Here is a 136,019-nt window from a genome sequence, read left to right on the forward strand (position 1 = left end):
TTAACACAAGTGTCCATTTCCCTTTTGGTACTTTATCATCACTTTAATACAGTATTAATAAGCTGCCAGGGGAGAACCTCCCATCAAGCTGCTGAGTGTGTCTGTGTGTGTGTGGGGGGGGGGGGGGGGGAGTTTTGTGCTAAAAATATTTTGAGAGATTGATGTGCTATATATCCACATGATATCCTCCATAATTTATCATTTCAATTCCTACGTCTTGTGTTTTCCATGTTTTATTTTCAAATGATACCTTTATCACCTTGCTACTATGTTCTGTACTGGATATATCTAAATAGCATTCAAATCAGAGGAGGAGATTATTTCCATTATTATCTCTCTTTTTTGCAATATAAAAGTACCAACATCTGTTCTCCTAATTCTGATCAGTGTGATTATAACATGTTCATCTGGATTAATAACAATTTGCTGTACATGAAAAAATGCGTCCCTGGCTTCATCAGAGTCTGTCCTTATCAGGAGATATATTATTGGCTGTGTTCTGGAAATAGACATGTTCAAAGCAAGCATTTTTAGAACGTTAATCTTAGGAGTTTGTTCAACCTTTTAAGCTATTGGAAAATTTGGAACAAATATGGACTTGTTTGTCTGATAAAAAAGCTTGCTACAGATTACGATGTTCTGAAGCCTCAAAGATGTTTGAGTTAATTACTAACCTTTAGATATATTTGGAAACCTGAATACTATAACACCCATCTGAATCCCCCATAGACTGGTAGTCTTAAACTCATTCAAATCAAAAACTGAGCTAGGCTGAAGAGGGATGGTGGTGAGGAGTGCTTTTCATGCAAGGTTTCATCAGCTGTGGAAAACACCCCCTTTAAGGTTATCTGGGGGTGTGTGTGGAAGGGCTGTATATAGAACTGAAAGTTTTCATGTGTTCAAGGAGAACTCAGGAAGCAGAATTTATCTTCAGGATAAAAAGTACCATTTTCAAGAGAAACAAAAAGCAACACTAAAGAAGTGGTACTGAAACAGCCCCTCCCCCCCAAAAAAAAGAAATGTGGTGAAGGAACGTCTCCCCAGAAGACCACTTCTATAATAAAACATGCACAAAGAGTCATTGCAACCCTGCTTAATTCTGAACTAAATACGGTCTCTGTGATGTAAACTGAGTTACACACTTCTAAATCCCTTGACGTCAATGCACTTAGAAGAGTGTAATTCTGTTTAGGATTGCACTGTTCACTTCCTCCCCCATAGATGAGGAAACTGGCTGAGCCTGAGACCCAGCTCCAAAAGACTCACAAATACTTTGTTTACATGGGAGCTCCAGTGATAGCTCACAAATACATTTTCATATTGGCAGGGCAAAGAGTGATTTAAGCAATGATAGTTATAGCCTGCAGCAGCTCCATAAGCATGCCCTAATGTTTTCTAAATAACCACAAAACCCACAATAATCAGGCCACAGGGCAATCATCTGAACTAGTAAAGACCTCAAACTAGATTCAGATGGAGTAGTTTGCTTTTTCCATGTTACTAGAATACCTTGGGCTAAAAGAAAAGAACAACATGTGCTAATTCGATATGCTTATTTATTACATTCTAAGAGTTTTAAAAAGGGACTCCAGATTGGCCCAGAATTATTCATTGATGAAATATGAAGGATTTACCTTTTATATACAAAGAAGGGGTAAAGAAATCATAAGTATGACAATGCCAATTACAACAGGAATTTCTTTCTCTTGTAGCTTTCAATGGACCAAGGTATACTTCTGAGCCACTTGTTCGTAATGATAAAAACAGGATGCTTAATTGGTTCCAGTCTTACTTGATGAAGTTCATCTCAAGGATAGAACTATACTTAACAGCTTTGCACCTACACAATAGCTGTTTGGTCACTGCAGCCTGAAGGTCCTAATTCATGGGAGAAGAGGCAGTATGGATCAGGGTCATGGTCATTTGACTCATTAAATTGTCTGACTTGAATAAAGCATGGAACTGCTTGCTGTTTGTTGCTTCTTTGAGCCTGCAATCCTTAAATAAAGAATATCAAATAGATTACATTGCCTGCTTTATAATTTATAATTTATTTATTTATTTTTTAAAAAACTTATGCTGCCTTTCCACCCAAACAGGGCTTCACCTGTTCAGTCAGTAGCATATGTTTGAGAAATTATTGCAAGATTAGTTAGAATCATGGGCAGACACCAAATGAACACAGATACACTTAAGTAGTAAGTCTTAACTCAAAAATTTAATCAAACTGATTTTTATTTTTATTATGTGCCTTTAAAATGGAGGAAGTGGTAGAGGGGTTGCTTCAAGAAAACCATCCAGTCATTCAAGCAAGCAGTGTGTAATCCTCCAAATGGATATATCTGAGCTCTCTCAAACAAATTTGAACAGCTCACTGAACTATCAGCTGCAAGATTTTTCCAGTGGTTGCACTTTACCTGTGGAATTCCATTACCAACAAATTTTCCTGGCATCACAGTTAACAATCATTTAAATGTGGACTGGTTTGTGGTTCTTTTTAATACTGATTAATATTATGTCATGGCACCTATGCATGTTGCAGCAGCAGCAGCAGCAATAGAAGAAGTTGATTTATACCCCACCCTTCACTCGAAGTCTCAGAGTGGCTTACAATCTCCTTCCCTTCCTTTCCCTACAACAGACACCCTGTGAGGTAAGTGGGGCTGAGAGAGCTCTGAGAGAACTTCTCTTGAGAGAACTGTAACTGACCCAAAGTTACACCAGCAGCTGCATGTGGAGGAAGTTCTCCAGTTCAGAGTCCACCGCTCAGTTCTCCAGTTCAGAGTCCACCGCTCTTAACCACTACATTAAACTGCTCTACAGAACGCTATAAATGCACATGGAACAGTGGTGACCTATTGAGGTCTATCATCATCTTGTATTAAATAAACATATCCTAAAACATGTCAAGGATTCTTCAACAATGCAGCAGGGGCAGATCACTAGCAGGAGAGTCTAACATGGAATTTAGCCCATCATTTCTGATCTTTGAGGAACCTTTTAGATGTTGTCAGTGAAATCTACAAACCAACCCAGAACTATAAGGGCTATTGTGTTGATTTTAATTTGTGTGTGTGTGTTAAGTACTGACAAGTTGCTTTTGAATCACGGCAAACCTATGAATTAATAACCTCCAAAATGTCCTGGTGTTAATAACTTTGCTCAGAATGATCTTGCAAACTGAGGGCCATGGCTTCCCTGACTGAGTCAATCCATCTCGGTATTTTAAGTTTAAATATTCATAAATGAGAACCAACATAATATCCTTGTAGAAACATATGATTAATTAGGTCCTCCTGACACCAAATCTATTTTGTTTATGCACCCATGCAAACTTTATTTTGATCAAGATTTTGGTTGATTCCTATTTTTTTTAATGACTGTTCCTTATTAGCTGTTATGGTATGTATTATTACTGCTGGTTTTATTTTTGTATTATTACTGCTGGTTTTATTCTAATAGCCAAGTCTTCAAAACCCAAGTTCAGATTCCCATCTTGCTGTGGAAGCTAACTGTGTAATTTTGAATCAGTCACATACTTTTAGCCTAACCTACCTCACAGGGTTGTTGTGCAGATAAAAAGGAGGAGAGAATAATATTAGCTGCTTTGGTCCCCACTTCTCCAAAGTCATTTTCCTGGGTAGAGACTATAGGGGAAGCGATGAAAAGCTTTTAAGTACTAATGCAAACATAATGTATAGGACATTAGCAATAGGACATTGTGTTCCCAAACTGGGAAAACTATTATTCTGTGAGCTGCCACTGAACCAGTAAATATATCAGCAAACTTTATATTCACCCATAAAATACTAACCACATAAATCTTAAATGGATGAGACAACTGTAAAATGCATGCAAGTGAGAACAGTGACTTCATCACAGTAGATATGCACCTGACCCAAAAGTCACAACAATTTTGCTCTTAGTCACTGCTGAGCCACTATGGAGAATCTTCCAGAACTGGTCCCCTTTGACTGATGAGGTGCAATATCTCAGACCTCCACTGGACCAGTGGCTGATTAAGTGAGGAATAAACATCAGCGTTTTTTCATTCTGAGAAGATTTGTAGAAACACATAAACCTTTTGGGCATCACAGGGCAAAGAGCTAAACATTCCAGGAAGAGAAGAGGCCAAGAAAACAAAGCAGTGGCTTTAAATTTTAAGCACAGGGTACTTGAGGTCCTTACAGGTCACTAAAGCCCAATGAAGTTCCTCACTCTGTCTGATGTGCATGAGTCATAGGTGTGCATAAGGTTAGTTTGGAAGTTATGCTCGCTCTGTCTTTGTGCTGCCGGTCTTGGAGAGAATTACATCATTTAAGTCTTCTATAAATAACAAGCATTAAATTGCCTTTGTTGGGTAATAGGTCAATAATAATCTTTTTCAAGTAAAAAAGTCATTTTGAGCAAGTGAAGGCTGAGTTTTTCAAAATCAGTGAGTGGAACCGGGGTGGGGGTGGGGGCAGGGATAGTTAACTGGAAAGCTCAAGACATGTCATGATTAGGGAGTGGCTTATAGAGCAAGCAAGCATCTCAGTGTTTATATTTATTTCTAAAAATAGCAATCTGAGGCTGGCTCACTCACTAAAGTACATGATAATCTCTTGGCTCAGGCTTATTTAGCTCTAAGAGTTGAACGGAATGAATGCCACAGAAAACAACATTGCATTTACTGTTATTACATGTAGTACATTTTCCTCCTCCCTCCCTTCAAGGAGTTCAGGACATTTTCCTCCTCCCCTCTTCTGTTTTAGCTCACAGCAACCTTTTAAGGAAGATTAGAGAAAGTATGACTGTCCCAAGATCACCCAGCAAGCTTCATGGCAGAATGGGTGTTTACATCATGGAAATTCTGCATGTAGTGGTAGATCTGGGTAGTTCTCACAATATGAGAACTCATGGACATTCAATGAAATTGCTGAGCGGTCAGGTTAGAATGGATAAAAGGAAGTACTTCTTTACCCAAAGGGTGATTAACACATGGAATTCACTGCCACAGGAGGTGGTGGCAGCTGCAAGCATAGATGTCAATAGCTTCAAGATGGGATTAGATAAGCATATGGAGCAGAGGTCCATCAGTGGCTATTAGCCACAGCGTATTATTGAAACTCTCTGTCTGGGGCATGTGATGCTCTTTATTGTTGTGCTTGGGAGGCAACAGTGGGAGGGTTTCTGTTGTCCTGGCTCACTGGTGGACCTCCTGATGGCACCTGTTTTTTATTTTTTTTTTTGGGGGGGGGGTTTGCCACAGAATGTTGGACTAGATGAGCCATTGGCCTGATCCGACATGGCTTCTTCTCTTATGTTCTAGCTCTCCACTTGGGGCTACAGCTATGATGATGTGTTGGTGAACCAGTCTTTTTGTGTAGGAAGCTTTTTTATACCAAATCAGAGCACTGGTCCATCTTGCTCAGTATTGTCTATGCTGGTCCTCTGGCTTCTCTCAGTAGAGGAAAGGTCTTTCCCAACATCTGCTGCACTCTTGTGTGTATTGCATACACACTCCTACATCCTGTTCTGAATTTTACCTTGACCTATAAAATTCTGTAATTCTATGCTCAACTAGATCCTTTGGTTTCCCTGTGTTGGTCTAAAGAACTTGGTTGAATATACAGCAGATAGTTACATTCAATAACTCTGTGAGAAATTGCCCCAGCAAGATCACAAAAGTGTGGGATTGTGAACTGTTTGTTTTGGTTGCTCTGTGTGTGTGTGTGTGAGAGAGAGAGGGGGGGGGAATGTGCAAGTGCTGGGGGTATGAGGAAATGAAGACAGTATTCAGGGGAACTGCTCTGCTGTATTTTTATTTACTTTAGGGAATGTGAAAGTCTCTTGGCACCACCCCCAAAGTCTTCTGACTCCACCCTCAAATTCCCCAGATATTTTCTGAGTTAGACTTGGCAACCCTATATTTGCATTGTTCAAATATATATGCCGCCTTTCCATAGGACAATGCACAAGACTGTGTGCAGGAAAAAAACAATGTTATCAGTTTCCTGCGTGGATGCTTTTCTTAGTTGTCTTAATATGGGGGTGGGAGGGAGAAAGTTGCTTGGATCTTTAGAGCTAGTCTGGTGTCATGGTTAAGTAGTTGGACTCTTATCTGGGAGAACAGGGTTTGATTCCCCACTCCTCCACTTGCAGCTGCTGGAACGGCCTCATAGGAGTTGTCCTTGAAAGGGCAGCTGCTGTAAGAGCTCTTTCAGCCCCACCTACCTCACAGGGTGTTTGTTCTGGGGGGGGGGAGATTGTGACCGCTCTGAGACTCTAAGATGCAGAGTATAGGGCGGGATATAAGTCCAATATCATCATCTTCTTCTTCTTTGTATTGTCCCATATTTCCTTCCCACCGGAGCAGACAATATTTTATTATTCATGACCATTCTTTTTTTAAAAGCACACACAAATTCTAAACTTGATCCTGATTTAAAGCTCTCACATTCTAATACTTTACATTTTTGAAACGCTTGTCACCAGAAAACCTTAAAATGCTTAGGAATACCCTGAGATAAATGCCAGCATCAAAAGGATGCTTCAGACAGTGTCTTAGAGATTCAGGATGGAATTTTTAGCTATCAGTTTCAGTTGAGCAAGGATTTCGTACTCAAAACATGAAATATGAAATGCAAATAGAGGAGGTGACAAATTTAGGAATCATAAGAGTACTAACTGAATATAAGCTGACATCTAGTAATATGAGAGAGTAGTCTGAAGTCCCACTCTGAAAGAAAACAAACTGTTCTTGGGTTTTTTAACGGAACAGCTAAGATTACAACCTTATTCCCTGAGGCTGTGTTAGATACAGAGGGGTACATTCTGGGTAATCTTGAATACATAAGTATAGTGACATCACTTGAGAGTCTGTAAGGAAAGTATTTGCAGTCTACACTATCACACATGCTGAATAATGTGCTTTCAATGCACTTTCAATTCACTTTGTAACTGGATTTTACTTTGTGAAACAACAAAGTATACTTGCAAACAATCACTAAAGTGCATTGAATTGCAAATATTTATCCCATTTTCCAATGGAGGCTCATCAGCAGTTTTGAGACTGCTCCTGGTTTAATGAAAACCAAAAGATTGCACTCTCACATTAATTCAAATATTACAGTGTAATAATTAACCACCTGACCTGGGTAGCTCTCCGAAGCTAAGCTGGGTCAGCCATGACTATTATTTGGATGGGAGAGCTCAAAAAAAAATACCATAGTCATGATATGGAGGCGGCAATGGCAAACCTCCTCTGAGCTTTTCTTACCTTGAAAACCCCATGGGGTCACCATAAGTCAGCTATTATTTGCTGGGACTTTCCATTACCATTGATTAACCATGTAAACGTGACAAGAATAAGTATCCTTACACCAAGGTAAGAAGAAAGCAACAGAAACAACAAAAATATCAGGACTGGTGGGGGCTATACTCATCCCACTTTTAAAAGGGACAGACAAATAAGGAAGGGTGGAGGCGTAGCATTATATGTGAAGGAGGTATATACTTGTGAGGAAATTTGTGAATCTGAGCATGGCAACTCAGTTGAGAGTCTCTGGGTAAAAATGAAAGGAGTAAGAAATAACAGTGATATTATGGTGGGGGGCTGCTATAGACCACCAAGCCAGGCAGAGGACTTAGATGCAATACTCCAACAAATTGCATTCTCAAAGAGAAGGGACACAGTGGTGATAGGAGATTTCGATTACCCTGACATTTGTTGGAAGTCCAACTTTGCTAAAAATGAAAGGTCAAATAAATTCCTGACTTCTGATGCTTACAACTTCATTTTCCAAAAAGTAGAGAAGGAAACAAGGGGATCTTCTATCTTGAACTTGATTCTCACCAAACAGGGAAGAACTGGTTGATAAAGCGGAAGTAGTGGGCACCCTGGGTAGTAGTGACTGTGTGATTTTGGAATTTAGTCTTGGGGAAGAGAAAAGCTGTAGTCAGATATATAGGATAGACTTCAGGAAAGCAAATTTTGACAAATTTATAGTGACGCTGGGTAAAATCCCATGGTCAGAAATACTTAAGGAGAAGGGAGCTCAAGAGGGGTGGGAGTTTCTTAAAAGTGAAATACCCAAGAGTACTAAAAGAACTTGCAGACATAATTTCTGAGCCTCTGCCCATTATTTTTGAGAATTCTTAGAGAACAAGTGAGGTCCCAAAAGACTGGAGGAAAGCAAATCATAGAATCATAGAGTTGGAAGGGACCTCCAGGGTCACCTAGTTCATCCCCCTGAACAATGCAGGAAACTCACAAACACCTCCCCCTAAATTCACAGGATCTTCATTGCTATCAGATGGCCATCTAGCCTCTGTTTAAAAACCTCCAAGGAAGGAGAGCCCACCACCTCCCGAGGAAGCCTGTTCCACTGAGGAACCGCTCTAATGGTCAGGAAGTTCTTCCTAATGTTGAAGCGGATACTCTTTTGACTTAATTTCAATCCATTGGTTCTGGTCCTACCTTCTGGGGCCACAGAAAACAATTCCACCCCATCCAAGCCAGTGTCAGCAATCCTACATCTGACTCTGAAGATGGTGGCTTCATACAGTGGTGGAAAGAGCCATCAAGTTGTGGCTGGCTTATAGCAACCCTGTAGGATTTTCAAGGCAAAAGATTTTTCAGAGGTGGTTTGTCATTGCCTGTATCTGCACAGCAACCTGGACTTTCCTCATGGTCTCCCATCCAAATACTAACCCTGCTTTGCCTCTAAAATCTGATGAGATTAATGTAGCCAAGGCCATCCAAGTCAGGGCTTCATACATTCATGTTAAAATTCTAAAACATTCTGCAAGGAACCTAACACTATTTGACTCAGATGGGACATAACACTATGGTGCTGTATTTTAATAGCTGTAGCTTTCATGGTTTAGGTTCGGAAGTTTGCCACATTACAGAGTCTATAGTCTTTTGATGGGTAGACTAGGGAAAGCAGAGCAGAGAGAGAAGAAAAATGAAAGAGAACATAGACCAGGGGACTTCAAGAAAGGTAGACCGTTTTCGCACACAGCTAACCTTGCAGTCACAATCCTGTTCCCTCCACAGCATCCGGTCGGATTTCGCACCATCTGTGCCGGAGTTACAGGAAGTGTCGCGGCTTTTGCGTAGTAAACATAAACCGCTAAAACCCAGTTTATGTTTGCTACGCGGAAGCTGTGTGCGAAAACGGTAGTAGAAAGAACAAAACCTTGTATTATAAAACCTGACTTGTGTTGTCACCTTGCCCACACAGGGTTATAAAATGTTTATTTATGTACAGTAATCAGTGATTCAGCTCACAGACACTTTTTTATGGCCTACCATTACAGTACCAGCACCTTTTCTGGGAGCTCTCCAAAGTCCTGAGGGGGAAATTGGTACAAATCGGTGCAATCTTATATATGAGTATTAGCACTTTTCTTTTTTGTACTGCTTTTGGTCCTTCTCGTTTCTCCCTACCTGACCCCCAACCAGTATCCTGGTCTGCATTGCAATAAGCAGAAAAGACATCTCACTGGGAACAGGGGCAAAACGGAAAATTAAGAATGGAGCCAGAATTCAGCCAGGATATCTGTGTTAAGATTGCCAAACACCAGGTAGGGCCTGGAGATCTCCCAGGCTGGAAAAAATGGCCACTTTGGATAGTGGACTCTGTACCTCATTGAGGTCCCTCACCTCCCTAATCCCTGCTATCCCCAAGGTACATCCCCCAATCTCCAGGAATTTCTCAGCCTGGAGTTGGCAACCCTAGTTTATACATCACATGAAACTATAGTTAAGAGCAATTGCGGGCTAACAAGCCAATTCCAAACCATCGTTTCAGATCCAGCTTGGAAATATACTAAATAACCATAGTTAGTGGGTTAGACTGCATCTGGATGCTCTCGTTAATCATAGCTTCATTAAATTTCATGCAGCATCTTAACAAGGCCGGTGAGCTATTTTCAAATGTGGGCTTCTACATTTTTTTAAAAAAAATCTAGATCCCTAGAAGTTTTCCTTTTTTTTAAAGACAGGAATAGAGTATCTGAAAAATATACCCTTGAAATTGTGACCACGGCCAACTAAACTGAAATACATTCTGTTGTGTCAGCACCGACATCTCCAAACATAGATCACACAGTGGCTTCTAGAGAGGTAACACCTTCTGGCAGCTTGCATTGATAACAACTGGAAAACAGATGGGTCTCCCTTCTGGGCTGCAGGCAGAACTGTAATATATTTTCTGAATGGAACTGAAAGGCTTAGTGTTTTGAAAATGCAACAACAGAAGCGGGCTATCACAAAGTACCATATTCACGATGGATGGGGCAAGTGGAAGCGTCTGTTCTGCAAATTAGCTGATCCTCTTCTAGTACAATGAAAGCTGGCCTGGAGTAGGATTGCCAATTCCAGACTGAGAAATTCCTGGAGATTTTGAGGCTGGAGTCTGGAGAGGGGAGGGAGTTCAGCGGGACAGAATGCCATAGCGACCACCCTCCAAAGAAGCCATTTTCTCCAAGGAAACTGATTTTTGTCATCTGGAGATTAGATGAAATTCTGCTGTGTCTCCATGCTCAACCTGGAGGCTGGAAGCCCTAGCCTGGAGACCCCTGATGATGGTAAGAGTATAAGGCATTTTGACAATGGCTAGAACCAGGGCTTTTTTTAGTAGCAGGAACTCCTTTGCATATTTGGCCACACACTCCTGATGTAGCCAATCCTCCCAGAGCTTACAGTAGGCCCTGTAGTAAGAGCCCTGTAAGCTCTTGGAGGATTGGTTACATCAGGGGTTTGTGGCTAAATATGCAAAGGAGTTCCTGCTACTAAAAAAAGCCCTGGCTAGAACCATGAGTTTCTCCTTATGAAAGGGCTGACCTAAGTAGCCACTTGAGTAATGGGTCTAATACAACATGAACACCACAAAGATTGCAAAGATTTTTTAAAAAGTGACCAAGAGACTTCACTAATCGTACATGAGTATATGGGAACTAGCTGAGAAATTGTGCTGGTCTTATCCACAGTGCTGGCTTCCCTCAAAACACCCCAGATACTACTTGTGTAGGGGAACTTCCAAATTCACCTTAGGAACACTGAGGCAACTTAAGGATGTAATGTGACTCTATATCCGTATTTTCATTACTTACTGAAACACCAAGTCCTTCAAAATTATTTGGCTGCTTTTCCTGAGAAGGAATTTGCATTTAATTTCTCTTTGGATGAAATTTTGATGGCAACTCAAATGAAACATCATGCTCCAGTGGACAATGAGATGGGCTTGAATCCAGCAGGGTGCAAGCAGAAATGCAGAATGCCAAGAAAGTGCTTACATATAAGAGTGCCAGTTGCAGAGGGGATGGATCACAGTAGGGTGTAATGCCATAGAGCCCACTCTCCAAAAACTGCTGTTTTCTCCAGGGGAACTGATCTGGTGACCTGGTGTAATTCCAGGATATCTCCAGCCACCACCTAGAGAATGGAAGCCCAGCAGTCACACAACATCTTTCATGAGCAGACAATAATTCATGATGCCCTATGTGTAAATTAGTGCAATGGACTACTGTGAGGGGGGGGGGGGGTTCACACTGTATCTTGGAGATCTAACTGTAAATCCCACTTCCACTATGAACTAAATGGCTCTAATCCAGTAATGAAGTGTGCCTCAGAACAAATTTATGGAAGATATTATCAGTGGTTTCAGAAGATATTATCAGTGATATTATCAGTGGTTTCAGAAGATGATGTGGATCACCTATTACAACATCAAAAAGATATGGAAATAGACAAAAGTGTCTTGTATTCTGCTTTTTACATACTTCTATCGACAAACTGGTGGTCAGAAATTTCAGGAGCTAAAAACTTTGGGGGATCCCTTTTCTGTCTCTGGATAACACTGACTTAATGTATTGTATTTAAAACATTTCTCCCTGCCTATATATTGTAGCTACATATATCAAGCAAATTGGGCAGCCCTAGATAATTCAGTGGGCTGGTTCACAATAATGATGGAGAACATCTGGACTGGGATTGGAACAGCCCACTAATTTGTAACATCTACTCTTTTCAGCTCAATTTTTAGTTCATTCGAAGACTTACAATTCCCATAATCCCAAAATGCCCTGGATGCAATGACCATGTATGAGACCATGGGAAACTTTCCTGAAATTTGTGCCCATTCTGGCTGTGGCCTGCTACCTGAGCCCTGCCTCCATTCTGAGATGCGTTCTGGGCTCATCAGGCTCTGAAGTCACCAATGGCATTTCTGTGGTTGTGGCTTGTTATGTATTGGTTGTTTTGACTGCTGCTTTGTTATGTCTGTTATATGACCTTGAAGCATACTTCATTGGCCTCCAGGATCCTGATGCCTACCTTCCAATTGGCTGTTCTTTTAGAACCATCCAATCGGGACACGAGGCATTTCTCTCAGGAAATGCAAATGAAGGATCCTGAAGAGACCAATAGGGTGGATTGCTGCCCACATAAGGGGGAGTGTTTAACTCAGGACAAATGGATATAAGGAGTGATGTGGCCTGTTTGTGTTCAGTTCTACTCTTGTTCAATAAACGTTCTTGCTTTCCTCAAGCTGGCTGAACTCACTATATAATATGGCTTCACTCCCCTTCCTTTCTCTAAGACCCCTGGCTGACTGTCTGACTCGGTGGTGTCTGGTGTCTCCTCTGCCTCTTCTGAAGATTCATCTAGAGGGGGTCATTGCAGGTGTGGAGTCATCTCCCCCAGACAACTTTCAAGGCAATTACTGCAAATTTGACATTTTGTCTCCTGCAAACCTCAACTATGCCAGATTGCTTCCTTCAATATCTCTTCCACAGGAAAGAAATACAAACAGCTATTTCAATATTTGACAGTCAATGCAAATATCATTTTTACTGAATGTCTTTGACAGGGGTTCTTTTTAATAGAAAAATCTATTTGATTTTTGCAGGCTGTTTGCTTGAAATGAAAAATGTCGAAGTAGCATTGCCATTTCTTTTTAAGCATTCTGTGTACACATGAACAGCTTTTTTCTGCCACACACACACACATGACACAAATAGACATTCACTTGTACATTTAAGACAAGCTGGTTGGTACTTCCTACAGTAACCAACAAAATTAGCCCAAAGAATGCAGCTATGCTCGATCATGACATTTGTGTCAGGACTGTGTAGTTTTTGGCTTCAAGAATCAAACAAGGAGCACTAAAGATTGCTAGTGCTCATAAATGTAGGGTCCTTGACCCATTCTCATCAAAATATCTGACTTTTAACCAAAGATCAAATATAATGTATACTTTGAATAGGCTTCCACCTTAGGCTCTGAATCAAGCTTTTTTTAAAAAAACCAACCAAACAAAAAACAGCGATGACATAACTCTATGCGACCATCCTTTGAAGGCATAAATGTAACAGGAGTTATTTCTACCATCTCAATAAAAGCTGACACTGCAGATACAAGAAACCAAAAACACATGACTAAGGCCTTGAATGTGGCTACTGGCAACTTGTGTCATGGTTACTTGTGAGAATTTTAATCTGATTGCTCAATGAATAACACAAACTCTCTCACACACACACATACATGCACACTCACCCCTGTCCACTGTCATATCCAGGGGTAATTTTATAGAAAAATAGGTGGTGGAGCTCATCCAGGGATTGTTATGCAGCTGCACATACTATTCAATGGACAAGGAGGTAGAACTCTCAGTAGGGGGAGGTGGAACTCTCAGAAAGGTTCAGGAGCTGTGCTCCTGTGAGCTCCCACTGAATCTGAGGCCTGGTCATATCTGGAAAATCCCTTCAGTTTCAAAAGTGGCACTGGGAGCTTCTGTTTGAGAAACAGAAACTGAAGGACCTCTTGAGTTCATTGGACAACTGCTCTTTGAAATACAGTATGTTTTAGATCTTTTAGAATTGCTCAGTCCACAAATTAAAATAAATTGGAGATTACCTGTCTCAGAAAATGGAGGATCCATCCTTAGATTCTGGGTGAAACAATAACTGACCTGCTTTCCACAGGTTTCTATAATCCTTAAAAAAAAAAAATCTGTGGTAGTGACAAATGATTTCATAAACTGTTTCTCTATTGAGTAAAGTCTTTTTCATGATCCTTGCCTGCTGCCAATCAGTTTCACAGGAGAACTCTCAACTCCTTATGTTTCGAATAATTTCAAAGTGCATAATACACTTTTACACCTTCTTCAACCCCCTCATGCAAAGAATACACAAGCACAGATCAGCACTAGTATTAAAAGCAGTAATGGGAATGCTAGATCCTGTTTACAATATTGTAACTCAGCTGAGAGTTTTTTTATGAGCATTATTAATTATTAAATAATTTCATGTATTATTCAAGCTTTCCCTGCCATTTAAAGTATCATTAAAAACACATCTTTAAGCAGTGGAATCAATCAGCAACCACACTGTGGGGTTGCCTCCCATATATTGAGTGTCCTATATGGCCATAAAAGGAATTTTATTGCAAATCCAGCCTGTAACAATTTTGCTCAGTGTTTCCCCAGTATCTGTCACCATTTGATCAGTTCTCAGAACAACAAACACACATCCTCTTTACAACTGTTAGATAGCTCCATCAATATTGCATCTTGGTTTCCTTTCCACCCCCTTTCTGCCCATGAAACAATGACTAATAAGGTCTTAGAAATGGGATCATGCTTTCTGGACAACAGGGATGCTTCAGGGATTTCCCAATGCCTTAGCACAGGCTACTTGGAGTAACTTGGTGCACCCTACTTCATTGGTAGAACAGCATTGTTGCTCATATATTGATGGGGGGGGGGTCAATGCTAATGGTGGAAAGTGCTATTAAGTCACAGCTGACTTACGGTGACCCTGTAGGTTTTTCAGGTGACAAGATGAACAGAAGTGGTTTGCCATTGCCTGACTCAACCCATCGCTTCTGGAATTCCTTGGTGGTCTACCATCCAAGCACAAGACAGGGCTGACCCTGCTTAGCTTCTGAGATCTTAATGAGATTGGGTTAGCCTCCCAAAGTCTATGAAGTAATGGTTGTATCTTAATGGTTGATGGTCTGTGACTGGATCTTTCCACAGTTTTTCACACAGAAAAAGTAGCAGCATGGTGCCCATATTTGGAAGAGGGCTACAAGAAGGGAGAGGGGCTTTATTCTTTCATGGTGCCATGGGTTCTCTCATTAAAACCACCGCCTCTACTGATATTAGCCTGGGAAAGAAAAATGCGTGTAGCCACCTTATCTCCTTCCAAGACTAATGCCAGTGTGAGGTGGAGGTAGGAATGTCTAGTCCAGGGGTGTCAAAGTCATTTGTTATGAGGGCCGGATCTGACATAAATGAGATCTTGTTGGGCTGAGCCATGTCGGGCCAGGCCATATGTGTACTCATAAACTTTATAAAGGACACAGACAAACACAATTAAATACGGTAATTTTTTTTAAAAAAACACCAAAATAAAACATGCTTAAAACATTAGCACTCACTGGTCTTAAAGGTGCTTTCTTTGTATCTCTCCCATGGGATCCAGGGAACTGGGCAAAGGAAGCTCTGGCTCTTTCCTTCCTTCCCCAGGGGGCCAGGAGGGGGAGGTGCCTCAGCCAATAGAAGGAAGACAGGTTTGGCTCAGCAGCTTTGCTGTGTGATTAAGAGGGCCTGGCAAAGCAAGCTCCGCCTCCCCCCTCCTTCTCCAATGGAGGAGCCTCAGCAATCAGAGAAAATAGAGACTTTGCTCTGTAGCTCCTGTACGATTGAGCAAGCTGGCAAAGCAAGCTGTTATGCAGAAGGAAGCACGAGAGAGGGAGAAGGAAGCAGATGACAGCCAATCGTTCGGGGGGCTGATAGGTGCCCTCCAGGGGCCTGATTCGGCCCCTGGGCCGCATGTTTGACACCCTTGGTCTAGTCCAATTTTTAAAATATTGGAAATGATCTGATTGTGGATCTCTCGCCTTCTCATCTAGTTAAGTTCTGAACAATTAGATTATGTAAATCAGGGTCAAATATTGCCAATCTTAGGGAAAACTGATATACTTATCTACATAGTCCTTTGAAAAATGCCAAAACATGACATGCAAGTCAAACCAAACAGTTCCATATTGGGTTGCCAAATTCCACTTCAACTTTAACTGGGCTTTGACAGTGCAGCCTAGCATGCTGACTTGCATGTAACTATTTGGCATTTCTCAATATTGTGTTAGTGCAATCCTAAACTGAGTTACACTCTTCTTTAAGACCCTTGAAGTTTATAGGTTTAGAAGGGTGTAACTCTTCTAAGGACTGCACTGTGATTTGATTTCTGCAGCCTATTTAGGATTGTTTGGCTTCTCTAGCATTGTTTCAGCACTTGGTGAATTAAATTCATCTTTTCAGATCATGGGAGTGCATCTCATTGGCACAAGGCACACCCCATAGCAGACCATCTTCCTATAAAAGTGCAACAAACCTAGTGTTGATGGAATGTAACACCTTTATCTGAGAGGAATGATAGGATGTTTATGTTTGATCCCCTGGTTTGAAGGCCTCCCCCCTACTCCAGAGTTCTCAGAAAATGGAGGGGGGGGGAGGGAAATGTCTGCTGGGCACTCCATTATACCCTAAGGAGACTGATTCTCATAGGGTATAATGGAGAATTGATCTGTGGAAATCTGGGGCTCTGGGGGGCTGTTTTTTGAGGTAGAGGCACCCAATTTGCAGCATAGCATCCAGTGCCTCTCCTCAAAACACCTTTCAAGTTTCAAAAAGATTGGACCAGAGAGAAGGTACCCCTATCCTTTATTATTTCCAATGGAGGGAAGGCATTTAAAAGATGTGCCAGAACTCCATTTGAAGTTCAATTGTGCTTATCACAACTTTACTTATGGCTCCACCCCCAATGTATCCTAACTCCACCCCCAAAGTCCCCAGATATTTCTTGAGTCAGACCTGGCAACTCTAGATTTGCATGATAGAACATTTGGTATAATTGTGTTGATGGGCAAAAGTGCGACTCAAGGTTAGAGCACCTGCTTTACACATGAAAGATCTGTCCAAACCCTGGCATTTCACACAACAGGAGCTAGCACAAGATTTCCTGTGCCAGGAGGGCTATTGCTTGTCACAATAGACAATACCAAACTAGGTTTATACATGTAAATCTTTCTTCAACATTTGGCTAAGGGTTATTTACTTTTCAAAGCATCTTCATACACAGATAGGTTATTAAAGAAAGTGGATTAGATTTAATAAGTGCATGCTGTTTGATGAGCTCTCTCTGTATTTGTACTGGGATTATTACCTTGGTAAAGCTCATGCTTCAAGGCCCTGATCAGCCTCTCTTGTGGAACACCGACAGTTTGGGGACTCCCTGATCAAGCTGTTTCTCTTTCATTTACTTGACTCTTCAGTCCTGCCTGAAGCAGGTCTCTCAGCATAATCAACCAATGTCATACTACTCTTTATCTTGTGGAGAAAAATAAAATGCTACATCATCACAGTCTGCCTATGGAGCATCAAAATATGATTCTGCCAGCTTTTATTATGGAGTTAACTTGAAAATCTGTCCCCACGTTTTCTTACCTAATCCTTCTCTCTAAGCACCCGGCTGCCAAGGAAAAATTCATCTACACAAATGTGAAGTTTCTTTGGACCTGTGTTTCATTGTAGCAGCCATCAGCTATTCCATAGCAAGATTGACATGAAAAACAAGAACTATTTTTAAACTTTGTAAGCTCACAACAGGTAAAAAGAACTTAAGAGCCCTGCTGGATCAGGCCAGTGATCTAGTCAGGCAACCTGATTCACACAGTGATCAGCCAGTGCCCCCCAAAACCCAACAGAACAAGGCATAGAAGCCTATGCCTTCCCTAAACTCTGCCTCCTATCACTGGGTTCAGATGTTTCCTGTCTCTAGATATAGACATTCTCTTTCAATCACCATGTTTTAGTTGCTACTGAGGGACCTCTCCCTCATTAATTTGTCTAATCATTTTTAAACCATCTATGCTAGTGACCATTATTATATTGAAAGGCAGTGAATCCCACTATTTAATCACTCATTGGGTAAACAAATACTTCATTTTGTTTGTCCTGATTCTATTGCCCCAAAAATGTTATTCGGTGCCCTAAGTTCTAGTACAGAGGTGGCCAAACTTGCTTAACACAAGAGCTACGCAGAAGAAATGTCAGATGTTTGAGAGAAGGAAGGAAGGAAGGAAGGAAGGAAGGAAGGAAGGAAGGAAGGAAGGAAGGAAGGAAGGAAGGAAGGAAGGAAGGAAGGAAGGAAGGAAGGAAGGAAGGAAGGAAGGAAGGAAGATGGGGTATGGGAGGAGGGAGGGAGAGGTGTGAGAAAAGCAACGTTAATTTAAAATACATTCTCCAAGTTGCTGGGTGCCTTGGCTTGGAAAAGTAATTTAAAGAGAGAAATGCCTTCTCCAATCTGGCTGATGGGGTGGCGAGCACTTGGAAAGCTACACAATATGTGTGAAAGAGCCACATGTGGCTCCCAAGCCACAGTTTGGTCACCCCTATTCAAGAATATGGGTCAGGGAGAAAAAGATGTCTTGATTCACTGCCTCCACTCCATGCATAATTTTATAAACCTCTATTATGCCCTCCCACAGTCCTCTTTTTTTCTAAATAGAAATGTCTCAGTGCATGCAGTTTTTCCTCATGTGAAAGATGCTCCAATCCCTTAATACCATTTTAGAAGACGAAGAGTTGGGTTTTATGCCCTGCTTTTCTCTACCTTGATGAATCTCAAAGCAATTTCCATCTAGGGAATTAATGGTTGCAAACCTGGACACAGTCAGTTCCACCAGGTATCCGTAACCTGATAAACACCAACAAGAGACTCTGCCTCCTGCAGCAGCCATTTTATGGTTATGCTCACCACCTTAAGTCAGCATTCCAAAATTGACTGCAGGCTCAAAAAAGTTTGGGACCCCCTTCTATAGTCATTAGAGCATTGGGCTAGTATCTGGGAGATCTGGGTTGAAACCCTACTTTGCTATAGGTATAGAAAAATTCTGAGTCCGGTGGCATGCCTTCAAGACCAACAAAAGTTTATTCAAGGTATGAGCTTTCGTGTGCAGGCACACTTCCTCAGATACATAGAAATGGAAGTTATGTGTCTGAGGAAGAGTGCTTGGACACAAAAGCTCATACCTTGAATAAACTTTTGTTGGTCTTAAATGTGCCACCGAACTCAAAATTTGTTCTTCTGCTTCAGACCAACATGGCTGCCCACCTGGATCTATCTGCTGTGGAAGGTCATTGAAGCTCATTACAGATGACAGGCAGCTCCATGCATTAATTGGACATGTGGGGGCAAGAAAGTATATGGTGATCCAGTACTTCAGGTATGTAGGTCCAAGGTAAAAAAGGATTTTGAAACTAAAAATCATCACTCATCATTTGTGCATATCACCAGTCCCATCCAAGATCTCTTGAAAAACATTTGGGAGGTTTTTGGTAGCTGGAATAGGACAGAAGAGAAATTATTGCTGCCAGATGTGTATAGACAAGAAAATCAATTTGTGTACATTATCTTCTTGTAATCCTTGCCAGCAACTGTTTAACTTGGCTGAGGACTGCACTGTTAGTCTACTTAAAGCCATCATTGGACTCAGCTGGAGTGTGAATCAGGTTGCTGGTTACCAGTATTCTCAGGTTGATGATAAGGCACTGATGCACACTGAAATAAATAATAATGATTATTGTATGCCATTGTGTGTAGAATAGCCAGGAGATCCTAAGTTTCTTTGGCAGCCAGAAGTTCTAGCTCTTTTAGCATTATGCACCACCAGGTGGCAAGCCAGACTTGTTTTTTTTTTAAGGCAAGAGATGTTTCAGAGATGGTTTGCCATTGTCTTCATCTGTGTCACACCCCTGGTATTCCTTGGAGGGCACTCTTCCAAATACTAGCCAAGGACGACCCTGCTTAGCTTCTGAGATCTGATGAGATCAGACTAGCCTGGACTATCCAGGTCAGAGACTCAAGCAAATGAATACTGGAGACTATTATTTCTGAAAGTGCATAGCTCGGCCTTTCTCAGCGGTATAATTCAAACTGAGCACATTAATTTAACAAAAACTAAAACTGATCATACACCGAATGGACCTAAAATGAAAGGAGGGGGGATAATTTAAAATTTTGAAATAATCGTGTTACTTGACAGATGGCCAGGTGCCGAAATGTGTTTTGTATTGGTTCTTGTATGTGGAGACAATATATTTTTAAACCTGTATCTATGTAAATAGACATTTGTCTTTATATTAGGATTAGGTATTTATATGTTGAACTACAGGACTATTATTTTAAATGATATTTTAGTACTTCTGAATGTATTATTAAATTAAATACAATATTTTGTACATTTGCACTACATGCACAATTATATTTTACTTTGTTTTTCTCTGTTCCAACCTTTTTGATCATTTTTCTCATGCAGGGTTGTTTTTCTTCCCTTTTTTGGTTGGTCATCGTTTTGTATAGCATCTCCCCAGTTTTCAACCAACCAGCTCCTATGTGCTCACAAGATTATCATTCAGAATGACAAATGAGTTGTTATTTGTAACCTAAACCAGTTTTAATTTACTTAGCGCATCACAAGCTGCATTTTTTAAAGCTTGTCACTATCAATTGCATTTTACAGATTTTTTTTAAAAAAAACCCTGAAGCTTAGAGATGGTGACCCCAATCTAGAATTCCTGCTGAGCATGAGCATCTTTTCCTCCAAACAGATGGTTGGCACTGTCAGCTTGGACCACGGCTGCTTTCCTATGACAGGAGGGAAGTCTGGAATCATTACCCTACCTCTTAAACAGAAATAGCAACAGCATCCCCAGCATTTGTTCAGCGGCACACATATGATCAAGAAGCACTGGGCAAGAAGCCTGAAGAGCTGAAAGTTGGATTCTCCTCCTCACGCTAATCCCCTTGCTGTATGTGAATCTGTACCCAAAAGGAAAATCTGAGCACATAAAGCTGTTTAAGAAACATGGGTTTCTGAAATGGAATATGACTTGCAAATGGCCATCTCACTTGTCCTTTTCATTGAGATAGGATTTACGGTAAACCTCTTCAGGGTCTAAGGCAGGGGAGCCACATGTGGCTCTTTCACACATATTGTATGGCTCTCAAAAGCCCACACTGCCCCATCAACTGACTTGGAAAAAGGTATTTCTCTCTTTAAATCACTTCTCCAAGCCAAGCCAGCCAGCACCATGGAGAATGCATTTAAAGTTAAAGTTGCATTCTTTTCACCTCCCCTCCCCCATCTTCCTTCCTTCCTTCCTTCCTTCCTTCCTTCCTTCCTTCCTTCCTTCCTTCCTTCCTTGTCTTTAGGCTCTCGAACATCTAATATTTATTCTGTATGGCTCTTACGTTAAGCAAGTTTAGCCACCCCTCGTCTAAGGCTTTGTCTGTTTTCACAAGCAGCAGAGGTAACAGGTGATAGAATGGCTGAGAGGCTGCACTTCAGATCCACGTTATGGTGCATTTGCCTCTTTTCTCTTCCCCTCTCCATATGAAATAGGAGATAAGTTGGCATTCAAACATGCAAACATTTCAAGCTTTGTTGTTGTTGCTATTAAGTCACAGCTGACTTATGGTGACCCCATAGGGCAGGGGTGTAAAACATGCAGTCTGAGGGCCGAATCAGGCCCCCAGAGGGCTCCTATCAGACCTCTGAGCAACTGCCTCTTGTCTGGCTCTTGTCTGCTTCCTTCTCCCTCTCTATTGCTTCTGTCTGCATCTCAACTTACTTTGCAAGGCTTGCTGAATCGCACAGGAGCTACAGAGCAAAACCTCAATTTTCTCCATTGGTTGAGGCTCCTTCTAGTCCTCTGGGGAGGGAGGGAAAGAGCCAGAGCTTCCTTTGCCCAGTTTCCTGGATCCCTTGGGAAAAATACAAATAAAACACTTTTAAGACCAACAAGTGCTAATGTTTTAAGCATGTTTTATTTTAAGATTTTTTAAAAAAATCTTTAGTCACGTTTGTGTCCTTCAAAAAGTTTATATCTCTGCTACCTAATCTTAAATAGGTACACACATGACCCAGCCCAACATAGTCCAGCCCGGCCCAACAAGGTCTCATTTATGTCAGATCCAGCCCTCATAACAAATGAGTTCGACACCCCTGCCATAGGGCTTTCAAGGCAAGAGACAACATTGCTTGCCTCTGTGTCACACCCCTGGTATTACCTGAAGATCTCCTATCTAAATACTAGCCAAGGTCAACCCAGCTTAGCTTTTGAAGTCTGATAAGATTGGGCTAGTCTGGGCTACCCAATTCATGGCAAATTTTTGAAACGTTTAAGCTAATAAAAAGATTTTTTGCTGCTGTATGGCTGATACACAATGTCTCTATTGAAAACTAACAGGAAAGGGCAGTAAAACTGTTCCAACTGGGATAGATGAAATGTGTGATCATGCATGCTGCTTCCACTGTAGTATTTTTAAATGATTCATCTGACTGCACAAGCGTAGAGGGGAAGTGAACTGTGATACTAACTTGAATTTAGGGCTGCCAGCCAAGCACTGGCAGGAGATGCTGGGCGTGAGAACAATAAAAGTAGCATCATGCCTGTCCCGTTTCAAGTGGGAACCTGGAAGTGATGTCACTGTGTCATGGTAATCAAAGGTTCATCAAACCTAGAGGGTCCATCAAAACTCTATGGTGTTTTGGGTGAAGCCTAGAGCGCTGACCAGATATACCGATGTCACATCCAAGTTAGTTGTGTCCAGGGGTGGAATTCTAGCAGGAGCTCCTTTACATAGTAGACCACACACAGCCTGATGTAGCCAATCATCCAAGAGCTTACAAAAAAGCCTTGTAAGCTCTTGGAAGATTGACTGCATCAGAGGTGTGTGGCCTAATATGCAAAGGAGCTCCTGCTAGAATTCCACCCCTGTGTCTGACCAGTTCTTTTATATACATAACTATGTTCAAATAAAGTACCACATATTTATAATACTGCCTCAGAAGTTCTTAGAAGTCTAGCAACATTGTATAAATAGCAGGGCTTTTTTTGAGCAGCAGGAATGCACAGGAATGCAGTTCTGGCTGGCTTGGCATCAGGGAGTGTGTCCTAACATGCAAATAAGTTCCTGCTGGGCTTTTTCTACAAAAAAAAGCCCTGTGTGAAACTATGGTGACATCAGGGTGTGGCCTAATATGCAAATGAGTTCCTGCTGGCCTTTTTCTACAAAAAAACCCCAGATAAACAGCAACAACTCACTTCTGAAAAAAAAAATTCAAAACATAATTATAAATCTATATTACATATTGTAGAGGTATGTTGATTTTACTGCTGCTTTAAAGTGTCTCAGCTATTCTAAAGTTGGAGGGGAGGCGGCTGAGAGGTGATATGATCACCATCTTCAAGTACTTGAAGGGCTATCATATTGAGGATGGTGTGAAATTATTTTCTGTGACCCCAGAAGGTAGGACCAGAACCAATGGGTTAAAATTAAATCAAAAGAGTTTCTGGCTCAACATTAAGAAGAACTTCCTAACAGAGCAGTTCCTCAGTGGAACAGACCTCCTTGGGAGGTGGTGGGCTCTCCTTCCTTGGAGGTTTTTAAACAAAGGCTAGATGGCTATCTGACAGCAAGGCAGATCCTGTGAATTTACAGGGAGATGTTTGTGAATTTTCTGCATTGTGCAGGGGGGTGGACTAGATGACCCTCGAGAACCCTTCCAACTCTAGTATTCTATGATTCTAGGTCACATTTTCAAAAACCCACTCACAGTTTGGCCAACTCTAGTTTCACCCCATTCTATATGGAGACAGAGGTTCAATTCACTCCGTTTCCTGGTGCCGTTGGTTCTTTTTGAAGCAAAAGAAGAACACTGATAGTAAAACACTAAGCAGAGTTGCACCCTTCAAAGCCCATTGATTTCAATACACTTAGAAGGATATAACTCTGCTTGGAATGGCTCTGGGAAATTCCTAAACAAGACTTGGACAATTGCTAAAAGCTGGAAGACCTACATTAAGTCACTATAAACCCTGAAAGAAGGAATCAGTGCTGTAGTTTTTGACTTGCCCTAAGGCTTCTTCTCTCATTCTGTTAGGAATCAAGGACAATGTATACAGAAAGTACTTTTTTTTTTTTTTTTTTACTGTGACCAAGTGCAGAAATACCTTCAGGAAATCACCAGAAAGCTTGAAAAGCAATGTTTCTCTTGGCATTTTAAGATTATAATTGAATCCACCACAATCTATTAAGTGCTGTGTGTGGGTAACAGTGTCGGGGTAGGGGGAAGAATTCTACTTATACAGCATCATGAATGATATATAATCAGATAGATAATCGACAATTATAACCAAGATAGTCATAGTAGCTGTGCCTCTTTAATTATTCTGTCCTCACACCAAAAATGTTTGCTCAGAGGCACATTTGTATACGACAAAACAGATTCCATTTGTAATTCCATTCCATTCCCGATTACTCTCTGCACTGCAAATATTTGTTTTATTTTATTACTATCAGTTATATAGCACTTCAAGTGTCCAAATTGCTTTATCATTTTGCATTGCATTCCTGCATTCATACTGAGCCTGACGCAGTGTTAAAACCTTTATTCTTACACTAAGTGTGCTTCAAGGCAACAGCAAAACAGTGATCAAATTGTGTGAGAATGTGTGTTTTTGGTGCTATTATTAGCAGCAGCCCTATTCAGCACTAATTACATAATAGCTAATCCCCAAAGGGTAGCTGTCATCGGGTGGGGGGGTGGGGTGGGAAGATAGATATTCCTCTGCTCATCCTTCTTTCCTTATCTAGGAGGCCCCTTACTACAGTTGCTGTCTTGGGTAATTGGCTCACCCTTTTCAAGTTATTGGCTTGGCGAATGAATTAACAATGTTTTGAGGTGATAGAATGGACCACACCACTTCAGAATGCAAGTAGGGAACCACATTACTAAATGTTACTCTGTGTAAAAATCTTACAGGCATATGAGGAGCTAAAAATGTTCTCCCTGATGTTCTCAATTTTGTTTGTTTACTAGTAGGGGTTGTTTTCTGTGGAGGAGCCTTCAAAATGGTATCCTCCACCTCCAGCCTGAAGTGATATAGACAATTCTAGCACTTTAGGATACCACCATACCATTCTACTGCCTGTAGAGATCAGGCCTAGTGTTTCTGCAGTTGCTGCTCTGTGAACTTCACCTGCCCACCCCTTTTCTCATAAAGCATTCCTTCCATCATCATTGCTGCTGTTCTACAGAGAGTGGGTGTTTTCTTTTTCTTTTCCAAAGGGCACCTGTATGCATACCAGCACCAAAATGCAGAATATATATTTTACTTTAAAATAATCAGAGAATAACTGGGTGGCATTGGGGAGTGGAATATAGCTCATCACTTGTGATTCATTCCTGCAGCAGCTCTCTGGAGTCCTAGGTTCAAAGTTTTTCATGTCGCTTACTACCAGATCCTTTTGAAGTGGAAATGCTAGAAATTGAACCCAAGACTTTCTGCATGCCAAGCAAATGCACTACCACTGTGCCACAGCAACTAGATTGTGCACTACCTTCAACCATCCTTACTTATGATGTACAATCTATATTTTCTGGCACTTCTTTCTGGTAAAGAACTAACCCTAGTTGGTTCACATTTTTTGTTGTTTTGGAAATGATTTTCTTAGCATGAGTTGGTACTGTAGTTATTCTTCTGGGTTCATCTGCCTCACTGGTCTCTAGAAAATCAGACTCTGAGGGGGAAACTTATCTTGTCTCTAATACAAATGTAGGTAATTACACCATCTCCAGGTGTGGCTGGAGACCTCCTGCTATGACAACTATCTCCAGGTGACAGAGATCAGTTCACCTAGAGAAAATGGCTGCTTTGGAAAGTGGAGTCTATGGAATTGAAGTCCCTCCGCTCCCCAAACCTTGCTCTCCTCAGGCTCTACTCCCAAAATCTCCAGGTATTTCCCATCCCAGACCTGGCAACCCTACAATAAAATACAAGTGCATAAACTGTAAGCCACTGTTCAGTATCTGCCACATCTCATACAAGTACTCAGGTTTTGAATCATTTGTCAGTTACAGGCCTTTTGCAGAAGCTTATCTTGGCTTTATCTGCTAAACCTTAGAACTGGAAGGAGAACCATTCAAGCATGAACACTTGTTCTGACAGGAACATTTTGGGCCCAAGATAGGTGTGGCAATCATCCTTAATAGTCCCACTTGTCCTCCAGGGCTGTGAACCAATTCTTGTGATTTTGGCTTCATGCAAATACAAATGATTGTCAGCCAATCAAAGCTCCTGGAACCCCATTGGATGGGAGGGGGTGAGCCAGACTCAGCTTAAGAATCCCCCACCCCTCACTGAATAGGAATTTTGTGACTCTGGAAAGGAGTGTCAGCTTAGCCAGGCTTTTATTTGGCTTTTTAGTTAGAGTGGGTGGGGGTCATTTTAGGGAAGAAAGCTTATTTTAGTGGTACAAATAAGCATCCCATTAGGGGCCCATCATACCTAACTGGTGTGTGTAGGTTCTGTAAGGTGCTCTGTGAGAAAAAAGAGCAGTCTTGAACCTACTGAGGTAACCTTATAAAACAGGGATAATCAAATTTCCCTTCAAGGCTTATTTACTTACTTTGAGATATAGATTTCCTATATATATTGAAGTCATCCCCATATAATATTTAACTTATTAAATATTTTATTTTTGTTAATATAAGAACATAAGAGAAGCCATGTTGGATCAGGCCAATGGCCCATCCAGTCCAACACTCTGGGTCACACAGTAGCCAAAAAAGCCAGGCACCATCAGGGGGTCCATCAGTGAGGCCAGGACACTAGAAGCCCTCCCACTGTGCCCCCCCCAAGCACCAAGAATTCAGAGCATCACTGCCCCAGACAGAGAGCTCCAGCAAAATGCTGTGGCTAATAGCCACTGATGGACCTCTGCTCCATATGTTTATCCAATCTCCATTTGTGTCTTGTCTCTCAAGTCAAATATCTAAGGGAAAATGATCTCTATTTACCTCATGTATAAGTACAGCCGTGGTTTAGCAGGTTTCCTAATAAGAGACCTTTAAGGAGAACATGCTACCCATCCATTATTCAAAAGTTGTGCCCCCCTTTTTATATCATTGTGGGAAGCTGGGTTTTAAAGAACATATTGGTGAGGCCAGAGTGGGGGTCTGGGCATTTTTTCAGTCCAGAAGGCAGTTGCCTCAAACCCATACCATAGCCATATTTGAATTGTGTGTTTACAAACATATGAACACATATGAAAAAAGAAGGAAGGTCAAGTCTGTGGGTAGATTAGATGATACTGTGTCCCTGAGTCTGCCACAGGGATGCAGCACCATTCTGGAGCTTGTTTTTTATTTATTTATTTTTTAAAAAATTTCAAAATGCCACAGGCGTCCAGTCCAGCTGGGGATTGTGGAGCAGTGGGATGCGAGACTCCTATCTCCCCCTCCCACACCATTTTCAAGCACTGAAAAGGCTTTGTGGCAGATTTGGGGGCAGTATCATCTAGTCTGGCCATGAATCTCTCTCTGCCATGTTAGTCCATGGGTTTATCTCTCTTGTTTTTTAATCCTTCTCATATCCAATCTTTACTACTGTCATGAGCCCTGACAAGGGGGAGCTGGAAGGGTTAACAGACCTGGAAAAGTTGCCAGCCAGTTCCTCAGCCGAACAACCAGCAGCTGGCCCATCAATCACTCTCCCCACATTCCAGGCATTAGTGTCAGCTGTTGACAATCAATCTCCTTTAAGCTCTCCCCCTCTCATCTCAAGAGTTCAAAGCAGGCTCCAGAAAGAACTTTCAGAGTGAAGAGATGAGGCATGCCGATGCTTCAGATCTCTCAGCCCTGAGTTCTAGCAGAGTCACTGCCACCCAGGGAGGCTAGAAGTCTGAGGCTCCCATATAACTCCCACCCAACCACCTAGAAGTCAAGTATATTTATATTACCATCATTGCACTTTTGTGAGACATCGACCTAGGCCATCAGCACATCTGGAAACCATGAGAAACCATGAAGAACTATGGGATGCCGTCCATTTATCTTTTTATCTTATACATCATATATCAGCAGATATAGCACTATATAAGGTAATTTTATACATTACGGTTTTATTAATTGCTTAATGTTTTATGCTAATATTATTTTATAATAGATTATTGTATTGTATTTTATTATATTAATATGCTGTTAGCCACCCTGAGCCTGTTCGCAGGGAGGGTGGGATACAAATATAAATATAAATAAATAAATAATACTGCAGGACCTTCTCTTGAATTCCTCAAATTAAAGAGTCTATTAGTTTGCAGTCTATAAATTCTTAAAGTGCTACAAGTCTCCGGCCTTAGCTTTCAAATCAGTGACGTATGGGGGTTACAGAGTATTGTACACAATGAAAGGCTTTCAACAGTGTATAATAGTGAAGAAATGCGTGAGGTGCTTCTTGATATGAGAACAGAAGTGTTACACACATGTCGCTATTTTTTTTCTGTTAAATGTTTGGGGATTAGCAGCCAGATTACAAATAGACAACAGAACTACATCATTTCATACCTGAAGGGACTGCACTACACAGCTGTAATGGAAACTCTAAAAATAACTATAAATATGCTTTTAAAAATGGGGCAACACCTAAAAACACAGAGGAATGCAGTAGCTTTGGAGAAATATTTTTTTCATTCCTGAGATTAAATTAATGAGGGAATTGTGTCAATATTGTGGGAGTGTGAAAGCATGCCCATTTTGTAAGTTAAAGACACTATGGCTAACAACAGATGGGCTTTTAAAGCCGCCCAAGGGGCGGGAGGCAGGCACCAAAAAAGCACATCCACACGTGTACATCTGCCTCCCATCCCTCTCCCGCCCCTGGCTTGCCGGGAGCCATCTGGAAGGCCAGGAAAAACCTGGAGAGTACCTGGGGAGCCGCGGACAGGACGCATGAGCTTTCCACATGTTCCTTGGGTGCCCAGGACCCACCCTTTTCCCAAGCGCCTTCTGGAAACTCCAGGGTGCTCTGTTTCTGGCTGACTCTCTTTGCAGCAGCCTCCGGGCCGTCTGTTATCAGCCCATGATTCCCAGTTTAGAGATGGAGAAGTGATGCTGGCTTTGATGCCAGTTCCAGAGGTGGTCTTAGGTACGAGGCAGTTGCCCCAGGCTCCACATGGGAGGGGGCATCACTGTGAAGCCACAGCAGTGTCCACTTAGATGACAAGTGATGATCCCCTGCCGAGTCTGAGACTGAGGAAATAGAGGGAGGTAATCAGCTATATGGTGGGAGGGGGACACACAAGCCGGTAGCCTAAGCTGAACAGGAAGGGAAGAGGCACCCACCCAGCCAAGCCCCACCCAGCTGGCTGGATAGGCAGGTGGGACGGTTGGCTCTTTTTGTCTGACTAGGAGGAGGAGATAGTGATCACAGACATAACATGAATCTCGATCCAGATTTGTGTTTCAGATTCAAATTGCAATCCTGCACACATTTACTTGACAGCAAGCACCACGGAGCTTCAAAGTAAGCATTACCAGGATTTGGCTCCACACTTCGTATGTTTAATGTCAGCAGAAGAAGTGACATGAAAACTGCTACTCCAGCTGTCAGCGTAGCAAGCTATTTGTTAGCATCTATAAAACGAGAGAAATTTAACTTACAGTAGCAGCCACCATTCACGCAAGGCAGCCTTCCCTGCAATTTGCTCATTAACAAGCTGGCTAAAAACTCAGCTTGTTTTCCCTTTCTACATTTGCTCTGTATGGTGATTGTAATGAGGCAAGACTGGTGACACTTTAACAACAAAAGGACTGCTATTCACTTCCCAGCAAACCCTGTTAAATGCTCCAGTGTTTGCAGCATTACAGCACAGCCATGCAAAACTAGTGCCACAAAGTGGCTTTTCAGAAAACACAGAAAACCACATGGGGGGAGGAGATAAGAAGAGTCAAAGAAAGGAATAGTTTGTATCCATCAATAGGGCCAACCTCTTTGGCAAGTCAGCCATGGATCAGGCCCAAAGTATGAGACAACATCACTCTCAAGCAGATACCATACTATCTGGTGTAATGGTTAAAATATTAAACTAAACCAGAAAGGGGTGAAGAGCAATTATGTAAGTAAAAATAAAATCCATTATTTGAAGCCAGTATAATCTAAACAAATCAAATGTCTTTTTATAAATGAACAAAATATCTTTAACCTGTGGAATATGCATATTATAAACACTGGAAGACTAAACACATTTGATATGGGCCGAATAGGGTTGCCAATCCCCAGGTGGAGTCAGGGGATCCCCTGGTTTGGAGTCGGGATCCCTCTGCTTCAGGGTCATCAGAAAGCAGTGAGGGGGGGAGGGAAATGTCTGCTGGGCACTCCATTATTCCCTATGGAGATCAATTCCCAATAGGTATAATGGAGAATTAATCTGCTGGTATCTGGGGCTCGGGGGGGATTGATTTTTTGAGATAGAGGCACCAAATTTGCAGCATAGCATCCAATGCTGCTCCTCAAAATACCCTCCAAGTTTCAAAAATATTGGACCGGGGTGTCCAATTCTATGAGCCCTCAAAGAAGGTACCCATATCCTTTATTGTTTCCATTGGAGGGAAGGCATTTAAAAGGTGTGTGATCCCTTTAAATGTGATGGCCTTTAGAGTTCAATTATGCTTGTCACACCCTTGCTCCTGGCTCCACCCCCAATGTCTCTTGGTTGCACCCTCAAAATAGATATTGCACCCCCAGATATTTCTTGAATTGGACCTGGCAACTTTAGGGCTGAAGCAAATGAAATAGGCATCTCCAAATTTGCCTCAGGGGCACACCATCATTTTATAAGTGAGTTCTCACCTGCTGCTTGGGGAGAAGGGAATGCTGCCTCCCCGCCAACACAACACACACCATTCTCCCCATCTGAAATGGAGCCAGAAGGGCGTATGTACTGCAGTGGTCCTGACCAGTATCGGATCCTTGTGATGCAATCTAAAGGAATTCTCAGGACTCACACTCTAAAATGGTGGTACATCTCCTGGGCAACTTCTGTAATGCCTTATTTCCAAAGATCATAGCATTATCATTCCACTAAAATAAGTAGGGAAAACATGTGTTTGCAAAAACTAGTTTACAATTTCCATTTAATAATAATTCAGGTTGTTGGTAAGGAGACATCTCCAGATTTACCAGAACCACATGCATGTATTGCAAATCTCTAAAAACCCTGTATTAAAATTAAAAGTTTACATAAGGCAAATCACACAGGACACAGCTTTGAAAAATCCCAGTTTCCAGCATTCTGGAAACATTTTCCAGGACTGGTTCCCTTTGGAAGTCAAAGCACTGGAGATGTTCTTGTGGTATTTTGTAATATTTGCTTTACACAGGAACTCCTACAGTACAGCAAAACTGCTCCCTTCCTTTATATGCGCGTCTCAGAGGGAGAGATTGGGCACCCTCCCGGTCCTTCAAGTCAATTTACAATCCTATCTGTGTGTTTCTTCCAGAATCTAAACTGGTTTTTGCCAGGGATTGAACCTGGGAACTTCTGCATGCCAAACAGGTGTTCCCTTATTCTGAGACACAGTCCCTCATGTTTGGGATGGTCCACTGACCTTAAAAAATGAAAATGAAAAAAAAAAGGAGTGATCTGCCCTGTCACATTACAGGAGAGCACCTGGCCTTTTTAACTGGAGATGCCAAGAACTGAACCTGGGGCCTTCTGCATGTAAAGCAGAGGCTCTTCCACTCAGGGACTGCAAATTTCTTTCATAGACCCAGTGGAAAAAGGACACTCCTTTCTTCTGGTGTCACATGCTTGGTGCCCTATGTTCATAGAAAATCGTGTAAGGTGGTGAAGATTTTAATTTTGTTAAAATTTGTCTGCCATTTGGTGTAGTTTGGTATAGTGGTTAAGTGTGTGGACTCTTATCTGGGAGTACCGGGTTTGATTCCCCACTCCTCCACTTGCACCTGCTATCATGGTACTATCATTCTGGAAGAATATGGGGTGGCGGGGAGAGATACGATTTAGTGTTTCTTGTCTCCTCGCAGTCCTTAAACTTATTGTAAATGTGGCTTTGCTTTTGTTAGCTCAAATTGTGCTTCCACTACAAATATGAAAAGACATTTTGCAATACAAGAGCAGGTAGGAGTTTTACAACCAAGTATGGCATAAACCAGCTCTGTTCTATCCTGGAACTGAGAGAATTCCTCTGATCTGCTTGCCTTTCTTATCATTTGTCATTTTCTCAGCATCCAGGTTAGAAGCAAATCTGCTGCCACTGTCTTACTTAGACACCATGTATCTTGTTATCTGTCTGGGGAGAGTATGTTGCTGGGGTAAGATTTGCATTGGATCCTCCCTTATTCTTTGGAGTTCTATTTTGATAAAGTTATGCTTGAAGCACAGAATAGGGATATGCTTTTAAAAGAATTGCTGGGATCCACTTGTCCTTATTAGGAGAATGAAATGCAGATGGGAGGGGGGGTATTATTTATCACGCAGACTGGACAACATGAATGATTGCTGATTGTTGAGACAGTTAAGAGTGTGCAAACTCAATTACAGTATTCCTCTTCCTTTACTCTTACAACTTTGTGAGGCGGGTCATCACTATATTATTCTCTCTTCACAGATAGCACGGAGAGAATGGCTTAGCCAGCAAGGGACTGGAACTCAGGTGCCTCTTGTGGCTATAAACATTTTGGCACTCATCTCTATATGGCCATAGAGGAGACGCACTGGGAGTAAGCAAGTCTACTCAGATGTAAAGCACCATTTTTGTAAATAGCAGGGCTGTGGCGCAGTGGCAGAACACATGCTTCACGTGCAGAAGGTCCTAGATTCAATCCCTGGCATCTCCAGTTAAAAGTTTGTGGTAGTAGGGGACGTGAAAGATCTCTACCTGAGACCCTGGAGAGCTACTGCCAGTCAAAGAAGACAAAATGGACTTTGATGGACCACAGGATCTGACTCAGTAGAAGGCAGTTTCATGTATGTTCATGTGTGTTTATTCAACGGGGCTAATGAAAGGACTGCAGCCTCAGGGGCCTCCTTGTGTAAAATTCAGGCAGTTGCCAGTCTCTGTAGATAGCTGAAGAGGTCATTGAGCCAAGCATTGGGTCCACCCCAATCGCACTGCTTGGGAGACTGGGTTAAGATATATGGAGGAGCACACTCAGTTATGGTGGACGAAAATCCTAGCACAGCCCATTGTAGCTCACTTTGACATACGTCATACCCAGTCTCAATTTGACCCATACCTCACCTATTTTCTCTCTTTGACACTCCTTCCCCTTATGTGTTACCTGACTCTCCTGTATACCATCAGACTTCCAGGTTTTTTTCCATTTGGGCCAGTTTAGTGTCGTGGTTAAGTGCATGGCCTCTTATCTGGGAGAAATGGGTCTGCTTCCCCATTCCTCCACTGCAGCTGCTGGAATGGCCTTGGGTCAGTCATAGCTCTCGCAGAGGTTGTCCTTGAAAGGGCAGCTTTTGGGAGAGCTCTCTCAGCTCCATCTAACTTATGGGGTGTGGGGGAGGAAGGTAAAGGAGATTGTAAACTGCTCTGAGACTCTGAGATTCAGAGTGATGGGCTGGATATAAATCCAATATCTTCTTCTTTTCTCCTTCTCCTCTTCCTCCTCTGTGCTGCAATGGGAAAGCGTAATAGTCAAAAATGTTTAACAAATTCATAGCTGTCAGGCTGCTTGAATTTAGCATTTATAGTGAAATGGAACCTCCATGGAGAGAAGCTGTATACCAGATACTGGATACAAACACTTTCTTGTCCGGTTTATAGATGGTCAGAAGCACTAACCTGGCTTGGATCCAACAAGGCACTTCTTGTGCCTCTTCCACCCAGTGCTGCTTGACCGCCTCTGCTCTTTGTGGAGCGTCCTCTTAAACAGCCATATGGCAGTTCCTAGCGGCGACAAAACTGTAATCCGCCTTCCCGGCAGACGCGCGGGCGTCCGAATGTCCCAGCAGAGCTGTTCCCCTCCCCATATAATCGATTTGAGATTAGGCGCGGCGACGGTGGTGCTAAAGGAATCAGAAAACCTCAGGTCTAGTGCCATTAACACGATAGGCTCTCTAGATGGGTATGAAAAATCACTGCAGAAGCAGCAGCAGCAGGCGAGAGAGAGAGAGAGATTAAATCCACAGGCGAGCCGGGGAGCCTTTTCAATTTGGCTCAAATTCTTTTTCTACTCTCCCCCCCCCCCCCCGTCCGCGCCCGCCGCCCCGTAGCTTTGCATGTGCAGCTCTTCTGGACCTCTCCAGCCTCTTCGGCCTCCTCCCTCCCCACCCCCCACTCGTCCCCATGAGTTCTAATCTCTCCCCCCCCCCCCTTCCCGGCCGCTGCTGCTTCTAGGCTCTGCAGGATGATCGACAGCTGAGGATCTGATGTTCAAGCGAGCTGTGCAAAGAGAGTGGGGGGGGGGGACTGGGCACCAAACAAGGCTACTTCTTGCAGGAGGGACCAGAGCTTTGCACGGACCGGAGCACACTTCACCTCTCTTGCTTTTGGAGAGAGAGACTCACGGCTGGGGGAGGAGTTGCTTTCGCTCCGGTTCCTTGCTTGGCACTTTTTTTTTTGGTCTCTTGCAAAGCGGCTTCTCTGTTGTCGCTGCCGTTGCAGAGAGGAGGGAAAGAGCCAAGGAGGCATCGGACTTGGAATACCCCTTTGGAGAGAGGCTCGGATTGCGAATAGGAGTCCTGGCTGCGGGCTGGATCTTCGGATCCATTGGTGCGTCTGACCTTCTCTCGCAGCAGATCGTCTTCTTTTTGAAGCCTCCACCCCCTTCCCTCCCTCCCTCCCTCCGATCCAGGGATCCATATGAGAGGATTGGCTTTTCACCACCGGACCCTGGGTCGGAGAGGGGAACCTCTTCCCAGCAGAGTTTACCCCCCTGCCCCGATGAGTGGGCTTCCCCAGCGCTAGGAGGAGCGGCGGGAGGGGAACTTCAGCCGGAACAGCCGGGTTGGAGCCACCAGCTCAGCCACACAGACTGCTGCAAACTTTTTTTCCAAAAAAAAAATTAAAAATTAAAACCTGCACCCAGAAGCTTCCCGTTCCAGCATGTCCCAAAGGGAAGCGCCGGCAAAGGCCTTTTTCTGCTGAGACGTGACCCCCGCCTCCCCGAAGGGTAAGACGCCCCCCCCCCCCACATTTTGAGGCACCCCCAAACTGCAACCGCAGCGGCAGTAAACTGGGTTTTCCCCGGCTCTGGATGGCGCGCGGTCGTCCGTCGCTCTGCAGCGTCAGCTTTCAGCCGGGAGGGTCGGGGCGGAGGGGGGGGGGGACTAGGCTTGTCGCCAACATTTAGGAAAGAGAGTGGCTTTTTAATATATGTGTGTGTGTGTGTGTGTGTGTGCGCGCGTGTGCGGAGGGGGGCAGCTCGTTTCGTTCTGCGTGGAGGCAGATGCCGCGCTGAGCTCTCCTCCACCCCCCCCCCTCCTATCAGATTGAAGCCGGGCTCACGATTTCCGGGAAGGGAGGAGGGGACGGGAGGGGAGGCACCGGGCGCCCTGGGAATGGGGTGCGAGCCGGCGCCACGACTGTCCGATTGCTCTCGGTCTCTGTCTCTCTCCTCCTCAGTGACACAGGTTGCGAGGAGAAGGAGCCCCCCCTGCGCCCGGAGGAGTGATGCTCATTCGAGAAGTCTTGCTGTTCCTCCACTGCTTCTGGCCTTCTTCTTTGCTGCTGCACTGGACCCTCCATCCCATCTGGGGCTTCATTCAGGTAAGGTTTCCCCCCGTTTGTTGCCAGGAGACTCCTTCCCAGGTTCGCCTCCTGTCTTGTTCGGTTTGCTCTTCTTCGAAGAACGCAGAAGGAAGAGAAATAGTTTTCCTTTCGTGGACTGGAAGTTCTTCTGGCCGTGATTATTCTCGGTCGCAAGCCAGGACACACACCTGCTGGCTCAGACACCAGTAACTTTTTGCAATAAGCGACTTCACTTCTGGAGTATTGCAGGCCAACCCTTGGGACAGCCCAGAAGCGAAGCAAGGGATTGATAGCCGCTGGGGTGAAGTGTTGCTGGTTGAGCGTGTAAAATGTGAACACACCCAGGGTGGCTGGTCAAGGGAACGCAGCCGCTGCTGCAGTGATGGCTTGGCTTGAGAAGCTCAGTGTGGACAGGTTTTGGCGGGGAGATGTAGTTATCTGGAAGCAGTGACGGTAGGTTTGGGAAAATGGCACATCAAGAACTACCATAATTTCTATGTGTGATAAGTGCTTGTGTTCAGGATGCTCGGTGCTTCTTACGGCGTTGCAGAAATAAGCGCTGGATGGTTTAGGATTGTATGTATCTTGAGAGTTGATGTGGCCTAGGGGTGGAATGTCCAACGAGGATCCTGGGAGACTCAGATTCGAATCCCCAATTCCAGCATGGGAGCTTTCTGGGTGACTTGGGCCCTGCCACACAAGCTCTCAGCCTGACCTGTCTCACAGGGTTGTTGTGAGTTGTCAGTTGAGTACTGAAGTTCCTGCTGCCATAGTTATTATCTGTGGCACAAACTATATGTGAGAAGGGCAGGCCCTTGGTTTTTTTTAAATGCGCATCTTCTCAATGAATGTGTAAAGCAGGGAGGGGGAATAAATAGCAAAACTTCAAGGGCCAAAGGCATCATGTAGAAGTTGGAGTAGAACTCCCTTTTTAGTTTCTTCTGGTGCTTTACTTCTTGCTGTGTTTTGGTATCAGAAGTAAGCCAGTCTTGCAGGGCAAGCACACACACACACCTGGGTGTGAACTGCAGGGGGGAAAGTCACAGGTGGAGAGAAGATCCCCACTTGTATGCCCCATTGCCATCTGAATTAATATCCATCACCTTTTATGTGAGCAGAATAAGGCAGAACTGTTTGCGCAGATGCTTTCAAGTGTAATTTAGGGCCTGAGCTCCCCCAGTCCTTTTGCACTTTTTAAAAAATTATCTAGGTATTGATACCATTGCTTTTCTCTCTGGTGGGGGCCCAAAGCACCTTACACCATCATTCGCTGCACCTCCATTTTATCATCTCAACAATACTGTGAGGTAGGCTGTGCTGTGAGAGTGCGAGCGACTAGCCCAAGGTCAGCTGGTAACATTCCGTGGTAGAGTGGGGATTCGAACCCAGGTCTACCAGATCCTCGTCCAGCACTGTGACCATATTGGCACTTTGCTTCAGCCACATGCAGCTGCTCATTTGAAAATCTAGTTTTCTTGGCTTATGTGATCTGTTTTTGATAGACCAGAAATCTCTTTAAAAGCAGGGTTTTAAAAAATCTAGAAGAGAAAAAAACATTTTGAAATATGGTTTAGAGTGAAATATCTTACTATTTGTGGTGAGGGAGATTTGCTGCCCAAGTTCTGCCGTGCTTGCTGAGAAATAAGAAATAATATAAAATAATTTCAGTAGTATGTACTGTCAGCTTAGGATACAGAGCCTTTCTGCTTAAATGAGAACTTGCTTATGGTTTCCAAACATCTAAAAGGCTACCATAGAGAACCCACTGGGGGGCAGGAGAAGAAGAAATGGGAAACAAGATAGAGCAAAGTAGATTTAGGATGGCTCTCAGGAGGATCCCTTCAACTTCATCTGTGAAGTGAGGGGCCAAGGGAGCTGCCTTCCCTAGGAGAGATGTTTTCACAAGGATGCTTTTAATCTAGAACAGGCTCTTTGACACATATTATGTGGCTCTTGAAGCTTCCACTGACCTGTGCTTGAAGAAGGCATTACTCTCTTTAAATGACTTAGCCAAGCTAAGCCAGCTGGTGGCTTGGAGAATGCATTTAAAGTTAAGTTGCTTTCTTTCCATCTCTTCCTCCTCATCTATTTTCCTTCTGGCTCTTAAATATCTGATGTTCATGTCTTGCAGCTCTCAAACTCTGATGTTTATTCTATGTGGCTCTTACACTAGAATATCTTGCCATTGGACACTATTGGCTGAGGATGATGCATAGTGTCACTTTTTGGTCCAGAACAGATCTATTAAGATTTTTTTTGTTAAAACGCAGTGTGTGATTTAGAGTTTCAAACTGCACCAGTAAGTCAGAATTTCCTCATTTTTAGTTGTTTGTTTTCCAGTCAAGCTGACTGCTAGTGAGTTTGAAGATGGCTTTTTTGCTTGTTGATCATTATGTTGAATTGTAAACTACTTCATATTTTCATGAGAAAAGAGCTTGCATGTTTTTATGTTGTGTACTGGGTGTCGGCAAAAGATTGTCCATAGAAGTGTCTTTCTGCTTGTATACTTTAGAAATCCCTGCACTTGCAACAAAAATCCTAGCACATGATTGTAGTCTGCACCGTACAGTTCTGCATCTCTTTCCCCAAACAGATATTTCATTTGTGAGTCAAGCACAGATTAACTCAGTGCCAGCATTCTAGACCCCAGAGACATAACAAACCAACCTGGCACTTTGGAGAGGCAGCATTTTGTGATGCATGAATTAGTACACAGCGAGCAGTGACAGATGTATGTTTATGATTATTTGGAGTGCTTACTATATGGGTGTGATGTCCCTTCACATTTCTTGTATTTTGACATGCAAATATTTTTATTAGAGATTTCTCCTTTGCAGAGGGTGGTCTTCTGTGAGCCGCAATATCTATAGCTGTAGCTGCCCTGCTGTTGACAATCCAAGTTCATGTGCTAAGGAGCTTGAGCCTTTTCCATTCCATTCAGGCGGTTAGCACTGTTGAACTTAGTGCTTATATAAAAATCCAGCTTTCCCATACAGGGCAGGGTGTCAGTCTTTTCTAATGCACTGGCTTTAAAGTTCAAAGACTGTATGTAGGCGAAGCAAGGGCTCTCCAATAGCCTAATGTTGTTAGCAATTTGGCATTGTGTCTGTTGTTACTGTGAATCCAGTGGATGTGGGTGGAATCTGCTTTGCTGCTCAGACTCTTGACTTGCAGTGCAGTGTTGTAATATATGGAGAACCAGTGGTCATTCTGCAGATACATCCAGGGAAAATAAATAACATAGGCTAGCAATTGTACTCCTATTAAATCTTTCTGAGTTCAGTGGTATTTCTGCTGTCTAATGTGCAAGAATACACCTCCGGTAAATAAGGTTGGGTGTCTTCCAATTCAAATGACTGCAGTCAGTAAAATCCCTAATCAAATGTACCCTTTTGATGGTTAAAACAATTTTATTGGTAACATATAGTAATAAATTATATTTCTTGCATCATTAATAACTTTTATCTATCCCATATATTACTTTCTACCCACCCCTCCTCCCGTTACTTGACCCCCGCCGGTGTTATTTACTTAAAGTACTAATGTTTAAAGGTACCCTTAACTAATAAAAAAAATATTCTTTTTTTCTAATACTTAATCATTATCAAAAATTGTCCAATGTCCTTTTATTTTCCACTCTTTTTCTACATATCTTCTGAACTTTTTCCACTCCATCTTAAAAACTTCTAAATCATAGTCTCTTAAAATTCTTGTTAATTTGTCCATTTCACTCCATGTCATAATTTTTACAATCCAATCCCATTTCTCTGGTATTTTGTCTTGCTTCCACAACTGCACATATAATGTCCTAGGAGCTGAAAGCAAGTACCAAATTATAGTTGTATCTTCTTTTGGAAATTTTTCCATTTATAATCCCAACAGAAAAGTCTCTGCAACTTTCTTAAATTCATATCCCAAGATCCTAGAAATTTCTTGTTGAATCATCTGCCAGTACTTTTTTGCTCTTTCACAAGTCCACCACATATGGTAGAAAGAACCTTCATGTTTTTTACATTTCCAGCAGCTGTCTGGCATCTTATTATTTATCTTTGTCAATTTCTTAGGATCAGATGTACCCTTTTGAGAACTGTGCTTGCTTATAACTTGGGTGTTGAAGGGAGTAATTGATAATCTGAGTACTGTACGTACACAGGGAAAATGCTGCCCTTTCCCTCTGTGCTAAACTTGGCAGGTTCCACATTTTGTTGTTGATGCTTTCTTGGCTTAACTTTCTTTTGTGCCTCTCGCCTTAAGATCTGCCAGCCATCCAATTGCAAAATCAGGATCTCATTCTGCTGCCCGCCTCGTTCTGGAATCTGGGTGCCTAAACTAGCTTGTGTAATTGAAACTTTGCACGTTTAAAAGCAAATGTAATTATGTGAAAAGAGCTGCGTTTTGAAACCTACACCCTCCAATCAATCAGTCGGTCGCCACGACTTACATAAGCACCCTTTATGCAAGCTTTGTAGGTGATATATGTAAAAGTCAATAACACATTAAATTAGATGGTTGAATTGCATCATTTTATAGCACAGGAAACTGCATTAATCTGTCAGGAGGTATTATATATTTTCCCTTTGGTCCTCAAAATGTGTAGTATTTACACATGCCCTGGTTATATAGAAGTTATACATAACTGTGTTGTAAAGGGTTGTTAATAAGACAGAACGTGGGCCTTTTTGTGCATTATATCTTAAAAGAACTTTTTTGGATCTTCCATATACAGTGCTAGCATCAAGAATTATCCAGATGAAAGACAATTCCCTTTCATAGTTGACTGTGTGTTGCCAACTGGCCTGGAGAAAATTCCCTGCCCCTTTAATAGAGGTTTAATATGTGAGAATGGGGAGTTGGAGCTTGTCATGGTGTGGTGGAGATAGAAAACATCTCCTGGTAGATAACATCCCATTAAACTCCTGTTAAAGGGACGAGAGAGTTTATTCCAGACCAGTTGGCAACCTCAGTAGACTTTCAGGACAAACCACTCTCCTGTGTTAGTTTGGTTAACCAAAGCTAGTTTCTGAATGATTTCAAGCTCCCCTTTGAGAACCAGTTTGGTATAGTGGTTAAGAGCAGCAGACTCTAATCTGGAGAACCGGGTTTGAATCCCCAATCCTCCACATGCAGCCAGCTGGGTGACTTTGGGTCAGTCACAGTTTTCGTAGAGAAGAGCAGTTTCTGTCAGAGCTCTCTCAGCCCCACCTACCTCACAGGGTGTCTGTTGTGGGGAGAGGAAGGGCAAGAGATTGTAAGCTACTCTGAGACTCTGAGTTAAGGGCAGTGTATATATCCAATCTCCTCCTCCTTCCTCTTCTTCTTCCTGCCTTCAAATGAGATATTTAGTTACTTAAAACACTTGTTAGCTGCATTTTTACCTTGCAGAAGGTTGCTTACAAATAGTCAAATAACAATTATTAAGATATATAAAAGGCCACAATTTAAAATCTTCATTTAGGATTGCTAATAAAGAAAAACAAAATGAGTTAAATACAGTCTGAAACAAAAGTGAGGGAGCCAGGTATATCTCACTGGAGAGGCTGGTCCATAGTCATGGGGCTGCTACTGAAAAGGTCGTCTCCCATGTGCCCATCAGTCGAACTTCTCTGATTGATGGACAGTCAGGACGGCCTCTCCCTGTGATTTTATTTATGTATTTATTTTATTAGTTCAGTTTATACCCCGCCCTCCCTGGTAGAATGCATGTGAGAAGACAGTCCTTCATATACCCCACTACCAAGCTGCGTATGGCTTTCAATCTACTGAAAACCATTTTCCTAAGATCCTTGTTACGAATTGCCAGATTCTGCATGGGCATGGGGTGGAGGGTAGAGTCTAAAATGTTTAAATCAGGGGATTTTAGCAGGTGCTGTTTCTCCTGTCCCAGGTCTGCAACAGCAACAAAACCTCTAATTTCTGAGCAATTATTAGAGGAACTGGCACTTTCTCCTTCTGGCAAACTTGGTCTGCGGTTGCCAGGTCTTCCCTGGTAGCTAGAAGTGTAATTTTGGAAACTGTCAGGAAAGTCTTCTGTCTGCTCAGTAATGGGAGTTCCTTGTCTTGTGCTGGGTTGCATCATGAGCAGGTGGTAAGGGGCTACAGCAGCTTACTGGGCAGCTGCTACAGAGGGAAATAATACAGGGAGCAGAAAAGGTGAAACCTGACTCTCATTGGCTACAGCAAATTATAGCTGGCTATCAAGACCAATATGTGGAAACTCTCCATCCTTCCTTGCAGCCAATCCTAGTTGTCCAGTGCTCATCAAAGATTTGTTGCCATCCTTCTTCTTCTGTTGGATTGAACCATTCCAGAGGGAAATAAAACAGAAAATTCCACATAATCACAGTGAAGGGCATATATGCCTATTTATTTGAAATACATCTGGTTTGGAGATATATCTCTAAACATGAAAAACTCCCTGGGTGTGTCTCTTTTTCTCTCTCCCTCTCTGTCACCAAACCTGAAAATGCCCTGGGTTTGTAGACAAGTCTGATATCTTTTTTAAAAACGGGGATCCCCCCCCCCCAAAAAAAAAAATAGAAGCAGCACCTGTGTTTTAAAGAAACAAATGCCCTCAGTGGCTGATGCTAGGCAACCGTGCAATTCTGCCAGCTTTTGAATCATGGTTTATGTCACTAAAAGTCTAGGGGTGGGAACAGGACTTTTCTATGCCTGTGTTGGCCTTGGAGAGAAGACTCATTGGGGTCAGGTTTGGCAGCAGACAGTGGACACCTTGCTACTGCATAACTTATCCAGGTCAGATTGCTTACAACATCAGCCACCCCAAGAAATCCAGTCTAATGTAATGGTCAGACTATGATCTGGGAGACACAGGTTTGTTGTGAAGATAAAATGGAGGAAAGAGCTGCTCTGGGTACCCACTGGGGAGAAAGGAGGGATATAAATGAAGTAAGTAAATAATTAGAAGACCTGAAGATGGAGGCTGTTGGAAAGTAGGCTGGTGGACAGGAAGAAGGAAACGGGGAACTGAGGATATGAGGGCTGGCAGCAGGAGACAAACTGCGTGGAGAGAGGGGTATAGGGGCAAGTAAAGTGCTCCCCACAAGTCCTTGCGGGTTCTCCCCTGTGCAACTAGGCATGGGCTGGCCAGTATATGCAACTGGCCTGGACTTTTTCCTAGGAGAAGATGCAGGAGGAGGAAATCAGGGAAAACTGGAGATGTGGGGTGGTGGATAAAGGTAGGTTGGTAGGTGGGAAGGAGAGAAGGAAGCATGAAAAAGGAAAAGGCTATGGAGAGTAGGGTTGCCAAGTCTTACCTGGCTGCTGGCAGGGGGAATTCCCTTGTGCATGCAAAGCGATGACGCCATAGAGTTTTATTACCTAAATGCTAGGGTGTCCCCATAATTGCCTGTGCAATTATGTCACTTCCAGGTGATGTCATAATGCTGGGCATTTTTGGCGCTGACAGAGCTCTTGGGGGGGCACCCCTGCTGGCCAATTCCTGGCGGGTTGGAGGCCTGAAATTGGGGGAAACCCTGCCCCCAAGGGGAGGCTAGAAACCCTAATGGAGAGGGAAATAGGAAATAGAGAGAGAGAGGAAAATGAGATGCTTCCTGCAAGTTCTTATGGCTCCCCCAGATGTACTGGCACAGTTCTCACCCAGGCTGAGAATCTCTAGCACACATGAGGACTAAGGGCCTAATTTGAGATTATGGATGTGAATCTAGTCACATTAGTAAAGCTAGGGTTGCCAGATTCTCAGGAAATATCTGGGGACCTTGGGGGTGGAGCCAGAAGCACGGTTCTGACAACCACAATTGAACTTTGAAGAGAGTTCTGGCCATTGCATTTAAAGGGCTCATTTTAAATGCCTACTCTTCATTGGAAATAATGGAGGACGGGACCACCTTCTTTCGGGGCTCATAGAATTGGACCTCCTGGTTCAATCTTTTTTAAACTTGTGGGAGGTGTTGAGGAGAGGTACTAGATGGTATGCTAAAAATTTGGTGCCTTTGCCTCAAAAAAACAGCTCCCGCAGCCCCCATAGATGCCCATAGATAGATTTTCCATTATATCCTATAGGGACCAGTCTCCATAGGGTATAATGGAGTGCCCAGCAGACATTCAATCTCTCTTCTGCTTTCTGATAGCCCTGAACTGGGGGAAGGGCCTCGAAACTAGGGGATTCCCTACTCCCAGCTGGGAAATGGCAACCCTAATAAAGCTTCGTATGCTGCCATTGTTCTTCACAGCCTTTTTTGCTTCTGCGTCTCTCATCTACCCTCTTCTACAGTTCCATGTTTTCTTTGATTTAGGAACAAACATTTGTTGACTTGATGCCACTTGGATTGCCTTGAAAATCTTGGGGACTGTAGACTACTGAGGAGAACTGTTGGAGCTCCCACCTACTCCTCCCTTTCTACCCACCCCATTCCCTTCACATAGGATGAGAGTCCCCAGGATTTCATGGGAAAAGGCATGCTGTACCTTGGAAGGGGAATGAGGTGATAGAGGGCTGAAGTGGCAAAACAGGCTGTGAGTTCAGGACACCAGTGAACACTCCCTTGTATTTCAAGATTCAAAGCAAATGGAAAACCAGGACAGCAAGCAGAGAATGAGTAGGACATTTCTTTTTGCTGTGTTTGTTTTCTGTGCATGTGGAATTTATGTAACAGAAGAAAGCTGGAATCCCCTTCATGCTGTCTGAAGGGTTGCAGTCCATTCGAACCCCTCTAGCATTCTACCCTCTCATTGCCCCACCTCAGTTAGGCATATGCACTCTGCCTTATCTTTTGGCCAGTCTGATTTTGCAGCTAAAGAATGGGTTTTCTGTTGTAAATTATGGGAAGGTTCCTGAGCAGATGTTGCAGTTTCTTGTTGGAATCAACATGCTTTGTACCGCCGTAAAGGGGCCCTATCTCCTGCCAAGATATAGTATTTTTGCTCACTCTCTCAAGAAAACAGCAGGCTAATTGTAACTCAGACCTGGTCAGTTTTCAGTGAGCTACTGAAAATCAGGAGCTCTTAGAGGAACATAAGAACATAAGAGAAGCCATGTTGGATCAGGCCAATGGCCCATCCAGTCCAACACTCTGTGTCACACAGTGGCCAAAAAAATACACACACACACACACACACATACACACTGTGGCTAATAGCCACTGATGGACCTCTGCTCCATATTTTTATCTAACCCCCTCTTGAAGCTGTCTATGCTTGTAGCCACCACCACCTCCTGTGGCAGTGAATTCCACATGTTAATCACCCTTTGGGTGAAGAAGTACTTTCTTTTATCTGTTTTAACCTAACTGCTCAGCAATTTCATCGAATGCCCATGAGTTCTTGTATTGTGAGAAAGGGAGAAAAGGACTTCTTTCTCTACTTCCTCCATCCCATGCATTATTTTGTAAACCTCTATCATGTCACCCCGCAGGCGACGTTTCTCCAAGCTAAAGAGCCTCAAGCATTTTAACCTTTCTTCATAGGGAAAGTGTTCCAACCCTTTAATCATTCTAGTTGCCCTTTTCTGGACTCTTTCCAATGCTATAATATCCTTTTTGAGGTGCGGTGACCAGAATTGCACACAGTATTCCAAATGAGACCGCACCATCGATTTATACAGGGGCATTATGATACTGGCTGATTTGTTTTCAATTCCCTTCCTAATAATTCCCAGCATGGCGTTGGCCGTTTTTTATTGCAATCGCGCACTGTCTTGACATTTTCAGTGAGTTAGCTACCATGGACCAAGATCTCTCTCTTGGTCAGTCTCTGCCAGTTTACACCCCATCAGCTTGTATTTGTAGCTGGGATTCTTGGCCCCAATGTGCATTACTTTGCACTTGGCCACCTTAAACCTCATCTGCCCACTCATCCAGCCTCAACAGATCCCTTTGGAGTGCCTCACAATCCTCTTTGGTTCTCACCACCCTGTCATCTGCAAACTTGGGCACTTCACTGCTCACTCCCAACTCCAAATCATTTATGAACAAGTTAAAGAGCATGGGACCCAGTACTGAGCCCTGCAGCATCCCACTGCTTACCATCCTCCACTGCAAAGACTGCCCATTTATACTCGCTCTCTGCTTCCTATTAATTAGCCAGTTTTTGATCCACAAGAGGACTTGTCCTTTTACTCCATGACTCTCGAGCTCTCTAAGGAGCCTTTGATGAGGAACTTTATCAAAAGCTTTCTGAAAGTCAAGGTAAACAACATCTATCGAGTCTCCTTTGTCTACATGTTTGTTCAGCCCCTCAACGATATGTAACAGGTTAGTGAGGCAAGGTCTTCCCTTACAGAACCCATGCTGAGTCTTCCTCAATAACCCATGTTCATCAATGTGTCTACTCATTCTGTCCTTGATAATGGTTTCTACCAACTTTCCCGGTATTGAAGTCAGACTGACTGGCTTGTAATTTCCCGGATCTCCCCTGGAACCCTTTTTAAAGATGGGGGTGACATTTGCTACCTTCCAGTCCTCAGGAACGGAGGCAGATATCAATGAAAGATTACATATTTTTGTCAGAAGATCTACAAGTTCAACTTTGAGTTCTTTCAGAATTCTTGGATATTTGCCATCCGGACCTGGTGACTTATTAGTTTTTAATTCATCTATCAGTTGTAGGACCTCCTCTCTTGTCACCTCAATCTGACTCAGGTCTTTCAACACCCCTTCCAAAATTAGTGGTTCTGGAGCGGGCAAACACTTCTCATCTTCCACAGTGAAGACGGAGGCAAAAACTGCATTCAGCTTCTCAGCCATTTCCCTATCCTCCTTCAGTAATCCTTTTACCCGTGGCCATCCAAGGGCCCCACTGCCTCCCTGTCTGGTTTCCTGCTTCTAATATATTTGAAGACATTTTTATTGTTGATCTTTACGTTTTTTGCAATATGCTCCTCATAGTCCCTTTTTGTCTGCCTGATCACAGTCTTGCATTTGATTTGCCATAGCATGTGTTCCCTTTTATTAATCTCACTTGGACTAGCTTTCCACTGCTTAAAGGAGTCCTTCTTACCTTTTACAGCTTCCATTACTTTGTTTGTTAACCAATCAGGCCTTTTCTTATACCTGTTTGTGCTTTTCCTAACTTGTGGTATATATTTTATCTGAGCTTTTAGGATTGTAGTTTTAAATAGCCTCCAAGCTTCCCCAAGGGTTTTGACTCTATTTTCCTTTCCTTTCAGTTTCCTCTTCACATGCCTCCTCATCTCAGAGAATTTACCCCTTTTGAAGTTAAACGTGGTTGTGCCGGTCTTTTGGGGCAGCTCTCTATTTATACAAATGGTGAAATCAATAACGTTATGGTCACTGCTCCCAAGTGGTGAGATCACTTTTACATCTCTCACCAAGTCTTGGGCATTACTTAGGACCAAATCCAGGATCACCCCACCTCTGGTAGGTTCTGAGACCATCTGCTCCATAGCACAGTCATTGAGAGCATCAAGAAACTCAATCTCTTTCTCTTGACCAGAACACATATTGACCCAATCAATCTGCGGGTAGTTAAAATCACCTATTACGACACAGTTTTCACGTTTAGCCACTATCTTTAATCCTTCCATCATATTATAATCGTCCTCTATCTTTTTATTTGGTGGGCGATAACAAACTCCCATAGTTAAATTTCCTTTTGGGCCCTCTATTTCAACCCAAAGCATTTCTAGAAGGGAATCTAATTCTCTGACCTCAGTCTTACTGGACCGTATACCCTCTCTGACATACAGAGCCACCCCACCTCCAACCCTTCCCTCCCTATCCTTCCAATATAACTTATATCCAGGAATCACCGTGTCCCACTGATTCTCCTCATTCCACCAAGTTTCTGAAATTCCCATAATGTCTATGTTTTCTCCCAACACTAAACATTCCACTAAACATTTTACTTCGAACACTTCTAGCATTTGCATACAAACATCTATAATTTCCCAGGCAAGCTAGGCCCACAACCTTCCTCCTGCCGCCTTGAGACTTTGGCAGACAGTCCATACTGTTTGTCACCATCTCAGTGGACAACTCTGATCCATTACCCGATAGAAAATTAACAGCTGATCCTTCATCTCTTTGAGATGAGTCCTCCCGAACCAGAGACATTTCATCTCCTGTCGGCTTTCCCCCAAGATTTAGTTTAAGAAGAATACTATTGGTTTGAGTAAATAGCCTCTCCAGTGGATGTGTCCTGGCTCCCAGGAGCCACAGTGGTCTCTTGTCATTGAGCCCATTTTTATCATAATTCCATTGGTGCACAGAAGTCCTGTGACTGCTTCCATGACTTCTTCACATCTGCAGCAAAGTGTGTCTTCTCTGCTCCAGTCAACCTGGTAACATTTTGCATTGTGCCTTTAAATCCTGACTCACCTCTTTGAAACACTACTCCCAACTTCTGACTGGGATTAAAGGTCTCCGGGATCTCCATTCCTGCTTGTATCCGACCAAGAGAGCTTTGACTCTTGAATAGGGTTGCCAGGTCTGACTCAAGAAATATCTGGGGACTTTGGGGGTACAACCAGGAGACTTTGGAGGTGGAGTCAGGAGCAAGGGTGTGACAAGCACGATTGAACTCCAAAGGAAGTTCTGGCAATCAAATTTAAAGGGACTGCATGCCTTTTAAATGGCTTCCCACAATTTGGAATAATGAAGGATAGTGGCACCTTCTTTCGAGGCTCAGAATTGGACCCCTGGTCCAATCTTTTTGAATTTCTTTTGTGGGGTGGTGGTTGAGGAGAGGCACCGGATGCTATGCTGAAAATTTGGTGTCTCTATCTCAAAAAATAGCCTCTCGCCTGAGTCCCAGATACCCACAGATCAGTTCTCCATTATACCCTATGACAGTTGGTCTCCGTAGGGAATAATGGAGTGCCCAACAGACATCTCCCTCTTCCCCCTCTTTCCGATGACCCCGAAGTGGGGGGAGGGCCTCCAAACTGGGGGATCCTCTGCCCCCAACTGGGGATTGGCAACCCTACTTATACCCTGGAAATCTTGTTGGTCTTTAAAGGTGCTACTGAACTTGAATCTAGCTTTTCACATCTGTAGTTTCACATCAGGAAAAGTAGAAATGCCCCTGTGGAACTAAGAACTTCCCTGTCGGTCTGTAACTATTCTTGCTTAGCTTTGAAACCGAATACAGGCAGAAGAAGAGAATAAGCATCTGGCTCAGTATGCCTTTTTTGGCAGCGATGTCAGAATGAAAAGAAGCTGCCTCTCTCCTTCAGTCCTAAGTTATCCGTAGTGGCACATCTGACTATTGAAGCAAAAAAAAGTAATAACATTATTTTTGTGTTCATTAAAGTAAGACATCATCACTCTTCACGGTAATTGTTGGCTGATCCACACTGATAACCTTCATGCTTTTTCTCAATTATTTGTCTAGTCTTTGCATCCAAACCTGCTAGTGTCTAGGGAGCTTTAAGCATTTTGTTTGTGGTAGAGTACAGTGATTTTTAACGGGGGAACATGGTCCATTAGGAGGCAGTCTGCAGATCTTGGAGAGCATTCAGAAGCTTGGAGGTAAATGGGGGGCATTGGAGGTTTTAAAATTATATAGAGCTCTTTCTCCTGATTTGCAATGGCTTTTGTTGTGTTGTCGTGAAAAGAAGTGTCTTGGTGTTGCTCTGGTGTAGTGGTTAAGTGCATGGACTCTTATGTGGAAGAATCGGGTTTGATTCCACACTCCTCCACTTACAGCTGGAATGGCCTTGGGTTAGCCATAGCTATCACAGGAGTTGTCCTTGAAAGGGTAGCTGCTGTGAGAGCCTTCTCAGCCCCACCCACCTCACAGGGTGTCTGTTGTGGGGGGGGGGGGAGATATAGGAGATTGTAAGCCTCTCTGATTCAGAGAGAAAGGTGGGGTATAAATCTGCAGTCTTCTTCTTCATCCCACAAGGGGAGAAAATCCTGATCTTGCACACAATGAATAGGAAGCTGGCCTAGGGAGTTAGTCATCGTGCAAAGGTTTTGTGGAGTGCATCCTTGAGATCTAAAGAAGAAAAGAAACATATAGGCTGAATCCAGACAGGCAGTTTAAGCCAACACAGGGACGGCTAATGCACGGATTAAAAAATCAAATCCAAACTTGCACATCTGCCTCCCGTCCGGCTCCTGTACTCACCTCTGGTGGCTCTGAGGCAGCTCAAAAAGCTACCACTTAGGAAGTGATAGCAAATTCTTTTGCTGCATGCCATCTGCCTTTCTGAGCATCTGAACACTGGAGAGTGCAAGTGAGGCAGATTGGCAGTGTGCAGGGCTTTTTTTGTAGCAGGAACTCCTTTGCATATTAGGCCACCTCCCTTCACCCCCCGTAGCCAATCCTCCAAGACTTTACAGGGCTTTTATTACAGAGTCTACTGTAAGCTCTTGGAGGATTGGCTACATCAGGGGGGAGTGTCCTAATATGCAAATGTGTTCCTGCTACAAAAAAAGCCCTGGCAGCGTGAACCTGCCAGTCTGCTCTAGGTACTCACCAGTATTCTATTTTTAAAAAACTGTCCTAGGCACATGGGTGCATGAGCACATAGCTACTAAAAAATGTAAGGAACAAAAGAAAATCAAGGGGATGGTGCGCAACAACCGTCTGATTGCACTGAAGCGCCCCTCGTGTGAGATACAGGCATCATGTGCAAGAGCATCTGAACGCTCTTTGTCTGCTCCAGTTTGGGGCAGCACAGTTTGGAGCGCCTCCAGTGTGCCCAAAGCTGCCCATTTGTACCCAGCCATACAGATGTAAAGTTGCCTTGTCAGAAAGCTGTTATATGCCTTTTCTTTTTTTGCTTGTTTGTTTCTTATAAGGCTATTTGGCATCTCAGGGTCTTCTCAGGATTTCCTCCTGGTTGAACCCTCCTTTGGAAAGGTCTGCTTGACCTTAGCATGGGCACATTCATTTTGGGTGGCAGCCTCAGCATTATGGAGTGCCCTCTCCAGGAAGATACGGAGAACCCGCATATGAGGTTGTTTTATACTGAATGAGACTGTTGGTCCAGGATCAGTAATATCTACTCGGACTGGTAGCCACTGTCCCCAACCCCACCCTGAGGCACAGGGTTTGAAAAGCAGCAACAAACAAACAAACACTGAGATGGACACAGATGATAGTATTTGATACTTTCCCACCTGCATGTTTTACTGAATGTACTAGGACAGGGGTGGCCAAACTATGGCTCGGGAGCCACATGTGGCTCTTTCACACATATTGTGTGGCTCTCAAAGCCTCCACTGCCCCATTGGCCAGCTTGGAGAAGGCATTTGTCTCTTTAAACCACTTCTCCAAGCTAAGCCAGCTGGCAGCTTGGAGAATGCATTTAAAGTTAAAATTACTTTCTTTCCACCTCTCCCCCTCCCTCCCCCATCTATTTCCCTTCCTCCCTTCCTGTCTTGTGGCTCTCAAACATCTCCTGTTCATACCTGCAGCTCTCAAACATCTGATTTATTCTATGTGGCTCTTACCTTAAGCAAGTTTGGCCACCCCTGTACTAGGACTTGCCTCCCTAGTAATTGGGTTTCATTTGTTACAAGTACTTAGGGCAGGGCAGGCCCTAGACTGTCCAGCACCCCAGCCAAGGCTAACTTCTGTAAACCCCGCCCCCCCACACACTGATAACATCACAAGGTCATGTAGGGGGTGGCCAGCTTGGTGCCCCCCAGAAGACTGGCACCCTAGGCGATCACCTAGTTTGCCTAATGGCAGGGCTTAGGGATAAAAATGGTTATGTGAGCTATTGATGGGGAAAGGAGCAGAAATGTGAGGAAAAGACAATGGGGCTGCATGATTGAATGAGTTCTAGAAATGGTGCCTATGTGAATGGAATGGAACGTTTATGAGTGGCATATGCACATTGTGTGTGTGATATAAATGGGTACAGAGAAGATATTTTGCAAACAAAGCAAGTGCATCGTTGAATGTTTGTAATGTTCTGCTTCTTTAATAATGGCAACAATATAATAGGACCAGATTAAAGAGTCCTTGTTGAACCACAGAGGCTTCTGACTTACAAGAAGTAAGAACAAAACCAAATTCTGGTCTCATTGGACAGTATGAATTGTATCGAGGAGTTACCGTCACATCACTTGGTGGCAGAGACTTTCTTGAACCCACAAGAAGACCTTAAATCTGTCACGCACACTTATCTTATTTGCACAGGATTGAAAATATGCCATGGAGACTATTCATGTACATTGAAGAGTAATCGCCCGTCATGCACATACTGAGATAAACTTCACTGTGAAGAGCGCAGATGGATTATTGCATGTCTCGCTGCTTTCCTTCTCACACAAGCACACCTGCTTGCCAGTGTGCTGCAGAAATGTGTTGTGGAAATGATAGTTAGTGCTTGGGAGATGACCTGCTAAGATAATGCAGTGCATAAATGACATGACTCAGTGGGCAGACCAGGGACTCCTGGAGTGGAACTCCTTTTTCTGCTCATGGCACACAAGTGTGTGCGTGAGGTGGGTTAATCTGTTAAAGGGGTTGACAGCAAGGATTGTGTCTTTCTTAGGCTGCCTCTTATCCGCAGTTGTGTGTTGCTGTTTCACGGCTGGGTCTACATGTGGAGCTGCCATAGGAGTGAAGCGGAAGGCTACTTCAAACTACAGACAAGAACCTTTTTTGCAGTGTTCCCCATCAGACAAGAAGTCGCTACACAATGGAAACCAACACATTTGAAAGAAACACTGCCTGTTAAACTGGTTTTCTGCCTGCAGGGAGGTTTTTTTTTTCCTTTTTAATTCAGGGGAGCATTCAGAAATGTGATCCTCTTCCTAGAAGACTGCAATAGAAGACCACCTGAGTTGTAAATGCAGAAACATACGGTACTTCCTAGGAATTAAGTTCATTGAACTCAATGAAGACTAATTATGAGTAACCATATTTAGAATCTGTGACATGGAAAAACTGCATGACTGTCACGACAGAGAAGTGTCTTATTTCTGATTGCTTTTATAAACATACTTTATAATTTTGTGGTGTTGTTCCACCCTGCTCGGCATTAATATCAGAACATTCCTACTCTCTTTGCAAAATATGTTCACTCATGAATCACAAAGTATTTAAAAGTACAGACTACCAAAATCCATAGGTTAGGAAATTAATATGTTATTGACTGTTCAGAGCAGATTCAGTTGAAATTATTTCTGTTTTAGGCAGCGGTCATTTTGTAGAAAAAGAGGTGCCAGAGCTCATTAGGACAACTCATTTCCATAACTCACTTGCATATGCTGCATACCCCTGACATCACTGGAAAGTGTACTAAATTATATCAGCTCAGCATATACCTTAAAATGCTTCTTGAATGATAATTGTCATTATAAAACCTTACTCCCATCATACTTTTTAAATTACTTTCTCCTCTGTGGCCGCAGTGGCATGATAAAGATTTCCATCTGGCTGCTTTATATGTTTTGGTTATTTTCTCATTTTTTGTGGGGAAAAATATTAGGTTTGTCAAATCTTAGAGTTCAGCAAAATTCTCACAGGGGATTTGAACAATGGAGCGCAGAAGCAATTATTGGGGGAGAGGGGAGGAAAGGGGTAAGAAAGAAAGAGTCCAATAAAATTTAGAGGTTTCGGAGCTCTGCTCCTGTGAGTTCCTGCCCCAAATGAGGCCTGGTTTTCGGTCTTGTCTACACATGCAGCAGAACAAGGTGATAGAATCCTGAAGCAGTAAAATGGATGTTGGTGAATCATATTTTTAATGCTCCCTCATGTAAAAATTCCATGTAATTTTTTTTAAAGCAGAAGAAGATGATATTGGATTTATATCCTGCCCTCCATTCTGAAGAGTCTCAAAGCGGCTCACAATCTCCTTTACCTTCCTCCCCCACAACAGACACCCTGTGAAGTGGGTGGGGCTGGAGAGGGCTCTCACAGCAGCTGCCCTTTCAAGGGCAACCTCTGCCAGAGCTATGGCTGACTCAAGGCCATGCTAGCAGTTGCAAGTGGAGGAGTGGGGAATCAAACCCGGTTCTCCCAGATAAGAGTCCGCACACTTAACCACTACACCAAACTGGCTCTCCAGTACTAAAAAGTGGTATTGTAGAGAAAAAAGTTCTATCCTATCCCTTTACATGTTGTGCTGTTTTTCTTCTTATTAATGTAGGAAACTTTGAACAATGTAATCTTTCTACTACAGTCTGAAGTGTACAGTCTGTTCTATTACCTCAGTTGCCTGCCATGTCATTCTGCTTCATGTGCAGACCAGGCCTCTGGGAGGGTAATGGGACTCACAGCTATGTTCTCAGGGCTTTTTTTGTAGCAGGAACTCCTTTACATATTAGGCCACACACCCCTGATATAGCCAATCCTCCTGGAATTTACAGTTGGCCCTGTACTAAAGAGCCCTGTAAGCTCTTGGAGGATTGGCTACATCAGGGGTGTGTGGCCTAATATGCAAAAGAGTTCCTGCTACAAAAAAAAGCCCTGCATGTTCTTTTCTGTCAGGAATTGGCACTAAAAAAGCTAACAGTACCTTCCAGGCAGCGATGTCCAGTAATAATCCCTCCCCTCAATTGTTGTGAATAATGTTACACCAAAGAAGTCTTTTTTTGGTGTTAGTAGCTTAATGAAATCTAGTCTGATAAGTCCTTACAAGGTAAAATGAACTGGAAAATTTGTGACAGACCTATATTTAGCCAGATCTTTCATTGGAGGGCAAAGCTTTGTTGCCTTGTAATCTGCCAAGCCAAAAGGCAGCTTGTACAGTCACTACTAGAGATGGGGGGGGGGAGCAATTACTTGTTGTATGAGTCATCACATTTTGTGAGAGCAACAGACTTTCCCCGTATTTTGTAATATCAGAGGCTCAGTTTTGTTTAAGAACTTCATTTCATATACAGTCCATTCCCCTGTGAAAACTTTAATGGGAGCTCTTTTATGTATTTTGAGGTAACTTGGAATATTTTCAAGGTTGTGCTGAATTTACACAGGTTGTGCTGAATTCTAATTGTTCTAACTGCCATCAATTCCAGCACCCCTTTCAAGATCAGTTTGGTGCCATTTTCCAGTGTCCTACACTCAGGGCTTTTTTGTAGCAGGAACTCCTTTGCATATTAGGCCACACATCCCTGATGTAGCCAATCCTCCAAGAGCTTAGGCCCTGTAATAAGAGCCCTGAAAACTCTTGAAGGATTGGCTACATAAGAGGGGTGTGGACTAATATGCAAAGGAGATCCTGCTACAAAAAAAGCTCTGCCTACACTTCATTTCTCTGAAATCCCTGCTGGGTCCATCATTCCTCCATTTCTTAGAATATTACATCATGAAAGCCTCCATCATGGTTTTTTTTAGTCCTGCATTTCTAAGAAGTTTATTCTAGTAGATCTTGGCTAGTTCATGTTTTCTGTCCTTCTGCCACTGATGTTCTTAGCTCCTTGGCTTCTCATTCAGTAAAGTAGCCGAGTGATTCACACTGCTCTCCTAAGTAGAATGTCGCCCTTCAAACAGGACCAGATTTACATGTTTTTTGAGGGGGGGGGGGGCAAAATACAGATGGAAACTTGGGGCAAAATTAAAAAATGGCACCCCCTTATGGGCCATTCTGTTTTATGGTCCCATAGAATACAATGGACTCCATACCCAATTTGGCCCCTCTCCCTCTGTCGGCGCCCGGGGCAAGCACCCCCCTCTGCCCCCCCCCGCCTTCAAAGTGCAATGACTTCAGGTGACCTAGAGGGGTGTGACTCTATTTAGAATTGCACTATAGGAGACAAAGAACTCATCTGTATATCTAACAGTGAAATGTGGCCCCCATCTGTGGATATCTAAATCCATAGATTGTTGCCACACTGAAACTATACAGAATTTTCTGTATTTGCGCCCTCACCTCAGGTTTGCAGAAAATCTGATTTTTTTTAAAAAGGGGGGGGGTTAATTCCTCCTAAAATAAAAGAATGTTATGTGTACAAGTGCAGAGAAACACCTACCTACTGGGTAGTTATTGGCACTCAGGAGCCATGCTGGGCCCAATGAGAAAGTGGGGGGGGGGGGGGCGGAGATGGGATCCCCCTTACAGGTCTATACTTGTATATTCCAATAGTAAAGTCAGCTAAATCTGAGGATACATAAATCTGAACTCATGAACAGACAAGACAGATCTTTCTAGATACCTGAACAACAATCCAGATGGAAGGAAAATCCATAACTTTAAAAAATAGAGATAAAAGCCCCTCAAAATGATAAAAGGAGCCCCTGTAGGTTTTAAAAATGGATGCCCCCAGTGGTCATTGCTAGGCAACCACAGCATTCAAGGCTTGGTTCCATTAGTAAAAGGCAGGGGAAAGGGGTAGAGCTTTTTCCATGGCTGTTCTGGCCTTTGAGGGAGGACTTGTTGGGGTAGGCCTGGCAACAGTGACTGAGTGACGATTCCTCCTGACTTGCATGACTCATCTAAGCCTGGCTGCTTGCTACTGTTCAACAGAAACCATCCTCTGGTGTAGTGGCTAGAGTTCAGAGCAGGGGCTGGGAGATCCAGGTTCAAATCACCAGTCTGCTGTGGAAGCTCGCTAGGTGATGTTGGGCCAGTCACATATTTTCAGCCTAACCTACCTCACAGAATGGTTATGAAGACAAAAAGGGGGAGAGGAGATTGATGTAAGCTGCTTTGTTCCCTACTGTAGAGAAAGTCATGGTGTAAATGAAGTAAATAAGTAATAAATATAGCTGAAAATGGAGGACAGATAAAAGGTAGGTTGGTGAATGGCTGAGAAGGAGGCAGGGAAAGGAGAGAGGCTATGGGGGTTGCCAGAGGGAGGAAAAGAAGACATAGGGTGGGAAGTAAGATATAGGGAAAGCATGGTTCCCCCCTCCCCTTGTGACTCTTGGAGGCCTAGCAGCCAGACCTACATGTGGGCCATTGTTATGCTATGGAGAGGCTGATGGGGTGTGTGTGAAAGCTGAAGACAGAGAGTCAGATAAAGATATGGTGGCTGTTGGGTGGGGAGACAGAAGCAGGGAAAGAGGAAAGGTTATAAGGACTTTTAGGGAATGGAAAGCTGAAATACTGAGGGAGGGGGAAATCAGATTCCCCTCCCCCCCCCCCCCGCAAGTCCTTATGAGTTCTGCCTTGCACCATCTAATCCCTAGTTCAGAACACGTCAGTGTTATGAACTAAGGCTTAATTTAAATCTGAAACTCAGAAGGAAAATACATAACATCAAGGACACGTTATACACTCCTGTAACTACAGGCTAGGGAAGAAGAGATCAGAATTTTCAGTGGCAATGATGTTTGGCATAGGGTTGCCAGGTCTCCCTCTGTGGCAACCCTCATAGCCCACTACAACTCTGAGCACCAGCAGCAGGAGAAAAATAAAAAAATCTGCTGGCGTTGTGTATGCTGTGAACCCCAAGAAGGAATTTCAGAAACGTCAAATAGTTCTAGATTTTACCATAGCGTTTTTGGCAATTCCTAGAGTGACATAACACCACTTATAGGTTTGCATGGTCTGGCAACCCTGGTTTGGCATCACCTGTCATTCCACCCTGGGGTTACAATCCTTTGTATACTAACTGGGCATTAGACCCCCACTGATATCAGTGGGGTTTATAAGCATTCATAGCATCAGGCTTCATGTTGCCTAAAATGGTAATTATTTCATTGCATCTCATGTCAAGTGGTTATATTCTTACATTTACTGAAAGGATAGTACCTTATTATTTAGTAGCCAAGGGGCATTGGAAGCATGTAATCCTCCATCCCCCATGATGTATTGGCTGTATTGTTATCACTGCCAACCTAAATCACATCAGAGTGGGATCCAGAACAATATGGATCATTGGTGCTCAAGCACTGCAGCAAGCTGGTATTTTAAACATTGAAATATTGCAGACATTGCCCTTAGAACAACAATATTGGCTAACAATGATTAGAATGATTTGAATGAGTTATTTCTGGCTTCTCCACCTTATGAGCTACTACAAAAAGAAATTTAAGTATGCATGTATGGGAAAGCAGATTTATTGTTAGAATTTGCAACAACAGAGCCAGTTCAGTGATTGAGGACCAGTGTAGACAACACTATAAAATCTTGTGGTTAAGAGACTGGGAGCAGACTGCAAACCCGAATATCCCCTCCCCTTCGTGCCTCCCCCCTCCCTAATGGTTCAGTGTTATATCTGCAGTGATGCACACCACATGTAACACCAGACAAGGTACTCAGTCAAGATGTGTGACCCAGATTGAAAGGGAAAATGTGCAAATCTTGGTTAAGTCTGTTTAGTGCACTACCTGTGACTGTCCAACCTAAACATAGCTCACTGACAATGGACCTATCATGGACCTAATAATTATCCAGATTTTCTGCCTATCTGTGGACTGGTGAGCACCTATCAGGCTGCAATACTTGGCCAGAGGGCTAGCTTCATATAGCATGGCGAGTTGCAAGTTATGTGATCCTATTAACTCTCTTAATGTACATACTTCCAAGCCAACAAGGGAAAGGAGGGCTTTTCAGGGGAAGATTTGGGGCTGCCCAATGGTATATGATTATAATTTGCATGGTTAACCTGTACACAACTACAGTGAACCTGTGCATTGTTTATACACATGTTTTGTAGATTCATATTGTGGGACACTGAAAAGCCCTCACAGAGTGAAGATCCTCAGACCTTGGAAACTTGTCAAGTTTTATGCTAAAGGCATCATGACTTCCAATAAAATTTTATTGGATGTGAAGGTGATCTGGCTGCGACATCTGTCACCCCATTGATCACCAGGGATGATTCGGCTGATCTGGCTGGCTAGGCTGGTGTCCCCTACCTCCCTTACTCCTCCATGTTTGTCCCTCCCGAAGCTGTGTGCTTGGTGGAAGAGACGACCATCCCACATAAAAGGATAAAACTTTACTTGGAGTAAGTGATATTTAAAAAAAAAAAAACCCTAAGGGGAAACCCAAACTCAAAATATTTCATGTAGTTCTGCCTCAGTAAGGTTTGTGTTAAGTACAGTTGCCAGGTACATGCCAAGAACCCCAGGAGGAGACATGCGGGGGAAAGATGTTGCCATGTTGACATCACTTCAAGCCAAAAGCCAAAATGGATGTTAGCAATTTTCTAGAATTCCACCGAGCTCTACAGAAAGAGATGTCATGTTGACGACATCACTTCCAAACTTTAGCTGGAAGTGACATTGATGCATTGACAGCATTTTGCCTCTGCCAGTTATTTTAGCAGTTATTTAAGAGTTGGGAGGTGGTGGCGGGAGATTGCCCACCATTGTTGCCATTCCTTCTGTTAACACTGTCATATTGACTTTTTGGGGAGGGGTGTATTAGACTTTGGTAACTACACATGTCTTGTAGGAATGGGGTTTCCATTTCTTTCACCTTTGAACTATTGGTGAAATTCCTGTGGAGAATAGCATTGCAGTATGCAGAGAGTGTTTTGTGTGGGGGAATAAAGAAACAGGTATGTTTAAATCAAGGTCTGGGGATTACCCTTGCCTGCTTAATTTATACCAACCCCAAGGTGAAGCCTGATATTCTCCAAGAATTACAACTGATATGCAGACTACAGAGAACAGACATCCTGGAGGAAATGATAGCTCTGGTGGGTAGTCTGTATGGCATCACATCCTCACTGAGCTCCCTTTCCTTTCTAGACTCCGCCCTCTGGAGGCACTGCCCCCAAATAACCAGGAATTTCCCTAACAGAATTGCCAACCCTACCTTACTTTTCACATTGTCATAAGGCACTGTTTAAAATATCAGCTAATAAAATACAATTTTGATAGCTTGAATGTTTGCCCTCATTTATGCCAGTTATTGAAACTGTACATTTTTACCTCTGGAACTGCATTTTTTTTTTGTCTGGTTGCACATTGTAAAAGGCCATGAGAGTAGGGTTGCCAGTTCTGTGTTGGGAAATACCTGGAGACTGGGGGTGGATCTGGGAGAGGGCAGAGTTTGGGGAGGGGAGGGGCCTCAGTATGATACATTGCCACCCTTCAAAGCAGCCATTTTCTCCAGGGGAACTGATCTCTGCCAGCTGGAGATCAGTTGTAAAAGCGGGAGATCTCCAGGACCCACCTGGAGGCTGGCAACCCTACATGAGAGGGAGGATTCATATTGAAGAAAGGATGAGGAGGGAGGAGTACAGAAGCCTGTAGCCTACTCTTGATCACTTAGTGATGATTTATTACAGAGGAATATTACTGCCTATGTTGGCTCTTATGGGCATGCCTGGCTATTTTTTCTCTTGCCTTTCCTTCAGGAAGCTCAAAGAAGTGCACACAATCCCCCCCCCCTCCATTTTATCCTTACAACCAACTTGTGTGGCAGCTTAGACAGAAAAAATGTGACTGTTTCAAAACTCAAAGGTCTTTGCAGACACCTTCATAGTGGAGTGGGAATTCGAACCTGGCTCTCCCCAGCTAGAGCTTGAAGTTGAAACTCTTAACCATCACACCACACTGGATTATTTTGATTTTTGAAAGTATCAAGGCTTTGGTGTAGTGGTTAAGTGTGCGGACTCTTATCTGGGAGAACCGGGTTTGATTCCCCACTCCTCCACTTGCACCTGCTAGCATGGCCTTGGGTCAGCCATAGCTCTGGCAGAGGTTGTCCTTGAAAGGGCAGCTGCTGTGAGAGCCCTCTCCAGCCCCACCCACCTCACAGGGTGTCTGTTGTGGGGGAAAAAGGTAAAGGAGATTGTGAGCCGCTCTGAGACTCTTCGGAGTGGAGGGCGGGATATAAATCCAATATCTTCTTCTTCTTCTATGTCTTTAAACGGTCACTTTTTTAAAAACTGCCTTCTTTGTGCTCTTGTGATCTCTTTTTGGGAGATAAATATTTGCATTGGGGAACTGTGACAATCCGCTGAATGGTACATACATCAGGATCTAAATCTAATGAGTCATTAATATATTCCTGGTATTACATCTGCAGCAGCCCCATGGTGCAGAGTGGTAAACTGCAGTACTGCAGTCCAAGCTCTGCTCATGACCTGAGTTCGATCCTGGCGGAAGCTGGGTTCAAGTAGCCAGCACAAGGTTGACTCAGTCTTCCATCCTTCCGAGGTCAGTAAAATGAGTACCCAGCTTGCTGGAGGTAAAGTGTAGATGACTGGAGAAAGCAATGGCAAACCACCCTGTAAAAAGGCCACCGTGAAAATGTCATAATGTGATGTTACCCCATGGGTCAGTAACGACTCGGTGCTCACATAGGGGACTACCTTTACCTTTATTACATTTGCAGTGGGTCCTTGGTGTTCAAGGAGATTTCAAAAGTCCATGCAAGCTTTTTTGATGTTTTCTGCAATTTTAAAAAATTATTACTTAAGCACAAGAGGAATCTAGTTATCCTTTATGTGGATAAATGCAGGGTTCTTCGCCACCACCCCACCACCTGTGTTTGGTCATAGATGTTGACCAGCAATTTAAAATACTGAATGGTTTTGTGTGTCTGTGTGGTATTTAGAAATTCTTTTCAGTTCATCTAGGCACAGCTTTTTTCCATCCTCTTCCCTCTCCCTTGCCCCTTACCCTTAAGTCTTTAAGAGGCAAAGTGCTGTCTTCAAGGCATCAGAGAAAGAAGGCTTTTCATTTCTGCATCTAAGCATGTGATGATGCACATTGTACTTACACATGAAGAGTGGATTTGTTAGCTTTCTTCTTTTTTTCCAGCTTGATAAGATGGGTATACATACTATGGAAGTAATTTTGATGCTGTTAGCAAGAAGGTCAAAGAAACCACACTGCTTACTTTTTAAAGGATTAACATTATATAATAGTCACATGAACTAAAATGACCTTGGAGGTCACTGCTAATATCATTCCTTGGGTGTGGGAAAAAACCCCTACTGAGAACAGCAATTAATTTCATACCTAAATTTAATAATATAATAATGGGCTGTCTTGGGATAAATTTCAACACAAGCATAAATGATTTTAGTTACTGGGTATAATCCAGAATAATTTAAGTGTGCTTGAAGCCTACTGAAATGAAGGAGATTCAAGCATTCCTGTGTACAGTTAAACCATACCAATTTCAATGGGTGTAAGCAGGGATTTTTGTGTAGAAAAAGGACAGCAGGAACACATTTGCTTATTAGGTCACACCCCCTGATGTCACCATTGTCTCACACAGGGCTTTTTTGTAGAAAAATTGGGGACTGGATAAAAATATGGAGCAGTGATCCATCAGTGGCTATTAGCCACAGTGTGTGTGTGTGTATTGGCCACTGTGTGACACAGAGTGTTGGACTTGATGAGCCATTGGCCTGATCCAACATGGCTTCTCTTATGTTATTAAAAAGCCCAACAGGAACTCATTTGCATATTAGGCCACACACCCTGACACCAAGCCAGCCAGAGTGGCATTCCTGTGCGTTCCTGCTCAAAAAAAGCCCTGGGTGTAAGCATGCTTAACATCTTTAAATCACATCTGTTGCCGTATTCTGCTCCATACTGTTACCCAAAAACAGTCTAGTACTTAATTGATTCTTTGATTGGAGAGTTTAGCTAAGCAAAAGGGGATAACCTGAGGTCTTTTCACTTTTGTATACCAGGATTTTCCTTTAGAGAACTTTTAAATAAATCAGACTGCTGTTCAACTAATGGAATTTTAATTGGAAAATACTAAAAGACAAATATACACTCTAAAAGACATGCTGAAAACACTCCTGCAAGGTTGACCTAAGGGGCAAAAATAGTGTGGAAGGGGAGGGAAGAGAGAGAAGTGACCTGTGCTTCAAGGAGTGTATACATGAGTTAGGAGTGTTCAGTATAGCAGAGTAGAGATAGATGGAATAGCAAGCAGGCAAACCAAGCTAAGCCAAATTTGCAAGCCAAAAAAAGTGAGCAAACCAGTCAGCTTTGCCCCCCACAAGCAAGCAGGCAAGCAAAAAGCAAAAGCAAACAACTAAAGATGTGAACTTGTATTTCTAAGGGGGCGGGGGAATGATGTCCAAGAACAAAAATGACTCTTTAGGGGCTCATAGAATTGGTCTCCCTGGTCCAATACTTTTGAAACTTAGAGGGTATTTTGGGAAGAGGTACTGGATGCTATGCTGCAAATTTGGTGCCTCTACCTTGAAAAACAGCTCCCCCCAGAATCCCGGATACCCGCTGATCAATTTTCTATTATACCCTATTGGAATCGGTCTCCATAGGGAATAATGGAGTGCCCAGCAGACATTTCCCTCCCCCCCACTTTCTGATGTCCCTGAAGCAGGGGGGAGGGGCCTCTAAACTGGGGGATCCCCTGTCCCCACCTGGGGATTGGCAACCCTAAGTCACTTTGATGTCTGGCATGATATTAAATACAAAGGGTTTTTGCGTCTGTCTTTAACTGACCACCGAAATGCCCTCTGCAGGATAGAACTGACTGGTAACAGTACAGAAACCATGCAGGAGCGGATGAAGTATAAAAATGTAATAAATAAATAAATATTCCTGGGAACTGCGAGTGCAGCAGAAATGTACATGCCTACTGCTGCTGTCCCTATTGAGATCCCTTTTCTCCCCTTCTATCACATTACGCACAAAGCGCATGCACACACATTATTTCTTTTCATTTTTCTGTTTTAAAAAGGGAGATTTCAAGCTGTCACATTAAATACCCCTGAGCAGGGATTTTTTTGAGCAGGAATGCACAGGAATGCAGTTCCGGCTGGCTTGGCAGCAGAGGGTGTGGCCTAATATGCAAATGATCTTGTGTTGGGCTTTTTCTACAAAAAAGCCCTATGCTAAACAATGGTGGTGTCAGGGGGTATGGCCTAATATGCAAATGAGTTCCTGCTGGGCTTTTTCTACAAAAAAGGCCCTGCCCCTGAGGATCTCTTTTTGAGTTATTTCTACTGTGATGTAACATTGGTTGTTTTCTTAACGGCAAGAGCATAGGGTGGGATTGTGTGTACTCTTCTCTTGTCAGTAGCCTCTCAGATATGAATTTCCCCCTTAAACATGGGTCAGGGCTTTTTTTGTAGCAGGAGCTGCTTTGCATATTAGGCCACACACCCTTGATGTAGCCAATCCTCCAAGAGCTTAAAGGGCTCTTAGTACAGGGCCTATTGTAAGCTCTATAATCAGGCCTCAGATTCAGCAGGAGCTCACAGGAGCACAGCTCCTGAACCTTTCTGACACCCCTGCCTCCTCCTCACTTACCTATCATCCATTGAATAGTAGGTGCGGCTGCAGAACAATCCCTGGATTAGGAGAGCGGGCAGCCAGCCAGCCACCAGGAGCTTTGCCACCCCTCCCCCCCCCACAGCCTTCATTATGAGAAGCCCACACCACCCTTTCTCCATGTGATTTTTGGGCGGTGGTAGCTTGCTGGCCTTTTGACTGTGGGGGGGGGTGTGCCAAGGAGAGCCACAGGTGAGCGAGGCCTGCTTGGGCTGGCTGGATCTTTAGCCAGCCCAAGTAGGCCTCACTCGCCCAGGGCTCTCCTTTCTTGCATCAGATTGCTTTTGGCTGGCGGGAGGAGTAGCATATGATAATGAATTATGCTAATGAGCTCCACCACCTATTTTTCTACAAAATGACCATTGATTGTAATTACCATGAGATTTGAAACCAAATCGAAACTCTAGTTAAGAGAGGGAAAACCTTACTGCTCCTTTGAGAATATTAGTAGAAGTCATGGTAGTATAGCTAAGGAAATCAAGCTTGTGCTGAACCTTTCCGAAGGTTCAATTCAACATGTCTTTTCCAATGAAAAAATATATAAAAAGCTGTCTTATACAAAGACTATTGGACCACCTACCTCAGTATTGCCTACTCTGACAGGCGGCAGCTCTCCATAGCCTGAAACTGTAAATGGTCTTTCTTAACATTTGCTGCCTGAGACTGTTTAGCTAGAGATGCCAAAAATTGCCTGTGGCTCCTTTGGCATGGAAAATGTGTTCTACCCCATTACTACAGTCCTTCCTTTCATCAGAAGAAAACAAAGATTCAGTTTCCATTAAGGGAAGATGTTCATGTTTCTCCAGAGTGTGATGGAAATATTATTATTATTGTTGCAGTCAGATAGTTGACTGGTAGATAATGTTCTACAGTTGGAGATCTATCTGCACAGAATTCTTGCTGTTCCAAGAAACACTGTCTTCTGGAGCTCAGCTGGTTTATTTGTTCAGTGCCCAGAACATCCTGGTATTTCTTGAGACTTCTAAGCACTGCTCCAAGGGCTCCAGTGACCACTGGCACGATGGTAACCTACTTCTCCCAGGGGCGCTTTAGCTCTATTTGTAGGTCTTGTAATCAGTTCTTTCCTTTTTATGCTGCTGTCTGTTGGGACTGCAGCATTAATCATCCAAACCCTATTTCTATTTTTTTCTGCAACTGCAGTATCAGAGGTGTTATGCTCCAGGTGTTTATGTGTTTGCAATCAGAAAACCCAAAGAATCTTTGTTTAATCATTCTCCATGATCTTGTCTGGTTTGTGCACCCATGAATTTCTGGCTGATGGTAAGCCGTACTTCTTGTAAAGATTTCAGCGCAACATAGCTGCAGCTCTATTGTGACATTCTTTATAGTCAGTTTTAGCAGTATTTTACTGCAGGCCCTGACCTTTAATCCTTTGTCTTGCAAAGTCAACATTAGCTGTTATCACTGGTCTTCTGAATCTTGACTTGCATACTGTTTGTTTCAAGTGCCTGCGGTTGTGCAGCTTGAATGAGTCCTTCTGTCTCAAGCTCCCGTTTTGGAGCTACTTCCAGATATTTTCACTATCAATTTTATTTTGTGTGTCTTTCAAATATTGCTCATGCGAGTGGTTTTCTTTCCAGTTGTCAAAGACTGATATAAATCTTTTTGTAATCTTTCGTTTCTGTAACTTTAAATATGTCTGCATTATACACCTCAAACCTCTCTTTGTTTTCTTGGTTTAGTTATTCAGTGCTCTTTTTTCTTCTTCAACTGCTTCTCTTCCATCTTATTCTTGGTAAGTGAAGACAATCAGCATTACTTCTAGGATGTAGTGAATGATGCATTGCCATTTTATCTTGCAAATTTTGCAATCTATTGCTTCTAATTCTACTTGTTTCAAATCAATAATTCCAACTGTGTATTTTAGAACTAGGACTATCCACATTAATTGCCTTTACCATGTTGCCTCCATTTAATTTTATTAGCAATCTCTTTTTAAGTCTTCGTTAATATTTTTTTTCTTAACAAGGGTGTGTTTAATGTTGTAGTTTTCTTCAAAGGTCAGTGTTTTGATGTTGTTGTTTGTCGTTTTGATTTCTTCTTCAGTAATCTTTCCTCTGTTCAGTGGTGATGCTGCACTTGGTCAAGGTCAAATTCCATTGCTGCAGCTGCTGAATATTCGTATTGTATTTAGCAGGGCTTTTTTGTAGAAAAAGTCCAGCAGGAACTCATTAGCATATTAGACCACACCCTCTAATATTTGCATATTAGCTCGTTAGTATATTAGGCCACACCAGCCACCCCTCCCTCTCTCCATGCAGAAGCTGCAGCTGCTCCCACCAGACCTTTAAAGGTACCCATATACCTAGCAGCAGTGCTTCAGAAGACAGGTGAGGGAGGGAGGGAGAGTTGGAAACAAATATACAGTATGTCACAGAAATGAATACACCCTCTCACATTTTGTAAATATTTAAGTATATCTTTTAATGTGACAACACTGAAGGAAATAACACTTGGCTACAATGTAAAGTAGTGAGTCTACAGCTTGTATAACAGTGTAAATGTGCTGTCCCCTCAAAATTACACAACACGCAGCCATTAAAGTCTAAACTGCTGGCAACAAAAGTGAGTACACCCCTAAGTGAAAATGTCCAAATGGGACCCAAGTAGCCATTTTCCCTCCCTGGTGTCATGTGACTCGTTATTGGTACAAGGTGTGAAAGGGGAGCAGGTTATCACTCTCACTCCCTCATACTGGTCACTGGAAGTTCCACATGGCACCTAATGGCAATGAACTCTCTGAGGATCTGAAAGAACAAATCGTTGCTCTACATAAAGATGGCCTAGGCTATAAGAAGATTGCCAAGACTCTGAAACTGAGCTGCAGCACGGTGGCCAAGACCATACAGCGGTTTAACAGGATACAGTGGTGTACAAAGCAGACATACAGCGGTTTAATTGAGCTCCCTCCTCACACTGCTGCTGTACCAAGGTGAGGAAGGAAGGAAGGAAGGAAGGAAGGAAGGAAGGAAGGAAGGAAGGAAGGAAGGAAGGAAGGAAGGAAGGAAGGAAGGGAAAAGAAAGAAAGAAATGGAAAGAAAGGGGATGGGAGAAACCTTTAAAACTGCTGACTCTCAAGAAGCCCGCCACACAGCACAGCTTGGTTCCCTGAGACCCACCGGCCAACAGGACGTCCGGAGGCCTCTATGCAAGTGAAGCTGGACCACCTGAGCCCTACCAGCCAGCGGGACATTGGGAGGCCTCCCTGCAAGCACAGCTGGGCCCCCTGAGCCCTGCCAGCCAGCGAGACATTGGAAGGCTGCCGGACAAACAAGGCTCAGCCCCCTGAGCCCTGGCAGCCAGCCAGGAAGCTGCCTGGTTTGAGCCAGAACACTGACTAAGGCAGCCGGACCTGATTGCTGTGTGTTCCAGCTCAAAAAAAGCCCTGGTATTTAGTGAAAAACCAATCTCTGATTATGACTGCATCCACATACAGTAAGTATGAAATCTTTGGACCTGTCTTTGAAAGTGGGAATCCTAGGTCTGTGCTTTTGAGAATGATGGTGAGTGTGAGTGGTAGGACCTTTTTTTTAGCAGGAATGCACAGGAACGCGGTTCCAATTGGCTTGGTGTCAGGGGGTGTGACCTAATATGCAAATGAGTTCCTGCTGGGCTTTTCCTTTTTTTAAAAAAGCCCTGGTAAGTGGTATTTGGGCAATGACAAATTCTGATGTCTCCTAGGATTGCAGTGTCAATGATAAAATCCCTATTTCTCATTTTTTTTTCTACAACTCTGATATCAGGGGTGTTATTAGGGCTGTCAACTCTGGAGATTTGGGGATGGAGCTTGGGGGAGGGGACTGGCTTCAGCAAAGTATGATGCCATAGAGCCCACCCTCCAAAGCAGCTGTTTTCTGCAGGGGAACTGATCTCTGTCACCCGGATATCAGTAGTAATTCCAGGATATCTCAAAGCCTCACTTGGAGATTGGCAACCCGAGATGTTATTTCCAGGTGTTTATCTGTTTGCAGTTAGAAGTCCCAAAGAATCTTCTTTTTCTTCTTAATATCTAACTAGGGTTGCTAATTCTGGGTCAGGAAATTCTTGAAGATTTGGGAGTGGAATCTGAGGAGGGGAGGGAGCTCAATAAAGATGTGATGCCAAAAGCCTACACTCTGAAGTTGCCATTTTCCTCTAGAACTGATCTCTGTTGTCTGGAGATCTGTTGTAATTCCTGGGGAACTCCAGACCCCACCTGGAGATTGACAACCCTACATCTGAATAAGCCCGTCGCTCTGCTCACATGTTACCACGTACACCCTGCCTATATGTGCATATCCTGTTTACAAGAGGCAGCCTATGTGCCTTTTTTTAACAAGTTAAACTAGGGAGCAATACCTAGAGCAGGGGTGGGGAACCTTTTTTCTGCCAAGGGCCATATGGATATTTATAACATCATTCGCGGGCCATAAAAAATTATCAACTTAAAAAACAGTGTTCCCAGATAAAAAAACAGGGAGAATGATTCAGGCCAGCAAAATTAATGCAAATTTTTTTTGGTCATATGAGGAGAGCCTAATCTGTTTTTCTATTTGGTCATATGAGGAGAGCCTAATCTGGTGTGCGCGCACACACACACACGGCCCGCCACCCTAGGCAAATCCATAGGTCCAGGGCTTTTTTGTAGAAAAAGCCCAGCAGAAACTCAGTAGCATATTAGATCACATATCCTAATATTAACATATTAGGTCACACACTCATTAGCATATTAGGCCACACCATCTGGGATAATCAAGTGCAAACTGAACTGTGACAGTAACTTTTCCAGGCCCCGCAGCAATTTTGGCCAGCCAGCAGGGCCCCAGGGAGGCTGCCGCACAATACATCTGGGCCCTGTGATCGCTGCCTTACCATGGGGCGGCAGCTGCACAATGCGGCTGGGCCCCACAATCCTTGCTGGCCAGCCAGGCCCCAGAGAGGTTGCCACATAGCAATCTATGTATCTGTCCAGCAATCCCCAAGGGCCACACCAAGTGACCTCGAGGGCCATATATGGCCCTCGGGATGGGGGTTCCCCACCCCTGACCTAGATAAATGTGGGATTTATCCAGCTCTGGATTGAGAAATACCTGAAGATTTTGGGGTTGGACCCTGAGGAGGACGGGATTGGGTGAAGAGAGGGACTTCAATGGTGTATAATGCTATAGAGCCCACCTTCCAAAGTGGTCATTTTCCCCAGGAAAACTGATCTCTGTTGCTTCTTAATACCTGTTAATATGGTAACATGTGGTAACATGGGGATGCTCACACAATAAAGACTTACCTGTTGGATGAGTGTGGCTTATCCAGTGTCCACAGAGATGTATATATCTGTTATGAGACAGAAGTGGAATTTTCATTGTAGATGAAAATAACCTTGGTGGAATTTTTGATACATTTGGATAACTTTTCTACAGTTGTGTGATTGAGACTATTTTTGCATGGAGTCCACTGGCTTTTTTGTTTTTACCACCTGGAGGCTGGCAACCATACTGGCAGGAAAAGCTTATAGAAATAAATTTAAGTTCAGCTATGTATTCAGATAGAATCTAGCTGATGACTTGGGTACTTTCTTTCTGTTTGGTAGCTGATACATTGGGCTTCCTTGGGTTCAGCCATGGCATGTGTAGTTAAAAGAGATTCTATTTTCCCTTTCCTTAGTTTTTGAATGTTTATTATAGGTTCTGTATGGTTCTGAATAAACATTTTACTTTACATGGAGACCCGGGCCTTTGGGGCAGGCTACTGAGTAGATAAATATTCTAGGTCCTCTAAAGACCAGAAAGAACTCTTGGGGGTGGGGAGACAATCTAGGCTTTCTAGTCCCCTGATCGGGGTTGCAGATTCCCTGACCTCAGCTCCAAGCAACAATTTTTTTGGGGGGTGGGGAAGGCACTGTTAAATTGCTACCACTGAAAATCCAAAAGTGATAAAGAATAGCTCTCGGAATCACTGGGAACTCTATGATTTTACCATATTGTTTTCTGCAATTCAGATCTACTCTATATCACTTTCAGGTTTTCACTGTAAGTGACTTAATGGGGTACATGATGTTGCAGCCTCCCATGTTTCTACCCCCAAACCTCCTGCATGGCCTGACAACCCTAGGAAGGTCTTGAGTGTGCTCAGTGATCCTTGGTGATCCCAGAATTGGGTAGAAGTTTAGAAGGACCTTCAAGTATATTATACATAATATTGTATAAGTTATCTAGGGAATTCAGGAAAGTAAAAAAATGTTACTCCTCTGACCTCCTCCTGCATTCATAGTCATTACTATAAAACTTTGTGTGCTAAATAAGATATCTATTGTCCGTAGTGAAGGCCTCAACACTCAGAATTTTTGTCCAGCCAAAGATCTGGTTTTGAAGAGTCAAAGAGGAATATGCCCCTTCTCTATTAAACCTCCTGTTCGTTCACAGCTAAGAAAAACAGTGGTTTTAAATATTTGTAGAATAGGGTTGCCAATCCCCAGATGCTAACACTGAAAATCCAGAAGTGATAGAGAGTAGCTTTAGGTAGTGGAACTCCTGGTTTGGAGGCCCTCCCCCTGCTTCAGGGTTGTCAGAAAGCAAGGGCGGGGATAAATGTCCACTGGGCACTCCATAGACTGGTCCCCATAGGATATAATAGAGAATTGATCTGTGGGTATCTGGGGCTCTGAGGGGGCTGTTTTGAGAGATAGGGGCACCAAATTTTCAGCACAGCGTCCAATGCCTCTCCTTTAAAAAAAACCCAAGTTTAAAAAAGATTGGACCAGGGGATCCAATTCTATGAGCCCCCCAAAAGGTGCCCCCATCCTGCATTATTTCCAACGACGGGAAGGCATTTAAAAGAAGTGCAGTCCCTTTAAATGTGGTGGCCAGAACTTCCTTCAGAGTTTATTTCCACTCATCAGAACCTGTCTCCTGGCTCCACCTTGAAAGTTCCCAGATATTTCCTGAGTCTGGCCTGGCAGCCCTATTATAGAAATACACTTATTTGTGAAGGTGAAAAGACATAATTTGTATGCAGATGAATCAACAAAACCATCTCAAGTTCTGCCATTGTCAATAAGAATTTCAGTGTATTTAATGGGGCTTTGAAGAAAGTACACTGAACCGTTCATCCAAATGATTTTACTACTTGCAAGTTCTTTATCACTAGTAGTTCTGGGTTTCCAACAGCACTTAAGCTGTTACTTCATTTTATCCACAGGTCTGTCACTTAAGTGAGGGAACTGCAGTCGATTAATCATATGCATTGCAGTTCATCAGTTAACTTATTAAATATATATACATTTGCAAAATGCATATAGAATTTGAAGGACAAAAGTATTTTGTTTGTTTGTTTTATTTTTAGATTATGTATGCATGTGTCTTTGAAGAGGCATTCCATCCTGGGTGAGAAAAGAAGAATGCCTCTTCTAAGAAGGTACCTGCAACTTGCAGTTTTTCTAGATAGCTGTATTAGAAGTAACCCACAGTATTTTTAAAGCCCTGCTCAGTTCATTAAAGCTGCATATTTACTCAATCAATATTTTAAATCAATTAATCTAACCAGTTAAGTGAACAGACCTTGTAGACTGTTTTGTTTATGCACCATGGTCTGTCCAGAGTTTCATAAACAGAAAAGACAGATCTTATGTAATGGGAATTTGACAAGAGAAGGACAAGGGGAGGACAAGAGAAGGAACGATTAGGATAGCAAGGGGTGAATCTGAGCAAATATGGTTTTGTATACTTCAGCTTGCTTATATGTGGGGACAGGACTTTTATTCTGGTAAAAGAGATGCTGGAACTCTCAAGAGGGAAATGGAGGAGAAACAGAGGTGCCCGTCATGAACTTGTAAACTTTTTTTTAGAATTTTGTTTCCACATAAAGGTTCCGGAACGCCTTTCTGCTTCATTCCCCCAGAGAAAAAGCCCTCTGTAAGGATAAGGGTTATAGTGATGGACTAAAAGCTTTCATTTAAAGAAAGGACTGGATTCTGGAAGGCTGAGTGAGGTGGCATCACATACAGATTCAGGAAGTACGTAGATTCCCTGAATGGAAATCCATAAAGGGAATGAGCAGTGCTTTTTTTGTAGCAGGAACTCCTTTGCATATTAGGCCACACTTCCCTGATATAGCCAGTCCTACAAGAGCTTACAGGGCCTACTGTAAGCTCTTGGAGTATTGGCTACATCAGGGGGTGTGGACTAATATGCAAATGAGTTCCTGTTACAAATAAAGCTTTGGGAATGAGCAAAGAAATTAAAGAGAGCAGAAGATTTGAGAGGGAGAGTGGAAGCTGGAAGAGCAAAGGCAAGGGCTTCCTGGGAAATAAGGGGGAAAGAGACAGTTGGGTAACTGCAGAAAAATTCATAGATAAGGGTGAGAAGTTTGTGCTTGACATGGAAGACGGTGGAATGCCAGTGTAGGTATTTGGGGAGGGATATCTCTTGGTCAGTCCACAAAGACTGAATCAAAAGAGGGATGACTTACCTTTGCTATCAGATACTGATGGTATTTTTAAATTGTTTTTAAATATTGGATGTGCATTCACTAAATAATTTCACTGTGTCTTTTTTTCCCTTTGCAGATTACTCAGGGTGAACCTCAGAAATCATGTTTCAAGCCTGTAGCAGAGAAAGTTACAGACAGTTGCCAACAGATCTGCCAATGTAGACCACCTCCATTACCACCCCCACCACCTCCTCCGCCGCCGCCAAGGTTGCTTGGAGGCCCACCACGTAAGTAGGAGATGCTAGTATATATATATATATATATTTTTTTTTTTTAAAGGGAAAATAGAAGATGGAAAGCTGTTTTAGCATAACTTGCATTTTCCATTGAACACTGGGATCAAAACACTAAAGACAGAAAGTGTTTTTTACTCAGTGGATCTCTGCTGAGGAGCAAGGCAAATTCTCTCTGCATTCAAAACCATATGTTTCCTTTTTGAAAGCAACTTATTAACACTGGTGCCCCAGAGAAGATCATTTCCTATGTTGCCTTATGATTTACTTAAATATTTTATGATCCAGTATTTAGATGGATTTATACTGTTCTCCAACAAGCTCACCCCTAGACTAGAAAAAAAGAAAACTGTGATGATTGGGCTTTTCCTGGTGAAGTATAAACAGCAATATTGGTTTACATCAGCACCCATTGTATAAAGAGTGTGGTTTTCATATGCTCTGATCTGGATGGCCTAGACTAGCCAGATCTCTTCAGCTATTGGAAGCTGAGCAGGATCGACCAGGTTTACACTGAAAGTAGGGTTGCCAGGTCCTTCCAGACAGCCAGTGAGGGATAGGGTTGCCAATCCCCAGGTGGGGGCAGGGGACCCCCCGGTTTGGAGACCCTCCCCCTGCTTCAGGGTTGTCAGAAAGCGGGGGGGGGGGGGAGGGGAGGGAAATGTCTGCTGGGAACTCTATTATTCCCTATGGAGATTTATTCCCATAGAAAATCATGGAGAATTGATCTGCGGTTATCTGGGGCTCTGGGGGGGGTGTTTTTTTTAATAGAGGCACCAAATTTTCAGTATAGCATCTAGCTCCTCTCCCCAAAATACCCCTCGAGTTTCAAAATGGTTGGACCAGGGGGTCCAATTCTATGAGCCCCAAAAGAAGGTGCCCCTATCCTTCATTATTTCCTATGGAAGGAAGGAATTGAAAAGGTGTGCCGTCCCTTTAAATGTGATGGCCAGAACTCCCTTTGGAGTTCAATTATGCTTGTCACAGCGTTGATCTTGGCTCCACCCCTAATGTCTCCTGGCTCCACCCCCAAAGTCTCCTGGCTCCACCCCCAAAGTCCCCAGATATTTCTTGAATTGGACTGAGGGAAGGGAAGTTAACTTTGCAAGCTGGGAGTTTCTTTGCAAGTTTCAGCAATGTACCCACATGACTTCCAGTGTGACTCAGAAGGTGACGTAGGCATGTTGGGGGCAGTGCTGTGGTTTTGGGGCAAAAACTCTACAGTAGAAATAGCTTCTACCGAAGAGTTTTTGCCCCAAACCCAGAGCATCGCTCTAACATCCCTGACATTTGTATGGTCACTTCCAGGTCACATTGAAGTCACATAGGCACATCACTGAAATGTTGGGTGTTTCTCATTTTTGGGATAATCCCCCTGCTGGCCAGCTGATCCATGTCAGAGAGGTGAGGCCTAGCAGCGGGGCACCCCTACTTCCACTAGGAAGGGGTCTGGCATCCATGACTGAAAGCGATGTTGTAACATAGGCATGACACCATTTGTTGTGACTCCATTCCCCTGGTTTCTTAGGGGTTACCAGTGCTGGACTGTCAACACTATCTCACACTCTCTGTTTTAAAACAGTTTTATTTAGAAACATATGGTAACAATATCTATTTCTTGCATCATTAATAATTCCTTTTTATCTATCCTATATATTACTTTCTAACCACCCCTCCCCCCATTACTTGACCCCAGCTGGTGTAATTTACTTAAAATACTAATATATAAAGGTACCCTTAACTAATAAAAACAAAAATTAATATCTTCTTCCTTCTAATACTTAATTATTATCAAAAATTGTCCAATGTCCTTTTATTTTCCACTCTTTTTCTACATATCTTCTGAACTTTTTCCACTCCATCTTAAAAACTTCTAAATCATAGTCTCTTAAAATTCTTGTTAATTTGTCCATTTCACTCCATGTCATAACTTTTACAATCCAATCCCATTTCTCTGGTATTTTTTCTTGCTTCCACAACTGCGCATATAATGTCCTAGGAGCTGAAAGCAAGTACCAAATTATAGTTCAATCTTTTGGAAATTTTTCCATTTGTTATCCCAACAGAAAAGTCTCTGCAACTTTCTTAAATTCATATCCCAAGATCCTAGAAATTTCTTGTTGAATCATCTGCCAATACTTTTTTGCTCTTTCACAAGTCCACCACATATGGTAGAAAGAACCTTCATGTTTTTTACATTTCCAGCAGCTGTCTGGCATCTTATTATTCATCTTTGCCAATTTCTTAGGAGTCATATACCATCTATACATCATTTTAAAACAGTTCTCTTTAATACTGTGACATGTCAAAAGCTTAATAGAATTCTTCCACAAATATTCCCAAGTTTCCATCTGTATTTCTTTATTTACATTAATTGCCCACTTAATCATTTGAGATTTCACTACTTCATCTTCTGTAGACCATTTTAAAAGTAATTTATATAGGTTTGAAATTAATTTTTCATTATCTCCAAGCAGAACTTTTTCCATTTCTGTTTGCTCTTTTCTTATTCCTTCAGTTTTAATATCCTTTTCCACCAAGCTCTTTATTTGTTGCACTTGGAACCAATCATATTTATTTTTCAACTCTTCAGCAGTTTTCAATTCTATTTTGCCACTTTGTATTTTTAATAGTTGATTGTATGACAACCACTTTTCTTCACCCGTCTCAGCTGTTATTTTTATTACTTCTGCTGGCACTATCCATAATGGCTTTCTCTCATCATATTTCTTATATTTCATCCACATATTTAACAAATTGTTTCTAGTATAATGGTGAGAAAAAAAAAATCCATCTTTTTTCCCATAATACATATAAGTGTGCCAGCCAAATTTATTTCCATGACCTTCCAACGCTAAGAGTTTTTTGTTTACCCATTCTTTTATCCACACTAAACAAACTGCTTCATGATATAATTTTAAATCTGGTAAATGGAATCCTCCTCTCTCTTTTGCGTCTGTTAAAATTTTCATTTTGATCCTTGGTTTCTTCCCAGCCCACACAAACTCTGAAATTTTCCTTTGCCATTTATTAAATTGTTTACTGTCTTTTACAATCGGAATAGTTTGAAACAAATACATTATTCTTGGCAGAATATTCATTTTAATTGCAGCTATTCTGCCGAGCAATGACAAGTTAAGTTCATTCCATTTTATCATATCTTCATCTATTTTACGCCATAGCTTCTCATAATTGTTTTTAAACAAATCAATATTCTTCATTGTTATCTCCACACCCAAATATTTTACCTTAGAGGTAACTTCACAACCCGTTAGCTTCTGCAGTTCTTTTTGTTTATTTACTTGAATATATTTACATAGAAGTTTTGATTTTTCTTTATTAATATAAAGTTCTCCGTATTTTAACTAACAACAAAGGTGTTACTTGTATGGGATTTTAATTTATAAACATTATATCATCTGCAAATGCTCTATATTTATAAGTAAATCCTTTTACTTTTAATCCTTCTATTTCTTTGTCTTCTTGGATTTGCATCAGTAAAATTTCAAGAGTCATTATAAACAACAGTGGCAAAAGCAGACAGCCTTGTCTTGTGCCTTTGCTAATTATCATATCTTCTGTAAGATCTGCATTTATACATAGCCTTGCATGTTGTTCAGTATATATTGCTTTTATCATCCTTATAAAGTTTTCTCCCAACTCCATTTTCTCCATTACTGCAAACATAAAGTCCCAGTTTAAATTATCAAATGCTTTCTCTGCATCTGCAAAGAATAATGCAGCTTCCTTTTCTGGATGTCTTTCATAATATTCTACAATATTTACAATTACAATTTACAGTTCTAATATTGTCTCTTATTTGCCTTTTGGGGAGAAACCCCGCTTGATCCTCCTTTATAAAATTTATCAGATGTTGTTTAAGCCGTACTGCCAATATTCTTGTATATATTTTATAATCAATATTTAGTAATGAAATTGGTCTATAATTTTTTACATTCGTGACATCTCTGTCTTCTTTTGGAATCAACGAGATAACAGCTTCTTTCCATGTATTTGGTATTTTCCATTTTATTCTTATCATGTTCATCAGTTTCTGAAGCTTCAGTATTAATTCCTCTTTAAAGGTTTTAAAAAATTTAGCTGTATATCCATCTGGCCCAGGTGCTTTTCCATTTTTCATTGCATTAATCGCTGCTTCAATTTCTGTTTTTCAATTGGATCATTCAAAACTTTTTTCATATTTTCTGTTAAGGGTGCTATTTTAATATTTTGTAAATACGCTTCCATCTTTTCTTTCTTTATTTTAACTCCCTTAAATAATTTGGCATAGTACTTAAAGAATTCTCTTTTTATTCCTTCCTGGTCTACCAACTCTCTTCCATCAACCACAATTTTATTAATAATTTTACTTTCTCTCTTTTTTCAGTTGCCATGCCAAATACTTTCCAGGTTTATTTGCTCTCTCGAAAGATTTCTGCTGTAATCTTTTCAAATTCCATTCCAATTCTTTATTTAACAAATGTCTCATTTGTGTTTGTAATATTGTAATCTCCCTCATAATTTTCTTTTTCCCTGGCCTTTTTCTCAATTCACCTTCTTTTTTCTTTATTTTATTTTGAATATCCAGCATCTGTTTTTCTTTTGCTCTCTTGTCTTTATTGTTCAGTGTAATCAATATTCCTCTCATTACTGCTTTATAAGCATCCCAAACCATCTGAAATTCTATATCCTCTATCGTTTATTTGGAAGAAAGCTTTAGTTTCATTTCCTAGAGATGTCACTATTTCTTTATTCTGTAGCAAATCTTCATTTAATCTCCATCTTCTCAATTTTTTAGACAATTTTGTAATCCACATTATTGGGTTATGATCAGCTCCTATTTTAGGTAGGATCTCTATTTTCTTTGTTATAAGGCCTAAATCCTTAGTGCCCCACAACATGTCAATTCTAGAAAAAGTATTATGTCTTGCTGAAAAAAGGTATAGTTCCATACTTCAGGGTTAAATTTTCTCCATATATCTTCAAAGTTTTCTTGCTTAATCAGTTCAAAAAAAGATGTTGGCAATTTTCCTTCCTTTTTATTTTTTTCCCCCAGACCTATCCAGTGTATTCTTAATTGTTCATTAAAATCCTCCATTATCAAAACTTGATCATATATCACTTCATCAAATTGTTGTATAATGTCTTTGAAAAAAGCATCCTTTGCTCCATACAATCCCATTAACAACTTTTTTTTTGCATTTAATATTATTTTTACCACTACAAATCTTCCATCTTTATCTTTAAATAGTAATTTTGGATCTAATTCTTAATATAAAAAATCACTCCCCTTTTCTTCTGTTCAGCCAGTGAATGAAATTCTAGTCCCAATTGCTTATTCTATAAAAATTTGTAATCCTTTTGTTTAATATGTACTTCTTGTAGACAAACTATATTACAATTTTGCTTTTTAATCCAATTAAATGTTGCCTTTTTTTGTGTGGTGAATTTAGCCTATTAACATTCCAAGATAATAATTTGTAATCCATCATGGTGCAAATTCTTTGTGTTCTTTACAAAATCTACGCAGTTCCTGTGTATTTGTAATTGTAATCCTTCTTCCTTGAAGTTCAAAGCTCAAACCTTCAGGTATTATCCATCTATACCTCATTTCATTGTCCCGTAATTTTTCTGTCAATTTCTTATATGCTCTTCTGTCATTTATCACTTGTGTTGGCAACTCCTTCATAATTCTTACTCTGCTGCCTCCCACTATCAGTGTTTTTTCAAAATTTTTATTCATAATCTTTCCCACCATTTATTTTGTCATATATCTTATAACCACATCCCTTGGTGAATTCACTCTATACATATAGTCATACATGTTTCTAGTCCCTTCAGGATCTTCCTCCAAAAATTCTGCAAGTATTTTTATTATATATTCTTTCAGGTCAGTTTCTTCCTCCTCAGGTACTCCTCTCAGACATATCTGGGTCTCCATCAATTTGCAGTCATGAATTGCCACTTTTTCTTGTATTTTTAGCAAGGTGGTATTTTCACTCTCCCTTCCACCTCTTGCACTTTCTTTGATGTTACAACAGTCTCATTTCTGAGATCCTCTATATCTTTTTTTAGCTCTTCAATATCTTTTCTAATTTCCTTTTTGGAATCATCTCCTTCATCCCTTTCATCATCCTGGCTTCCATTGCATCCAATTGCTCCTGCATTTTCTCCAATGAAGCAGCCCTTGCACGGGTTTGTTTGTGTTCTGACATGTATAAACACTGAAAAACTTAACCTCACTGAATTAAATTTCAACTATCAGGTTTAAAAGAATGAAGCTTGCTTTCTTCAATAAGCCTAATTTCGTCGTCCTCAGAGCCTCCTGGGCTCAGATATTAATTTTTAAAGTTATTTTCTCCAAAATGGCGACTTTCTGTCTCGCTTAAAAAAAAAAAATTCCTTTTTCCTCTAGAGGTTTCTAAAATAGTTGTTAACAATAATGTCCAATAGCATTTACCTTATAATCGTCACCTCTGTTGGCTCTACCAATTTTTAATGTCACGAACACTTTAAAAATTTTATTTAAACTTTGACCTTTTTGCAATGGCCGCTGATGTTTTTCTATGATATTATAGTCCTAGAGTAGGCTGGCTGCTTCAGTGATTTCCCTTTTTCATCCAATACTTCCTGCTTTTCTGGGCACCAAATCCTGTTTTCGCTGGTAGAGAGATATCACGATACTTGACGTATTTCCTGTATTGACTGTGGAAGCTGGAGTTCTATGACGATGGGGCTTTTTCTCAGAAACCGCAAGTAGACCAAACAATAAATTCCTTCTCACTTTTTAACACTGTCCTTTAAATTTACACAGTCCAAATTTCGCCCCTTCTCCCCTTCTTCTTCCAAGCTTTCTAAGTTCCAATTTCCCACCTTCTGATTTTATATTGTTTAATTTTAATTAGTCCTGGAATGAAAGATAGCGATCTGTACCTTCTTTGAAGTTATCCAGATCAACACCAGTTTAGTAGAATCAAAGAAGATTAGGATCCTGTTGAGTTTAAGTCAAATAAATGACTCTGGAAACCTCTGCAGATGATGAAAATGCAACTCGTCTCCGGAGACTCTTCAAAGCCTCAAAGGAGCCCCCCCCCCCCAGGACTCCCTTTTAGCCAAAGTAAATCTCCTCAAAGTTTTCTGTGCATATCTTGGACTAACCTCTGACTGAGAAAAGTAGGCAGTAGGCATTAGATTGCTTTTCACTACCCCGAACAGAAGTTCCAGCCTGTTCCCCTTCTGAGAAGCAGTTCAACTCGGCATTTTCCAGCCCTGGAAGTCCTTACCAACACTATCTCACACTCTCAACATAGCCACAAATATTTTAAATAGTTGTCTTAGAGTAAATCTGAAGCATAAGAATAAACGCATATACTCTTTGGAGCCATTCAAATCCATCATGTCTTTATGAGAATGAGTTCTGTATATTCCCCCTACCTCATCTCATCACATATGGCTTGGAGACGGACGCTTCCAGAGGTAAAGGAAGGAGAAGGAGGAAGTGATTTTATCGAATTGACACTGTTGTGTCCTGTACTTTGATGAATTTTGTTTGGGAGATTCTCCTGACTCTTTGTAAGAGTCAGATAGCGGGTCAGATTGTGGGTTGCTTGACAAAGGGAAAGGTAGAGTGTTCTCTGACAATACCTCTGACACTAAGCAAAACCTTCTGCAAACTTTTCTGTTGGATCCAGCTCTGTTACTCGCTTTCTCTGCCAAATGCAGACTTCTGTACTACGCACTTTGCTTTGATACTCACTTCACTTGGGTTGCCATATGGAAGCTTCAGGGGGATCCAGTCAGTTAGAGTCGCCTCCCAGTCTAGGAAGGAGGCTCTGGTTGTTCTGCTGCAGTCAGTGACTCCCAGCTGATTCAAGCTCCCTAGTTCTGCCTTACAGCTCTTTTGCTAGCTTTTTGCTAGTGATTCATTGATGCAGCTGCTGTAGCAAGACATATTTTATTTATTTATTTATTTATTTATTTATTACTTTCCATTTATATCCAGCCCTCTCCGCAAGCGGACTCAGGGCGGCTTACAACATCATATAGCAAAACATCAGTACAGTTTTCCCCCCACCCGCCACCCTTTAATGTTTCTAATCCTCTCACCTTGGTAGGAATTGCACTGGCAACTGTCCTGATTCTGTTAGGATAGTTGTAACAATTGCCTTCACCATTCCAAATCTGAAAGTATCACTTTCAGGACTGGGGAATTTATGAATTACATGCCAAAAAGAAAAAGAAGTGCATGCCTCTAATCCAGTGGGCTCTGGCTCCACAAAGCTTATAGCGCAATTATTATTTTTTCAGATGCTTGCAAGACTCTCGTTATTTTGGCTGTAGCCTCTGTCTCTGTGGTATTACTAGTAGTAGAAACATATGCTTTTGTAGACTAGTGCGCTATTCATCAGTCTCTGTGCAAGAGAATAAATAGACACATCAAAAATGGCAGCATTCAGCATCACAGGGGAGAATCTGTCACTTTTCCAGGGCTTCAGCTGTTTGACCTCCAAGTCACCATGCTTCAACTGAAAGACTTCAAAGGGAGGCTCCAGTATGAAACTGCTGAACAAGAATGTATTGGCAAATTTGTTTACAGGGAATTCAGATGAGCCTGGTTCTGTCTTTCCTACTATAGAAAATACTTCTTCATTTGCTTTATTTAGAGTCCGCTTTTCTCACTGAGACTAAGTATGGATTATGTGGTGTAAAACAATTTAAAATAGCATGGGAGATCCAATAAACAATGTAATATGACTAAAAACAATTAAGTGCCATAGTCACAACTGACTTATGGTGACCCCTCAGGAGGTTTTCAGGCAAGAGAAGAGCAGAGGTGGTTGGCTGTTGCTTTATTATGCACAGCCACGCTGGTCTTCCTTGGTGGTGTCCCTTTCAAGTACGAACCAGGAAAAATCCTACTTAGCTTCAGAGCTCTGACAAGCTTGGGCTAGTCTGAGGTATTTAGGCCACTGCAATAGAGACAGTGCATGATATGTCAAGCTGTGCAGTAATAGCTCAATAATACATACAACATAGTTCAAATACAGCTGCTCCTGACATGGTTGTGCGCATGGAAGCTCTTGCTCTGAAGGAATTCTGTTCGTGTGTGCATGCATGCACAAATGCATTGTGCTAATAATTATCATTATTAATAATAATTCATGGACTCTTTGATTCATATTCTTCATGCCATCAAATCAGTCACTGGGTGTCCTCATATTTCTCACTAGGAGGCTCCTGTCAGGTCAGAAATGGTACCAAACAGGGCTTTTTTGGTAGAAAAAGCCCAGCAGGAACTCATTTGCATATTAGGCCACAGCTCTGATGTCACCATTGTTTCTACAAAAAAGCCCATCATGAACTCATTTGCATATTTGCCAGACCTCCTTATGCCAAGCCAGACGGAACGGCGTTCCTGTGCGTTCCTGCTCAAAAAAAGCCTTGGTACCAAATAACTAAGAACCTTCATACAAAAGAATCCCGTTATTTCAGAAAATTGCAAAAGTTGCTTTGTGATTCTTCAGTTGAGTCCCTTGGATAGACAGCCTGTGCTATTTGTTCCTACCAGGTGCTAAAATAAATACCACTTTATAAATCATTATGAGAATGAAATATTTATGATAGTGCAGACATTAATATATTCTAGTGTTGGCCTTCCACCTTTTTCTTGCTCAGGCTTTTATTTCCTGAGTCCTAGGGTCATTTTTATTTTCCAAATTAAAAAGGGAGATCAGTTCTTGGGTTCAAGGGTTGCAGACAGGCTGCTATTGAGTCTGTGGAGCAATATGCTCTGCAGGGTTTGTACTGCAAGAGAATGGCAGGTGCCCATTTTCCTTCCCTTTTGTTATCTTTTCCATTGGCTTTTCCCAGTATCTCCTATTTGTTTGTACTTATGTCACACCAAAGGGTTATAAAATGAGGCACAAAATAGCTGTATTTTGAGTCATTTGGCAGAGATACTGTATATTGATAGCTTTTTCAAAACAAATCATGTCTAATGTCAGCACTTAGGAGGTCAGTGTATTGAACCACCTTTTACAATTTGTTCCAATACCAATCTGATTATGTGAGATCTCTCCCTCTCTCCCTCCCCTTCCCTCTCTCCCCTTTGGCTCTTCTTCCAATAGATGTGCTGTGCACAGAGAACTGCATGGAAGCAGAAGATGCTTCCAACTCACTTCAAAGTCACTAGAGTTGTACACAGGGCTTTTTTTGAGCAGGAACACAGTTCTGGCTGGCTTGGTGTCAGGAGGTGTGGCCTAATATGCAAATGAGTTCCTGCTGGGTTTTTTTCTACAAAAAAGGCCCTGTGTGAAACAATGGCAATGTCAGGGGTGTGTGACCTAATATGCAAATAAGTTCCTGCTGGGTTTTTTCTACAAAAAGAGCCCTGGTTGTACATGTTCGGTGGAAATGTGCACATGGGTGGACCTCTCCTGTTACAAAAATACAAAGGGCAGCCCTGTTTATTTAAAGCACTGTGTGAGCTGTAGGGCTTACAGACAATTAAAAGAAAGCTTAGCTGATTAGCCATATGACTTTTAATCAATGCATTGGTCAAATCTGCATCTATTTGCATATGAATAAACAGCAGTTCTAAGGAAAACTATTATTTGTTTTAAAGTGATATTCACACATGTCAGGCCCTGTTATAGAAGACACATTCCCCCTTCTGTGAGTTATCATCAGGGTACTGTTTCTTCATCACACTTTTTGTAATCGCTTGACTTAAAAAGAAATTTATACCACTTTTAAAAATCTGCTTAACTGGGGCACATTTTGAAATAATTTAGATGTTGCAAGTTGTGGTTCAATGAGAGATCATCTACTGTGCACCCATTGAAGGTCCCAGACTTAATACCTGCCATTTCCAGCTATATGGATTAGGATATTATCCTTTAACATATGAAGTGCCTTGGGACAGCTAATGCCAGTCATTGTACACAGCACTGCCCCGATAGACCAAGTGAGGGGTGGTGGGTCAGTGGCAGAGCATCTGACTGTTGTGCAGAAGGTCCCAGGTTCAATCTCTGGCATCTTCATTTAAAACGGCCAGACAGTAAGTGATGGGAAAGGCCCAGGGCTTTTTCTGTAGCAGGAACTCCTTTGCACGCCCCTGATGTAGCCAATCCTCCAAGAGTTTACAGAGCTGTTAGTATAGGGCCTACTGTAAGCTCCTGGAGGATTAGCTACATCAGGGGTGTACACATATGCAAAGGAGTTTATATGCAAAGGAGTTTCTGCTACAAAAAAAGCCATGACCAGAAAACACCAGTTTTTAAAAAGGGATCCAGGAGGGAACCAGGAAATTATAGGCTAGTCAGCCTATAATTATAATAATAATAACAATAATATTTAATTTATATCCTGCCCTCCCCACCAAATCAGGCTCAGGGTGGCTAACATAACATAATATAAAATGCAAACATTACAATAATACAATAATAAAAGTGAACTGGTTACATAACAATTATATATTACAGTTCAATTATATGTATTATTACATTAAAACCATCTAATCAAAACCATCAAATTTAAAAACCAACAAATTAGCTTGGTGCTACAGTCTCGATGTTACTCATCTTACAATTTTATGTGACGATGGTACAATAGGTTCCACATTAAGAAAAAGCCAGCTGAAAGAGGGTAGTCTTGCAGGCCCTGCGGAACTGGGTAAGGCTCCGCAAGGCCCGCACCTCTTCAGGTAATTGGTTCCACCAGTGGGGAGCTGTGATCGAAAAGGCCCTTTCTCTTGTAACTTTCAGTTTGGCCTCCTTCAGCCCAGGGATTGTCAATGGATTTTGTGAACCAGATCTCAGTACCCTCTGAGGAACATATGGGAAGAGACGATCCCTAAAGTAGGCAGGTCCTTGGCCATATAGGACTTTAAAGGTAATAACCCGCACCTTGTAATGAATCCGGTACACAATTGGGAGCCAGTGCAGTTCCCACAGCCTCAGCTGTATGTGCTCCCACTTAGGGAGTCCCAATAACAGTCTGGCTGCTGCATTCTGCACTAGCTGCAGTTTCCGAGTTCAGCACAGGGGTAGCCCCATGTAGAGGGCATTACAGTAGTCTAACCTCGAGGTGACTGTTGCATGGATCACTATTGCCAGGTTGTCGTGCTCCAGGAAGGGGGCCAATTGCCTTGCCTGCCTAAGATGAAAAAGGCGGATTTAGCAGTGGCTGCTATCCACGCCTCCATTGACAAGGAAGGCTCCAGTAGCACCCCCAAGCTCTTGACCTTGCGTGCCGTTTCCAGTGGCACACCATCAAAAACTGGTAGGGGGATTTCCCTTCCCAGGCCGCCACGGCTCAGGCAAAGAACCTCTGTCTTCACTGGATTCAGCTTCAACCTACTCAGCCTGAGCCATCCTGCCACGGCTTGCAATGCTAGGTCCAGATTTTCTGGGACGCCACCAGGCCGTCCGTCCATTAGTAGATTTTATTTATTTATTTATTTATTTGAGATTTATATCCCGCCCTTCCCACGAATGGCTCAGGGCGGCTTCCAACAATTTAATCAAACATAAAATTTAAACAATATTAAGTATAAAACAATTAAATATTTAAACAGTTAAAACTTTAAAACAGAATATTTCAATTTCCTATAAACAGATGGCTGGCCAGTTACATCAGTTGTCATCATAGCTAGGTATAGGCTAGCCGGAAGAGGGTCGTCTTACAGGCCCTGCGGAACTGCGCCAAGATAGAGCTGGGTGTCATCAGCATACTGGTGACAACCCAGCCCATACCTACGGGCAATCTGGGCAAGGGGGCACATGTAGATATTAAACAACATCGGGGAGAGGACCGCCCCCTGAGGCACCCCACAATTAAGTGGACACCTCTGGGACATTTCTCCCCCAATCACCACCCATTGTCCCCAACCATCAAGGAAAGAGGAAAGCCATTGCAAGACCAGCCCCTGAATCCCGTGGCGGGGAGGCGGCGGGTCAGTAACTGATGGTCGACCGTATCAAACACAGCCGATAGGTCTAACAACATCAGCACCGCCAAACCACCTCGATCCAGATGCCACTGGAGATCATCCACCAGGGCGACCAGCGCTGTCTCTGTCCCATGGCCCGGGTGAAAGCCAGACTGGTGGGGATCTAGGACGGAAGCATCATCCAGAAAACTCTGCAACTGTAACACTACGTCCTCTCAATAAATTTGAGACCAGCCAGTAATGTGCCAATTTGGTCGGATCTGATGTAACCTTTTTCAGGAGAGGGCAGATCACAGCCTCTTTAAGAGGCGTTGGAAAAAGTCCCTCCGAGAGGGATCTATTTACGATGTCCCGTATAGGACACCTAAGCTCACCCTGGCAAGCTTTAATTAGCCAGGAGGGGCACGGGTCCAGATCACAAGTTGTTGGATGTACAATAGAGAGGATTCTGTCAACCTCTTCCAAGCTGAGTGTTTTGAAGCGATCCAGGACTGGACCAGAAGACAGGCACGGGCCTCAAGTTCACATACTGTATCCAATGTAGCAGGGAGGTCATGGCGGAGCAACACGATCTTATCTGCAAAAATTTTTGCAAAAGCCTCACAGCCTACCTCTAATTCCTTAGCATTTGGCCTGCCTTGTGGCAGTGTTGTAAGATTCCAAATTGTCCTAAACAATTGCGCCGGGTGTGAATTTGCAGATACAATCTTGGCCGCAAAGTAAGCCATCTCATAGAACCTCATAAACTCTAGTCGCTTTGTTCTCGAGTATGCCACCATTGTTCTAGTCGCTTTGTCTCGAGTATGCCATCATTGCCTCTCTAACCATTTGAGTCCTCGTTTCAGCTGTTGCAGCTCCGGGATATACCACGGGGCCAGCTTAACGTGAGGGCGCAGAGGGCATCAAGGTGTGAGCTTATCAATGACTCTGGAGAGCCGGCCATGCCAGGACTCAACCAGATCATCAAGAGAGTTGCCAGGGGGCCAGGGATCCCATAGAGCCATTTGGAACCGCTCAGGGTCCATCAGACTCGGTGAGCAAGCCAAAATAAGCTCGCTGCCCAAACGGGCTTGGGGTGGAACATCCACATGAGCCTTGAGGGCAAAGTGATCCGACCATGGCACCGCCTCCGCAGTAATATCGTCCACCATACCTGCAAAGATCAAAACTAACATGTGCCCCACCTGGTGAGTGGGTGATGTAACAAATTGGGAGAGTTCCAGTGTCGCCATGGATGACACTAGGTCCATCACCTGACTAGAGGCCGCGTTGTCAGCATGGACATTGAAGTCACTCAGGATCACAAGCCTTGGGTACTCCAATGCCCAGCCTGTTACAGCCTCGATCAGGGATGGTAAGGTGCTGGCTGGTGCGTTAGGCAGACGGTATACCAGCCAAATTGCCAACCCCTCCCCAACGTCCTATGCCAGACCAGCACATTCAATACCGTTGATCTCCAGGGCCGTATGAATAGAGCCACCCCTCCCCCCTGCTCGCTAGTCCGTGATTGGTGAAAGACTGAGTAACCCGGGGGAACCGTTTGGGAGAGAGCCACAGTGTGTCCCTCTCGCACCCAGGTCTCAGTCACACAAGCCAGGTCCACGTCCTGCTCGAGCAGAAACTCTCGGAGGACCAAGGTCTTATTATTTATGGACCTGGCATTGCATAACACCAATGACGGAGGTGAGTAATTCAACCTGACCCCACTACCTTTCACCGTCGGGATGGGACACAGACCGGAAGGTGGCCAAGCACTACCTTGTCTCAGCTTCCTTCCCTTATATCGATGTCTGTTCCCACTGTCATACCTTCCCCTCCCCAGAAGGGGAAGGCCTGCTTTGGCGCCCTGAGCCTGCTTTGGCGGGGAGGGCGGGATAGAAATTAAAAGTTATTATTATTATTATTATATAAGTACTGGAATCCCCAGACCTGTCATCTCCCACTGGTCTCTACTTCAGCCTCAACCAATGTAGAAAGCACAACTCACACCCTGCAATTAATGAACTCCCCAATCCTCTCTGTCCTTGCCAGTCAATTTCCTTAATTTACCAACCTGCCAATTCTAAAAGTTAACCAACCAAATTAAACCCAAACCCCAATCTCCCTTATGAATTAATTAGCTAAAATACTTAAATTAATTCTGATGGCATTATTAATTATAAAAACACCCCAACAATAAAACACCCGTAATTAATTTGCCAAAAATATATATTCTATCTAAAGCCAATCAATTCAACAATAAGTTTCTCTATAAATTAGTTAACTAAAACAATTCATCAATTAGCAGTTAAAAATTCAATCATTATAAACAAGCCGCTCGGAGATAATTGGAGGTAGTTGTTGTAGCAAAATAAAGTGCTGCTGCTCTTCTATAGAGCAGATGTGCAAAATATCCTCAAAGTGCGGTTATTACCATTAAATCCCTATATGACCAGGGACCTGTCTACCTTAGGGACTGTCTCTCCCCACATGTTCTCCAGAGGGTACTTCCATCAGGAACTCAAAATTTGCTATCGATCCCCAGGTCGAGGGAGGCAAGACTCAAATCAACATGCGAAAGAGCTTTGTGGGACCTTGCCCAGTTCCTCAAAGCCTGCAAGACCACGCTATTTCAGCTTGCGTCTGGCAGTTAAATATTAACCAGAATTAATTGAAATGACTGCCATCGCCGAGGACATTAGATCTGTATGGATGTCTTTTAAGACCGTTGATTGAATGCCGTCTATGTATCTATGTACTATATTGTTTAATTGTATAGAAATTAGCACCGGATTGCATTTTAATCTAATGTTTTTAATATTGTTGTTTTATTATGAATTGCGAACTGCCCTGAACCTGCTTTGGCGGGGAGGGCGGGATATCAATCAAATAAACTTAAACTTTGTTGCTGGGCGCCTCTTCTTAGTAGCTCTGTTTTTAGCTCTTTCAAGTTCAGTGAGTTCAAGGCTGTTCCTGGCTCTCACTTAGTATAATCAAGTTGTTACAGTCCCAAGGGAGTTGCGTCATTGATCGGGATTCCTGCTCTTCAGGCTGTAATTGTACTGTTTTGTTTAGTTCTTCAGAAGTAAATCTTTTTCTCTCCAGAACTCCAAGGCCTTGGGTCTTGGCCAGGATAATGGACCCTAATTTGTTAGCAATTTGTACTTGAGCAAGTGCCAATGTTAAAATAATAATAATAACAGCAAAAATATTGGTGTGGGAGTAACCGTTTGACAATGATGATAGCACATATTGTGCCGTTTGTATTGTGGCATTTTAAATGTTTGTGTTGATGGCACTGAAGGAAACTTAAATAGCTTGGTCGTTTCAGGGCCGGTGTAGTGCACTTCTAGGAGTCTGAGGCTGCCATTATAATCCATTTGCGGGCTATGAGGAGGGATGCAGGGCAGACGTTGTTCTTTGGCTCAGCCACCATCTTCATGTTGTAGCAGCTCTGTCCACCTACATCTGTCTCCAGTGGCTTGATAGCTCCTGAGAGAGAGGGACACCTTGAAATCACACTGGGGTTTAATGGCAGAGTGTAGCATTGATTTAACCTTGGTCCACCTCCATAGCCAGATAGTCTAACCCAGGGGTGGCCAAACTGTGGCTCGGGAGCCACATGTGGCTCTTTCACACATATTGTGTGGCTCTCGAAGCCCCCACCACCTCATCAGCCAGCTTGAAGAAGGCATTTTGTCGTTTTAAATCACTTCTTCAAGCCAAACCAGCTAACATCTTAGAGCAGGGGTGGGGAACCTTTTTTCTGCCAAGGGCCATATGGATATTTATAACATCATTCGTGGGCCATACAAAATTACCAACTTAAAAAAAAAGGAAAAATGATTCAGGCCAGCAAAATTAATGCAAATAATTATTTTTCTATTTGAAGTCATGTGGGGAGAGCCTAATTTGGTACATGCAGTTGCACAAAGCCTATGCATTTGCCACCCTAGGCAAATGCATAGGTCCAGGGCTTTTTTGTAGAAAAAGCCCAACAGGAACTCAGTAGCATATAGACCACATCCCCTAATATTAGATATTAGGTCACATACACATTGACATATTAGGCCACACCATTTGGGATAATCAAGTGCAAATTGAACTGGTGGTACCTGGCTCCCACCCCTCATCCCTGCCACCCCTCCTTCCCTCCCTTCATGCAGAAACTGCAGCTGCTTCCAGCAGACCTTTAAAGGCAGCCACATTCCCCAGCAGCAGTCCTTCACAATTCCCACCACACAGGCTCCACAGAGAGAGAAAGAGAAAGGAAGGGAGAAAGGGGGTAGAAAGGGAAAGAAATGGGGGAAGAAAGGGAAATGAAATGGAGGGAAGACAGGGTAATAAAGGTAAACCAAAGGGAGGAAGAAATGGAAAGAATGAAAAATAAAGAAATGGGGGATTGAAAAGAAAGGGAATAAAGAGGCGAAGAAAGGGAAATAAATAAATGTGGGGAAGAAAGGGAAATAAATGGGAATAACGGGGAATAAAGGGAAACAAAGAAATGGGGAGAAGAAATGGAAAGAAAGTGAAATAAAGAAATGAGGGGGAAGCTTACCTGAACTGTGACAGTAACTTTTCCAGGCCCTGCAGCAATTCTGGCTGGCCAGCCAGGCCCCAGGGAGGCTGCCGCACAGTACATCTGGGCCCTGTGATTCCTGCTGGGCCCTGGGGAGGCTGCTGCACAGCGTGGCTGGGTCCCACGATCCTCGCTGGCCAGCCAGGCCCCAGAAAGGCTGCCACATGGCTTGGTTCGGCCCAGCAATCCCCGAGGGCCACACCAAGTGCTCTTGAGGGCCATATATGGCCATCGGGATGGAGGTTCCCCACCCCTGAGTTAAAAGATCCTTGAGAATGGTTAGGAAAGACCATTCTCTGCCTGAGGTCCCAGAGAGCCTCTGCCAATCAGAGTAGACAATACTGAGCAAAATGAACCAATGGGTTGACTTAGTATAGGGCTTCACATGCCCAAGCTAGCCCAATCTCATCAGATCTCAGAAGCTAATCCGAGTCAGCCCTGGATAGTAAATGGATGGGAGACCTCCAAGGAATACCAGAGTCATGACCAGTGTTCCCTCTAAGCCAGGGGTCCCCAACCCCCGGTCCGTGGACCAGTACCAGTCCATGGCCTGTTAGCACCCGGGCTGTGAGTTGTATAATTATTTCATTATATATTTCAGGGGTGGCCAACGGTAGCTCTCCAGATGTTTTTTGCCTACAACTCCTATCAGCCCCATCCATTGGCCATGCTGGCTGGGACTGATGGGAGTTGTAGGCAAAAAACATCTGGAGAGCTACTTGGCTGACCCAAGGCCATTCCGGTAGCTGCAAGTGGAGGAGTGGGAAATCAAACCCGGTTCCCCCAGATGAGAGTCTGCACACTTAACCACCCACCAAAATAAAGTGCACAATTGTATTATCCCGAAACCATCCCACCCCCACCCCGGTCTGTGGAAAAATTATCTTTCACAAAACCAGTCCCTGGTGCCAAAAAGGTTGGGGACCGCTGCTCTAAGCTGAGTTAGGATAACCCCAGAGCACAATAATTTAAGCAGTAGCTCACAACTTGAATACCAGTAGCTCACAAAGTAGAATTTTTGCTCACAAGACTCTGCAGCTTAGAGGGAACATTGGTCATGACGTGGTGGCAGCCAATGGCAAACCACCTCTGAACGTTTCTTGCTTTGAAAACCCTACGGGATTGCCATAAATCAGCTCTGACTTAATGTCACTTTCTTCCACCAGCTCCACATGATTGATTAATGTATGTCTTCTAGTGAACTAGCATATTATGGGACACAACCTCAGGACCATACCCTTGGAAGCCTTAAGAAATTCCTAGTAAAGTGATTTCAGCAGCTCTGTTCTGCCAAGAGAATACTTGAGCCTTTAAATAAAAGAGCTGTTAGGACATCTGTCTGAGGCTTAGCACAGCTGGAAAAGAAAAACAAAAAAAGAAGCCTGATTATATTCTTGCTTCCAGAGCCCTGGGGGCAGTTCAGTGTGCTTTGACCTTGCTGAGTTTATGGATGTAGCCAGTTTTAAGCAAGAAAAATTGAGTTTATTTGAGGAGACTCGGTGTTGTCCTTGCTCTTATTTAATCCATCTTTTGAATGTACTGAGCAGTCTGCAAACATATAGGCAGGACTGGCCCTAGACTGTCTGGCACCCTAGGCAAAGCTAACTTTTGGTGCCCCCTCCGCACCGATAATGTCACCAAGTCACGTGGGGCACCCAATTTGGTTCCCCCAGAAGGCTGGCACCCTAGACAATTGTCTAGTTTGCCTAGTGGCAGGTTTGGCCCTGCCTATGGGGAGCTTTTAGTGGGACCAGCCATTATTGATGCATTTCAGCACTTTTATGCATTTTTCTGTATTCTGGGCCAGAACTCTTTGCAGAGAGAAAGACTAGGGACTCAAGAAGTTCCGTGTACGAATCACACATTCTGTTCACAGTCTTCCATTTACATAGCACCTCATCTTCAATGTGGCTCGATACATTTCTAGCAAGTTCTAAAGAGGCCTTCCACCTAACATTTAAAAATACTTTGATAATGTATGAGTGAAAGTGCTTTTGGTAAACAGCTATTCAGTGTTCTATAATAATGAAATAGAGGGTTAATACCCTATAGGGAAGTTTCCCTGGCTGCTTTTTGGTACCTGTTTAATGTGTCACTGTTGCCTCTTTGCATTTCCAGAATCTGGAGAGGAATTACCAGTGTTCAGCATTGGGTTATGTGAGATAAGTTACTGTGCCGACCCCTACTGACTGTTCTCTTCTTCTCTCAACTCCCTGTCTTTTCTGGATCAAACTAAATAAGATAGCACATGATCTGTGATTTTTTTTAAAAAAAAGCTTATCTATAGCTGTATGAAACCCTGACTCAGACCAAAGAAGTTGTGCAAGGAGAGAGTTCACTTTTTATCCAGTCACAGAGCTCCTGTCAACTGATAAAAGTTGTGCCCTCTGTTTCAACATGTTCAAACCTTGTTTCTTTAATGCGACTGCCTATTCTGTACTTCAGTCCCTTTTTAGCAGGACAGGCAAGATATAAATATTTTACTCTTCATCTCTCACTTATCCTGAGCTTGCTACACTCAGCTCAGTTTTTCAGTTCATATTGTCACTGCAGTCTCAGTTCATATTGTCACTGCAGTCTCTTGGCCTTTTGTCTCAGCCTTGTACAAGTCGATCATTTCCACTGTTATATTTTCCTTTCAACTTCTTCTCTTCCCATTTCTCTTGCTGTGTGTCTTCTGCCTCACTCTATTTCCTTAGACCTTGGTTTCCAAGCCCACTACCAACTCTGGTTTCAACCTTCAGTGATCTGGGCCTTCTTCTAGGGGTGCCAACCTCTAGATGGGTCCTGGAGATCTCCTGATATTATAGGGTTGCCAGATCTTACCTTATTCCTGGCAGGGGAACACCCCTTGTGCATGCAAAGTGCACAGGGTGTGATGGTGTCACCCAGAAGTGATGAGATTACTCTGGGCACATCACATGGGGACACGCTAGTATTTTGATTAAAAAAAACTCTTATGATGGCATAGAGTTTTTCACCAAAATGCTAGAGCATCCCTGCAAGATGTGCCCAGTGTGATTATGTCACTTCCAGGTGACATCATATCGCCAGGCATGTTGGGCACTGATGGAGCTCTTCAGAGGCAGGGCTCCCCCTGCCAGCCAATCCTGTGCCAGTGGGTTGGAGGTCCCAGGATTGGGGGGAAACCCACCCCCAGTGGGAGGTTGGGGACCCTACGATATTACAACTGGTCTCTAGTTGCCCTGGAGAAGATGGCTGCTGGGAGGGGGGCGGACTCCAAGGCATTATACCTTGCCGTGGTCCCTCCCTGTCCCAAGCTATAACACCCCCCCCCAATCCCCAGAAATTTCCCAACCCTTTCCTTCTGTTCTTACAGAAAAGCATAGAGTCCTCTCCTACCCTCAGTGTAGGGCAAGGCTTTTCTGAACTCCACAGGTTCCCTTCACAGAACCTGCCACATTTATCAATATTCCATCATTTCATTTTCCCTCTTTTTATTCATCAGCAAGAATGTTCATGAGTATTCTTGTGTATCCCTGCAGTTTCACTAAACGTCCAGGATAGATTCACAAGTAACTGGAAGAACACCAATGGCAACAACCAGTTCTGATCATGTTTTATATAAGTCATGGAAGTTGTGACTTGGAAACCATTTGAAGACTTTGGTATGTGGCTTGTGGGATTAGAACATCTGGCCACCTGATCTGATAGGAAAAGAATCCACCTCAGAGTCCATAGTCCTGGGATCTGCTTGTATTCATGCTGGAAGAGTATTTTGTTTTGTTTTGTTTCTCCAGGCTGCTTGATAACAGAGCTTGTGCCCTTGTTACCCAGGCACTGTCTCTTTTGTGAACAGTAAGGGTTTTTTTCCCCCCTTCCAAGGCTGTCAGTCTGGCACCTTCTGCAAGCCTAACATTTATCTTTTAAAATGGTGAGTGCAACTCCATGTATCATTCATTATATTTATTTTTAGAACCTGCCGTGGGGGCTTATGCTGACAAAAATGGAACCAAGGGAAATAAAACCAGTACTCTTATTTTTTTTAAACAACTACAGATTTGTAGCAACATCGTAGCACTGTATTTCCACACAATGGGAAGCAGAGGAGGCAAAGCTAACATTGTGCTTAGTTGACAGAATCTATAGATTCATGCCTTCCCTGTTCTCTCTCTGTGCTGTGGAATGAATGTTACCCATAGTTTGTTGGGACAGACACTACTGGGCATTGATTCACACTTGAGAGACAATATACATTCTTTACTAGTGTGTGTCTGGCATAGCTTTCTGTGTGTTCATCTGTATTCCCATGTGTGACATACTGAATGGGGCTTCTATATGGGATGGAAGTTGTGTGCCGGAATGATTATTACTATTCTGAACAACTGAGGTAAAAATGGAGAGGTGCTCTTCAACTTCTGTCTGCTGTTATCAAATTGTTTGTAGAATTGAGAAAATATAAGAATCATAGGATCACAATGTTGGAAGGGGCCATACAGGCCATCTACTCCAACCCCCTGCTCAATGCATGATCAGCCTAGAAGAGGGGTGTCAAACATGCTGCCCAGGGGCTGAATCAGGCCCTCAGAGAGCTCCTATCACTCTATGACTCAGAGTGTTGGACTGGATGGGCCATTGGCCTGATCTAAGGCTTCTCTTATATTCTTATGTTCACCTAACTATTCTGGAGTCTAGTCCACCATCCTCTAGTTTATCCATCAGAACATCATGGAGAACCCTGTCAGATAAACAACCTCAACAGCATTCCCTCAATTTAGTAAGCTTGTCACTTTATTAAAGAAGGAAATGAGGTTGGTCTGGCAGGACCTGTTGGGGACAAATCCATGCGGACTTCCCCAGTTCACCAAGTTGTCCTTTAGATGCTCGCAGATTGATCCCTTTAAAGACTTCTCCAGTATCTTCCCTAGGACTGTTAGACTAAGTGGCCTGTAGTTTCCTGGGTCATCCCTCCTTCCTTTTTAAAAATTGGGAGAGGTAGAAAGTAAGCGGCTTTAACTGCTAGTTTGGCTTGGAAAAGTGATTTAAAGAGACAAATGCCTTCTCCAAGCCAGCCAATGGGGTGCTGGGGACAGAGCCACATGTGGCTCCTGAGCCATAGTTTGGCCAGGTCATTGTTCATTCTGAGTTCTCTGTGTTTAATTATGTAATTCCAAATGACCTTCAGACCATGCTGTATGCAAAACCTACAGTTCCTTGGCATTCGTTGTGTGCAGTCTCCTTATAAAAGGTTCGTTCTTGATCAAAAAGGCTTTTAAAAACCACTTCATATTTCTTAAGCGTAAAAAAGGCATTTATGAGATTGATCAAACAAATACTTAATAATTCAGAAAATGTATAGATGTGAAGGTATAATACTCCTACTATCAAAGTTTTTGAAAAAAATATTTCACATTGTGCACATCATCATTTTGACCAATCATCATTTTGACCACACTGCCTTTGATGCAATAAAATGTCTGTTAGGTAGCATTCCCTTGTCATTTTTGTATACTCATGTCACTGGAAAGATGCTGCATTAGTGATGAATTAATGAAGTTTTGTTGCTTTTAATTTAATTGTCATTACGGTGTGTTGAGCTTAGCTTTCTAAGACACCCACTGTGGTGTAGTGGTTAAGAGCGTGGACTTTTATCTGGGAGAACTGGGTTTGATTCCCCACTCCACCTGCAGCTGGTGGGTGACCTTGGGCCAGCCACAGTTCTCTCAGAGCTCTCTCAACCCCACTTGCCCCACCAGGTGCCTGTTGTCAGAAGAGGAAGGGAAGGAGATTGTAAGCCACTCTGAGACTCTTCAGTTTCACTTTCACTATTAAGAAAGGTTAAAACGCTTGGGGCTCTTTAGCTTGGAGAAACATCGACTCAAGGGTGACATGATAGAGGTTTACAAGATTATGCATGGGATAGAGAAGGTAGAGAAAGAAGTACTTTTCTCCCCTTCTCACAATACAAGAACTTGTGGGCACTCAATGAAGTTGCTGAGCAGTCGTATTAAAACGGATAAAAGAAGAAGATGATATTGGATTTCTATCCCGCCCTCCACTCCGAAGAGTCTCAGAGCGGCTCACAATCTCCTTTACCCTCCTCCCCCACAACAGACACCCTGTGAGATGGGTGGGGCTGGAGAGGGCTCTCACAGCAGCTGCCCTTTCAAGGACAACCTCTGCCAGAGCTATGGCGGACCCAAGGCCATGCTAGCAGGTGCAAGTGGAGGAGTGGGGAATCAAACCCGGTTCTCCCAGATAAGAGTCCGCACACTTAACCATTACACCAAACTGGCTCTGAAGGAAGTTCTTCACCCAAAGGGTGATTGACATGTGGAATTCACTTCCACAGGAGGTGGTGGTGGCTACAAGCATAGCCAGCTTCAAGAGGGGATTGGATAAACATATGGAGCAGAGGTCCATCAGTGGCTATTAGCCACAACATATTGTTGGAACTCTCTGTTTGGGGCAGTGATGCTCTGTATTCTTGTTACTTGGGAGGGGCAACAGTGTGAGGACTTCTAGTGTCCTGGTCCCACTGACGGACCTCCTGATGGCACCTGGTTTTTTGGGGGGGTGTTTTTGGCCACTGTGTGACCCAGAGTGTTGGACTGGATGGGCTCTACTCCTTAGAAATATCTAATCTGATCCAACATGGCTTCTCTTATGAAGAGTGAGGTATAAATCCAGTCTCTTTTTCCTCTTCCTCCTCCTCCTGGTGGTGGGGTGTTGTGTGAGGGCTTCTGGCACAGTAATAGAGCACACAGATTGCATGCAGAAGGTTCCTGGTTTGGAGCAGGTAGTAGCAAAGATCTTTTCCTTTCCAAGATCATGGACAGTTGTTGCCTGCTAGAGTAGACAACCTTGGTTTAGTGGATCAATTACATGACTTGGTAGAAGACAGCTTTGTATGTTCAGTTCAAAGCCTGTGTTTGCTTAGAGTGTCGCAGCTGTCAAACAGAGCATTTAAATTGAGGGCAATGTTCTTAAACTTTTGAACCTGGAGTATAGCTGAGGTTATTTTCCAGAGGCACATTTTACATAATCCTCAAATACAGAGAAAACTGTGTATATCAGCTTTTGGAGTGATGAGCAGGCATTCTCCTTGTGGTTATAAGATAGCCCAGCAAATGCTGTCTTCTGGTATCCCAGCCTCTTTTTGTTCTGTACTTTCTGCTGCATGATGATGCTTTGGGGATTCTCCTGTACCCGACAGGCTGTCTCTGGGAATCTCACAATGATGTCACTGTCCAATACTGGCAGAAAGCATTGGAGAGCAGTGAGCAGCGCAGTGGATAAATCCAATACAGTTATTTTTTCAAGACATAATTTATATTGCCTGCTTGTGTGCCCTGGCATGCATCTTGGGGATTATGGATTTGTGGTTTCAAGCTACTGTTCTGGACCTGAAGAGAAAGGCAAGAGATCTATGCAGCTCTGCTGATTGGAAAACATTCCTGTCAGTTTCTTTATCTACTTCTGACTCTTTTTGTTCCTCACTTAATCTTCCTCTGTCCTCCATTTACTGTAAGCAAATCAGCCAGCTGCAGAATACAATAATCTGAATATTATAGAATAAGGTTTTTAAAGCAACCAAGGGGTAACACGTGGAATTCACTGCCACAGGAGGTGGTGGTGGCTACAAGCATAGACAGCTTCAAGAGGGGATTGAAAAAGCATATGGAGCAGAGGTCCATCAGCATATTGTTGGAACTCTCTGTCTGGGATAGTGATGCTCTGTATTCTTGGTACTGGGGGGGGGGCACAGTGGGAGGACTTCTAGTGGCCTGGCCCCACTGATGGACCTCCTGATGGCTCCTGGGGGGTTTTTTGTCACTGTGTGACACAGAGTGTTGGTCTAGATGGGCCATTGGCCTGGTCCAACATGGCTTGTCTTATATTCTTATGTTCTTAAAAAAGTTATAGGAAGCCATGTCCATGTAAATGTATCTGAATGCCAGTCTTTTTCATGTTTATACGGCACAAAGCCCCACTGTGTCCAGTGAAGCTTATTCCCACAATGGTGGTGGAAAGTGCTGTCAAGTCACAGCTGACTTATGGCAACCCTACAGTGTTTTCCAGGCAAGAGACATTGAGAGGTGGTTTGCCATCCTCTGCATCACACCCCTGGTGTTCTTCTGAGGCCTCCCATCCACATACTGGCCAGGGCTGACCCTGCTTAGCTTCTGAGACCTGACAAGACCCAGCTAGTCTGGGCTATCCAGGTCAGGGCACATTAGAGGACATAAAATTGCAAGCACAGGATCAGAACAGTAATAAAAATTTTGAAGCAGTTTTAGCCTTCCACTTTATAAAGTAGACCTCTGCCAACTTTGTATGTCATTTTCATTTTTTGAAAGAGGCTGTACAAAGGAGTTATACAGACTAGAATTTTAAAAAGTCTCCTATAGTTTAGGTTGAAATTCTGAAAAGGATCCCAAGAGAACTGGGGATCCATTTGGAAATATTAAACCCTGAAGATCGTTTATTTGGGCGTGGCTGGGTACAGTAATAGAATGTAACTGATGCACTGTGCTGCAAACATGTGACAGGACGTGGGGCAGCATGAGTTGGAGGGTTGCCAGGTCTGTTGGATCAGACAGTGGGGGAGGGGGATTACCAGGAGTGGGGAGCAAAGAAGCCAGAAATAAACTGGACATGCCTACCTCACCTGGAAGTGACATAGGCATGTTGGGGGCGACACTCTGGTTTGTGGACCAAACCTCTATGATAGAATTTGTTCCTACCATAGAGTTTTGCCCAAAAACCAGAGAGGCAAGAAGTTTGGTGCTCTTTCTCTCTCTGCATGTGCACTAGAAGCAGATCCTTCAAAAATGGCAAGAAATGACAGCTCTTTAGTGGCCTGATGGTCCCCAGTCATTGTTGAAATCCACTATTGTAGATGGCCAGCTCTGTTATAACCAGAGCAGCAGGTGCGATTTTGAACACTTGAAACAGGCTGTTGCTTCTCTCGCTGTCTTACAGTCCAACACAAAATGAAGCCAGTAGAATTCCCCTGGTTCAAATAATCTTAGCTCCATGCTGGATGTAGTTGTTCCATTTTAATAGTTACCTGGGGGTTTGTACCTCATGCCCTCCACCCAACAGCCTGTGAAAAACCTCAGATTCTGACACACCTGAGGATGGGCTGCATGTCGTTACCGGCCTATTTCTTATTGCTGTGAGATTTGATGCAATTTGAATTTACCATGTTGTCCATGGCTGATCAAGCGTTGCCGGATGCATTTCTAAGGGTCAGAAGCTGTGAAGTGAAGCTGATATAGTGACATTCTGGATATGCCAAGAAGTCACTGAAGTGCAATCATGAATACTATATAAGACATTTTAAAGATAAGATATATATTTGAAATTGATCCTCACTGCTAACCAGTGTTAAAAGCTTAATTCTGTAACATTTCCCCTGAAATTTGGAGCTGGAATATTTTGTGTCTTAAACTGTAACTGTTCAAATGAGGTTTGCTCTTTTCAGCTTACCTTGTCAAAATATTTAGTGCATTTTGTAAAATGACAAATGAAAACAAAAATAAGTACTACTATTACTAGTAGTGCTAATGTCTCACAGGAAAGCCAGTTCCGCCTTCTGTGCGAAGGGTTGGTTGCAAAGGCAGAGCTGAATTGTTGGTCCAAATCAGTGTACCTGAAATATTGTAAAAGCATCTTCTGCAAATTAGTTCTAACCCCATGCATTCCCTCTTACATACTCCTCTATTAACAATAAGGCTGCCAATAATTTTGCCTTAAGATGTTTCTCTGCGCCTTTAATTACTGTGTGGTATAAGCAAGCTGTGAGGTGTAACTTCTGCTTTTACTTCTGTCCTCAGCACAGCAAAAGCTGTACTTGTCAAACATTTCCATGCCATGCTCAGAAGCATTCTCCCCACCACCACCCTTCAATTAGATATTCTTTTTTATTTTAATGAAAGCATGCTTCTGACATTTTTGCTTACAGAACACTTCCCATCCTCCACATGCTCTTTCAGTGGCTAAAAAGCAAAGGAGAAGAAAGTAGGGGGAGGAGAGGTTTAGAATAAAACTCTTTGGTCTGAAAGCATAGGGACAAAAGGCATCCATGTGTGTGTGTCAATATTCCCTCTAAGCTGCAGAGTCTTGTGAGCAAAAATTCTACTTTGTGAGCTGCTGTCATTCAAGCTGTGAGCTACTGCATAAAATATTGTGCTCTGGGGTCATCCTTCCTGAGCTAAGACAAATATGTGTGAGCTGGAAGCTAAAAATCTGTGAGCTAGCTCATGTTAACTCAGTTTAGAGGGAACACTGGTGTGTGTCCTTTTGTGCCTCCAAATACTGCGCCCTCAAAATTTCCTGGTGCTTTGTCCGAAGAACCCTTTGGATTCTGTTACCTGGTGCAGACCTTCACCATATCCTTTGGTGGAGGAATTCTTCCTTTTCAGTCTAACTAGGAGCATCGCTATGGCTGTAGAAGGACTTGAAGTAGATCTCTTGCATGGTAGTTAGGGTTGCCAAGTCCAATTAAAGAAAAATCTGGGGACTTTGGGGGCGGAGCCAGGAGACATTGGGGGTGGAGCCAGGAACAAGGGTGTGACAAGCATAATTGAACTTCAAGGGAGTTCTGGCCATCACATTTAAAGGGACAGCACACCTTTTTAAATGCCTTTCTTCCATAGGAAATAATTAAGGATAGGGGCACCATATTTGGGGCTCATAGAATTGGACCCTCTGGTCCAATCGTTTTGAAACTTGGGTGGTATTTTGGGGAGAGGCACTAGATGCTATACTAAAAATTTGGTGCCTCTACCTCAAAAAATAGCTCCCCCAGAGCCCCCAATACCCACGGATGAATTCCCTATTATTTCCTATGGGAATCGTTCTCCATAGGGAATAATAGAGTGCCCAGTAGACATTTCCCTCCCCCCCACGCTTTCTAAAGGGGGGGAGGGCCTCCAAACCAGGGAATCCCCTGCCCCTCCCTCTCTCTCTCACACAAATACTTACTAGATCTTCTTCCTGCAGAACTTTACTTGCTGTGAAAACCAAAGCAAAAGAAAGGGAGGGGCCGTTCTCCATGGAAACTATTACTGACCCTTTCCAATGAAGCCCTTCCTGTTTCCTGCACAGCCTTAAAGGCACACATTTTACAAACGGATCAGTTTGCAGATTTCTAAACCTGCAGGAGCTCTACAACTACATGATGACTATTAGGGATTGTAGAATCTTTTGGGCTCAAGTGCCGTGTTCTACTGGAGAAAGTTTTTCTTCCAGACGTTTCGTTCTCGGCTGCGGAGAACATACTCAGTGGCGTTGCAGCTGGAGCAGGTGCTCTGACCTTCTTGGCTGCTGTGCATTGAGTGAGGCCAGGGCTGCTGGAGAGCTGCTATTTCTAGGCTGGAGGGGGTGTGGTGAAAGGGCAATAGGTTTGTGATTGTGCCCATTGTTTGGTGGGGCTTCCTGGAAGGGTAGTGATAAGGAAACTGGCTGTTGAATGTGACCATTGTTCTGTGTTAATTGCTGGGAGGGTTGGAAGGGGTGTGAAGAAAAGGAAGATGGTTGTTGACTGTGCTGATTGTTCTGTGGAATGTGCTGGTTGTTCTGTGAATTTCTGCAATTTATAGTCTGTAGGGTGTTTTGCAGAGCTGGATACCAAGATTGGTGGATGGAAATGCCAATCTTGGTATCTAGCATGGATGGCAGAGATATAAACTTTATAAAGATTATTTTAGATGCCAAATGCAATATCAGGCTTGATTGGATTAGGTGTGATGTGCAGAGGGGTAGAAGGCATGGAGACATCAGCATTGGTAATGAGACAGGAAACCTAGGTATGAATTTGGTGCAGGAGGGCTGATAACAGCCAGCCAGTTTGGGGCGGATGGGAGGCATCCTAAATTAGGCCAGCTCAGAAAGAACAGTCTCAAACATTCCACATGCTCCTCCACAAGCCGTCCTCATCCTGTCCGCGGGCGACTTTGGCGCGATCAGACAGCTGTTGCACACTATCACTGTAGCATGATTTGGGTTTCTTTTTTCCCCCATTCATTTTTTAGATAACCACATGGGCACTCACACATCCATGCGATTGAATTCAATTTTTTTTTTGCTACCAAAAAAGGCTGGAAGTGGCTTGGGGTGGCTTGGAAGGTTCAGGCTGCCAAAGTGCCTCGCTTGTATGCTTCTGCATCCAGACACCAAAGAGGCGACTGGCATGAGGCTCAGAAATCTGCTACCACTTTTTGAGCCGCTCTGAGGACGCCAGAGGACGGGGCGAGGATGGGATGGGCACAGGCAGCAGATGTGCATGTTTGGAAGGGTTTTTCATGTCAGTTTCCGAGGCATCTCTGAGTCAGCCCAAACTGCCCACCTGTTATCAGCTGAGGATTCAGTCCAGGAGGATGCAAAGAATAAATGGAAATAAGTCTGAAGAATTGAGGAGTGACTCACAAAAGAACATACCCTAACACAAAATTTGTTAGTCTTTAAGAAACCACAACATTCGAAACCAGTGTGGAAACATCTGAACTTTCCAGAACATTCAGTTGCTAACCTAAGAGTGACAGTTCTCTTACAAAGGAATTTCAAAGGGAGATTAGAAAGAGAGGCTGCTGAATTGCAACTGATAATGAAGCTCAAGGAAATGCATCCTCCTGGACTGGTAATGAGAAGGTTTCTTCTCTCATTACCAATGCCTGCTATTGTCATTTGGTGTCTGAAATCACTTCACTCTCCAAAATACAAGGACGGACTCACATTCTAATCTAGCTGTATCTTCAGAAGCGAGCAGCGACTCGTGAAAGCTCATGCCCAGCCACAAATGTTGTTAGTTGTACTGGACTCCTATTCCTTTCCACTAATAAAGAATGCAAGCTGTGCTGTTAGGTCCCCCTCCCCCTTTGGCTTACTTTCTCTGGCCCTTTCCTTCCCCCCTTCATCTCTCTCTCTCTGAAGAAAAAGTGTGCTTGCACACAGTACTAGTACCAGGAATAAAATTTTGTTGGTCTTAAACAGGGGTTCCATTCTCTCTCTCTCTCTGGCTCTTTCCCTCCTTAGGGTTGCCAAGTTCCTCTGCTGCTGTGGTGGGAGACCCCTCTCTCTCATGCTTTGCGTGCATGGTGTGATGACATCACCTGAAAGTGATGTCATTACAACTGGGACACACTAGGATTTGTGGTTTATTCATTTTATTTTATTTTTTATTTGATTTGATTTATACCCTGCCCTCCCCGCCGAAGCAGGCTCTATGGTACCATAGAGTTTTACCATGAATCCTAGAGCATCCCTGACGTGACATGCCTGGGTGACATCACTGCACAGAATACATCATGTGATGACAAGGCTCTTTGGGGGCAGGGATCCCCCCAGCAGCCTGCTCCATGCCGGCGGCTTGGGGCCCCCTAACTGGGGGATCCCCTGCCCCCAGTGGGAGCTTGCCAGCTCTATCCCTCTCCCCCTCTCTTTCTCTCTCTGAAGAAGTGTACTTGCACACAAAATCTTACACCTGGAATAAAACGCTGATGGTCTGCCACAGGGCACCATTTTCCCCTTTCTTTCTCTGGCTTTTCCCCTCCCCCTCCCTCCTCCCTCCTCCAAACTACACAATACTTCTGCCACATGATTACCAAGGAGACTAGCAGCAAGTCACCAGCTGTAAGTTCCCCAAGGGAAGTCCATTCAGAAGTGCCACAGGGGCTTGTTCAGCTCAGGACCAAGGTGTGGCTGGAGACAGGGCTCCTGCCTTCCCCCTGCATCCTTTCCCTGAGGACATTATTTGCCCTCGGGGGAGCTGCACCGGATGCTTTCTTGTGGTGTCCTGATAGAAGCCTCCATGGCAGCCGTGTGCTAGATGTAATGTGCTGTTTGGCCCTGCTGTGACTTGAGTGCACTTCAGGAGGAATTGTTTTCATTCTCTCTGAATTCTATAGGAAGTTTTCCAGTGAGGCCAGGGTTGGGGGCTGGGATCCAAGATGGAAAAGCTCAGGATACTGGCTGAGCCATACTCTGTGCCCAAATGCTCCTGATGCCTCCCAGTTCTGTGCCAGTTCTGGCACTGCTTAGAGACATATTGGTATTTTCTCAGTATTATGCTATTGTATTGCTTAGTAGTTATCCTAAGCTACTCAGAAACAGGATGTAGGTGCTTTTTGTTTTTTTGGCAGAAACTTCTGTTTAGAAGCAGTGATTAGACCAGGCAATTGGGAAAAAGGCCCCTCAACAAACTGAGTTTTCAGGTGGTGGAAGTTTCTCTCCCCAACCTGCTTTTAAACTTAGCCTCCTCTCTACCCAAGGTTATTACAACAGTGACCCTGCCTCTGATTACAGGCTCTGCCAGTGGTTCAAGATCGATCTTCCCTAATTTAGTTTAAGAGCTGGACATAGCAGCATGTCATTAAGTTTGTAAAAGCAAACGGCTGCATCTGATGGGCAGCCACCAAGAGATTGTGACCACCGGCAATGACAAACCATTTTCATTTCTGGACCCTTCTCAGGAATGTTACAGCAGAAACCGTAGTGGTCATTGGCCCCTGATTTGCTCCCCCCCTCCCACGACAGTGTTTTAAGGGGAAAGGCACCACTGTGTTTTATCGCCTGGTGCATCAGGTAACCTCTTTGGCCATGTCTCCAGCACTACATTCTGGTGAATGAAGCTTCTTACCAGATCACACATCATCTTGTCTGGAAAAACTTGTCAATAAAAGGGCATTTGCAGATACCTTAACCCCTTCTACCTTAGCCACACAATTGGAAGTGTCTTTTATAAAACTAGGAATTTCTTGCACAGAGGCTCTCAAAAAGAAATCTACAAACTGAGATAATGGTTCCAACAATGATCCAACTCCGGACACAGAAGGTCTTCCCAGGGTTGGGAAACCCTTTTTATGAACCTTGGGAAGAGTATAAAAAATGGGAACCCGAGGAGGATAGGGATTGTGGAGAAATTCATATTCCATCTGTGAAATGTATCTCATTTCTCTAGCTTCTGTCAAGACTAGATTTACCACTTTTGAACACCTGATTGTGGAATCTGATGGTAAAACCAGATAATTGGTATCCAATAATTGTCTTTCTGTTCCTCCAAAATAATCTTCCCTATCTTGGAGAACTGTAGCTCCTCCCTTGTCCACTGGTTTACAGATTAAATTGGCATTTTAAGCCAAATTATCTAAAAAATTTCTGTCATGATGGTTTAGATTGTTGAAATATGACCTGTTGTTGGACTCCAACTGTTCTAATTCTCTTAATACTAATATCTCAAAAACTCAACTGTGTGGGTTGTTTTATTTTCCACATTGTCTTTTGCAGCTACCACACCACCCACTTGTCCCCCTCCAGAGACCTGGTGGCCAAGCCCAGTGCTAATTATTGCAGCATGCTGCACCACACCAGTGTTCCTCTTTCTAGTTTTCATCATTTGCTACAAAGCCATAAAAAGGTAAGACTCTATCTCTCCGTTTATGCATTTAGTCCATATCAGAGTGCATTCCATATAAGAGCTGCAAGAAAAGTTGTTTTATAGATAAACACTGGACTGTCAGATGAAAATCTACCCTTCAAAATGCTACTTAGAAATCAGATTATTGTGTGTCCTTAAAAAAAAAAAATGACAGCCAAATAGCTGTGCATAAAGAGACTCCCAGTGGCTTAACAGTAACCCTGGCTACTGCTTTTCCAGTAAATTTCTATTGTGTCCTTCCTTCCTTCCTTCCTTCCTTCCTTCCTTCCTTCCTTCCTTCCTTCCTTCCTTCCTTCCTTCCTTCCTTCCTTCCTTCCTTCCTTCCTTCCTTCCTTCCTTCCTTCCTTCCTCCCTCCCTCCCTCCCTCCCTCCCTCCCTCCCTCCCTCCCTCCCTCCCTCCCATTTGCAGTGACTTGTCTGCCTTGGGATCCATTGTTTGTTATTCTCCCACTACAAGAACAGGCTTTTCCTTGCAAGCTAGGCTATACACCACTTCCACCACATGGCTACATCACCACTGATTATAGAGAGTCAGCCTTAGTTTGTTTGAAAGCCTGAAACAATACCTTGGCAATGTAGGAGCCACTGTGGCAAGGTGCCTTCCTGCATTGCTGAGCCTCATGGGAAGAGCTTACAGTGTGACTCCTCCCCCACACCAGAATCAAGAATCCAGGAGAATAGGTTAATGCTGACCTGTGGAGGACCCACAGCACAAGCTGTATAGACTCTGTAACTCGATTTTGGTTTTCTGCTAGTGCCTGACCTCTAGTTGCATGGGTGGATGGCTGGCAGGCTGCTCCTGAGAGAATATTCTTTGTAAGTTTTTATTAATGGCTTGACTTTTCTCTCAGCGTTTAGGGATGTTGCTTTAATAGTGATATTCTTGACTTGTAGCCAGCAATTAGGATAGAAGATGCTTAGTTTTAACTATGTATCTCATCTCAGATTCTGGTGTGTGTGTAATTTCCAGCCCTAGCAGATGGAAGCTTAGCCTGTTATTTCCCTAACTTTGATGATTTGTTAAAATCCCCTTGTAAGTAAACCTGGTTGTTGCATATCATTTTCTTGAGGTTGGTGCAAACCTTGGCCAGGGCTCCACACATGAGTGTAGGACTTTTCCAATTATTTGGCAGTGCTGGCTCCCATGCTGCTGGGGTAATGTAGGGATAACATGGATGAACAAATTTCTCATCTAATGGGTATCTTGCTGACTGGGCAGATGGAAGGTTTGGATGTGTTGATTGCTTCACATGTGCAATAGCTTCTCCATGCAGCAAGGATGCCTGGGAGAAGACTAGCTTGGAACTCTTCCCCTGGCATGATCATCTGTCATGTATAGACAACCAGTGTGCTGTAAGGGATAGAGTGTCTGACTGGGATCTAAGAAACTCCGGTTGGAATCCTCACTCTGCCATGGAAGCTTGCTGAATGGCCTTGGGCCAGGCACAAACTCTCAGCCTAACCTGCTTCACAGAGTTGCTGTGAGGGTAAAATAGAGGAGAGAATGAGGTAAACCACTTTGGTTCTCCCTTGGGGAGAAAAGCAGGGCATACATGAAGTAGATAAATAAACAAATGGTATCCTATAAAGCATTTGAATGCCCATTTGAACTCTGTAATAATACAGACAGCAACAGATAAATCATATGAAATTTTTACTTGTCTTGTTCTCAGAATTCTTTAAGGATTTTTTTTTAATGAACATAACCTCATTGGGAAGTTCTCCCAGGCAAATACTTATGGTCTTACTCCACCAGACTGCAAGGTGGTCTAGGTCAGTATTGCCTATTCTGACTGGCAGCAGCTCTTCAAGGGACTCAATCAAAGAAAGATCTTTCCCAACACTTGCTGCCTGAAACCTGATCTTCTCATGCAGATATGCAATACTGTTTAAGGTTTTAATTAGTTAATGCTCAATATTTGTAAATGTTTTTATTGTTATAAGCTGCCCTGAGCCTGCTTCGGCGGGGAGGGCGGGATATAAATCCAATTAAATAAATAAATAAGAATGAGATAGTAGAATGCTGGAGTGATAGAATTCTGATTTTGCATGCTTCTCCGTGTAAATATATATATATAACTCCGCACAAATAGAAAAATGGCTCAGAAGGGAGGAAAGACAGGGGTTTGTAGAGAACTTTTAAAAGGTAAAGGAAGCACCTGTGTAAGCACCAGTCATTTCCAACTCTGGGGTGACATCGCATCACAACATTTTCATGGCAGACTTTTTTATGGGCAGATTTGCCATTGCCTTCCCCAGTCATCTACATTCTACTCCCCAGCAAGTTGGGTACTTGTTTTACCGACCTAGGAAGGATGTAAGGCTGAGTCGACCTTGAGCCAGCTACCTGAACCCAGCTTTCACCGGGATCGAACTCAGGTCGTGAGCATTCAGACAAGTGCTTTGACCTGGATACCTCATGCTAATCTGATTGTGGAAGCTATGCAGAGTTGGCCATGGTCAGTATTTGGATGGGAGACCACCAAGAAACACCAGGGTCAGTATGCAGAGGCAGGCAAACCACCTCTGAACATCTCTTACCCTGAAAACTCTATGGGGTCGCCATCAGTCAACTGTAACTAGACAGAAAAAAAAATCATCATTTGAACAAGTGATTGTCATACTGCAATTGTAAGGGCTATTCTGAGGCACCAGCACTCTGCTGCCTCATTCAGCCACATATTCCAGACCTGAGATCCTAAACTAGAGATGTTAGGAAATGAAGCTGGGACCTTTGACATACAAAGTATATGCTTTGAATTGTGCTCCCTCCCTGTTACCTTGGATGTTTTAAAGTTTTTGTATTTCTGGTATAATGCCTGAGGTTTACTTGTAGCCAGCAATTAGGATAGAAGATGCTTAGTTTTAACTATGTATTTCATCTCAGATTCTGGCTAGCAAGTGTGTATCATGCAGTGCAGCTACAAAATTGTTCTTGTCAGAGCTTTTTTTTGTAGAAAAAGCCCAGCAGGAATTCATTTACATATTAGGCCATACACCCTGACATCACCATTGTTTCAAACAGGGCCTTTTTGTAGCAGAAGCCCAGCAGGAACTCCTTTGCATATGACACACACACCCTGATACCAAGCCAGCCAGAACTGTGTTCCTGCTAAAAAAAAAAAAAAAGCCCTGGTTCTAATCTCTTTTCCGATTTTCAGGAAGTAAATCAGGACTTCCAGGGGAATAATGCAAATCTTTATACCTTATTTGATGTTGCTTGGTATGGGATTGATCCATCAAATCTGCTACAGGCACATGTGTGCAGGGGATGGACCTGTTTTTCTTCCCCTCTCCATGGTGTGTGCACAGAGAACAGGTTTTATGCCAGCCAATAGTGGGAATGGAAGGGCCTTTTTATGTGTCCCATATCTCTGTCCTCTTCTCTCCACTCAGTGCAGGAATGCATGGAGGTGTAAAATTTCTGGAAAGCGCAACTGGGACGGCCTTTGGACAGGTTGAGTGCAGGAACGGGACAAGAGGCAGCTGCACATGTTTGGTCACACTTTTTTGGTTGCCCACATCCCATCCCTGTGCTGGCTTAAAATGCCGGTCTGGATCCAGCAATTGACTTCACTTTTATCTGCCCCCTTTACAGCTATCAAAGCTGATGAATATCACCCCATCTTGTGGTATCCAACAGCATAACTCAACTCTGCAGTGTATGAAGAAATATATATTTTGTGAATCTACTACCCCTCAACTTTATTGGATGAATCGGTGTTCCAGTAATACAACAAGAAGAGAGATTCTCTCTATTCAGTCTTCCTACATTTTTAATAATGTCATGGTAATAAAACTATCATAATAACACGAGACCAATGGCAATAGCCTACCTCGCAGATTTGCTGTAATGCTGAAAATGGCAGGGGCATTAAAGGTTTTGGAAATTATAAATTGATTCATTAATTTAAATATTTTTAATTCTGCTTTTCTCTTGCACTGCAGAGCTCAGAGTACCTTAAATGAACCCTCTACTCCAGGGGTGTCAAACTCATTTGTTATGAGAGCCAGATCTGACATAAACGAGATCTTATTGGGCCAGGCCTTGTCAAGTTGGGCTGAGCCATGTTGGACCAGGCCACATGTGTACCTATTTAAGATTAGCTAGCAGAGATATAAATTTTATAAAGAACACAGACAAACACACACACACATATATACTTAAAACATTATCATTCATTGGTCAAAGATGCTTTCTTTGTATTTCTCCCATGGGAACCAGGAAACTGGCCAAAGGAATAATAATAATAATAAACGTTTTATTTATACACCGCCCTCCCCGCCTAGGCAGGCTCAGGGCAGCTAACAAGACATGGTAAAACCATGATACAAATAAAACAATATATAATATAATTAATAATTTAAACAGTAAAACCAATAAAACAATATGACATTATAATACAATCAAATTATGTGTAAGATGGCTCGGTGTTATTGATCTTATCAAGAGTTCCGTCTTAAAAAGCTAGCTGGAAGAGGGCAGTTTTGCCGGCCCTACAGAACTGGTTAAGATCCCGTAGGGCCCGCACCTCTTCCGGCAGTTGATTCCACCATTGGGGGGCCTTTGTAGAGAACGCCTGTTCTCTAGTAGTTTTTAATTTGGTTTCTTTTGACCCAAGGATTTCGAGAAGATTTTTTGAGCTTGATCGCAGTGCTCTCTGGGGAACATATGGAGAGAGGCGGTCCCTAAGGTAGGCAGGTCCTCAACCATATAGGGCTTTAAAGGTGATGACCAGCACCTTGTAACGAATTGGTAAACAAGTGGCAGCCAGTACAATTCCCGCAGCCCAGACTGCACATGTTCCCACCGAGACAGTCCCAGTAGCAGCCTGGCTGCTGCATTTTGCACTAGCTGCAGTTTCTGGGTTCGATACAGGGGCAGCCCCATGTAGAGGGCATTACAGTAGTCTAACCTCGAGGTGACCGTTGCGTGGATCACTGTTGCCAGATCGCCGCGCTCCAGGAAGGGGGCCAACTGCCTCGCCCGTCTGGAAGGAAGCTCTGGCTATTTCCTTCCTTCCCCGGGGACTGCGAGGGAGCCTCAGTCAATAGAAGGAAGAGAGGCTTGGCTCAGTAGTTCTGCTGTGCAATTGAGAGAGCCTAGTCAAGCTCTAATACAGAAGGAAGCAAGAGAGAGAGGGAAAAGGAAGCTTGGGGGCCTGATAGGGACCTGATTCAGCCCCGGAACTGCATGTCTGAGACCCCTGCTCTACCCCATTACAATTTAAAACCACGGGGCGGGGATATGTTCTCAAAGGAAACATTGGAAATTTTAGAGCATTCTGAAATATTTTCGCCTTTTGAATGAATGGATTTTTTTAAAGACAAATGTGTAGTATAAACATTTTTAGTGAAGATAGCAGAAATAATGTGTATGCTATAGTTAATAATGTCATCAGTTTTGTCCACAATTAATGTGCTATAATAGGTACAATTATAAACCCCGAAGGCGTCACAGTGCTGTTGTTCAATTTCATTTTCCAGTCATTACATTGCGTAGGGGGATCCCCCCAAGCAGGGGAGGGGAGAAGAAGGTGCCAGCATGGCAACAGTCGCTGTCTCTTGGTGGAACATCTCATTTTTAATGCACTTTCCAACTGGATTTTACCAGTTCATACAGTAAAATCCAGTTGTAAAGTGCATTGAAAATGGATTGAAAGTGCATTGTTGTTGTGTGTGTGTGTGTGTGTGTGTGTGTGATCACAGCCTTAAGTTTGGCCCTAGCTTTTGGAATTGACAAGCTTGATACATCCTTTTCCCCTCTCCCTTTCCTTTCCTTTCTTTCTGCTTTACTGGCTGATGGATTCTGGATTATGTTCTCTGTAACAACTGATCTTTTTCGGTTTTAGCAATTTGTTTCAACTTCTTGGTAATGTTCTTTTACTTGGTCTTTGCATTGAGCAGATAATTCAAAACAGATTGGGAAAAACCCGACTAATTGGGTGCAAGGAAAGTCCCAAATGTAAATAAATCCAGTGCAATCTGAGATCTGCAAAGAAATGAGTTTGTGAGATGATAATTCCTTGGCCAATATATCTCTCCAAACATACTCAGAGGAGACAGCAATAGATGCAAAATTCTTTTAGTGTCAAGAGGTCACTGAAAACACATAATCTTAGTAAGCACATCTGATTACTGCTTTAGCCTTCAGTAAACATGAGCTCAGATCTGACTTAATGTCGTGGAAAATAAAATTCTGTTGCCTTCACCAAACATATTATTGCTTTATGGGTTTTTAAAAACATGTATATTATAGAAGCACAGCCCAGTATGGTTTCTGGACACAAAGGAGAAGCGCTGTAACTCAGTGGTAAAGCACATGCTTTGCATGCAGAAGGGCTCTAAGTTCAGTCCCTGACACATCTCTACTTAAAGGAACAGCAGGTGCTAAGAAAGAACTTTCTTTGTCAGAGAGCTGCTGTCAATCAGATTGTACTGCAGGGCTTTTTTGTAGCAGTAACTCCTTTGCGTATTAGGCCACACACCCCTGTCGTAGCCAGTCCTCCTGGAGCTTACAGTAGGCTCTGTACTAAGAACCCTATAAGCTCTTGGAAGTTTGGCTTATATCAAGGGTAATATGGCTACCTAATATGCAAAGGAGTTCCTGCTAAAAAAAATATGCCTAATATGCAAAGGAGTTCCTGCTAAAAAAAAAGCCCTGGTACTAAGACAGATGGACCAGTGGTCTGACTTGGTGTAAGCTTTGTGAACTCAAGCAGCCAATAGCAGCAGAAACAATGTCATCTAAATGAGAGCGGAAGTCACAGGAAAGATGTTTGGCTGATTTCTAGCCTGACCTCAAGTTGGCCTATTCTAGAGCAGAATGATCTCAGCACGATATAATGCCACAAATTCCACCATCTGAATCAGCTATTTTCTCTGAGGAACTGATCTCTTTTGTCTGGAGATCTGCTATAATTTCCAGGAGATCTCCCAGCCCACATAGAGGTTGGCAGCTGTACTTTAACAGGCTATTCTTAAGTGCTGTTTCTGGACCCACAACATGTTGGTTATGAAGTGGTCTCACATCTCATTGAGTGTGGCTAAGGAATCCAGTCCAAACTCCAGCTGAGGTGCAATTTTGTATCATCTCTACTATTAGCTTGCACAGACCAGATGAGTCAGCTGATAGTAATGTTTGTGGTCACTCAGCCATTACATCAATGTAGCTATCACATCAGGAAGTGTTTACATACATTGTAGGAACATTTCTGTCACATTCACTTGAATAAATGGGAGAAAGGGGAAAATCATTAATTAAAATTACTTAGGATGAGGAAACAGTATTCCTTAGAATATATTCATTGATTCAAAGCAATGACCTGCCCATACATTATAGTCTAAAAGAGTGCTATCATAGCCAACTGCTTTGCCATTATCCATCTGCCTAGCTTCAACCAACACAGATCTGAAAAAGAGGGCTTTGACTCTCAAAAGCTTCGCCCCTGGAAATCTTGTTGGTCTCTGAGGTGCTACTGGACTTGAATCTAGCTCAGAAAACAAATACAATGAGATCACCTGCTCCTCTAATGGGTTTCATTCTGTTGGTTGAACTACTCAGTTCAGAGAGTGCAGTGGAAAGACTTCGGGGAAAAGCTGCAAGTTTGTTGAGAACTCAACACTAGAGTTAAAACAATGCATGAGATGAGATAAAGAGACATGCTTTTTTTAAAAAAAAGAATTTGCTGAGTCAGTGCAGTTTTTATTGTTTAAAGGATATTCAGATGAAAGCCAATGGAGCAAAACCTCTTCTTTTGTTCTGTCATGTAGCTGTTCTCCAGAGATATTTAAAAGAGAGCAGACCTGTTTCCCAGACTTCTGTGCCCTTTAATCATGTGTTGATTAGAATTGTTTGGAAGATAACTCAAGACTAATTTCATATTAGTATGCAAAAAACAAAAAGCCTTTTAAGTATCACCCGTATATCCACACATTAAACATGACTTTTTTCAGCAGCCTGTTCCACCTAGGGAGGTGACTTCTTGCCCCTGCTCAATTTGCAGTGGAATTGATCAAAGGATTTGCTGACAGAATTCTGTTGCTGAATCAGCAGAGGAACATAGGCTAATGGTCCTTCCCCACAGAGGCGTACCACTCAGTTGCTTTTGCAGAGCCTCTGTGTGTATCTCTGAGCACAGAGAAAAGCTTCTCTTCAGTTCCTCAGAAATGTCTTTATCTTCTGATGATAGTTTAAAATAACACAATTGCTTTGTAGAGAGAATCATAGGATCGGGTTGATGTTGTAAAACAGTTCAAAACTGCGGTGGGGGGGGGGGATGCATAATGGTACCTATGAATGTCCTTTACATTAGCAATCTGATCCATTTAGCTCAGTTACAGGGGCAGCCCTCCCATTTGGCAGAATGAGATGGCCTCCTCAGGAATCAGCCATGAAGCATCCTGAGTAAACTCAGGCCAGTTACTCTTTCTCTGAGTCTAACCTGTCTTGTTGTAAAGGCAAAATGGAGGAAGAAAGAACCATGTATACTGCACTAAACTCCTTTAGGAAAGGGTGGGATAAATTGCAGTGGACAGATAGAAAATCTGCACAACAAAGGCTGTAGTGGAAATTCTTGTCACAGAAGCCAGACCTAGGGTTGCTGCCTCCAGGTGGAAACCTGGAGATCTCCCACTTTTACAACTGATTTCCAGCTGGCAGAGATCTGCTCACCTGGAGAAAATGACTGCTTTGAGTGGACTCTATGGCACTGTACCATGCTGAGGCCCTTCCCCTCCCCAAACCCCATCCTCTCCTGGGTCTACCCCCAAAGTCTTCAGGTATTTTCCAACACAGACCTGGCAATCCTAGATGTAGCTATGTCAGCTCATGCATCCTTTGGAAAACTGGCATTAAGAAGACAGAAGACTGAGTGACTCTCAGATATGTAGGCTCATCCTAATAGCGAATTGGCCTATATTGCTCATCTGAGTGTGAAAATAGAGAGTCAGAAGCTAAAAACATCTCCACAGTGACAGACAATTTTCAGCTCCTACACCCACTACTCCTACATACATAGACGATGTTTCAGCATAAATTCCATTCATTTCAATGAAGATTACATGGGCCTCTTCCCTAAGAAATCAAAAATTCAGTTGCACCTTAAAATCTAACAACATTTGGGCCAATATTTATTTTCTTTCAGTTTATTTAAAACATTTCTATGCTGCTTCTCCAGCCAGTTCAGGGAATCATAGGTGGTGAACATTAAAACATTTCAGATATTAAGAAGCATTTTAAATACAAAAATGTACAATATTTAAAACAAAGCAAAAGATAAGCACATAAAAATGCACAGACAGGGAGGTGGGTTAATAAGTGTTAGTGAGGGAATGATAAACAAAACAAACAAATCTTAACCCATTGGCAGAAGACAACAGTAGATGGAGACAGAAACTCCCTGGGGTGGGAGTTCCAAAATTTTGGCACCACAACCAAGAAGGTCCTTTCTAGGGTTAGATCAAGATGGGTAGTCATGTTTGTCTGTAGTACTTTCTAGGGTTGCCATGCTTCTGCCTCAGATGATGGGGGCTACCACTACTACCTGTTTCTTAACCGTGAGGACCATGTCCAGCAGTACCCCCAAGCTATGACTCTGCTCCTTTAGAGGCAATGCAAGCCCATTCAAAGCAGGAGATACCCAATTCATGGGTCAAACCTTCCTCCTACTAGTAGCGCCTCCATTTTATAGGGGTTAAATTTCAGCTAGTTAACTCTCCATATACCTGCTCATAGTTTCCACAGCCACATGTGATTTTGGGAGGCACAGCTCAGTTCCGCAGAAATGCAGAAATGCAGAAGGAAATCAGCTCCATCACAACTAACTTTTGTTTCATTGTGCTGTTACTCTCCCAGTAAGAAACCCTGTTCACATGTTGTAGTGAATGCACATACATCCTGCCAGCCCATGTGTATGCCTGTTTGTAAGAAAGAAACAACATGTGTTCACTTTACCAATGGAACTAGGGAACTGTACATGGATAAATGGAGAGTTTGTATCACATGATGAGTTGTATGTTTGTTGACTGCACCAGGAAAATCAACACAGAAAGAACAATCAAGTGTATTCTTTACACAGATTGTATGTGCATTCACTGTGACTAGTTCTCTGTGGTTTTGTGGTTCTGTGTCTGCTGGATTTACTCTTCAAATGTATTTCATGAAATATCTTCTTAATAATATTCTCTTGGTTTTAGGGTTCATGAAAATTCATGCATTTGAGAGATGGTTATTATGGATGGCGAAGCACCATTTCATCCCTGTCCTTGGAATCATATTAAAATATTTCCTTTGTACAGAGATGAACTTTCATTTCATTCCAAACCATGTTGTAAGAAAAGTTTGATGATATACTACACAGCAAAACACTCCATGTAGGAGATGGATGGGGGGAAACTGCATTTTAAGGAACTTCATGCCCTGTATCTCCAGACATGGAGTGAGTATCATGGATTTGATGACCATTACACTGACTGACGCCTGTACTAATTGTAGGGCACATGCCTTACCTTAACCAGATGTACTGGAGTGGGCAGAAAAGCAAAACAGAATCAAAGTGGAAGGAAGAAGAAATGAGATGGGGGAGGGGGGGAGAGAATGAAGAAGAAAAGCAAACAAAATAAACAATGAGCGTTACAGCATTATTTTAAAAGTAGACCTGCATACACACACCGAAAGTCAAATTGATTTTTTTTTTCAAATTCACTGCTGTTTTTCCTAAATGTTCAGTTTGTTTATAATTACACTAAAATTGTTCTATAATTGCCCTGACTTGGGTGGCCCAGGCTGTCAAGGAAGGGTTTCTTGACAATGATCTTATGTCGACCTGTCTCCAATGCAGATCTTTGTTTCTGGATATATAAGCCTGCTCTCATCAGATCTTGGAAGCTAAGCAGTAAGTCCTTGGATGGGAGACCACCAAGGAACTCCAGAGTGAGGAACTGCACAGAGGCAGGCCAAGCCTAAGCCACATCTGGATGTCTCTTGCCTTGAAAACTCTATGAAGTTAGTCAGCTGTGACTTGGTTTTTCACTACTACAAAGTATATCACTTTCAAAAATGTGGAGAATTGTTTTTTTTTTAAAAAAACCTTTATACTCTGAAAATATTCAGAAAAGTGGGGCCAAACAAGGAGAATGAAAAAGGAACACATGCGATTGTCTTTTTAGAAGGATACATCAAAACTGAATGATATCATTCATCATTGCCAAGGCTTTTAATACATGGGTTGTGTTTTGTGAACCTCCTCCTCCAGTACTTTTCTCATCTAAAACTGAAACAACTAACAATAGCAAAAACATCTGGTTTTTTGAAAATGTGCATTCTTGAAACTATTTCTTATGACCTGAGCAGAGCTTCCACAGAGGACATTTGAAGTGGATTTGCTACACCTGGTTATGAGGGAATCTAATGACATTAACTATGCTTAACACCAATAATGATGCACCATGCTTAAAACAAACTATGGAAGGAAAGGGGGAATAAGTATGGGAGAGGGGAGGAAGAAAGACAGGAAGGCCACAGGTTGCTCCTAGTCTTAGTTATGGCTAGAGATCAGGGATGTTTCTTCTCTAGTGGACCTGGACCACTGGAACTGGGATACTAATAACAATGAGTGCTTCAGCCTACATATCCAGATCACTGAAGATTTGTTCCCCATCCCACATCACAGGAGCAACATGAATGTATCATGTACATATCCATCCTCCCCCACCCCGTTCTCCGTGTTCCCTGGCAGCAGGTTGCAGCAGTGCCTGTCTTTGCCTAATATGACAGGAAGCTACCGCCCACCTTCTCCCCACAATACCACAATCAGGTGAGATATGGCAGAGGGAATGGGGAGGAGGGCTGGGCCAGGATCTGTACTTTCCCCCACACAATGGAAGAAGCAGCCTCCCCACCAGCCACCCTGGGACTCCCTCCTAATGCTGTGGTTGGACAGGGGTGTGGCTGGGCTGGTTAGCGCACCCCATATCTCTTTGCATCCTAGGTGATTGTCTAGGGCTGCCTAGCGGATGCCCACTCCTGGCCCTCAACTCCTCTCATTTTGTGTGTTTGTGTGTGTTTGGGTGGGGGGAGTTATCTTACCATCTGTAGGGCCCCTTCCAGCCCAGCATGTACCCATGTGAAATGCCCAGCTTATTAATGGGGAAGAATATCCGGACTGGAGGAATCCAGTCAAAAGAGATTTATATTCTCTTGACTTCTTCATTCTGTTAAGTAATGAAAATGGACTTTTATGATTAAATCAAATAGAGGTGTATATCGTGCATGAAGTGTGGAATTCTCTCTCTGTGTATCAGTATAGATGGCGACCCAACTCCACACATCCTGTGTGATATACAATTAATTCCTTTTGTTTCTCCCTTTTTGCTATTTGAAATGTAGAATTTAGATTTATTTTCTTGGCAGTTTACAGCGCTTGGTTTCCTGGCTGTTTTGCAGCGTTCTTAAAAATAACCACAACAGATTGAGGGCACAGGCCACCAGCAGTCTCTCCCACATAAACCCTAGAGAAAAGATGACATGGTTATGCAAGCTCCCAGTTGTTTAATATTGGAAGATGAAGATGTTTGGGAAGATAAATCCGTATGGTTTTCTAATATCTTCCACAGTGCCCCCCCAGTAAATGCTACTAACAAGTTGCTTGTTTCAAGTGACTTTTCACTGGGCATATCTGTGCTACAGAATTAAAGCAGCAATTCTGTTTCCCTGGAGACTCGTGGAAATGGGGGGGGTTGGGGGATAGGGTCCTCTGAGGGTGAAGAGAGGCATAATGTTAAAAGATGGCTTGCAAACACATTCTTTAGCTATGCTATGAGATCAGTTTCCTTTGGAGTTTATGATGAAGAAGAGCATACCAATGAATCAGTTCAGCCATCGCCCTTGTCCCCCTAGCCCACCCATTTGCATCTGTTGCTGCTGTTGCCACTTTCCTGTCCTCTGGGGAAAGTTAACAAAGCATGTCATGCCTGAGCTTGGATCCGATGGAGCATTTTTGTGTGTGGAAAGTTTTCTACCTGCAGAGCAATACCCTCTAGCCTCCCCCTTCCCAATGCAGTCCAAACGGTCCCTCAAAATGCTGCTCCTGAGATACAAGCCCGCTCCCTGGGGACAGTATTTTGGACCACAACAGAAGGGAGAAGAGAAGAAGTCATGCATCTTAGGCAGAAACACTTCTGCTCATGGAAATGTGCTGAATCCAAGCCTCAAGTTGTTCAAGGCTTGGTACTCACCTACTTAAAGGATTGGGGAAGATCCTACTCCTATCCAGGCCTTTTTTTGGTAGAAAAAACCCAGCAGGAAGTCATTTGCATATTAGGCCACACACCCCTGACATCACCATTGTTTCACACAGGGCTTTTTTGTAGGAAAAGTCTAGCAGGAACTTGCTTGCATATTAGGCCGCACCTCCTGGTGCCAAGCCAGTCGGAACTGCGTTTCTCCTAAAAAAAAAAAAAGCCCTGCTCCTATCTAACCTCTCCAGTGAGAAAGTTTATTTATTTAAATATTTATGTCCCACCTTTTGCTTTGGCTCAAGTTTGAAGCCTTCCTCCAATCTAAGGAGACTTTCTCTAAATTAATTAAAGGAAGAGCCAGTTAAGTTGAAGGGAAGTGCGTTAGGTTGGAGGACGGCTACTTGGAGGATGGGTGGATCCACCCCACTCTCTCTCCCTATATGAACTCAGGTGGCGACTGCTATCTTTCTGGCAGTTCTTTTTCTCCTCCTCTCCATGTGGTTCTTTGAGAACTGTTACTGTCTGGCTTTTAAAGAAATTGCCAACAATTATGGGATCACGCTTCATAATAGAGAAATAAGAAACAACCAAACACTGTTGATATAGTTGGCTAACATATTATAAACTTTTATCAAAAATCTTATAAAGCTATTCACCACTTAAGAAGGAAGTCATTGTGATAGTTATAAAAGAGTCCATTATATTTTTACTATTTTTATATTTTTACTATTCACCTTCTTATGCGGTGAATAGCTTTATATTTTGTAATAAAAGTTTATAATATGTTAGCCAGCTATATCACAGTGTTTGGTTTGTTTGTTATTATTTTAAAGAAATTGCCCCCATGAATGGAATGGTCTGTTTGATACAGTGTCTGCCCTGATGTCCCTCAGGGGCAGGTGAGGATAGTTGGTAGTAATGAAGCAAATTTTTAAAAAATAAATAAAATTCTGCCCATGAGTTTCAAGGAGCCTCAGAAGACCAACCATTGGGCTGAGCCTGTGGGACAACTGAAGTCCCCAGAATAACTCCAGGGTCTCTCTTCATTTGGATTAATGTTAGGTTCTTGATAGGGTTGCCAGCCTCCAGATGGGGCCTGGAGATCTCCCGCTTTTATAACTGATCTCCAGCGGGCAGATATCAGCTCCGCTGGAGAAAATGGCTGCTTTGACGGATGGACTCTATGGCATTGTTCCATGCTGAGGCCCCTCCCCTCCCAGATCCACCCCCAAAGTCTCCAGGTATTTTCCAACACAGACCTAGCAACCGTACTTCTTGATCAGTCCCTTGCAAGTTGCAGGCTACTGCACTGACTACTAGCTAGGAGCTCACTATTTCCTCACACCAGAGTCTCCAAAAGCAAGCTGTTCTTGTCCAAGAATATGCCCTTTCCAGAGGCCTGTGTGACTGCAAGCTTCTTGCCATCACCTGACTCTGGATGGCAGTTTGTTCACTGGAGCTTCCCTACTCCTGACTGCCACCATACTCTCTCCAGGGCTGGCCTATATAGTCTCCAGTTGCAGTGATGTCATTTCCAGTTTCACCAGCCTGCTGCAGCATCACTTCCCATTTACTGAAGAGGGTTGATCCGGCCTTTGGACACCTAGCAACTTCCATGCTCAGTTGGGTTTCCTTACACTGGCTTTTTGCTTTTATTATTTAGGCATAAAAACTAGGCCAAAAATGCTGCTTTGAGATACAAATGAGATCTGATACCAGGAGATCCTCTGTTTAATTTAGTGGTCAGGAAATACACACTTAATAAAAAAAAACCCAAATCCATAAACTGGAAAGGTTTCCCCAGGGTTCATAGCATTCATGAACCAATGCAAGATGAGGCTTTGCCATAGGGTGGGGATTTAACCCTCTCCCCTGCACCATTTTTCCAGTCTGGATTTGATCCCAGAGAGGATGCAATTATTCAGGTGCCCATAAAGGGTTCATGTAGTCCCTCTACAGGGAAAATAGTCAAGGAAATATTACAGGTACGAAAGTTAACTCCCCATCTGGATTGACTCCTGCGCTTGCCACATGCTTCAGTTTATGCCTGAAAATATTGTGAGAGATTCATTTATGGATTCCTTAACAGCTCATCTACATGGGCCTTAAGAATCCCACTCCTTTAATTTTTGATAAATATGTGCCTACGGCCAGGGCTTTTTTTATAGCAGGAACTCCTTTGCATATAGGGCCACACACCCCTGGCATAGCCAATCCTCCTGGAGCTTACACTAGGCCCTGTACTAACAGCCCTATAAGCTCTTGGAGGATTGGCTACATCAGGGGTGTGTAGCCTCATAATGCAAAGGAGTTCCTGCTACAAAAAAAGCCTGCCTGTGGCTAAACTGGATCATGCTGTACCTTGTGTGTATTGCTTCCTTCCCACACCCCAGTGCCCTGAGATCAACCCATCTATCATTCCACTACCTGTTGTTTTTTTTTAAGGTTACATTCATCAAATATTGCGGAGTTACTCAATACACTTGCTGTGGATTCTTGGAGTTGTGCAAAGGAGCAGCACCCTAAAATAATATTATTTATTTTCACTGAACAAGCCTTTGCTTTAATTGTTTGAGTGGAAAGCTTTTGAAATGTTGCCCATTGATAATGAACCTGTTTATCCTTTTCTCCTCCCCTCTTCTCTCCCTTTTTTAAAAAAATCAAAATCAAAATCCTGTGCTTCATCAAAGGAAACCACTGAGAAAAGAAGAGAATGGAACGAGTCGAGCTGAATATGCAATGACCGCCTCCCAAAATAACAAGACAGTTGACGTTAACAATGCGGTGGTATAATTTCCGAGACTCTCCCCCCTTGAGTAGCAAATGTTAAAAGCACACATGGCATCAGCAAGGTGGGTGAAAAGCAGCGAGGAGAGAAGGCCTGTGGGCCAAGGACTTCATTTCAGAGACAGGCACGCACCAGTTATTCCAAGAAGAAAAGCAGACGATTCTTCTGCAGCCTGCTGATTGTCACAAAGGGAGGGATAAACTTACCGGTTGGGGCTCCTCTGAGAAAAGGCCTCACAAAGGCGTAATCACTGCATGCCGCATCTGTTGAAAGCAGCATCATGATGCCCCCCAGCTTCCCCGCCCCTTTCCTCTTTAGTTATTTACTTATTTTTGACGGACTGCCATAAAAGCGCTGCTTTAATGGGATCCCTTTATTTTTTTTAATGGTAGAAGGTGATCTGTCAGAAGCAACAGTGTTGTAACAGGGTCTGAAAAAGCTGAGCTTTACCCGCATGGGTCCAGTTTTTTTATGTTTTCCTTTCCAGACCATCAGCCTTTCCATTCTTAATTATGATTGCATTATTAAAGTGGAAAGTTTCTCTTACTCCACAAAGCATCTCCCCCCCGTAATCCTGCTCCCAAAGACTGCATGAACTCATGAAGTATACATCTACACCTACAGCCTGGTCGCTATGCAATTTCCATGGCTGAAGACTTTTCAGACAGAAAGAAGTCACACTATGATCCTCAGCAATTAGCATTGCTAATAAAAGAGAAAATCATTGTAGGTAATTACATTTTTAAAGGTGCTTTGAATACTGTTAATCCATAATCAGTCTTATTTACCTTTTTGTTACCATGGTATTTTTGTGTCTATCCCCAAGTTTTAAATGTTTGAGTTTTCTATTCCTCAGTTGCAATTCTGAACAATTTAACATATGTATTTCCATCACACAGATCTGTAAGCAGGATCTCCCTAGAGTGGCTTTAAATATTTTTGGGTTGAACATGGAGGACGACTGGCCACAATGGAAAGTGAAGGTCTCCTTATTCTACTTGCCAGCTCAGATTTTCTGATGGTCCCCCCTGCCCCATTTTCTGAGTAGCTCCTCTAAGGGACTTCTTCTGGACTCTCTGCTTTAGAGAGAAAGCTGTGTTAGCCCAGTCCTCTCTCTTGACAAGGGACTGCCAACTGTGCCAAATTCTATGTGGTACCTCTGCATTGTTCCTCTTTGGGATAAGGACTGCAAATAATGCAAAACTGAATCCACCAAACTCACTTTTGCGTGGTGTCTTACTAGGTTTGGTCAACTTAATTTCTTAAAATAAAGGCCACTAGTTACTGGTACTTGCCCATACCTGGGTTAAGCTGTTCAGATGATTTCGTCATCCTTCCTGTATGCCTTCATTTCTAGCAAAAAACATCTCTAGTTTCCTGTTGTTCTGTCAAGCATCAGTGATCCTCTGTCTTTGTGCACTCAAGCAGTCCAAACAAGCCATTGTGGCGTCATTGCATAGAATCACTGCATCTTGGCAATACAGTCCATTAGTGCTGAGAAGCTGCTGTTCTAGTTCAGTTTATACAATGCTAGATCCAGGCAACAGTGTCGACATCCAGGCTCTGAGGAGCTACACTCCAGCCCAAAGCTCCACATCTTCATCTGATAATATTCAACACGTGAATGAAATATGAAATTTGGAGTTTTCAGGGAGCCTGTTTACCCATTAATTTTCAGTAGGGGAAGTCAACAAGGTAGGACCAAGTTTTGACTCACATGTGGCCGCCTCCTGCCTGTTATCTGTCTGTGGACAGTAATGTGCCATGTTGATTTGTCTGCATATGGGGATTGCCCCACCTTGTGATCTGTGGGTTTGATCCCGACTATCTTTTCCAGTTCCCCCTTCTTGCTTCAGAACCTCCCCTCACCACCATGTCATTCCTCAGGGTCCCCCATTCCACAGGAACAGCATTCCATGAGAGCACGGAGGCCGAGAAGTTCCATTCTGCTGGTAGAAAGCACAGTCTGGATCCACTCCTATTTGTCCAGAATCTGCTGAGAAGATAAGCGAAAGCGTGCAAAAGCTAGATGTTACCCCATTGAATCGCTCTGTTGCAAAGCCATGATTGGCTGGGCTCCGCAGTCCTTTTTCCATGAAATACTTGCGGTGTTAAGTTTTAATATTTGTATGTGCCCCCTCCCCCAAGAAAATATCAGGTTTTGTTACTGAATGGTAGCATATGCGTAAATATTTTTGTCCCCTAACAGACCCACTACAAAACCAGAGTTATTTGTTTACTCAGCCTTCTAATCTTTCTTCTCTGTCTAGGAATACAGTCTTTTAAATGTCAAGACTTTCTTATGGTGGAATGAAAGAGTGTTGGCAATTATATTTGCTCTGAGAATATAAATAATTTCTGTTCATTGGGTGCATAATTGCACAAAAGCAACTGACATTTTTGTCAGCCTCAACAAAGCTTAAATCAAAATCCATTGTCTCATATATTTATAACTGCACTTTTCCTTTAGTGTGCCAATGAATTTTTGGCACGGTTTTCTTCTCCTCCCCCCTCAATGTTATTTGGTATAGTCATTTTCCACACATCTTTTCTGTTATATTGGCCTTCAAGTGGAACATAGATCAGGCTCAACTATAATCGGTGGGGGGAGTTGTTTCCTACATGACAAATCCAGAGGAGTATCTGTTTGCTGTGGGGGAATCCTGGGGTCTCACAGCACTGTAAAGGCTAAGAAATAGCATAAGCTATTGTAGCTGGTTCCCAGCCTTTTTAGTATGGTGCCCTGCAAGTCCAAATTTACTCAGTATGGTGACTCACTTAAAAATCAGAGCCTGCATGCATCAGTAAAACTACAAAAGCCTGGAATCCACTGCTGCAGGCTTTGAGACTCAGACTGATTCCCCACTAGCCTTATGCTGCTCTCACTCTCTTCTTCTCTGCGGGGCTTCTGTCGGATTTCACGATCTGCCCCAGGGCTGCAACTAGCTCCTCCTCTTTCATGCAGTGAACAAGATCCTCTAAAAACCGGTTTCTGTTTACCACACAAAAAAGGCGAAGCGAGTTACAGCCCTGGGGCAAATAGTGTGAAATCTGATGAAAGTCTCACAGAGAAGAGGAGTGTGAGAGTGGCATAAGGTTAGTGTGGAATCGGTCTCACTTTTGGATTGGGACCTGCAATTTGGAAATTCTGGACTGTCTGAAGGGTGGACCCTCATTTGGCAGGTATTTATGTATGAGCTTATGAAGAAATAAGATTATTCATGGCAAGGCCAAAAGGCCCACCTCATACATCTGGCCTATTTGGCTCCACAAAAGCTGTTAATGATTAATCAAAATTGGTCCCAACCAGGCCCCAAAGCCAAATTCTTGTCTGTCTCAGTTGCTTTGTGGTCAACACTGGATTATGAAACCAGGGTTTCTCCACGCAGGACTGGTTTCCTTACTTTTGCCTCTCATGCTGAAGCCCATAGGACTTTCAGGAAAGGATGGTGGGTAAAGGGAGGAAGAAACCAGGTGCTGGATCCTATGATTCTGTCCCACTGAAAGAGCTGTCCTCCAGCAGAAGAGGTATGCTCTGCCCTTGCAAGATTCCTGTGCTGGAGGAAGACTCCAGCCAGTTTGGTGTAGTGGTTAAGTGCACGGACTCTTATCTAGGAGAACCGCATTAGCAGAAGAAAATCATAGGATGCAATTCCATGACTGCATCTCCATTCATTTCTGGCAATGCAGTCTTGCGAAATGGTGAAGCTGCCTTATAGGGAAGTAAACTGTTGGTCTGTCTAGCCCTGTACTGTCTACTCTAGCTGGCTGCAGCTTTCCAAGATCTTCAGCCAGTGTTGTGTAGTGGTTAAAAGCAGCAAATTTTAATCAGTTCCCCACTCCTCCACCACATAAAGCCAGCTGAGTGATCTTGGGTCAGTCACAGTTCTCTCAGATCTGTTCTCTCAAGAGAAGTTCTCTCAGAGCTCTCTCAGCCCCACCTACCTCACGGAGTGTCTGTTGTGGGAAGGGGAGGAGATTGTAAACCACTCTGAAACTCCTTCAGGTAGTGCAAAGCAGGGTATAAGAACCAACTATTACTTCTACTCCTCAATATTTTTGCCTCATCCCCTTTTTTTCTCCTTAAAACATTCTTTTCATTTCGAGACATATACTTCACCCCATTCAAAGAAGGTATGATTACAAGTAATAATCAACTATGCCCCCCCTTCTTTTTTGTTCTCCTGGGAGACAAATAGAAATGCCACTGATCTTAGTATCTATACCATGTACTCTGCCACTAACCTATGGCAGTTGTCATCAAAATGGAAGTGGTAACTTTCACTTCTGTTGCACTGGAATTTGGCTATCATTACTTACTTTGCTATATCTAGCAGTGAAGTGAATGATCTGAGTCAGTCAGGAAAGCAGATAAAATCACCTACAGTTAAGGGGGGGTTACATTCTCAAGGGGGTTTTCTAGGTGTGCAAGAAAAGAAGTATATATTTATATGTATACATTAGAATCACAGAGTTAGGAGGGGCCATACAGGCCATCTAGTCTAACGCCCTGCTCAATGCAGGATCAACCTACAGCATCCCTGACAAGTGTTTGTCCAGCTGCTGCTTAAAGACTGCCAGGGGTGGGGGGAGCTCATCTAGGGAGCTGGTTCCACTGTTGAACAAGTCTTACTGTAAAAAAGTTTTTCCTAATATCCAACCGGTACCTTCTCGCCTTTAATTTAGACATATTATTGCAAGTCCTATCCTCTGCTGCCAACCGGAACAGCTCAAATTAATCAAAAGAAAACGAACAAACAAAGTTCAATGAGGACTGAGTTTGCTGCAGTGGCATGGAATATTGAGGGCAGTTTAGAGATAGTTAAAGAAGAGACAGGGAGGGGATTTGAGTGATGAGATTTCCAAATGGTTTGTCTCCCACCTCCAGTTCCTCACAGACCCAAATAGCAAACATTATGGTTGAGTACCTATCACAGAAGCAGCAAAAGAGGTCCACCCACAACAGAGATAGATAGTTCTGCATATTTGGGAGATTGCCTGGGTGTGCAGGAAAAAAAATAGCTTGTGATTTTTAAAAAAGATGAGAGAACTGAGCAGTCCCTTTGGAATGTTGACAAGCTGAATGTCAGTAAATGGGGAGGAGTTGTGACTCAGTGGCAGAGCACTTGCTTGGCATGCAGAAGGTCCCAGGTTTCAGCCCTGGCATTGGAGAGCCAGTTTGGTGTAGTGGTTAAGTGCATGGACTCTTATCTGGGAGAACCGGGTTTGATTCCCCACTCCTCCACTTGCAGCTGCTCGAATGGCCTTGGGTCAGCCATAGCTCTCACGGAGCCATCTTTGAAAGGGCAGCCTCTGGGAGAGCTCTCTCAGCCCCACCTACCTCACAGGGTGTCTGTTGTGGGGGAGGAAGGTAAAGGAGATGGTAAGCCACTCTGAGATTCAAAGTGAAGGGCAAGGTATAAACCCAATATCTTGACTTCATCATCTCCCAATTAAAAGGACCAGGCAGTAAGTGATTTGATTTATTAGATTTATATCCCGCCCTCCCCGCCGAAGCAGGCTCAGGTAAAATAAATCATGTGATGTGAAAGACCTCTGCTTGAGACCCTGGAGAGCCACTGCCAGCCTCAGTAGACAATACTGACATGGTCTGATTCCCTATAAGGCAGCATCATGTGTCCAAATGAAGTAAGGGGAGACGTTCTGCTGAAGCTACCTGCTTCCAGTATCCTGGAGGGGGATTTTATTCTCATATGATGGAACTTTTCTAGTTGTTTATCCCCTCCCAAGATTCCTCATTGACTTCTAGTGTATAAACTAGAATCCAAACCTGGTCTTCTGAACATGAAAGAAAGCCTGGGTATGTTTCCTCAAGTTTGGCCCGGTTGCTGTGTAACCTCCGTTCATTAAAAAGAGAGAGTTTTACAGTGTCCTTGTGCAACTACCATTGAATTAATAGATGTTTCACAGCAGCTGTGCAGGTCATGTCTGCTCTATATTTTTTCTGAGATGATGGTCTTATAAAAAAAAGAAAAAAGCTCTTACCTTTAAAGTACCTTGAATTCTACAAAAGAATATTATTTATAAAGAGCTTGTTTGCTATTGTTACCATATCCTTCAAACTATGAAGAGTTGTTATGTAGTGCATATATAAAATCCTTATTATTTTTATCACTATCCTCATACTACCACAGTGCTTATTAAAGAACTGCTTAGCAAATCAGCGTCAATGTTAATGAGCAGTTCTGAATTAACAATCATACTTCCATTTTGCTTATTGGCCTTATTGAAATTACAGTTAAAAAGGAAGCCAGGGCTTTTTTTGTAGCAGGAACTCCTTTGCACATTAGGCCACACATCCCTGATGGGGCCAATCCTCCTGGAGCTTTCAGTAGGCCCTGTACTAAGAGCCCTGTAAGCTCTCAGAGGATTGGCTCCATCAGGGGTGTGTGACCTAATATGCAAAGGAGTTCCTGCTACAAAAAAAAAGCCCTAAGGAAGGCCACACTTCTGGAGCAGGCAGAAATCTGTTTCTGCTAGTATTTTGGCTAACCCCCTAACATCTGTGGTTTTGTTGTTGTTTTTAAAATGCATACACTGCTGTGCAGTTATAGTAGCACACAGGATGAGGGGAGGGTGAGCATTCTCGCTCTGGTGCCAGGGTTCTGCAAATATCCAGCAAACCTTTGCTCTGCTGGCTCAGGTCTCACTGAAGCATCCTTCAGTCTAAACAAGTGATATCGGTCCAGCTGTATTGTTCCCCCTGCCCCAATGCTAAAGGAGCTTTTTTAAAAGCAAATTTGCAGGGAGGAGAGCTTTCTGACTGTACCCCACAAGATGCCATTTTGACTGAAGCAGCACAATGCGGCATTTGCCAAATTGCATCGAAAACAGGCCCTTACAACTGTACCCACACCTGAAAAATACAAGGAACAACATGCTGCAGGCAGCTCTCAGGGCTGATCTACACGTTCCGAAGAATTGTGGTATAGCCTCCTTAGGATGTACTGTTTCACGTGTTTGAATACTTTGTCACGTGTGAAAAAATTGCCCTCTCTACCCCTGGAAAACTAACATGTCAGGTTTCTAATGAGAGTCCGTTTGGTGGCGTGGTTAAGTGCATGGACTCTTTTCCGGGAGAACCAGGTTTGATTCCCCACTCCTCCACTTGCAACTGCTGGAATGGCCTTGGGTCAGCCATAGCTCTCTCAGAGTTGTCCTTGAAAGGGCAGCTGCTGTGAGACCTCTCTCAGCCCCACCTACCTCACAGTGTGTCTGTTGTGGGGGAGGAAGGTAAAGGAGATTGTGAGCTGCTCTGAGACTCGGAGTGGAGGGCAGGATATATATCCAATATCATCTAAGCTTGCTGCTATGTGCAAGGAGATTTCATTTGAGAACACTCAATTGAGCAGTTTTTCCTGCCAGTATTCCAAACTAGTGCAGTCTCAGAAGGGCACTACCACATTGTTCTGAACATGTAGCAAACCCCTCTGTCTTCAGAACAGATGTGGGGCAAAGGAAAGAGAAGTCACCTTCAGGAGATGGGCTCTGACTGTTACGTGATGTACACAGAATTTTGTCTGAAATTGTACAGATTGCCTGCAAAGCCGCTGTAAAAGGGGCATCCATCCCCTTTAATCTGTTTAATTAAATACAAACCAAATATACAAGTCTTGACAGATAAAAGCATCCTCACAATAGGGACCCATTACACTGGGAACTGGTAAATTCAAAATAGCAGTTTACAGAGACTTAGAGTTTAATTATTTTTTTTTTTAATTCTCTAAAATAAGATGCTGAAAGGTTCTGCATACCTCAGGGCATGCAGTGAGCAAAGCTTTTCAGTTGGCTATATCCTAACATAGCTCTACTCAAATCTAGCTGCTTGTGTACCTCATTTTGACCCAAAGAGCTATGACTTTTTTTGTCTGTTTGCAACTTCTGTGCCACAACAAGAGATTTATGGTATAGAGATATACATAGAGGACATGATCTAGGCAAAGTTCAGCATGTTTTGAGTCCTATTAATTTCAATGGCAGAGTGAAGCACATGTTTAAATTCTCTTCCATGGGCATTAATGGGGGTGCTCAACTTTGGCTGGGCCATAGCCATATATTCTATATGTCTGGCCTGGTATTCCCATTGCTTAGAACATTGCATTTTGTTTTGTACCATGCAAGATGGGGAGTGAAACTGTGTTTTTGGCATGGTGTCCTTACACCCATTTTGCACTCGCTTTGCACAGATATATGCAAGCGTCCGAGGCAATGGAGAACCGGGACTGTTATAAATATATTTTTCTATATCTTTATGACCTGCCCTGCATCTCTACAAACAAAATATATGGTTTTTAAACTGCAAAAGATAGTGTGTTTTAACGAAACAAAACTCTAATGCATGAATGTAAATAATCTTAAGATCTGCCTTCTTGACTGTGTACCACATGTGCAGATGAAAACTGCTATTGTTCATAGAGAATCTGTAATGGTGGTTAAATGACTGAAGAGGATGGCCTTGATCCAGAGAGTTTCCTTAGGGACGCTTCATGCAATACACCCAGGTGTCCGCTTTCCAGAGAGGGAGCTCAGAAGCTTCACTGTGCTCTTGGAGCTCATTTCATAGCCCCCTGGATCATGGCCAGCTACAATCTCAAAAATTAATGTTGTCATGTTTCTAAGACAAGCCATTAATATATATTTAGCATTTAAGAATATTGCTCAATACATATGTTCTGTACCAAAAAAAAAAGTGTTGCATATACAGATTGTGCAGTACCCTATTTAAAAAAGGCACCATAATTAATTTTTATTTTAAATAAAAATGTACTTATTTAAAAAAATCTCTTTCTTGCTTTATCTGTATAGCTAAGACAATTTGGTTTGTTTGAAATGGGTTTGCAGTCCTGGTTTGGAGATGAGTCAAATTTAGTTTGACAGTTTGGATGTAGCAGTAAAATACAGTTTGTGCCAAGGCAAAGTTAATAATTGAATTCATGCATGTGGCAGGGAGACAGGAGGGAGCACTTGAACACAGGGCTTGTTCATATTCTGCTCATCAATGATACACTTTGAGTGATTCTAAAACAAAAAAATTCTAGAGGTCATTAAAAACTGAATGGGCCTGAATATTAGGTCTACATGCAAGAAGTGCACAAAGCAAGTGTAGCAAGTGGCAGCAGGCCGCGCAAGGCCCTCCTCCGGGCTGCCAGGCACCTTTGCGCGCCCGGTCGGGAAAGCAGCAGCGGCTGCATCGTCCCGTCGCCGCTGCGGCCCTGCTCGGCCTCTCCCTGCCTGCCTGCAAGCGGTGAGTAGCGGGGTGGCGCAGACAGAGTGTGTGACAAGGTGGAGGGTGTGACACACAGAGCGTGTGACAAGGAGGGTGGAGGCAGGCCAGGAGTGTGGCGAGCCGCGAGTCCGGGTCCTAGAAGGACCCAGATTCGCGGCTCGCCACACTCCTGGCCTGCCTCCAGCCCCCCCTTCTCTGATTTTAACCTCAGAGGCGGAGCGGGCGACGCCACTTCACTGCCGCCTCTTCTCCGTAGCTGCTCTTCCAAGATGGGCTCAGGCTGAGCCCATCTCGGAGGAGCAGCTATGGAGAAGAGGCGGCAGCCGCGCAGCAGCGTTGCCCGCTCCGAGAAGGGGGGGCTCGCCACGCTCCTTGGTGCCGTTTCCCCCCTCCCCCCGCTTCCATTTTTTTGAGGGAGCGGGGGAAGGGGCTGGAAATCCTGGGGTCCCCCGCCAGGGCGGGATGGTTGGGAAGCCTATGTAGCATGGTGGTTACAGTGTTGGATTAGAATCTGGTAGACCCAAGTTTGAATCCCCAACCTGCCATGGAAGTTTCCTGACTGACCCTGGATTGGTGACTCTCAGCCCAATCCTACCTTTTAGGGTTGTTTTAGAGATAAAATGGAGGCTGAGTGAACAACATAAGCTACTTTGGTTCCAAGGCATAAATATCTAAATACATAAACCATGCAGAGCCAGGGTAATGTGTTGGCTCAAAGGTTGGGCTATGATCTGGGATACCTGACTTCAAGTTCCCATACACCAGTAGGGTTACGAAGTCCAATTCAAGAAATATCTGGGGACTTTGGGGGCGGAGCCAGGAACAAGGTTGTGACAAGCATAATTGAACTCCAAGGGAGTTCTGGTCATCACATTTAAAGGGTCAGCACACCTTTTTAAATGTCTTTCTGCCATAGGAAATAATGAAGGATAGGGGCACCTTCTTTTGGGGCTCATAGAACTGGACCCCCTGGTCCAATCGTTTTGAAACTTGGAGGGTATTTTGGGGAGAGGCACTAGATACTATACTGAAAATTTGGTGCCTCTACCTAAAAAAATAGCTCCCCCAGAGCCCCTGAAACCTCCAGATCAATTCCCCACTATACCCTATGAGAAAGGATCTCCACATAGGGAATAATGAAGACGTTTCCCTCTCCTCCACACACACACCCCCTTCTCGCAAATCTGATGTAGGGGATTGGCCTCTCTACTCACCAGTCAGCTTCTTCACAGCAACAAAGACACAGACACAGAAAGTTGAAGCCTTTCACCACCTCCGGAGGTGCAGAGGCACATGGTCCTTTGGGGCGGGTCAGGAAGCAGCCTGGGAAAGCTCCAGCGGCTGCTGCAATGGAGCTGGGTGGGAAGGGGAGGGGCAAGGAGAAGCTGCTGCGATCCGAGGTGAGAAGGGAAGGGAGGAGGAGAAGCATCAGGGATTGGTGGGAAGGGGAGAGGAGAAGCTGCTGGGATCTAGGCTGCGTGGGAAGGGTTGCCATTCCCCCCCCCCCCCGCTTTCTGGATTTTTGCTGAGCGGGGGGGGGGGAGGCTCCAAATCGGGGGTCCCTTGCCCAGGCGGGGGATTTGGGAAGCCTATACACCAGGAAGCTCTCAGAATGATCATAGCGGAGTCACACTCTCATAGCCTGATCTTCCCAAAATTGTCAGGAGGATAAAATGGAAGTGGGGGAAGTATGCATACCACACTGAACTGCTTGGAAAGAGGGTGGGGCTAAAAATTAGATATATAAACACTCAGATACATAAACACTCAGAAGGTCACAGAGAGCCAATTTGGTGTAGTGGTTAAGTGCATGGACTCTTATCCGGGAGAACTGGGTTTGATTCCCCACTCCCCCACTTGCACCTGCTGGAATGGCCTTGGGTCAGCCATAACTCTGGCAGAGGTTGTCCTTGAAAGGGCAGCTGCTGTGAGAGTTGTCTCAGCCCCACCCACCTCACAGGGTGTCTGTTGTGGGGGGAGAAGATATAGGAGATTGTAAGCCGCTCTGAGTCTCTGATTCAGACAGAAGGGCGGGGTATAAATCTGCAATTCTTCTGCTGCTGCTGCTCTTATGAAGTATACAGCAAAAAGAAATGCTCTACTTTCAATGGGCTGCCTTTTTGCAATTCAATATTCAATGCATCCATGAGCAGGCCTTTGGATCTTGGTCAAACTCTTCTACTATGATGTTTGCCCCCTCTGATAGCTGAAAAGATAACCCTAAATTATACAAAAGTCTGTTTTGAACAGCGGAAATGTGGCATCATTTCCCCTCATTTCTGTCACTCTTAAGAAGCCACCCTTCAGAAACACTTTCATCATTTAAGATTTTGTTTAATGCCGTCTTGTAAGAAGCAAAAAGGGTTGGAGGGGGGAGCATCAGTATGGAAAGACACGTCTGAGTGACGGAGCCTGTGAGCCAGAGACAGCCTTTTCCATTTTTGACTTACAATTTGAAGGTAATTCAATTAGACATTTCAAGCAATTTAAACATTTGTGCATTGTCCAGCGCCAAAGCATGAACTGTTCAGCAGCAAACAAGACTTGACAGCCTTAGCAAGCCAAGTGAAATCCCAATGTTTAAAACCTTAGGAACAGAGATTTTACTTTATCAGTGCCTCCTGAGGGCAAATATACATGCACACGCATGCGCGCACAAACACACACACACACAATGGACTGCAAGCGTTCCTCTGAACTTTACTTATCAGTGTGCCAGTTCATACCTCCTTTGAAGTCCTTCATTGAAGGGTTTCATGGATCCGGTTTTGAGCAAGATTCAAATCACAGCACACCTGATGCACTGACCGTCCAGCATTCCATCTTGAAGAAAGAGGGCTGCCACCTGACTGAAAAAAATCTCAGCTGACTGTAGTTGACCGAACTGCATGCATTTTCATATCGAAGTATCCAAAGCAAAAGAGAGAGAGAGAGCATGCTTTCTTTGTTTCGAGATGGCGCATACAGCTTGCATCATGTCTTCTTTTGTAAATAAAGGGATTCCTTTTTCAAGAGCGTGCTTGCCACTTGTACCATTTGTAACTATTTGGATCAAATATAATTTTTTTTAAAAAATCCAACTCTAACTAAAAAGGATGATCTGCTTAAATCATAGAATCATAAAATAGAGTTGGAAGGGACCTCCAGGGTCATCTAATCCAACCCCCTGCACAATGCAGGAAACTTACAAATACCTCTCCCTAAATTCACAGGATCTTCATTGCTGTCAGATGGCCATCTAGCCTCTGTTTAAAAACCTACAAGGAAGGAGAGCCCCCCACCTCCTGAGAGAGTCTGTTCCACTGAAGAACGGCTCTAACGGTCAGGAAGTTCTTCCTAATGTTGAGATGGAAATGGGGCACTTTAAGATGCTAACACACTGCAACCAGTAAAAGGCCATGAATGAAATCTACAATTGGCAGAAGACATATGTTGGCATCAGTTAGTCATTAGGGGATGCAGTCAGTTGAACCTTTATCTGAGAAGGTATGTTTTTACCTGCCACTGAAAGGCAACAAGGGAGAGGTGGGTTACTGACTTTTTATCCAGGGAGAGAAGCAGCACAAAAAGCTCTCACCGATTTCCCATTCACCTTATGGTGCTCTCATGTTCCTCTTCTCAGTGGGGCTTCCTTCCGATTTCACACTATTTGCCCCAAGACTGCAATTAGCGTCGGTGTTTTCGTGCAGCAAATAGAAATCTCTAAAAACCAGTTTCTGTTTGCTGCACGAAAATGCTGATGTTACTTGCAGCCCCAGGGCAGAGAGTGTGAAATCGGAAGGAAGCCCCACTGAGAAGAGGAACGTGAGAGCGCTGTAAGGTGAGTGGGAAATCGGTCTCTCTCTTTTCTGGCAACCTTTCCCTTGGAGAAGGAGCACAAAGGAAAGGCTACAGTGGGCAACTGTAGTTCAGACCTCATCCTCAGTTCCTCACATTACCCCCTTGGTTCGGTTCAGACCTCATCCCCAGTTCCCCACATTCCCCCCTTGGAGTCTCTCCTAGCATCAAAATATAAACAGTTGTGCCCTGACCGGGATAGCCTGATCTCATCAGATCTCAGAAATTAAGCAGGGTCAACTCTGGCAAGACTTCCTTGGAATACCAGCAGTTGGGAGGCAGGAGCAGGCTTTATTAAGCCATCTCTTTGAATATTCTCCAGGCCCCCAGTACAGGTCAGTCACCAGAGGTCACCATGACTTCCAGGTGCACAGACACACACACTCACACATAAACATGCACATATTAAAACGTAAACAGTTGTAATTGAGAGCTAGAGTGGTGTAGTGGCTAGAATTGGATGTGGAGACCCAGGTTGAACGAAAACTATAGCAAAAGAATCTATCAGAACTTTTGAATGCGTTATCTAGCTTTTATTTTCTTGCCCCTCAGATTAAAGGGAAATGGTTGTGCCTAAGTTTTTCCTGACATGCCTCTGTTTCTTCACCTTAAACTTTAGAGCAGTCCAGTATTGATAGAGGCAAACTATTACAAAGCTCCTCTTCATCAGGTAGAAACACAAGATCACTTAAATTCAATCTCAACATCCGCCCAAGATACAGCATATATAAAATGTCTTTGGACTATGGACTATATGCCACATTTCCACATAGTCTGTCTACCCTTTTTCTTTCAACCCTGGGCACCTTTCCATACTTGTGCTTAATCCACTCCCATGCACACACACACACAAACAAAACATTTGTGGACTAAAATATGTCTCTCTGTTAAGTGCTGTCAAGTCTCTTCCAAGTTATGGTGACTCTATGAATTAATGTCCTCCAAATCATCCTATCATTAACAGCCATGCTCAGGTCTTGCGAACTGAAGGCCATGGCTTCCTTGATTGAGTCAATCTACCTCGCTGAGTCTTCCTCTTTTCCAAGCGTTGGTGTCTTTTCCAATGACTCTTCGCTTCTCATAATGTGAGTTAAAACAATTTTATTTGGTAACATATGGTAACAAATTATATTTCTTGCATTAATTAATAACTTCTTTTATCTATCCCATATATTACTTTCTACCCACCCCTACCCCCCGGTTACTTGACACCTGCTGGTGTTATTTACTTAAAATACTAATGTTTAAAGGTACCCTTATCTAATAAAAACAAAAATTAATATTCTTTTTTCTAGGACTTAATCATTATCAAAAATTGCCCAATATCCTTTTATTTTCCACTTTTTTTACATATCTTCTGAACTTTTTCATCTTAAAAACTTCTAAATCACAGTCTCTTGAAATTCTTGTTAATTTGCCCATTTGACTCCATGTCATAACTTCTACAATCCAATCCCATTTCTCTGGTATTTTGTCCTGCTTCCACAACTGCGCATATAATGTCCTAGGAGCTGAAAGCAAGTACCAAATTATAGTTCTATCTTCTTTTGGAAATTTTTCCATTTGTAATCCCAACAGAAAAGT

General features: G+C 43.0%; 1 protein-coding gene and 1 long non-coding RNA gene across 3 annotated transcripts; both read left to right on the plus strand.

Moving 5' to 3' along the window:
- Positions 1–34,461: 34,461 nt before the first annotated feature.
- On the plus strand, positions 34,462–121,688 carry PRIMA1 (proline rich membrane anchor 1). Of its 2 annotated transcripts, none has more exons than XM_060261955.1 (5): positions 34,462–35,048; positions 35,501–35,644; positions 72,255–72,405; positions 105,174–105,303; positions 115,522–115,713. In XM_060261955.1, exons 2-5 carry the CDS (start codon positions 35,549–35,551, stop codon positions 115,544–115,546), a joined length of 402 nt encoding a protein of 133 aa, XP_060117938.1. In that variant the 5' UTR covers positions 34,462–35,048; positions 35,501–35,548; the 3' UTR covers positions 115,547–115,713. The 2 variants fall into 2 exon arrangements, with proteins under 2 accessions (XP_060117938.1, XP_060117937.1); XM_060261954.1 differs by lacking the exon at positions 115,522–115,713 and adding an exon at positions 121,254–121,688 and having other exon boundaries at positions 34,469–35,048.
- Positions 121,689–128,324: 6,636 nt separating this feature from the next.
- Positions 128,325–130,152, plus strand: LOC132589959 (uncharacterized). The gene is made up of 2 exons (XR_009556636.1): positions 128,325–128,407; positions 128,675–130,152. It is a non-coding gene; the product is annotated as an uncharacterized LOC132589959 (long non-coding RNA).
- Positions 130,153–136,019: the final 5,867 nt, after the last annotated feature.

Source organism: Heteronotia binoei, chromosome 21 (assembly GCF_032191835.1).
Source record: "Heteronotia binoei isolate CCM8104 ecotype False Entrance Well chromosome 21, APGP_CSIRO_Hbin_v1, whole genome shotgun sequence".
In the NCBI taxonomy this organism is placed as follows: domain Eukaryota; kingdom Metazoa; phylum Chordata; class Lepidosauria; order Squamata; family Gekkonidae; genus Heteronotia; species Heteronotia binoei.

What these genes read in the sequence shown, in the direction of transcription:
- PRIMA1 (XM_060261954.1), top strand. Translation starts at nt 35,549, where the DNA reads ATGCTCATTCGAGAAGTCTTGCTGTTCCTCCACTGCTTCTGGCCTTCT. An exon ending in CCATCTGGGGCTTCATTCAG is followed by an intron (nt 35,645 to 72,254) that starts GTAAGGTTTCCC and finishes TTCCCTTTGCAG; the next exon opens with ATTACTCAGGGTGAACCTCA. An exon ending in GTTGCTTGGAGGCCCACCAC is followed by an intron (nt 72,406 to 105,173) that starts GTAAGTAGGAGA and finishes TGTCTTTTGCAG; the next exon opens with CTACCACACCACCCACTTGT.